Raw genomic sequence first — 142,491 nt, 5'->3', positions numbered from 1 at the left:
CCACTGACATCTTATTGGCCAAAATTGTGTCACGTGACCACCCCAACTTTAAGATAGGCTGGAAAATGTGGAGGTTTTTTTTCAGCCGAACTTATTGACATCCTGAATACAACTGAGGTTCTACTATGAAGAAAAAAGGGGTGGAATGGATATTGGAAAGCACCCCGCAGTTCCTATCACACCCAGAGAAGGCTGCCATTTGAACTTGGATATGCATGCAACACCCAAGAGGAACCTACCCTAATTCCCCTAATGGAAGATGTCTATTTTTAGTTCAAGGCAGGGCTTGAATTTGAGCCATTTATTGAACCTCATCCTTTTTCTATAAAGCCAACTAAGTAAATTTCTTTGATTAATAGCTGTCACTGACTGTTTGTACTGCTTACCTGTGGAAACTCCCAGGTGACAAATTAATGTAAACCTGATTCAGAACAAGTGTTTGTTTCTCTATTTTTACTGGAGTATAGTTGATTTACAATGTTGTGTTAGTTTCTGCTGAACATCAAAGTAGATCAGTTATGTTGTTGTTCAGTTGCTAAGTTGTGTCTGGCTCTTTGGGTCCCCATGGACTGTAGCACACAAGGCTCCTCTGTCCTCCACTGTCTCATGGAGTTTGTTCAGATCATGTCCATTGAGTCCATGATGTTATCCAATCATCTCATCCTCTGCCATTCCCTTCTCCTCCTCCTTTTGCCTTCATCTTTCCCAGCACCAGAGTGTTTTCCAGTGAGTCGGCTCTTCACATCAGGTGGTCAAAGTATTGGAGCTTCAGCTGCAGCAACAGTCCTTCCAAGGAATATTCAGGACTGATTTCCTTTAGGATTGACTGGTTGGATCTCCTTGCAGTCCAAGGACTCTCAAGAGTTTTCTCCAGCACCACAACTCAAAAGCATCAGTTTTTCAGCACTCAGCCTTCTTTATGGTCCAACTCTTACAGCCATACATGACTACTGGAAAAACCATAGCTCTGACTATAGTCCTTCGTCAACAAAGTGATGTCTCTGCTTTTAATATGCTGTCTAGGTTTGTCATAGCTTTCCTTCCAAGGAACAAGCATCTTTTAATTTCATGGCTGCAGTCACCATCTGCAGTGATTTTAGAGCCCAGGAAAATAAAATCTGTCACTGCTTCCACTTTTCCCCTTCTATTTGCCATAGAGTGATGGGACCAGATGCCATGATCTTAGTTTTCTGAATGTTGAGTTTTAAGCCAGCTTTTCACCCTCCTTTTTCACCCTCATCAAGAGGCTCTTGAGGTCCTCTTCACTTTCTGCCATTAGGGTGTTATCATCTGCATATCTGAGGTTGTTGATATTTCTCCTGGCATTCTTGATTCCAGCTTCTGATTCATCCAGTCTATCATTTCACATGATGTACTCTGCATATAAGTTAAATAAGCAGGGTGACAATATACAGCCTTGTCATACTCTTTTCCCAATTTTGAACCAGTCAGTTGTTCCATGTATGCTTATGTATATGGACATATATGCACGTACACATATACTTACATAACCAAAAGGTAGAGAATACACGTTCTTTTTTTTTAATGTCACACACACACACACACACACACACACACACACACTTACAAAATGGATGCTTTACTGTGCCTTCAAAAATCTCCAAAATGTCAGTATCTTATAGACCACATTCTCTAACCACAGTTAGAATTACACACACACATACACAGGCCAGGAAACCTTATTAATTTGGAAACTGACACATACTTCTAAATAGTGTGTGCCTTAAAGAGGAAATCTCAATGGGAATCTCTAAATATTTAGACATGAACTATGGTGCGGTTCTGGCTTTTACCAATAAGCTGAACTAAATGTGGAGGGAAAATACCATAAAATGGAAAGATTGTGAAAGAATCTAGGGGTTGGGGAGTGGGTGGAAGGTATAAGATAGTAGTTTAGCTCAAGGCTCGCTACTGTGGGTGTATAAACTCACACCTATGGTGACTCAGAGCTTGTCCAGATTTCCTCAGGATAAAATCAGGGCAGCACAGGCACGTGAAAGGCTAAGGAAAACAGGTCAACCAACCCGGATAGTCACTTCTCTCCCTAAGCCTCCAGGAGACTGGTTCAGCTTGTGATTCAGTGAAGTCATGATGGTGCATTTCAGTGTCAGCATTCCTCCTTGTTCACTAGGACCTTCACATACCAAACCCAAGGTCATGGGGGATGGGAAAAAGATCATTCAAGCAAATTATTATGTGTAATAGTAAGAGGGCCGCTTCATCCATGAAGCATGCTTCTCCAATCCACGCTTCCAGGCTGAGGGGAAGAAAGGTTGGCCACAGGTTTAAAGCATATGCTCATTTAGTTCAGTTCAGTTCAGTCGCTCAGTCGTGTCCAACTCTTTGCGACCCCATGAATTGCAGCATGCCAGCCTTCGCTGTCCATCACCAACTCTCGGAGTTCACTCAGACTCACGTCCATCGAGTTGGCGATGCCATCCAGCCATCTCATCCTCTGTCGTCCCCTTCTTGTTAGATAGAGGCAAAAAGGGGCCCTGACTTGAGCCAAGCATTGCAGAAGCCCTGCTCTGTGTCTGCTGTGAGGGGTGTGGGGTCCTCATGATAGGAGGAGTCTGGGCCAAGGGGATGTATCAACCCAGAGCCCACACATACCCAAGCCACTCTCTAGGTGCCCGGGACCCTGGAATTCCATGCCCACCTCCTGAATCTGCACAGGCCTCTCCTCCAGCCCTGTGTCACCACCGTCAGCATATACATCCCTAGGCTTACGAAGTGGCCAAGGATTAGCTCTTTGCAGAATGAGCAGATAGCACATGAGATATGAAGGCTTGGTTCATGCAGATTTATGAAAATCTATGGAAAGATGAAGGAAGTGGTTGGTAGGGGAAGGGGCTAGACCCTGGGATGCAAGACCATGCTAGACCACGGGAGTTGGCTTGCCTTGCAATACAGAGATCGCAAAACTCTTAAGTTCAAAGTTGAGTTTCCTCTGCTAGTTTGTACCTCTTAATCCTCTTTACCTATTTTCCCCCTCCCTCACCCCTCTCCCTGTAGTAACCACTAATTTGTCTCAGTATCTGTGTCTGTTTTTCTTATATTAATATTTGTTTGTTTTGCTTTTTAGATTCAACATATAAGTGAAAACATACAGTATTTCTCTTGCACTGTCTGACTTAGTTCATAATACCCACCAGGTCCATCCATGTTGTTGCAAATGGAAAGATTTCATTCATTTTTATCATTAGTATTTCAGTGTATTAACCATACAACTGGGCTCATTTCACATGCTAGTAAGGTTATACTCCAAATTCTTCAAGCTAGGCTTTAGCAATATGTGAACTGAGAACGTCCAGATGTACAACCTGGGTTTAGAAAAGGCATAGGAACCAGAGATCAAATTGTCAACATTTGTTAGATCATGGAGAAAGCAAGGGAATTCCAGAAAAATATCTACTTCTGCTTCATTGATTACGCTAAATCCGTTGACTTCATGGATCACAACAAACTGTGGAAAATTCATAAAGAGATGGGAATACCAGACCACCTTACCTGTCTCCTGAGAAACCTGTATGTAGGTCAAGAAGGAACAGTTAGAACCAGACAAGGAACAACTGACTGGTTCAAATTGGGAAAGGAGTACAACAAGGCTGTATATTGTCACCCTGCTTATTTAACTTGTATGAAGAGTACATCATGTGAAATGATAGACTGGATGAATCAGAAGCTGGAATCAAGAATGCCAGGAGAAATATCAACAACCTCAGATATGCAGATGATAACACCCTAATGGCAGAAAGTGAAGAGGACCTCAAGAGCCTCTTGATGAGGGTGAAAAAGGAGGGTGAAAAGCTGGCTTAAAACTCAACATTCAGAAAACTAAGATCATGGCATCTGGTCCCATCACTCTATGGCAAATAGAAGGGGAAAAGTGGAAGCAGTGACAGATTTTATTTTCCTGGGCTCCAAAATCACTGCAGATGGTGACTGCAGCCATGAAATTAAAAGATGCTTGTTCCTTGGAAGGAAAGCTATGACAAACCTAGACAGCATATTAAAAGCAGAGACATCACTTTGTTGACGAAGGACTATAGTCAGAGCTATGGTTTTTCCAGTAGTCATGTATGGCTGTAAGAGTTGGACCATAAAGAAGGCTGAGTGCTGAAAAACTGATGCTTTTGAGTTGTGGTGCTGGAGAAAACTCTTGAGAGTCCTTGGACTGCAAGGAGATCCAACCAGTCAATCCTAAAGGAAATCAGTCCTGAATATTCCTTGGAAGGACTGTTGCTGCAGCTGAAGCTCCAATACTTTGACCACCTGATGTGAAGAGCCGACTCACTGGAAAACACTCTGGTGCTGGGAAAGATGAAGGCAAAAGGAGGAGGAGAAGGGAGTGGCAGAGGATGAGATGATTGGATAGCATCATGGACTGAAAGGACATGATCTGAACAAACTCCATGAGACAGTGGAGGACAAAGGAGCCTTGTGTGCTACAGTCCATGTGGATCCAAAGAGCCAGACACAACTTAGCAACTGAACAACAACATAACTGATCTACTTTGATGTTCAGCAGAAACTAACACAACATTGTAAATCAACTATACTCCAGTAAAAATAGAGAAACAAACACTTGTTCTGAATCAGGTTTACATTAATTTGTCACCTGGGAGTTTCCACAGGTAAGCAGTACAAACAGTCAGTGACAGCTATTAATCAAAGAAATTTACTTAGTTGGCTTTATAGAAAAAGGATGAGGTTCAATAAATGGCTCAAATTCAAGCCCTGCCTTGAACTAAAAATAGACATCTTCCATTAGGGGAATTAGGGTAGGTTCCTCTTGGGTGTTGCATGCATATCCAAGTTCAAATGGCAGCCTTCTCTGGGTGTGATAGGAACTGCAGGGTGCTTTCCAATATCCATTCCACCCCTTTTTTCTTCATAGTAGAACCTCAGTTGTATTCAGGATGTCAATAAGTTCGGCTGAAAAAAAACCTCCACATTTTCCAGCCTATCTTAAAGTTGGGGTGGTCATGTGACACAATTTTGGCCAATAAGATGTCAGTGGAAGACTCTGGCTTATTAAGCTATTTGTAAGGCTTCCCCAGACAGCCATTTTGCTTTTTTGCATTTCTTTTCCATGGGGATGGTCTTGATCCCTGTCTCCTGTACAATGTCACGAACCTCATTCCGTAGTTCATCAGGCACTCTATCTATCAGATCTAGTCCCTTAAATCTATTTCTCACTTCCACTGTATAATCGTAAGGGATTTCATTTAAGTCATACCTGAATGGTCTAGTGGTTTTCCCTACTTTCTTCAATTTAAGTCTGAATTTGGCAATAAGGAGTTCATGATCTGAGCCACAGTCAGCTCCTGGTCTTGTTTTTGTTGACTGTATAGAGCTTCTCCATCTTTGGCTGCAGAGAACATAATCAATCTGATTTTGGTGTTGACCATCTGGTGATGTCCATGTGTAGAGTCTTCTGTTGTGTTGTTGGAAGAGGGTGTTTTCTATGATCAGTGCATTTTCTTGGCAAAACTCTATTAGTCTTTGCCCTGCTTCATTCCGTATTCCAAGGCCAAATTTGCCTGCTACTCCAGGTGTGTCTTGACTTCATACTTTTGCATTCCAGTCCCAGCCTTGTCTCACTCAATGAAACTAAGCCATGCCTGTGGGGCAACCCAAGACAGGTGGGTCATGGTCTGACAGAATGTGGTCCACTGGAGAAGGGAATGGCAAACCACTTTAGTATTCTTTCCTTGAGAACCCCATGAACAGTATGAAAAGGCAAAATGATAGGATACTGAAAGAGGAACTCCCCAGGTCAGTAGGTGCCCAACACGCTATTGGCGATCAGTGGAGAAATAACTCCAGAAAGAATGAAGGGATGGAGACAAAGCAAAAACATTACCCAGCTGTGGATGTAACTGCTGATAGAAGCAAGGTCCGATGCTGTAGAGAGCAATATTGCATGGGAACCTGGAATGTCAGGTCCATGAATCAAGGCAAATAGGAAGTGGTCAAACAAGAGATGGCAAGCGTGAACATCGACATTCTGTGAATCAGTGAACTAAAATGTACTGGGATGGGTGAATTTAACTCAGATGACCATTATATCTACTACTGTGGGCAGGAATCCCTCAGAAGAAATGGAGTAGCCATCATGGTCAACAAAAGAGTCTGAAATGCAGTACTTGGATGCAATCTCAAAAACGACAGAATGATCTCTGTTCATTTCCAAGGCCAACCATTCAATATCACAGTAATCCAAGTCTATGCCCCAAGCAGTAATGCTGAAGAAGCTGCAGTTGAACGGTTCTATGAAGACCTATAAGACCTTTTAGAATTAGCCCAAAAAAGATGTCCTTTTCATTATAGGGGACTGGAATGCAAAAGTAGGAAGTCAAGAAACACCTGGAGTAACAGGTAAATTCGGCCTTGGAATGTGGAATGAAGCAGAGTAAAGACTAATAGAGTTTTGCCAAGAAAATGCACTGATCATAGAAAACACCCTCTTCCAACAACACAACAGAAGACTCTACACATGGACATCACCAGATGGTCAACACTGAAATTAGACTGATTATATTCTTTGCAGCCAAAGATGGAGAAGCTCTATACAGTCAACAAAAACAAGACCAGGAGCTGACTGTGGCTCAGATCATGAACTCCTTATTGCCAAATTCAGACTTAAATTGAAGAAAGTAGGGAAAACCACTAGACCATTCAGGTATGAGCTAAATCAAATCCCTTCTGATTATACAGTGGAAGCGAGAAATAGATTTAAGGGACTAGATCTGATAGATAGAGTGCCTGATGAACTACGGAATGAGGTTCGTGACATTGTACAGGAGACAGGGATCAAGACCATCCCCATGGAAAAGAAATGCAAAAAAGCAAAATGGCTGTCTGAGGAGGCCTTACAAATAGCTGTGAAAAGAAGAGAGGCGAAAAACAAAGGAGAAAAGGATTTCTTATTATATAAGGCAAATAAAACTTTTATTTTGTTCAAGCCACACTTTTGAGAGTCTCTATTTCTTGCAGAAGATTTCAATTCCCAACAGATTCAATGTATTTCCTGCCTGCTGCCTGGTATATGGACAGCTTGACTGGGGCTCCAACAGTTTTCTTGTAAGTGACTGAATGCCAGAAGGGGCCTAAGATCTGGAGGATATGTGTGTAAGCTAAGAGAAAGTATATAAAACACTGAATAATTGGATAGCTGAGCCCTGGTTTGGTAATCACTTACAGATAAAGGGGTATGGTCAGAAGTGCCCAGAACTCTTCCTATGCTTAGATTGGAAGACTAAGGCAAGTCTCCCCTCTGGCTTACTACCCCTGTTTGGTATTTCCACTGCTCCCTTAAAGAATCTGCCTGCAAAGCAGGAGACCTGGGTTCAATCCCTGGGTTAGGAAGATCCCCTGGAAAAGGGCTTGGCAACCCACTCCAGTGTTCTTGCCTGGAGAATCCCATGAACAGAGGTGCCTGGCAGGCTACAGTCCATGGGGTTGCAAAGAGTTGGACATGACTGAGCAACTAAGCACACACACACACACACACACACACACACACACACTGCTCCCAGGCCTGGGACTGCCACAAGGTACCCCAACTAAACTCTATGGTAACCTGAGGCTTACACGATGCCATCTGGTTGAGTGAGGCACCTTTGTAAAGTGCTCATAAAAAACTGCAAACAATCTCCACCCACTCCTCACCTGGCCATTTGGGTCTCCAAGGGCCTTCTGAGTTGACTGCAGGATGATGCAAATAAGCAGCTCTCCCAAGGGTTACAGGTGGAAAATGTCATCAGTTGTCTTTTGGAGTGGGAAATCATCCTGCTTGCACAACTCTGGACAAGTTGAGAGCCTGTGGGGATACACAGAGCAATGAGTGCATGATTCCAACCACGAACAAGAGCCTCCTATGAAGCTTCGGTGGTAACTATGACTGGTTCACCTCGTGCCATGTTCTCTGTATTTGCTCTAGAAAGAGAATGCTGGTTCCAGGTGATACAAAACAGTATGCCTAAAACATCTCTGCCCTTGCTTTCTGTCCGAGCTTGTGCACAGGGCAGAACAGAGAACCTAAGTGAATCTCAGCTCTAAGAAACCAAGATATTTCCTTAACGTGTGTGGGTGATACAAGCAGAACCTGGAGTCATTGATATGTGAAGAGTTAAGGATTTATGAATAATGTGGGTATTTAATGGACTTTCCAAATCTAGGCAATGGCCTGGAATTTGTGGGCATGATGGCATACAGACTTTGTGGTCCCATAATACACCTGGAGGTGGGAGGGAGCTGTGGGCACTGAAGCATCAGTTACAGTGGCTAACAGAGCCAAACAGAAGAGTTCACGGAGGTAACCCCATCATAAAATGTGTGCAGCTTCTTACTACAGCTGGGACATTATGATTGAGTTGTGTGTCAGGAAGAAGAGGAAAACACTGATATTGATGTGCACTCGTGATCTCTGACACAAGGATTATAACCCAAGTTGGTTTTTAAATTCATCCAGCCCCCTTCAGAGCTGGACACTTCAAGTTCATGCCTAGAAAGGGTACCTATTAATATTTATGGAGCCAACTCAATTCTCCTTCACAGTTTTTCATGGATGTGCCACAGAGATTAAAGATCATTAAGAAACTACACTAGCTTGGCATTACAAATATAGAATAATATAGAAATAACAAGTTATAGATGACTTAGCTGTGAAATATGACTAAAACTACTGCTGCTGATGTACCTTTAGGGACAGTGTCAAAGAGATACATAACTCAGAAAATAATAGAAATTGTTGGAAGGCGTTTTAGAATTTAATAAAGAGCATTTTACTAGTTTTGGAGGTATAGGAAACTCTGTTAATATTTGTGGCCATCAGCATTGAACATTAGGAATCTAAGATCATAAATAGAAACCAAAAAAATAAATGGATACCCATTCATACAATGGCACCCCACTCCAGTACTGTTGCCTGGAAAATCCCATGGACAGAGGAGCCTGGAAGGCTGCAGCCCATGGGGTCGCTGAGGGTCGGACATGACTAAGCGACTTCACTTTCACTTTTCCCTTTCATGCATTGGAGAGGGAAATGGCAACCCACTCCAGCGTTCTTGCCTGGAGAATCCCAGGGAGGGGGGAGCCTGGTGGGCTGCCGTCTATGGGGTCACACAGAGTCGGACATGACTGAAGTGACTTAGCAGCAGCATTCATACAAAATTGAAACAAAATTTTGTTACTTTAAGTTCCACATAGCAGTTCCTAGACCAAATTCCTTTGATAATATTTGAAGAGCTCCCACAAGGTCCAAACTAACAGATCCCATTCCAAATTCTGACATGGAAATATGAGATCCTCATAAAAATTCCAAGAGCTGACATGTCTTCTTCCTAGAAACTTTCATTCTTCTTTCACTTCAAAGAAAGAAGAGAAATGGAAGAAGAGTCTTAAGACAGACTCTGGTGAACAGCTTTGATTTCTAGATTGACCAATTTTGAGGCCCATGAGTTTTTTGTGGGGAAGGCACAGCATTATCAAGCTGCAACTGCTACAGCAGTGCTGTGTAACAAACAGTCCCAAACCCAGTGGCATGCAGTTCAGTTCAGTCACTCAGTCGTGTCCGACTCTTTGCGACCCCATGAATCACAGCACGCCAGGCCTCCTTGTCCATCACCAACTCCCGGAGTTCACTCAGACTCACGTCCGTCGAGTCAGGGATGCCATCCAGCCATCTCATCCTCTGTCATCCCCTTCTCCTCCTGCCCCCAATCCCTCCCAGCATCAGAGTCTTTCCCAATGAGTCAACTCTTCGCATGAGGTGGCCAAAGTACTGGAGTTTCAGCTTTAGCATCATTCCCTCCAAGGAAATCCCAGGGCTGATCTCCTTCAGAATGGATCTCCTTGCAGTCCAAGGGACTCTCAAGAGTCTTCTCCAATACCACAGTTCAAAAGCATCAATTCTTTGGCGCTCAGCTTTCTTCACAGTCCAACTCTCACATCCATACATGCCCACTGGAAAAACCATAGCCTTGACTAGATGGACCTTTGTTGGCAAAGTAATGTCTCTGCTTTTAAATATGCTATCTAGGTTGGTCATAACTTTTCTTCCAAGGAGTAAGCGTCTTTTAGTTTCATGGCTGCAATCACCATCTGCAGTGATTTTGGAGCCCCCCAAAATTAAAGTCTGACACTGTTTCCACTGTTTCCCCATCTATTTACCATGAAGTGATGGGACCAGATGCCATGATCTTCGTTTTCTGAATGTTGAGCTTTAAGCCAACTTTTTTACTCTCCTCTTTCACTTTCATCAAGAGGCTTTTTAGTTCCTCTTCACTTTCTGCCATAAGGGTGGTGTCATCTGCATATCTGAGGTTATTGATATTTCTCCCAGCAATCTTGATTCCAGCTTGTGCTTCTTCCAGCCCAGTGTTTCTCATGATATATTGTGCATATAAGTTAAATAAGCAGGGTGACAATATACAGCCTTGCCGTACTCCTTTTCCTATTTGGAACCAGTCTGTTGCTCCATGTCCAGTTCTAACTGTTGCTTCCTGACCTGCATATAGGTTTCTCAAGAGGCAGGTCAGGTAGTCTGGTATTCCCATCTCTTTCAGAATTTTTCACAGTTTATTGTGATCCACACAATCAAGGGCTTTGGCATAGTCAATAAAGCAGAAATAGGTGTTTTTCTGGAACTCTCTTGCTTTTTCGATGATCCAGCAGATGTTGGCAATTTAATCTCTGGTTCTTCTGCCTTTTCTAAAACCAGCTTGAACATCTGGAAGTTCACGGTTCACGTATTCTGAAGCTTGGCTTGGAGAATTTTGAGCATTACTTTACTAGCGTGTGAGATGAGTGCAATTGTGCAGTAGTTTGAGCATTCTTTGGCATTGCCTTTCTTTGGGATTGGAATGAAAACTGACCTTTTCCAGTCCTGTGGTCACCGCTGAGTTGTCCAAATTTGCTGGCATACTGAGTGCAGCACTTTCACAGCATCATCTTTCAGGATTTGAAATAGCTCAACTGGAATTCCATCACCTCCACTAGCTTTGTTCATAGTGATGCTTTCTAAGGCCCACTTGACTTCGCATTCCAGGATGTCTGGCTCTAGGTGAGTGATCACACCATCGTGATTATCTGGGTCATGAAGCTCTTTTTTGTATAGTTCTGTGTATTCTTGCCACCTCTTCTTAATATCTTCTGCTTCTGTTAGGTCCATACCATGTCTGTCCTTTATCGAGCCCATCTTTGCATGAAATGTTCCCTTGATGTCTCTAATTTTCTTGAAGAGATCTCTAGTCTTTCCCATTCTGTTGTTTTCCTCTATTTCTTTGCATTGATTGCTGAGGAAGGCTTTCTTATCGCTTCTTGCTATTCTTTGGAACTCTGCATTCAGATGCTTGTATCTTTCCTTTTCTCCTTTGCTTTTTGCTTCTCTTCTTTTCACAGCTATTTGTAAGGCCTCCTCAGACAGCCATTTTGCTTTTTTGCATTTCTTTTCCATGGGGATGGTCTTGATCCCTGTCTCCTGTACAATGTCACGAACCTCATTCCATAGTTCATCAGGTACTCTATCAGATCTAGTCCCTTAAATCTATTTCTCGCTTCCATTGTATAATCAGAAGGGATTTGATTTAGCTCATACCTGAATGGTCTAGTGGTTTTCCCTACTTTCTTCAATTTAAGTCTGAATTTGGCAATAAGGAGTTCATGATCTGAGCCACAGTCAGCTCCTGGTCTTGTTTTTGTTGACTGTATAGAGCTTCTCCATCTTTGGCTGCAAAGAATATAATCAATCTGATTTCGGTGTTGACCATCTGGTGATGTCCATGTGTAGAGCCTTCTCTTGTGTTGTTGGAAGAGGGTGTTTAGTATGATCAGTGCATTTTCTTGGCAAAACTCTATTAGTCTTTACTCTGCTTCATTCCGCATTCCAAGGCTGAATTTGCCTGCTACTCCAGGTGTTTCTTGACTTCCTACTTTTGCATTCCAGTCCCCAATGAAAAGGACATCTTTTTTGGGTGTTAATTCTAAAAGGTCTTGTAGGTCTTCATAGAATCATTCAACTTCAGCTTCTTCAGCGTTACTGGTTGGGGCATAGACTTGGATTACTGTGATATTGAATGGTTGGCCTTGGAAATGAACAGAGATCATGCTGTCGTTTTTGAGACTGCATCCAGTGGCATGCAGCAGTGCATATTAGCCATCACACTCATGCTTATGGGTCGGTGGGTCATCTGGAAATGCTCTTCTCATGTATGTTTCATTTTTCTGGAACCAGGGCATTTTTTCTCCCATAGTGATGGCAGCGGCACAGAGGAAATGCAAAGTCACACTACAAAAGGCATAAGGAAGGCTGAATAATTGGGAACAATAATGCATCTACTATATATGGTATGTTCATCAGCAGTTGAAAAAAGGAGGTGTAAATAACCCAATTCTCTAGACTTAGAATTGTGAGGACACTGCTGGGAGATCAAGAAAGATGAAACATGAAAAGCATACATTAGGCTTAGCAACGTGAAGGCCACTGGTGATATTAACAAAAGCTAATTTTGTGATATTGTGGAGTGGAATCCACAACGGGGAGATTGAGGCAGGTGTGGCAGGTGGAAGAATGGTGGTAATGAGTATACACAATATTTCAGAGATCTAGCTGAGAAGGGAGGAAGGAGACTAGTAGCTGAAGACCAGTCTGAGGAGGATTCTTCTTTTTTAATGAAAGAGGCACACATATGTTAAATGTTGCCTATAAGGGTCCAGTAGAGAGGGAGAAGTTGGAGATATAAGAGGTAGAGGAGGTGACCGATAGGGCAAGGCCTGGAAAAGGGGGCATGGAGGGACCCAGGAAACAGGGGAGACTTGCCTTATAGGGAGGAGGAGGGACACCACCAGGTCCCACTCTTGACTCATAATAAACTTAGAGAAGAAACTGACTCCCCCATCTTTTCCACAGCAGGTGTAGTATGCTCCTCTGAGTTCCTTTTCCTGCCATGGAGCATCAGTATTTTGGATCTGTGTGCCCCTTGGATATTTAGTCCCACACATTTCACCAGAATCAACTCAGTCGTCACTAGATTCCCTCAACATTGTTGCTGTGAAAGCAAGTACCACCAGTTCTAGTCTTCGATCAGAAGGTCCAGAATTGTTTAGAGACTGTACTGGTTGACTTTTTTGCATCAGCATGACCAAGCCATGGGTTGCCCAGATATTTGGTTAAAGTATTATTTTGCATGTGTCTGTGGAGGTGTTTCTGTACAAGATTAACATCTGAATCAGTAGGTAAAAAAAACAGATTGCCCTCCCCAATGTAGGTGGGGCCCCATCTGATCTGTTCAAATCCAGAATAGAACAAAAAGGCTGAGTGAGAGAGAATTCTCTCTCTGACTGTCTTCACACTTGGGAAATCCTTTTTCTTGGTCTTTCAGACTCAGTCACTGACCTGAACTATTCCATCAGCCCTCTTGAATCTCCAGCTTTCTGATTACAGATCTTGGGACATCTTAGTCTCCATAATCACATGAGCCAATCCCTCATAATAAATCTGTCTATTTAGATAAAGATATGTAGATACCCTAGGGGTCTTTTTGTTTTGTTTCTCTGGAGAACTCTGACTAATACAAAATCCTTGGAACATCCCCTCTTAGGAAAAAGGCTTGGCCTGGGGCTGGGAAGAAGCTTATGGGGAGGATGCTGGGGGCTCTGGTGTGAGAGTAATGTAAGTGGGGGGCACCTGCTCCACTCTCCCCATTAGAGGAGCTGCTGCTTTAGTCTTTCCACCATGAAGACAGTACTCGTAGGAACAGTGGAGGAACATGCGTTTGGGACTTCTGTGACATTGGTGAGTCACTGAAAATTCTGAGAAGCAGGCTCTCCTGGCTTCTGGCAAAGAGATGACCAATGGCCTTGCTTCTTAAGCCCTTTTAGCCAGGTGTTACCTGAGGCTGAAAAAAAAGTCACAATCTTAATCTTGATAGGACCCTGGAGTTTGCCCAGCTATTAGATTCACACCCATAGGTGACACACTGGATGTGGAATAAAGGACAAAGAGGCACTTATAAGACTCCACAGTGATCACTGGGGCTATCAGCATCAGCAGGGTGGAGGTGACAGAAACCTAATCCAAGATCCAAGAGATCCAGTTCTGACTAAAGCTCCCTGTGTGTCCTTGAGAAGGTCAGGTCACCTTTCTGGGTCTTAATTTCTTTTGCCCCATCTTGTCCCTGTGATATGTAGAGACTCTTAAATTCTCCACCTTCTTCTACCAATAGCCAGAATCAGGCTAAGGGAAGAATATTATTTTACAGGTGATTCAAAGAAAAGTGTGTTCAGTCACTCAGTTGTGTCAGACTCTTTGCTACCTCATGGACTGTAGCCCGCCAGGCTCCTCTGTCTAGGGGGATTTTCCAGGGAAGAATACTGAAGTGCGTTGCCATGCCCTCCTCCAGGGGATCTTCCCAACCCAGGGGTTGAATGCAGGTCTCCCACACTGCAGGTGGATTCTTTACCATCTGAGCCACCAGGGAAGCCCTCAGAGATGACAGTGTAGCTCATATGTTGGTGGTGGTGGTGTAGCTGGTCTACCAGATGACAGGCCCAGTTCACCACTTCGTTTGGTGCATATGCTGCTCCCATGCCTGGGTTTGCTATCAGGTACCCAATAAATCCTGTGATATTACAGGTAACCAGAGGCTTATGCAGTTTCACCTGGTTGAGTGAAGCACCTTTGTAAAGTGCTCATAAAAAACTGCAAACAAGCTCTACCCACTCTGGCCTGGCCATTTGGGTCTCCATGGGGGCCTCTGAGTTAACTACAGGACCGATACAAATAAGCAGTTTTTCCAGGGGAGTCCGATTACAGGTGGACAATGCCATCAGATATCCTTTGGAGTGGGAGGTACTTCAGATATCCTTATTCCCACCTCGTGCCCTTTAGCCTAAGATGGTAACAACTTCTCTCTGCTGCTAACTGCCCAAGGGTTTTACCATCTCATTTTGATTTCTTAACACTACCCACATCTCTGTAAATAATTCTCCAGTCAAACCCTTTGGACTGAGTCAACAGTGAAGCTGACATTGATCGATGCATATGATTGTTTAAGGAAGTTAAAATAATTTTCATTTATTTATTTTTGACTGAGGAGCAGATTCCCCTGGCTTCTGGCAAAGAGATGACCAATGGCCTTACTTCTTCTGGTCTTACTGCTGCACGGGTGGGGTGGGGTGGCTTTCTCTAATTGTGGCAAGCAAGGGCTACTCTCTAGTTGCACTGCATGTGCTTCTCGTTGTGGTGGCTTTTCTTGTTGCAGAGTACAGGATCTAGAGCATGCAAGCTTCAGTAGTTGAGGCACCCGGGCTCTAGAGCGTGGGCTCGTGGTTGCTGCCCACGGGCTTAGTTGTCCCTCAGCATAAGGAGTTTAAATATTAATCAGAGTTTCTCTTAAAGCTTAGGATTCAAATATACTGGATTTATTAATAAAAAATATGTCTTAGTTGACTTTTGTTGCAATACTGCTGTGTAAAAGCCATCCCAGCAATGCTTACAAGCATTTATTCTCATGCTTGTGGGTCCAAAGATAAACTAGATTTCAGCAGACCTAGACTGGGCTCAGCAAGCTTTAGACTGCTTGTCAGCCATGGGTTCAGTTTGAATCCCCTTCCTGGAGTTTCTTCTGGACTCAAGGCTGAAAGGCCATCTGCTACCTGGGGCATGTTCTTCTAAGGAGAGTTTGCTGGAACTAGGGAGAAAAAGGCAATCCATGCATATTTCAGCTTCTGTTAATATCCCCCAGGGTAAAGCGAATGTTTTGGCTGAACCCAAGTTTCAGCTTGGCTCACCTGTGGCCATGGCAAGCATGTGATGTAAAACTCAAGTACAGGGGAGTAAAGTATTGGAACTCATAATTCATTCCACCCCCCAAAAATAAGATTTGTTCCTTGAATATGGAGCTTGCACTTGTGAGTCCACTAAATTCAATATTAACTTGGTCAGAAAGAGAAAGGCAAATACCATATGATATCACTTACCTGTGGAAGCTAAAATATGACACAAATGAATTTATCTATGAAACAGAAATAGAATCAGAGAATAGACAGGTAGTTGCCAAGGGGGAAGGGGGTGGGAGAGGGTTGGATTGGGAGTCTGAGATTAGCAGATGCAAACTGGTATATATGGATATGTCAAGTTGCCTTCCCCTATGACTCAAAAACAATTGTGAGCTTTCCTGGGGCTAACCAGGTTTGTAGAATCTGGGTACCCAACTACGTCCTAATCACCCAGCCATTATATGAAAGCTTTAAGAGATGGGATGATTCAATCCCACTGATGTGAGGATATCCTTAAAAGGAGACAGAGACTACACTAAAACAATCCTTAACCCAAGCACTTGCCTTAAGGTTGCCAGACCCAGAAAACGCATTCCAACTATATGTCCATGAAAAGGAAGGAATAGTCTTGGGAGTGTTAACTCAAAGGTTGAGACCTGTGCCCCAGTCAGTAGGTTACTTACCCAAGAGGCTTGATCCAACCGCCCAAGGCTAGCCTCCCTGCCTTCGAAAAGTTGCAGCTGTTGCAGTCCTGATAGAAGATGCTTTACGACTTTCTCTTGAGGACAGACTATTTTTACCAGTCACCAAGTGAAACAACTCCTGAATGGGAGAGGCCATTTATGGATGTCTGATCAAAAAAGCCTCAGATATCAAGTCTGATCAAAGAATCCTCAAAAAATCCAGGCTTGACTGTATCCCCTTGTGAGCTTCTTAACCCAGCTACCCTCCTGCCTACCCCAGAGGGCTCTCTCTTCTTCATTCTTGCTTAGAAACTTTGGACCATTGGACAAAACCCCAAGAGGGATTGTCAGAAGATCCTCTGACCAATCCTGAGGAAATCTGGTACACTGATGGGAGCAGCTTTGTCTTAGATGGAAAAAGGAGAGCAGGATATGCAGTAGTCTCTAATTTCAAGACCATAGAGGCTAAACCTTTACCACCAGGTACTTCAGCCTAATTAGCTGAGCTCATAGCCCTGACTCGAGCTTTAGAGCTGGGAAAAGGAAAAAGAGTAGCCATTTATACTGAGTCCAAGTCTGCCTTTCTGGTGCTACATGCACATGCTGCTATTTGGCAAGAAAGAGGCCACTTGGCCACCTGAGAGTTCCCAATTAAGTATGGTGATCAAATCCTTAGGCTCTTGGAGGCAGTCCATTTGCCTGCTGAGGTTTCAGTCTCCCACTGTAAAGGACAGCAAGAAGGGAGCACAGAAGAGGCATAAGGGAACCAGACAACCGATCAGGCAACTAAGAGGGCAACATTACAGAACAATGACCTAATAGGGGTTACCACCCTAGTTCTGCAGACTAATTTCCCAGAAACTCCGTCATGTACTGAAGGTGAGACTCTTAAAGCTAAGAGTGAGGGCTTCAAGAAGATCATATGGGGAGGTTCCAAAAGGAGGGAGTCCTTTTTCTGCCTGGGAACCTCCAATGGAAGTTGGTTAACTCCTTATACGCCACCACTCATTTGGGTGACAAGGACCTCCAAAGATTACTAGAAAGGTCCTTCAGAGGAACAGGCCTCCCAACGACTATAAGGCAAGTGGTCTCCTCTTCTCTCACTTGCCAATTAAACAACCCCAAGGAGCTTGGAGACCCCAGCTGACCCAGCCCATCCAATCGAATGGGACCTATCCAGAAGAGGACTGGCAGATGGACTTCACCCAGATGCCAGTTTCTCAAGGGTATAAATACCTACCAGTCATGATAGATACCTTCACAGGATGGACTGAAGGTTTTCCCACCAGGACTGAGAAAGGTCAAGGAGGTGGTAAAAACACTGCTCCATGAAATCATTCCAAGATTCGGCCTGCCCAGGTCACTACAAAGTGATAATGGGACATCATTTACTTCTAAAGTCACCCACAGGGTCTCTAAAGCATTGGGCATTACTTATTAGCTCCATTGTGCCTGGAGGCCTCAGTCTTCAGAAAAAGTAGAAAGAAGCAACCAAATCTTAAAATCAGAGATAAAAAAGATAACCAAGGAGATCTCCCTCTGGTGCGAGGAGGCTTCAACAATAGCTCTCCTCCACACCCGTAGTGCCCCTAAGGAACAGGTCAGTCTTAGCCATTATGAGATGCTATATGGGAGATCTTATGTTTGTATCAATGACCTCTTCCTAGATCCAGAGGCTCAGAACCTCCAATCTTACACCATGGCCATTGGGCAATTCCAAGAAGAAATATGCTTGTGGGGTGTCAACAAGGATCCAAAAGAGTCTAAAGGGCCACCACTATATGCTCCAGGGACTCAAGTCCTAATTAAGGTCTGGAAAGATGGGTCCCCAAAGGCTCAACTCCAGCCCACATGGAAGCGCCTCTACCCTGTAATACTTTCTACCCCCACAGCAGTCAAGGTACCAGGGCCTGACTCCTGGATTCACTACTAATGAGTCAAGTTGTGAAAGAAAGCAGATGAGGACACTCAACCTACCTGTGAGCCCCTGGGAGATCTCAGATACCTACTCAGGACTACAGATAACTACACACACCATATGATCTCACTAATATCTAGAATCTAAAAAATAAAACAAACAGGCAAGGAAAACAAAAACAGTCCTAGATACAGAGAACAAATGGGTGATTGCCAGAGGGGAGGGTTTCAGAGGTGTGTGTGAAATAGGTGAACAGAGAATCTCCAGTTATAAATAAATAAGCCAGGGAATGTAATATACAGTAAAAGGAATGTGGCCAATAACACTGTAATATCCTTGTATGCAGGACAGATAATTTCTACACTTACTGCGGTGAGCATTTCATAATGTATGCAGCTGTCAAATCACTCTGAAGTGGTGCATCTGAAACTAACATAATACTGTACATCAACTATATTTCAGCTGGGAAAAAGAAATCATTTGACTTCTCCCCTGAGCACCCCTCCTCTTGGCTGACTCACTGGACCAGGATGCAGAGTTGGTTTAATCAACCTTCCAAGAACACTTTTCAGGAGGCTTAGATATGGCACCAGGATCTTCTGGATGCATCTCAGACCCAAATAGATAAGAGCTCGACTGTCAAAGAGAAAGAGTTTGTGTATATAACCATGCCAATTTTCTGTACAACAGTGATTATCACAAGATTATAAATCACCCACATTTCACTAAAAAAAGAAAAAAAAAAGTTTGGCCTTTGGCCCAGTGTCACCAGTGATGGTGGTGCATAGATTGGGCACTGGAAGTGGCTGGAATAACCAAGCACAGAGGAGGTCCAAATGACTTAAGAACTTGCTAATTTATCAAAGGGACTGCCAGAAATGGGCCTACAGATATGGAGAAGTGGAGGTCTTGTCATGGTGGTAAAATAGCAACCCCCACCACCATGAGAAAGCCTCATGTCATCTTGGGAGAGGCTACCCTCAGGCTAGCCCAGACAGCATGGAGTAAAATGTGCTCAGACCTGGTCACCTGTCAGGGCTCCAGGTAGACTGGAGGAGCTTTTTCTTCATCTCTCAGGGAAGCAGCAAACACTGCTTGACTCGGTCTAGACACCCAAGGGACCACAGCCAGACTTTGCCATGGGGAACTGGTGTTTAAGCCTCTGGCTAAATTAAGCTGAAAAAGAGCAAACATCCTTACTTAGGTAACTTTCCCTTCCTGCCAACCACAGGGAATGTACGCTGGAACCAAAATCACAGGTCGCAATGTTACTGAACAGAAGTTCTTGTGTCCAATGCACAATGAGGCCAAACTGAGACTTTGGAGTTTGGAGAAAAGAAACATTTATTTCAGGGCCAAGCAAGGAGAAAGAGCAGCTCGTGCTCAAAAACCCTGAACTTCCCAAAGGCGTTCAGGGAAAAAATTTTTTAGGCAAAATTTGGAGTGAAGGCTGCAGAGTTTGTGACTTACTTCTGATTGGCTGGTGGTGAAGTAACAGGTTGGTGTTATAGGAATTGAGAGGCTGGGACTTGGGACCTGGGACCCTTTGCTGCAGGGCTTACACCTGGGCAAATGTCTCAAGCAACAAAATACAAAGAAACTAAATTATAAGAGAATAAAACTAACAGCATGCATGCTTGGGGGAGGTTATGGACAACACATAAAAAGACAAAAAAAAAAAAAAAGCAAACCAAAACACCCAACTGCCACTTCTGAAGAACTGGAAGCAAAAGTAGGGTAATGTGCATGCCTTGCACTCAACATTGCCAAAGAAGTGGGCAAACCACCTACACCATCCCTCAGGCTTGCGCCTACACACAGCCCTACCCTCACCCCAAATAAGGAACCAGGTCATTCCTTATGTGGAGGGAACAAGGTAATTTGTTATTTGTTTTTGATTCTCTCCTACTGCAGCAGGGACCCCAATAAAGCCTTGCCTGAATTTCTTGTCTGATCTTTTATCAATTTCTATTGATAGGAGAAGGTCAAGAACCCTGGAGGACATCAGAATCTTGGGTTCACTCTGAAGTTACCACCTTCACTGATCAGTTCAGTTCAGTTCAGTCACAGTCGTGTCCGACTCTTTGCGACCCCATGGACTGCAGCACGCCAGGCTTCCCTGTCCATCACCAACTCCCGGAGTTTACTCAAACTCATGTCCATTGAGTCAGTGGTGCCATCCAACCATCTCATCCTCTGTCATCCCCTTCTCCTCCTGCCTTCAATCTTTCCCAGCATCAGGGTCTTTTCCAATGAGTCAGTTCTTTGCATCAGGTGGCCAAAGTACTGGAGTTTCAGCTTCAGCATCAGTCCTTCCAATGAACATTCAGAACTAATCTCCTTTAGGAAGGACTGGTTGGATTTCCTTGCAGTTCAAGGGACTCTCAAGAGTCTTCTCCAACACCACAGTTCAAAAGCATCGACTCTTCGGTGCTCAGCTTTCTTTACAGTCCAACTCTCACATCCATACATAACCACAGGAAAAATCATAGCCTTGACTAGATGGACTTTTGTTGGCAAAGTAATGTCTCTGCTTTTTAATATGCCCTCTAGGTTGGTCAGAACTTCTCTTCCAAGGAGTAAGCGTCTTTTTATTTCATGGCTGCAGTCACCATTTGCACTTTCACTTGGGTGGGGCCTTAGTTCCGGAAGAACTGAAAGGTGATTGTTGAGTATATTCCCTGAGGAGGAACCAGGACCTTGCTCATCAGCACTATAGTTTCCTGATTGTTCCTCCTTTGTTTTTGCATTCACTATTTCCTTGTTGAATCTGTCCTTTGGTACTGAGGGAAGATCAAGAGGCTGAAGACTTTATCCTGCAAATCAGAAAAAAGGGACCTGATGAACTATACTCCAATAAAATAAAATAATTACAAATTAAAAAGAAAAGTCAGAAATGGGGGACCCAAAAAGGCTTTTGTGCCCAGGAGGATTCCACAGGGTCCTGCTCAGTTTCCATAATATTTCTGTGAGGCAAGAGTCATGGCTAAATAAACCTGGTCCCATCTCCAAGTCGGGCTTCCCTGGTGGCTTAGGTGGTAAAGAATCTGCCTGCAATGCAGGAGACCTGGATTCGATCCCCAGGTTAGGAAGATCCCCTGGAGAAGGAAATGGCAACCCACTCCAGTATTCTTGCCTGGATAGTTTTATGGACAGAGGAGCCCGGCAGACTACAGTCCATGGGCTCGCAAAAAGTCGGACATGACTGAGCAACTAACACTTTCACTTTCATGTCTAAGTCAGAAGAGCTCCCCTCTTAGACACAACCAGGGGGCAGGTGCGGTACGGTGCACTGACCTTAGAGATACAACGCCAGGGTGCAAGTCTTCACTCAGATGCTGGCAACGAAAGTTTGAACAAGTCATGATATCTCTCCCAGGCTGGGTCTTCACAACCGCAAAGTGGTACATTATGAGAGTTGAGTAGAATTAAGGAGTACAATGCATGTGAAAGCCCTTGGTAAACAATGGGGTGTTTTTACTTCATGTACCTGCAAGTGCTACGATGTCTTGCTGATTACTCTTGTCTCCGGTTTACAGCTATTTCTTCTAACTGAAGCAAACTGACTGAAACCGCCCACCAAGGCCGGGCACCATAGTAACAATATGCATGAGGTATTTTAAGATAGGAGGTTCTAGAAAGGAACGAGGAACTAATAAGCCACCACCAACCAGAAGAGTTCCACAAAGGTAAAAGGAGACACTATGTGCCCTACCACCTCCCAGAAGCCTTCTTTCTGGCACCCATCTTGGCTGAGCAATGCCTGAGCCAATAGGAACGATTCTGAGTCAGAATGATTGGCCAAAGACAACCCGGAAACTAACCCCCTTACCAAAAGCCAAGACTGCAAGCTGAGCGACTGCGAGTTGAGCTGCCAGGCAGAGCAGTTCTTCTGTGTTCCCTTACCCTACTGCTCTCCGCCTGGGCGCCCCTTCCCAATAAAGTCGCTTGCTTTGTCAGTATGTACTGTCTCCTCTGACAATTCACTTCCAAGTGTTAGACAAGAGCCCATTTTCGGGCCCTGGAAGGAGCCCCCTTCCTGCAACGCTGGTGGGAAAGTTATCTGCAAGAGCCATTCCAGAACTCCCTCCAGCAGGGTTTCTCTTTTTTGCTGGCTGCTGAGAAGCTTTGAGCTGACTTTGGGACTCAGCTACACCAAGGCTGTAGACCTCTCTGGTTGTAGATCTCTTCCCAGACTTTTTGGGTTTCACTGATTGTCTGTGTGTGTTTGATTTTATGTCTGTCTTAAATTCCTTTTGGGAACTTACATGGACAGAAAATCGATCATTTTGCAATGGCATTATTAATGCCATTGTTTTGTCTAGTTTAAAACAAGGTTACGTTCGTGATTTAAATACTGGATCATACTAAAAGACAATCACACTTGAGGTGAACTACAAGGAGCTGCCCAGCACCGCACCTGTCTGAAAAGGGATGGGCAAATGCTAATTTCACCTGAAATCCACCAGACTCTTCCAGACACAGGCATTACGTGGCTGTACAAGAGTGTTAAAGGGACTTGACCAACTGCAGTTTTCCTCCCGCGACCTTTCTCCAGAACAGTTCAGGTGGGGCGGGGGTGTGGAGTGCGGAGCGCGGTGGAGGTGGGGCAAGACGGATCTCCGCGAACTCAAATATGAGCTGCACGGGAGGTTGTGAGGCTCGCGGACGAGTGGATGGATACCGTTTCAACAAGTAGGAAAGTGAGAGGCCGCGGTCGTAGGGAGGCTAGAGGTGGGCGCGGGGATTTTATTCTTTCTGGTGGAGACGGAGCTCCGTTTACCCAACGAGAAGTGTCCCAGAGATCGGGAGTGAGAGATTGGGAGGGACGCGGTGCAAGGACGGGCTCCGACAGCCCGGAGCAGGTGACCTTGGCAGGAGAAGGGAAGTGCGGGTGCCACGGGCAAAAATCGTTGAGTCCACGCGGTTCTCCATGGAGAGCCCCCCCCGACCCCCGCTTTTTTTTTTTTTTATCCACTCGGGCCAACAAGATGAAGTCTGGCCGGCTTGGGGGCTCCGCGTCCAAGGGACAGAAACTGCACCACTCGTCAGGGGCTTCCGAGTCACCCAGACTCCGTTCAAATCCCAGCTCTTCCATTCAACTGATCGCCCTACTTCGCCCCAGCTTCCCCGTCCTAAAAGTGGGGCTAATAACTGCACTGGTCTCTTAGGGCTGTTGTGACGAATAACTGGTACCACGTAAATAAAGCGTTTGTGCCTAATATCTATCATAGGCAGGGACTATGTCATTACTGTCACCTCGGAAATTCCTTGGTGATCCAGTGGTTAGGCGGAGAAGGCAATGGCATCCACTCCAGTACTCTTTTGCCTGGAAAATCGCATGGACAGAGCAGCCTGGTAGGCTTCAGTCCATGGGGTCGCTAAGAGTTGGACACGACTGAGCGACTTCACTTTCACTTCTCACTTTCATGCATTGGAGAAGGAAATGGCAGCCCACTCCAGTGTTCTTGCCTGGAGAATCCCCAGGGATGGGGGAGCCTGGTGGGCAGCGGTCTAGGGGGTCGCACAGAGTCGGACACGACTGAAGCGACTTAGCAGCAGCAGCACAGCAGCCAGTGTTTGGGACTTTGGAGCTTCCGTTGGAAGGGACATTGAGTTCCATCCCTGATCGGGGATCTAAGATCCTAAAAGGTTCAGTTGTCCCCCAAAGACCACAAAGATGCTGGCGCCAAGCTGTGCTCAGGACAAGACCCAGGAGATGGGCGGGGGTTGGTGGTGAAGTGGGCGGGTTCGACCCAAGCTCTCGCGGCTTTCTCTACCCCGGGTTGGTGCCTAGGGCTGGACAATCGGCTGGGAGGCTGCCCGGCTCCACCAGCCCAGGGCGTCCGAGGCGGCGGGATTCGTGATGACTTCGTTCGGGTGAGTGTCTCCGGAGCAGAGGTCAGTCTTGGCCAGCCAGACGCGCCTTCGGAGAGCGGCCAAGTGCCGGATCCGCGGATGCCAGGGTCAAGGGAGGGGGCAGCCGGTCTCTAAATTAAGTCCAGTCCGCCCCCTACCTAGGAGGGACAGCTAGGAGACAGTGCCTGGGGACGCTGATGAGAACCCTTGCTTGTTCTCGACCGCTGCGCTCTGGGGAACACTGGTTTTAGAGGTGGAAATGGAAAATTTGACGTGGAGGTTGCTACTCGAGCCTGGAGTGCGTAGCGCGGCGTTGGCCAGCATGCGGGAGCGGCTTGGAATCCGAAGGCTCTGATCAGGGCTTGAAGGTGTGGGTCCCAGGCGCGGAAAGCTCCAGCCCTGTGCTGTCGGAAACTGCGGCTGCGTCCCTTACGCAGCTTCAGAAAACAGCCTGGGATTTAGGAGTCAGAGATTTTGAAAAGTCGGTTCTCAGATCCAGGCGACAGTCTCGAGGCAGAGTGTTTGTTTTGTGGCTCCGGGTGCTAAATCCTCTAAGGAATACCCTAATAATTAACAGGGGAAAAAATAGACTTGGAGGGCTCCTTTAGTTTTTATAAACCAGGAAGAAGGATCAGAAATACAATTTGTCCCTTTTTATCCCCAAAGTTTACTTTCTTTGTATATTTCAAAACTAAAACGATCATTTAATGCTAACAAGGAAGGCGTCTCCCGGCAATGCAAAAACGTGTTGGTGGGATGATATTCTACGGGCATTAACATGAAGCACAGTTTGTAAGGGTTTCCCTGGTGGCTCAGATGGTAAAGTATCCGCTTTCAATGCTGGAGACCCAGGTTCGATCTCTGGGTGGGGAAAACCCCCTGGAGAAAGGAATAGCTACCCACTCCGATATTCTTGCCTGGGGAATCCCACGGACAGAGGAGCCTCGTCCATGGGGGTCGCAAGAAAATCGGACACAACTGAATGACTAACAATTTTACGTTCACTTTTGTGGCTGATCGAGGGGAGGAGGTAGCCCTTTCATCGCAGAAAAGACCTCTCCCCTTCCTTAGCCAGAGGCTTCCCTCATCCCACATTCCTTGATGAGTGAGAAGGAGCCAGGGCACCAGGCTCCCAACTGGTGCCAAAGAATTTAAAGCTGGCAAGTCCTCAACAAACTTGACTTTCCCTTCACATATGGACCGCTGGAATTGTGAACAAAAGGTCTGGGTTTTGCCTGATATTTTTGCTATGTTTATATCTCTGTAATCGTAAGGCTGCTGACTCGTGTGGCCTTGGGGAACTAAGTTTCTTCCTCAGAAGAAACTTTCTTTTAACCTTTTCTTTGCCTTTTTTTCTTTTTTACTTAAAAAAGACCTGATTCTGAAATAGATATTTCTGATTTTTGTCCTTCTGTGATAGGATAGTTCACTCCAACACACCCTACCTACCCAAGAAACAATTGCTATAGCAGCAGGCGGTAAAACTCAGGAAATGTGGGTCGGTAGATTCCTTTCATCCACTGTGGAGCACTTATTTGTTATCAATAGGCCCTGTTCTAGACTGTACCACTAGCGTTCACCTCAGCTCTCTTTGAAGTGTCATGTCCAAACTACAGTTGTGGAAATGGAGACTAAAGGTTGTCCAAGGGCTACATTGAAAGGAGCAGGTTGGACTCTAACTCTGAGGATAGTCAGTACTTTTTTTATTTATTCATAGCATTTCATTCCACAAAAGTTTGATAATCTTACCATGTGAGAGGCATTATACCAGGTACGGGGAATACAACTGTCCTGACCTCTTGGAGAGGTTATGACTCTAGCATATTTGACATCATCAGTTGATCATTTTTTAATACCCTTCTCTACAGAATTATCTTCAGTAATAATATATAATACCAATGATAATTACTATTGTCTTGCTTTCTTTTCATTTGCAGACAATTAAAAATAAACAACAATTTTTTAAGATATTCAAACTGGGTAAAATAATTTATATATGAATTAATTCAGTTCAGTTCAGTCACTCAGTCCTGTCTGACTCTGTGACCCCATGAATTGCAGCACACCAGGCCTCCCTGTCCATCACCAACTTCCGGAGTTCACCCAAACTCATGTCCATCGAGTCGGTGATGCCATCCAGCCATCTCATCCTCTGTCGTCCCCTTCTCCTCCTGCCCCCAATCCCTCCCAGCATCAGAGTCTTTTCCAATGAGTCAACTCTTTGCATGAGGTGGCCAAAGTACTGGAGTTTCAGCTTTAGCACCCAAAGAACACCCAGGACTGATCTCCTTTAGAATGGACTGGTTGGATCTCCTTGCAGTCCAAGGGACTCTCAAGAGTCTTCTCCAACACCACAGTTCAAAAGCATCAATTCTTCGGCACTCAGCTTTCTTCACAGTCCAACTCTCACATCCATTCATGACTACAGGAAAAACCATAGCCTTGACTAGATGGACCTTGGTTGGCAAAGTAATGTCTCTGCTTTTTAATATGCTACTTAGGTTGGTCATAACTTTCCTTCCAAGGAGTAAGCGTCTTTTAATTTCATGGCTGCAATCACCATCTGCAGTGATTTTGGAGCCCCCCAAATAAAATCTGACACTGTTGCCACTGTTTCCCCATCTATTTCCTATGAAGTGATGGGACCGGATGCCATGATCTTAGTTTTGGTAAATTCATACCAAACAAGATATACTTGGCAGTTTGCACTGTTTTTGCTATTTCAAATTTTAAACAGAAATGAAAAACTCAAGTGGTCACCACTAAAGATAGAAGTAACCAGGCGCTTGGCTGTGTCTTTAAAATCATTGTGCTATTAGTGTCTATTTTACGTCTGTTGCTTAAATGAAGACATGGGCTTGAGCAATTCTGAATACTTATTCTGATTGCACGTTTACTCCTGTGAATCTATGTAGCTGAGCCAGGTATGTGTTGGAAACCAGCTGTGCCTGTGCCTGTGAGTTCTTCAGATTAACTTGCACATAGAACATAACTTTTATTAAGGGATAAGTAATGTGCTAATTTGAAGCTCATCTGTATTATTATTGTCTTACTAAAATTTTTATTGAGGTATAGTTGATGTACAGTAAGTTTCAAGTGTGCAACATTTTGTTGTTCAGTTCCTCAGTGGTATCTGACTCTTTTGCACCCCCGAGACTGAAGCATGCCAGGCTTTCCTGTCCTTCACTACCTCCCAGAGCTTGCTGGACTCATGTCCATTGAGTTGTTGATGCCACCCGACCATCTTGTCCTTTGTCATCTGCTTCTCCAATCTTTCCCAGCATCAGGGGTCTTTTCTATAGTGACTGACGAATTTTAAAGATTATATTCCATTTATATTTATTATAAAATATTGGCTATATTCCCTGTATTGTACTATAAGTCCTTGTAAAAGCTCATCTATATTATCAAGAACCATAGTAATTGCTTAGAACTTAGATCAGCAGTTCTTGATCTTTTTGGTCTCAGGACCCTTTCAATGCTTAGAAATTATTGAGGACCCCAGAGAACTTTTGTTTAGGTGGGTTGTATCTATTCCTATCACCATATTAAAAATTAAAGCTGTGAAAAATCTAAAAATACATAAAGCCACTAAAAATAATAATCATAAACCTATCCAATGGAAACATAACAGATTTTAATGAAATAAGTGTGATGAGTTGAAGACTCTACTGGGGCTGATGGCTGGATCTACTTCCTAGTTCACTCAAGTGCCTGTTGGCTGGGGACTTTAGTTCCTCTCCACGTGGTTCTGGATGGGCAACTCACAGCAAAGCAGTGGGCTTTTCCAGAGCAGATCCTCTGAGAATGTGTCACCAAGGTGATAGTCAAATTAGCAGTCTCAGAAGTGACCTATGTTGTTTTCATATTGGCCACCCAGACTCGTGTGAGAAGGAGCTTCTTCCACTCTGTGCTGTTTTGGCCAGGGTGGAAAGGGCTACACAAAGGTGTGACTGCTTGGAACCTGAGACCATCCAAAGGCCACCCAGGAGACTGGCTACTACGGGACTTTGGTGTTTATTTTCATGAATGAGACTGCCTGTGATTTTTTTCTTAAAAAATTTTTTTAAAATATTTGTTTTTATTTATTTGGCTGCTCTGGGCCTTAGTTGTGACATTAGAGCTGTTAGTTGTGGCATGTGGAATCTCATTCCCCCAGCAGGGATCAAACTTGGGTCTCCTGCATTGGGAGCTTAAAGTCTTAGCCACAGGACCACCAGGAAAGTCCCTCTTTCTTTCTTATACCTTTGTAAGGTTTTGGTGAAATGTTTATGCTGTTTCCTAAGTTGTAGTTTTTTCCCTAGTCTTTGGAAGAATAGGAAGTCAACTGAAAATGAAAATTTGGCTTATAGAATTATTCAGAATTTTCTATTTTTCCCTGTGTCAGTTTTTAAAAGCTGTATTCTTCTCTAAGAACTTGCTTATTTTCTCTAAATTTTCAAGTTTAGTGTCATAAAATTACTCATTTATATTCTCTTATTACTTCCTTAGTAGTCTTAAGTTTCAAGCGATGCTCCCGACATTCCTGACTTTGGTGATTTGCGCCTGCTTGTGTTTTTATCTCAATTCCTTCCAATGAGCTTATTCCTTTTATAAAGGCTTCCCTGGTGGCTAGATGGTAAAGAATCCACCTGCAGTGCAGGAGACCCAGGTTCGATCCAGGGGAGATCCCCTGGAGAAGGGAATGGCAACCCACTCCAGTATTCTTGCCTGGAGAATCCCATGGACAGAGGAGTCTGGTGGGCTACAGTCCATGGGGGTCACAAAGAGTCGAACTAACACTTTAACTTTTAAAGTAAAACAGCTTTTGGCTTCGCTGATACTTTAAAGTATATGTTCCCTATTACATTATTTTCTGCTCTCATATTTATTATTTTCTTCTTCCTACTTTATTTAGAGCCTAATTTACTGATATGTTTCTAATTTTGAGCCTAATTTAACTGATCTTTTTCTAATTTCTGAGGTAGATGCTTGACTTTCTGACTCTCAGATTTTCTTCTTTTCTAATAGAGATATTCAAAGGTGCAAATTTCTTTGTGAGTATTGCTTTTTAGCTGCTTTCCAGTGGTGTTGATTTGTGGTATTTTCACTGTCATGTAATTCAAATGAAAGTTAATTTCCATCGTGATGTTTTCTTTGACCCATGGTTATTTAGAAGGGCATTTCTGAATTTTTTAAAGCAAGGATTTTCTAGTTATCTTTTTATTGTTCACTGCCAACTTAATTGCATCAGGGTTAGAAAATATATTCTATATTACTGAAATTCTTTGAAATTTTGGACACTTGTTTTATGACCCAGCATATGTTCAGTTTTTGTAAATATTCTGTGTATGTTTGGAAGAAATTCATATCCTCCAGTCATTATATGTAGGGTTTTATATAGTCCATTTATATCAAGTTTGCTGATTGTCTGCTTCAAATCATCTAAATGCTTATTAATTTTTTGATTGCTTTGTGGATCAGGTTAAAATCTCTCTCACCATGATTGTGAATATGTCTGTTTCTCCTTGTAATTCTTTCAGTATTTTGCCTTAAATATTTTAAGGGTATGTTATTAGAATAAAAAATTGTTATCTCTTTCTGTGAGCTGAGTATTTTATAACTTGAGGTATTCTTCTATCTGTGGTTTTGCTTTATATCTCTATATTAATGTCACATGAAGTAGGCTTCACTTGATATTAATAAGTCAACTTCCTTTAATATTATTAATATAGAGAGCAACTTTATCTTGGTTACACTTAGTGTATTTATCTTCCTTTTTACTCTCAACATTTCTATATTGTTTCGATGTATCTCTTGCAAATCACATATATTTGGATTTCTTTTTTCCATCTAGTTTGATTACCTTAGGTTTTAATTGGAGCATTTAATCAATTTATGTAATTATTGGATGAGATGGTTGGATAGCATCACTGACTCAATGAACATGAATTTGAGCAAACTTGGGGAGTAGTGGAGGACAGAGAAACCTGGCGTGCTGCAGTCCATGGGGGTCACAAAGAGTTGGACACGACTTGGTGACTGAATAGCAACAATTATTGATATAGTTGGTTTAAATCTAACATCTCAGTGAGTGCTTTCTATTTGTTCTGCCTGGTCTATATTCTTTTCTCTCTTCTTGCACTTTTGGAACTTTTTTTTTTATTATCCCATTTTCCTGTCTTATTAGCTTTATTATTTGTATTTTATTTCTGCAATAGTTACACTGTAGATTATAAGATTCTTGACCTATCAAAGTCTAAAATGTTGTTTTTAAAAATTATTTAATTCTTATTTTATTTATTTTCATTTTTCGGCTGTGGTGTGTGGCATGTGGGATATTAGTTCCCCAACCAGTGATCAAACTTATGCTGCCTACATTTTAAGAGCAGAGTCTTAACCGCTGGACCACCAGGGAAGTCCTCACTTGGTTTTTTTAATCTTCTTCCCAGGGAAATGTAAAGACCTTGGAACACTTTTAGTCTGCTTACTCCTTTCCTGACTTACATGTCATTACTTTACCCTTTTTTGGTTCTGTTGTGTTTTATTATTTTCTTATTGTTTTGTACTAAACAAAACAGTATTATTTTATATAGTCAGTAGCATCTAGACTTACCCACTTTTCAGTTTTATTTCTCTTCCTTATTTCTTTATGATCTTCCTTCTGGAGAAATCTACCTTTAGTAGTTATTTTAGTACAAGTATGCTGGTGATCAGTTCCCTCAAATGTTGCTTGTCTAGAAACACCTTTATGGGCACCTTCATTTTTGAATAGTCCTGGTGATATCAAAGATATTTCAGTATCTCTGGCTTCCCATATATTCTGTTGGAAAATTAACTAGCAACTTCTTTTAAAGGTAATCTTTTATGGCTGCTTTTAAGATTATCTTCTTGTATTTTATTTGTTTTTTGAAAAGCACTTGTTTAACTTTATGCCTCTCCCACCATATGGCTTCAAGCTACCAGGACAAAAGCCCCACCCACATCTTAAATCTCCTCGGCTCTTCTGCTAAAGAATTCGGCCGTCATGACAGGCTGCTTTGGGAACTTCCCCTTCCCCAGAAGGGGGAAGTAGCCCAGTTGCCCCGCATCCATGCTAGGACTCACCCCAGTCTTGTTCTTGGCAGCATTTACCTGTGTCTGCTCACTGACTGAGATCCACGTTTTATCAAGGTTGACAGTTGGGCAGAAGCTCTGGTTCCTCTTTAAGTAATAATGCCTCACCAATTTTGCGTGACTGGGGAGAGAAGGCAACCATTGTCATTACTTCACTGCGATTAAAAAGCTATGTTTATCATCTTCACAGCCCATCTCCCCCATTACAGTGCAAGTTGCTCACTCATGCGAAAGAGTGACATAGCGATTACTCCACTTTTCAAATAAAACAAATCTCTAAAAAGCCACCGAAGCTATCAAGTGGAAAAGACTAGTTTTTTCATGGAACCAGAGTAAGTCACTGAGAAAGTCAGAGGCAGTGCCAAGACTAGAATTCAGGTCCCTTGATAGCTTCTACAGCTGTTACTCCTGTAACAGAGGTCTCCTAAACCTCCCCTCAATTTGCAGACATGCGTGGATCTAATAGTTGTGTAGGTCAGTCTGATGCACGTCACTAACCTGGTGACTGTGTCATGAGGGCCACAGCCAGTGACTAAGGTCAGCAGTTACTTTTGGAGGACTCCACTGCACTCAGGCAGTAACTGACACCCAAGCGTGACTCTAGCTCTGATTCTCCTTGTGTTTTAATTTTTACTATAATGCTTTTTGATGTGTATTTATGTTTAATTTTCTTCGTTGTGGTTTAAATAGAACTTCACAAAAGCTCCTTCATTAATTCTGAAAATTTTCAGTCATCTTTCTTCAAGTATTCCTCTGTCCCGGTCTCTCTTCTCCAGTACTCGAATACTTACTGTTTCCTCTGTGTCTTTGATTCTTTTAGTAATTTGAGATCTTTTGTTCCTATATTATCCATTTTGGCAGTTATTTTATTTTTTTTTATTGAAGTATAGTTGATTTACAATGTTTCAGGTATACAGCAAAATGGACATTACTTTGCCGACTAAGGTCCATCTAGTCAAGGCTATGGTTTTTCCTGTGGTCATGTATGGATGTGAGAGTTGGACTGTGAAGAAGGCTGAGTGCCGAAGAATTGACGCTTTTGAACTGTGGTGTTGGAGAAGACTCTTGAGAGTCCCTTGGAGGACTGCAAGGAGATCCAACCAGTCCATTCTGAAGGAGATCAGCCCTGGGATTTCTTTGGAAGAAATGATGCTAAAGCTGAAACTCCAGTACTTTGGCCACCTCATGCAAAGAGTTGACTCATTGGAAAAGACTCTGATGCTGGGAGGGATTGAGGGCAGGAGGAGAAGGGGACGACAGAGGATGAGATGGCTGGATGGCATCACCGACTCGACGGACGTGAGTCTGAGTCAACTCCGGGAGTTGGTGATGGACAGGGAGGCCTGGCGTGCTGCAATTCATGGGGTCTCAAAGAGTCGGACACGACTGTGCGACTGAACTGAACTGAATACATATACATACATAAAAAAGTAGACCTGGAAAACCAATAAGGTAGATAAGTGGAGTGAAGTGAAAGTCACTCAGTCATGACCGACTCTTTGCAACCCCATGGACTATACAGTTCATGGAATTCTCCAGGTCAGAATACTGGAGTTGGGTAGCCTTTCCTTTCTCCAGGGGATCTTTCCAACCCAGAGATTGAACCCAGGTCTCCTGTATTGCAGGCAGATTCTTTACAGGCTGAGCCACAAGGGAAGCCCAAGAATATTGGAGTGGGTAGCCTATCCCTTTTCCAGCAGATCTTCCTGACCCAGAAATCAAACTGGGATCTCCTGCACTGCAGGCAGATTCTTTACCAACTGAGCTATCAGAGAAATCCCAAGGTAGATAAACTGGTATCCTAAGAATGTCATAGCAAGCTCTGTGAGAATGTTTGGAGGTAGTAGATGCAGATTAGCTTAGAAAATGGTAGCTTGGATATTAGGTTATGACGGGCCTGTAATGGGCCTCCCAGTTGGCCCTAGTGGTAAAGAACCCAGCTGCTAATGCAGAAGACACAGGAGATGCAGTTCAATCCCTGGGTTGGGAAGATCCCCTGGAGTAAGAAATGGCAATCACTCCAGTATTCTTGCCTGGAGAATCCCATGGACAGAGGAGCCTGGCGGGCTATAGTCCATGGGGCTGCAAAGAGTCAGACAGGACTGAAGCAGCTTAGTACTAGCACTAGCATGCATATGTATCTATTCTTTTGCAGATTCTTTTCCACTATAGGCTATTACAAGATACTGAATATAGCTCCTTGTGCTATACAGTAAATCCTTGCTGTTTACCTATTTTATATATAACAGTGTTTATCTATTAATCCCAGTTCCTAATTTATCTGTCCCCTTCCTTGGTAGTTATAGTCTGACCTACCTTCCAGTCTTGTCAAATTCTCTGTTAAATTCATCAACTTAAATTTTCAGTACTGTTATTTTTTTATTTCTAAAATTTCTGTCTCTTTTTATATTCTCCAGTTTTTTGTTTGGGAAGCAAATGGCAAAGGAGAAAGGGAAGGATATACCCAAGTGAATGCAGAGTTCCAGAGAATAGCAAAGAGATAAGAAAACCTTAAGTGAACAGTGCAAAGGAATAGAGAAAAACAATAGAATGGAAAAGACTGGAGATCTTTTTGAGAAAACTGGGAGATAACAAGGGACTATTTCATGCAAAGATGGGCACAATAAAGGACAGAAACAACAAGGACCTAACAGAAGCAGAAGCGATTAAGAGGAGGAGGTAAGGATACACAGAAGAACTATACAAAAAGGTCTTAATGACCTGGATAATCATGATGGTCTGGTCACTCCCTAGAGCCAGACATCCTGGAGTGTGAAGTCAAGTGGGCCTTAGAGAGCATTACTATAAACAAAGCTAGTGGAGGTGATGGAATTCCAGCTGAGCTCTTTCAAATCCTAAAAGATGATGCTGTGAAAGTGCTGTACTCAATATGTCAGAAAATTTGGAAAACTCAGCAATGGCCACAGGACTGGAAAAGGTCAGTTTTAATTCCAATCTCAAAGAAAGGCAATACCGAAGAATGTTCAGACTACCACACAGTTGCACTCATTTTACATGCTAGCAAGGTAATGCTCAAAATCCTTCAAGCTAGGCTTTAGCAGTACGTGAACTGAGAAATTCCAGATGTACAAGCTGGGGTTAGAAAAGGCAAAGGAGGGACTTCCCTGGTGGTCCAGCGGCTAAGACTCTGTGCTCCCAATGCAGGAGGTCAGGGTTCAATCCCATGTCAGGGAATTTGATCCCACATGCTGCAGTTAAGGCCAAATAAATAAAATAAATATATATTGAAAAAAAAGAAAAGGCAAAGGAACCAGAGACCAAATTGAGAACATCTGTTGGATCACAGAAAAAAAGGGAATTCCAAAAAACAAATACTTCCTCTTTATTGACTACCCTAAATCCTTTGACTGTGTGAATCACAACAAACTGTGAAAAGTTCTTAAAGAGATGGGAATACCAGGCCACATTACCTGCCTCCTGAGAAACCTGTATGCTGGTCAAGAAGTAACAGTTAGAACCGTCCATGGAACAGCAGACTGATTCAAAATTAGGAAAGCTATCAGTAACTTTGGGGATCTTAGGGCATGAGCCACTCATCTCCTTCTACGAATCTGTAATAAACCTTTCTCTATTCCAAACTCTAATGTTGGATATTGATGGGCCTCAAGACTGTATATTGTCAAGGAGAAGTCTGCAACAACTAACCACGCCCATCCCTCACCTTTTGCTTTTAAAGGGACTTGCTGAAAGCTTTGCTTATTTAACTTATATGTAGAGTACATCATGCAAAATGCTGGGCTGGGTGAAGCACAAGCTGGAATCAAGATTGCTGGGGGAAATATCAAAACATCAGATATGCAGATGATACCACTCTAACGGCAGAAAGTGAAGAGGAACTAAAGAGCCCCTTATGAGGGTGAAAGAGAAAAGTGAAAAAGTTGGCTTAAAATTCAGCATTCAGAAAACTAATATGGCATCTGGTCCCATCACTTCATGCAAATAGATGAGGGGAAAAGTGGAAGCAGTGACAGATTTTATTTTCTTGGGCTCCAGAATCACTTCGGACTGTGACTGCAGTCATGAATCTAAAAGACACTTACTCATTGGAAGAAAAGCTGTTTCCAACCTAGATAGCGTTTTAAAAAGAGACATCACTTTACCGACCAAGGTCCATATAGTCAAAGCTATTGTTACTGAAATTGCAAGTCCATATGCCTGATGCCCAGTGAGGCCCATCAATATCCAACATTAGAGTTTGGAATAGAGAAAGGTTTATTACAGATTCGTAGGAGATGAGTGGCTCATGCCCTAAGATCCCCAAAGTTACTGAAAGCTTTCAGCAAGTCCCTTTAAAAGCAAAAGGTGAGGGATGGGCGTGGTTAGTTGTTGCAGACTTCTCCTTGTCAGATCCTTTGTTCTTGAGGTCCGGTCACGGTCAGGTAACTATGTTCCTGTAAATCTCTACCAGATAAATGTTATTGTCTGTCCTGACAAGAAAGGACAAAGTCCCAAGGCACAACTTTCACCCCAAAGCCCCAGTCCCTGCTAAGAGGAGGCAGATCTCAGTTGGCAGCTCTTTCAGGGCCAGGTTCCCACATCCTGCCCAGCTGTCACCCCTGAGGGAGCCAGGCATCCAACCCAACTGGCCCTCAGTTTGCTCAGGCCACCCAAATGGGGAGACCAGGTCTCTCAGACTGCAACTCACACAGATGGCCACTGCTATTAGGTTGCAGAGACAGAGATGGGGGAGAGGTTCACTGCTGCCTCAAGGGCTGAGCCAAGGCTAGTGGAAGGGGCCTTAGTGAGAGCTCTGGAGCCCTATAGGACACAGTCCCCAGTCTGTTACCTGGACTGTCCAACTCACCTTCTGGCCCAAGTCTGGGTAAGCTGGAGGGCCTCCAGGAGAAGGCCTGAATCTGCCTCTTATGTCACTCTCCACCAGACGACCACCACACCATTGCTGTTGACCCAGTCACCTCCACAGTGATTGACAGGTACCAGTGGGCGGGGCACTCTGCAGCCCTGACCAATAGCTGAGCAAGATAACTAATGGTCACTCACTGATGGTTGGTTGCTGTGGGCAGGGTCCCCCGAGGCACAGAGCAATGGCTGAGCAAGACCTGATGCCTAGTAATGAGGGGGGGGGGGGGCAGAGTAATAAGGCACAGCAATGGCTACCTGCTAAGGGCTGTGCTCTTCCTGCTCTGTTACAGGAACATCAAGAGCTTCTAAAATCAGGGAGAGAACCCTGACATCCCTGTAGAAGAAAAGGCTAGAGCAGGGCTTCTTCAGTTGTGGGCCAGAGACTCTTGAGGGCCCCAATGACCTCCTCAGGGAGTCTGTAAGGTCAGAACTGTTTCATGATAGTATTAAGATGCTAGTTGCCTTTTTCACTATGCTGACTTGGACACTGATGATGCAGGGCAATGATGGAAAACTGCTGCTGGTACCTTCGCTTGAACTGGTGGGAGTTGCATTCTTCCCACCACACCCAGGGGAAACTTCAGAATATCCTTGATGAAATGGTTAAATCAATTGATTTTTTTTAAAAATACCAATTTGGACTTACCTGGCAGTCCAGTGGTTAAGGTTTTGTAGTTCCATTGCAGGGGGTGAGGGTTCAATCCCTGGTGGGGGAATGAAGATCCTGCATGTGGCATGAAGAAAAAAAAACAAGCAATTTAAGATATATTTTTTGATGAACAGTAAAACATTCCTACTACAGACTGAAGTGCAGTTGTTGCCTCAAGAAAAAGTGCTTGTGCAATTTGATCAGGGAGCTGAACTAACTGCCTATTTTTTTATAACCACTTTTTAAAATTTTATTTTTTAACTGAAGGATAATTGCTTTACAGAATTTTGTTGTTTTCTGCCACATATCAATATGAATCAGCCACAGGTATACGTATGTCCCCTCTCTGTTGAGCCTCACTCCCCACCCCGCCCTCTAAGTTGTTACAGAGCCCCTGTTTGAGTTCTGAGTCACATAGCAAATTCCCATTGCTTATCCATTTTGCATATGGTAATGTAAGTTTCCATGTTACACTCTCTATATATCTCACCCACTCCCTCCTCCCCATCCCCGCCATGTCCATAAGTCTGTTCTCTCTGTCTGTTCCTCGATTGCTGCCCTTCTAATAAATTCATCAGTACTATTTTTCTAGATTCCACATATATGTGTTAGTATACAATATTCATCTTTCTCTTTCTGATGTACTTCACTTTGTATAAATAGGCTCTAGGTTCATCCACCTCATTAGAACTGACTAATGCATTCCTTTTTATGGCTGAGGAATATTCCATTGCATATATGTACCACAGCTTCTTTATCTATTCATTTGTTGATGGACATCTAGGTTGTTTCCATGTTCTAGCTATTATAAATAACGTTGCAATGAACACTGGGGTACATTGTCTTTTTCAATTTTGGTGTCCTCAGGGTATATGCCTAGTGGTGGGATTGCTGGGTCAAATGGTGGTTTTAGTCCTAGATTTTTAAAGTAATCTCCATACCGTCTTCCATAGTGGCTGTATCAGTTTATATTCCCACCAACAGTGCAAGAGAATTCCCTTTTCTCCACACCCTCTCCCTCATTTATTGTTTGTAGACTTTTTGATTATGACAGTTCTGACTGGTGTGAGGTGCTATCTCATTGTAGTTTTGATTTGCATTTTTCTAATAATGAGCAGCGTTGAACATCTTTTCATGTGTTTGTTAGCCATCTGTATGTCTTTGGAGAAATGTCTGCTTGATCTTTTTCCCACTTTTTGATTGGGTTGTTTGTTTTTCTGGTATTGACTTGTATGGGCTGCTTGTATATTTTGGAAATTAATCCATTGTCAGTTGTTTTATTTGCTGTTATTTTCTCCTGTTCTGAGAGTTGTCTTCACCTTGTTTATAGTTTCCTTTGCTGTTCAAAAGCTTTTAAGTTTAATTAGGTCCCACTTGTTTATTTTTGTTTTTACTTCCATTACTCTAGGAGGTGGATCATAGAGGATCTTGCTTTGATTTATGCCATCAAGTTGAACTAGCTGCTTTTTAATTGAAATATTTTTTGTTTAAAGAATGAATGAAAATGAAGAATAAGCTGGTTATTCAGACTTCTGTTTTTGGTAGATATCTTTTTAAAAAAATGAACCAAGTGATCTTGTCTATTTGAAGAAAACAACTGGTAGTATTTGTTACCAATCATAAAATTCAAGCTTTCCAAAAAATTAGAACTTTGTAAAACTTATTTCTACTGCAATGAGTTTGAAAGTCGTATTATTTAGAGACCTTTCTGATGAGACTGGTGTCGATATTAATGAATGAATTCTCTGTATTGCATTAAAAATGCATTTGGGGGCTCAGCATAGCTCAATGAACCGATATTTTCCATATGAATGATGCATGGTGTTATAAAATCAAGTGTAGGTAAAAGACCCATTCAAAGTCCAAATCATACCAGTGAAAAAAGTTCATTGATATGGTTTCAGATTCCACGTTGCTGATAACCTTTAAACTGCTACTATTTGGTTTTTTGCATGGTATCAAAGATGAATATACACAATTATCTTTGTTCCACTTGTATATCTGTGTGGGGCTGTATTTTCCTCACATGTTTCAACCAAACAGCGTAACAGATTGAACGCAGAAACGATATAAGAATTCATTTTATCTATTAAGCTAAATATTACAGAGATAGGCAAAAATGTAAAATGAAGCCATTTTTCTCACTACTTTTTGTTTGGAAAAATGTAATTATTTTTCATAAAAATATGTTATTTGTGTTAGCTTTTAATGGGCTTATTATGTTATTTCTAAATTAATACATACTTTTAAAAACTTCTCAAATTTAATTTCCAAAATGGTAAACATTGACAGATATAACCCACAAAAACAAAAGCTCTTTGGGAGTCCTCAGTAATTTTTAAGATTATGAAGAGGTCCAGGGACTTCCCTGACTGTCCAGTGGTTAAGATTTCGCCTTTCAGTGCAGGGCGTGTGATTCCTGGTGGAGGCTTTAAGATCCCACATGCTTCATGGCTTTAAAAACCCAAAACATAAAGCAGAAGAAATATTGTAACAAATTAAATAAAAACTTTAAAAATGGTCTACATCAGAAACAATTTTTTTTAAAGAATACAGAGATCCTGAGCCCCAGAATACTCAGAACCAGTGATCTGGGCAGTCATCAAATGCCTACTAATATTCTGCAAAAGAAATGCTGTGCCTAAGCCTCTCTGATGGAGGGGCGCACACCATCACCTATGAAGGGATTTTCTCAGAAATCAAACCTGGATCTGATCAAGCCTCTTGATCTAACTACAGATTTATAGATATTTCAGGGAACAAAGGAACATGGCTCGGGGGGGTGGTGGGGTGGGGTGGGGCGGGGGCTGAAATCAGCCCAGTCCAGATGTGGAAAATCCAAATTATGTAGGATAAACAACGTGGTTCCTTAAACAAGTATGTTGCTAGGAAGAGATACAGAGGAATGTATGTATTGAAAGGTACTGATGAAACATATCAACCATTGTGTGGCTCTTATTTAGATTCTGCTTTGATTCTATTTTTAATTGGAGTATAATTGATTTACAATGTTGTGTCAGTTTCTGTGTACAGCCACGTGAATCAGCTCTATGTGTATATATATCCCCTCCTTCTTCAGCCTGCCTCCCACCCCACCACACCCCTCCACCCCTCTAGGTTGTCACAGAGCACCAGGCTGAACTCTCTGTGCTATACAGCAGCTTCCCACTAGCTATTTATTTTATGCATGGTTCTCTATATATGCCAAATGCTACTCTCTCAGTTTGTCCCATCCTCTTCTTCCACTCTGTGTCCACAAGTCTGTTTTCTATGTCTGAGTCTCTTCCTCTCCTGCAAATAAGTTCATCAGTATCATTTTTCTAGGTTCCATATATATGCCTTAATATACGGTATTTGTTTTTCTCCTTCCGACTTATTTCAGTCTGTACAAAAATAAAAAATAAAAAAAGACAGAAGGGAACTCTGTGCACATTTGATGGTAATAAAGACTGATTGTTAGATTTTTAGCTAATAATGGTATTGGGTGTCTCTGTGTGTGTAAGAACCTTTATCTGAATCCCCCAAGCTTTAAGCAAAGAAGCAGAACTTCAATGAGGATTGCACAATAAGAAATTTATTATAGGAATTAACACAATTTGGGGATGAATTCAAAAAAAAAAAAATTAGAGAAAAGTCACCAGTCAGGTGACTCATCACAGGTGAATGAGCTGGAACTGGGAAGAATTCAGAAACATCTGTTTTCTGGAGTACAGCCACAAAGAGAGTTGCTGGGGAAGTCTATGAAAGGTTGTTTGTTCCTCATGGTTACCACGACTGTGAGTTCTCAGAGAAAGTTCTTATAGTGAACCTGAGGTAGTTGGTCAGCAGGGCCAGTTGTTGGGAAGGAGGGCTGGACACAGAATTTAGGGAAAGAGGACCAGGTGGCTAGAACTTGCCAGCGTCTGCACTGCCTCTGAATCTCATGCAAATTTCTCTGTGGCCATCCCTAACCTGGCATTACACAGGGAAGGGAATTCCAGCTTGGTTCCTCTGAGTACAAAACTGCCACATTACCCTTCAAAGATAGAATATTTACTGATGAAATGATAAGATGTCAAGATTTTCTTCAAAATGATTTGAGAAGTGAGGGAATAGGTGAAGAAACAGATAAATCCATTTTGTCCAGGAGTAGAAGGTAGGTAATGGGTATAATAAAATTCATTTTATTGTTCTTTTTATTTTTTGTATGTACTTTGGATTTTTCTCTATAATTAAAAAGTTTTTTTTAAGTACCCTGATCACCCCTTGCATTTTTCCCTTGGAGTATCATTAACTTTATGGGTTTTATTTTATTTAATATGTTATAGTTAATTATAGTCATTGTTCTTGTTGATGTATCAACTATCTCAAATATGACTGGTAGAAGACCCTTTGAACTGGCTCCTCTTTCATGGATATAACTGTGGTCTTCTTAGATAGCCCCCTTCCCTTCTGGCATCACAGGATATTCCAGACTTGCTTTGAATTTTCCTCACCCAAAGCCAGAATCAGCCATTTCTGCAAGGGGCTCTGATTTTCTTTAGAGGGGAATGCTGTATGTAAACCAAGAACCAGATGTGGCTCATAATTATTAGTGTGGTATCATTTCTTCCAGGTTCTTCCCTTTAAAAAAAAATTTGTTGGAGCATGGTTGATTTACTGTGTGTCAGTTTCTGCTGTGCAGCAACATGATTCAGTTATACATATTTATATATATATACTTTTCCCTATTTTTTCCATTATGGTTTGTCACAAGATATGGAATATAGTTCCCAGTGCTATAGGGTAGGACCTTGTTGTTTATCCATTCTAATGGTGTATGTCTGCTAATCCCAAACTCCCAGTTCTTCCCTCTCTCACCCTCCCTCCCTTGGCAACCACGTTTATTCTCTGTGCCTTTTTCTGTTTTGTAGATATGTTCATTTGTTGTATTTTAGATTATACATATAAGTGATGTAATACAGTATTTGTCTTTCTCTTTTTGACTTTGCTTAGTATAATCATTTCTGCTGCTGCTGCTGCTAAGTCGCTTCAGTCGTGTCTGACTCTGTGCGACCCCATAGACAGCAGCCCACCAGGCTCCCCTGTCCCTGGGATTCTCCAGGCAGGAACACTGGAATGGGTTGCCATTTCCTTCTCCAATGCATGAAAGTGAAAAGTGAAAGTGAAGTCGCTCAGTCGTATCTGACTCTTAGCAACCCCATGGACTGTAGCCCACCAGGCTCCTCCATCCATGGGATTTTCCAGGCAAGAGTACTGAAGTGGGTTGCCATTGCCTTATCCAATGATAATTTCTAGGTCCATCCAATTTGCTGCAAAAGGCATTATTTTCTTTTCATGGCTGAGTAATATTTCACTGTATAAAGGTGTACCAGACCTTTATCCATTCATGGACAGTTAGGTTGCTTCCATGTCTTGGGTATTGTAAATAATGCTACTGTGAACATGGTGCATATATATTTTTGAATTATAGTTTTGTGTGGATAAATGCCCAGAAGTGGGACTGCTGGATCGTATGGTAGCTATATTTCTAGTTTTTTTTTCTTTTTTTTCTTTTGACTGTGCTGGGCCTTTGTTGCAGCGTGTGGGCTTTCTCTAGTTGTGTCGTGCAGGCTCAGTAGTTGTGGTGCATGGGCTTAGTTGCCCAGCACTATGTGGGATCTTAATTCCCCGACCAGGGATCAAACTGAGTCTCCTGCACTGGCTGATTCATGTTGATGTTTGGCAGAAACCAACAAAATTCTGATCACTTATCAATTATCCTTCAATTAAAAAGTAAATAAAATTTTAAAAAAGAATGGATAATTTTATTAAATGACTTAAAAATCATCTGTCAATATAATCATATTGGGTGTTCTCCTGACCTGAATTTCCACGTGGTGAAATGTATTAATAAATTGTATAATTATCGGAAGGCAGAGATATCCTCCTAACTGAGAAGGAACTTTGAGACCCAAAAACAAAACAGGCAACTGCATGAAGAACAATTCTGAAGTTTATTGTGGGTGACTTGCACATGGGCAGGAGCTGGGAGACGATCCAGAGGCATTCAAAGCTGCAGAAAAGGGCACAGAAGATTTAAAGGACCAAAGCTGAAAATAAAATCTGACGACTAGGGAGAATCACGTCCATATCAATGGGAAATGGGTGTTTTTCACTCCCTTTGTGTATGTTAGGGGGAGGTTCTCATGACCATTAACCATTCACATCACCAAAAGGCATTCTTCCAGTTTTCATGTCAGATGAAGGCCAGGGGAAAACTTAATAGGAAACTCCCCTGGCTTAGGCACATTTCTTGTGAGTAGGCTAAAGCTCCGTCTTGCAGAAAGGGGAGCAGGTAACAGGTTAAGGAGAAAAAATTATATGGAATACAAGGAAAGTCATTTACCCAGAGAATTTTTTTCTCCTCATTTTGTTTTGTTTTCATTCAATGACACACAGTTTCATTTCCTGCTGCTGCTAAGTCGCTTCAGTCGTGTTCGACTCTGTGCGACCCCATAGATGGCAGCCCACCAGGTTCCCCTGTCCCTGGGATTCTCCACGCAAGAACACTGGAGTGGGTTGCCATTTCCTTCTCCAGTGCATGCAAGTGAAAAGTGAAAGTGAAGTCGCTCAGTCGTGTCCGACTCCTAGCCACCCCACGGACTGCAGCCTACCAGGCTCCTCCGTCCATGGGATTTTCCAGGCAGTGAGTTGCCATTGCCTTCTCCAGCTAGCAGAAGGAAAAGAACCAAACCCTCAAAAAGACCAAGACCACATCCCTCTGTTGTTCCTGATTTGTTTCTGTTAGGTTGAAAATTGTGTAATGAGCTTGATGACATTGTTATTCTTAAAAAAAAAAAAAGAAAAGAGGTAGGATTGTGGGCCTAGGATAAAGTCAGAGTGGTTCAGCCACACCATAGGACTGAGTCATCCTTGCTCTCCTAGAAGAACTTCATTTGTTAGTGATGAATCTTTCACTTAGCATACCGTTACACTCTATTTGCTAATATTTGTTCAGCATACTTACAGCATTATTCTTCAGTACTTATACTTGGCATCACTGTAAAACTGGTTTCTATAAATAGGCGTGGAATCGTTTACTTATGACATAGGGATTTCGGATTTTGTGAGGCCTTTGACAACTTCCTTGTTTTTTTTCACTCCAATGGATCTGTGTATATCATCTCTTTCATCTAGGTATTCAAGATCTAGGCTTCTCCTTGTGTCTCTTACATTATTCTATCTTCTCTTCCTTCTCTCCTTTCCTCTATTCTCAGTTCAAGGGGCCAGATTTAGCTGATCTCTGCTTACCAATTCCAGGGAAAGAAATTCTGGCTGATTGGCCTACCCCAGAGGTGTTCGCCTTTGGTCCAATCAGCCAATGATCAGGGGAGAATCATGTGATACAACCAGCTCATAGGTGTGACCTCTGTGGGTCAGGGAGGAGAGGAGTCTTAGAGCAGGGAGGTTATTAAGTAGGCAGATATCTCAAAAGTTGTCTCCTCCGTGCTTGGGTTTAATAATTATTCCATTTTAGATGTTTTCTAATTTGCCACTTTCCATTTGCATTGTATTAGGTTCTTATTTCTACTTTTCTTAGATTCATTTTGCTATCCATTTTCAAACTTATTTGATTGTTTAATCTATTAATTTTATGTCTTGTGATCTGAAATTCGTAAATTTCCACTCAGCATAATTTTAGTGTTTCCCATAGTTTTGTATGTAGTATCTTCATTATCTTTATAATTTTGTTCTGATGTTGTCCTTGACTCAAACCGTTGCTTTGGAAAACTTAAAATCGTTTTTTCCAAGTTGTGGAAGAGGGGGCTTACTATTCTTATAGGTTATATTTAAATTATTTATGTATTTATATTTGGCTGTGCTGAGTCTTCTTCGATTCGCTTTTCTCTAGCTGCAGTGAGTAGGGGCCACCGTTCCTTGCAGAGCGAGGGCTTCTCTTTGTGGCGGCTTCTCTTGTTGCAGAGCAAAGGCTCTAGGGCACGCGGGCTTCACTAGTTGTGGCTCTTGGATTCTAGAGCGCAGACTAACTAGTTGTGGTGCCCGGGCTTAATTGCTCCACAGCATGTGGAATCTTCCCTGACCAGGGATCGAACTTGTGTCTCCTACATTAGCAGGCAGATTCTTTACCGCTGAGCCACCAGGGAAGCCCCTATCAGTTACATTTTGATTGCACTTGTCAGTGTGTGGAGTGTATAATCTGAATGACTTCTACTTTATTATGGTTTTCGTTGTGTTCAAATAAGTGGCCAACTTTTGTAAATGTCCTAAAAGCTCTTTAACAGAATATGAGATCTAAAATTTGGCTGCAGACTCCCCTGGTGGTACAGTGGATAGGAATCTGCCTGCCTTTGCAGGGAATGTGGTTTCAACCCCTGGTCCAGGAAGATTCCACATGCCACGGAGCGGCTAAGCCCGTGCACCACAACTGTTGAGACTGTGCTGTGGAGTCCAGGACCCGCAACTACTGAGCCGAAGCTCTAGAGCCCACGCCCTGAAACAAGAGAAGCCCCCGCAATGAGAAACTCACACACTGCGATGAAGAGTAGCCCTCACTCGCCGCAACTAGAGAAAGCCTTCCTGCAGCAATGAAGGCCTAGTGCAACCCAAAATAAATAAAATACATCGATTTAAAAAAAATTAGTTGCTTTCTTGCTTTATATATTTCTGAGACTTGATTTGTTAGGGAATGAGATGTTAGAATCCATGACCACCTTTGGATTTGTAATCTTTCTCCTCCCATATTCTGCCATTCTTTGCTTAAATAATGCTGTTTTCTAGTGGATACCGTTCACGACCACTACACGATCTACATCTGTTTTGTAGATCACTCATGTGATCACAGTAAGTGATTCTTTTAGCCCCATTTAATTTTTTTTTTTTTTTTGGCCTCAAATTCAACTATGTTGACATTAATACTGCAAGCCTTACTCTTCCACTCTCCCTCCTTGGGCTTTAGCACATTCTTTTATTTGTGATTTTTCTGAGTGTCTGTTGCAACTTAATTCTTTTCTCTTTTGTTTATCAGAAATCAGTCTTGGTAAGTAGTAGAAGATATAGGTTTAATTGACCTTTTCCCTGCAGTTACTGTTCCCATCTATATTATACAGTCAGGTCCTATGTAATCAAGGAAAAAAGATTTACACAGCATTTGCTCTTTTGTGTCCTAACAGCTCTAGATATCTGTGGATCCTCAAGATGTCCGTCTTATTCTTGGCCCTGGGCATTGTATTATTTATGTTCAGAAGTGTGTCCCTGTATTCAGAGTTCAGCATCTACAAAGCACCACTCCTTCAGCCTAGTGTGGCTGCCGGAATGCTGAAGCTTCTCCCTGAGAAACACGTCAAGAGCCTCTTTACCCACGATGGAATCTGGTGAGACAGCCAGTTAGTCCCCCTTGGTCTGACCTCTCCCCCTCCCTCCTCCTGTGGCTGAGTGTCCTATTGTGCCCACCTTACAGCCAGTTCCGTACCTTCCTGCACCTGTGCTGATTGTGAGTGTGATTCCCAACTACAGGACCAGAAAAGCTCTCGGTCTGCAGGGCAGAGACTCTGTTCCCTACAACACCCAGCAAAGTCCCTGGTGATTTTGGAGGGCCCGTTTAACCCAAACTACAGGAAAGATGTTGCCTTTCTGTCCCTTTGGCCTCCTCTTCAGAGGGGTGGGACTGAGATGCCATTGTGACTCTCAAGTTTAAAGAAGTTTGGAGAGGGCTTCCCTGGTGGCTCAGCGGTAAAGAATCTGCTTGCCAATGCAGGAGACAAGGGTTTGATCCCTCGTTCTACGAAGATCCCACATGCCGCTGAGCAACTAAGCCTGGGCCACAATTACTGAGCCAGTGCTCTAGAGCCTGTGAGCCACAACTAGTGAGCGCATGCGCCTAGAGCGTGTGCCCTGCAACGAGAAGCCACCGCAATGAGAAGCCCCTGCTCCACAACTACAGTTACCTCCCGCTCGCCGCAACTAGAGAAAGCCTGCACAGCGATGAAGACCCAGCAACAACCAAAAATAAATAAATGAAAATTATTAAAAAAAAACACACACACATAAAGAAGTTTAGGTAATTCCCTGGCAGCCCAGTGGTTAGGACTTGGAGCTTTCACTGCTGAGCCTGGGTTCAATCCCTGATCAGAGAACTAAGATCACACAAACCACATGGCTTGTGGGATCTTAAGTAGAAGTTTGGTGCAGGAGATGATTTAAGAGAGGGGTGGTTTTTTTTTTTTTTTTGATTACAAAATTTATTTTTTATTATTTAAAACAATTTATTGGAGTATAATGATCTTCAATGATGGGTTAGTTTCAGGTGTACAGCAAAGCGATTCAGTTATGCATGTACATATATTCATTCTTTTTCAGATTCTTTGCCCATGTGGGTTATTACATATTATTGTATAGATTTCCCTATGCCATACAGTAGGTCTTCGTTGGTTATCTGTCTTATATACAGTAGTGTGTGTATGTTAATCCCAAGTTCCTATCCCTCCTCCTGCCACATGTCTGCTTTGATCACTATAAGTTGGTTTTGAGAGGGGGCCTTCTTATCCCTTCCCCTCGCTGTGTCTTTGGGAATGGCTGCTGCTGGGATTCTAGAGTCTCAACCCAACCTGGATGGTGGCTGTGAGAAAGGAGAGTCTGGGGGCAACAGCACAGTGGGTCAGACTTCAAGTGCCTGCCTCACCCGCCAGCCCACCCAGTCTGTGATCTAGTCCTCATTTTGTTTTAGGCTCTTCCCGAAAAACCAGTGCAAATGTGAAGCCTGGAAACTTCAGCAAAGCTATTACTTTGAAAATGCTTATGGCCAGACTGAACTCCCTGCGGTGAAAATGAGGAGACAAGCTGAATTTGAACACTTTCAGAGAAGGTAATGCAGATCACGGGGGCTCTTGGGCCCTGAGGTGGTGTGGAAGCTCTCCCTGCTCTCTCCTGGGGGTGTAGGGCCAGGGAGAGAAGAAAGGCACTCCCACTCTTGCAGGGTCCCTGGAAGGAACTCCTAAGAATAAGCCAAGTAAAGAGAACTGGGGAAATAGTCCTTCAGTGAATATTTATAAAACTTGGAAATTCCCTGGCAGTCTAGTGGGGACTTTCATTGCTGGGGCCTGGGTTTGATCCCTGGCTGGGGAGCGAAGAGGCTACAAGCTACATTGTGAGGCCAATAACAAGCGCACAAACCAAAAAAACCCCGACACTTGACATGTCTCAAGCATTTCATAATAAAGAAAGAGCAAAGGAAGGAAAAGCCTGAAACATCAGTGCGATGTTGGTGGCACAGCCCCCGTGCACCCAGGCCATCAGAGCCTTTAGTCTTGCCACGTTGCACTATCTGATTCATTTATATGTTGAGAATGTACTGTTCCTCTGCTGTGTGCAAAGCCCAGACTTAAACTTTTGGGATGTGTTGACCAGGATTGTTGGTTGAAAACAGGAGAAATGGATTCTGGCTGGGTTATGTTAAGAGGGAATCTGTAGGAAAGATGTTGGTACTTTCCCATATCCATAGGTGGTAGGATGACCAGGTTGGGAAATCAAGACCCAGGGGAGCACAGAATGGCTGGGCAGGTTTTCTCATTTTTCCTCTAGGAATCATTTGTGAGTTACAGTGGCAAGCGTACTGTAATAAATAATACCATTTAAGGACTTGAACTCTGGAACAGGCTGGATGGCAAGTTGCTTAATGTCACAGACTTCCGTATCTTCATATGAAAAACTGTAACAGTTTATTGCAGTAATAACAGAGTTTATTACAGTAATAACAGTTTATTACTGTAATAGATTATCCATCAGAAAAACTGTTCACATGCAACTAGCAACTCATACAGGGCCTGACGTATAGAAGCTCTACAAAAATATTACCTGTTTTGCTTGGTTTATTATTAACATTATTATTCTTACAGTTCTTCATGGGCAGTACAGGATACAGTAAGAGGGACTTCCTTGATGCTCCAGTGATTAAAACTCCACGCTTCCACTTTAGGGGGCACATGTGTGACCCCTGGTTTGGGAACTAAGACCACATCCTACATGTCATGCAGTATAGCCAAAAAGAAACAAAACACATAAATAACCTAAATAGTAGATTGTTATCAGTGCTATGGGAGATAAATTAAAATATCATGGTCGATGGCATAAAGTTTAATGGGACAATGAAAGAAGGTTACTTTGAACTCTGATTTGTGTTATCTTTTATTGTCTATCACGATCCCCCATAAAAGAGCGTTCCAGAAGGAAGAATTAACAATGTCCAAAGCCAGAGTGAGTTACATGACAGGAAAACAGTCCTTTCCTGATGGCTGCATGACACGAAAGCAGGCCAGGACCGTTATGGCCTAGCATGTCAAGGGGAGGCTTGAGGTTTGAGCCCAGAGAGGCCATTGGTGGCAGCCATGGTAAGCCAGCAGGTGGAGTGTGCATTTTGCTTTCTGGGTAATGCAAAGAATTGAACAGTTTTTCTTTATTTGCTTATAATTTATTTGGGTTGCACTGGGTCTTCCTTGCTGCGTGTAGGCACTCTCTATTTCCGGTGAGCAGGTGCTATTCGTTGCTCTGACTTCTCCTTGTGGTGCCTTCTCGTTGTGGGTCGCGGGCTCCAGAGCGCATGGGCTCCAGTAGCTGCAGCTCGCAGGCTCAACAGTTGTACACAGGGTTAGTTGCACTGCTGCCTGTGGAATCTTCCAGGACCAGACATCCAACCCGTGTCCCCTGCATTGGCAGGTGGATTCCTAACCACTGTACCACCAGGGAAATCCTTGAACAGTTTTTAAAACTGGCAACTTATTCTATGAGACAGCTGCATGCTAAGTTGCTGCAGTTGTGTCTGACTCTTTGTGACCCCATGGACTGTAGCCTGCCAGGCCCCACTGTCCATGGGATTCTTGAGGCAAGAATACTGGAGTGGGTTGCCATGGCATCCTCCAGGGGATCTTCCAGACTCAGGGATTGAACCTGTGTCTCTTACATCTCCTGTGTTGGTAGGTTCTTGACCACCACCAGCCCATTCTATGAGATACTTTCATATGTAAAATACCACTGTGGCTTTTCTGTGGAGGATAAGCTGGAGGGAAGGTAAAGGGAAGGCAGGGACATCAGTTGAGGTGCTGGGAAGAAGCTAAACATTTTCTACTGCTGCGACAATTATATGTGCCGCTTTAATGACCAGTCCCCAGGCTTTACTGCTCAGTTGACTGAGCCTAAGTCTTGAATTAAGGAAGGGAAAAGGGGACTCTCGCCCTTGCAGGTTTGATTTCTAGAATGAGCTGCTACCCCAGACTCCATACAAACGGAAGACTCCCCAGAAGACGGAAGAGCAGCAGAAGGGAGTGTTGGAGGTCAGGAAGCCAGTGCAGTGTGCAGGTGATCCTGGCTGGGGTTTGAGCCCTGGGCCCCCACGGCTATGCGAGGAGCATGGGGCTCAGTGGTTAACAGTGCTGCCAAGGGAGGCAGACCAGCTGCGTCCTCCATGTCTCAGATCGGCGACCATGGGCAAGCAGTTTAACTTCCTCTGTGGGGGGGCCAGAGGTACGGGGTGGAATGGTGATAGCGCCTCAGGTTGACATTTAGTAAGGTGATCCATGAAAGGCCTGAACAACCTCCGTGAAATTATAGGGTAGTAAGGGAGTGTCACTGTCTGTGAGGTCCCTGTGCTCAGGGACTGTTAGCTCCTGACACAGAGCAAGGCTTTCAGGCATCTGTAGAATTAGTGGATGGTGGGAGGGGAAACACGTAAGACGGCTCCATCTCTGTCTGGGACGGCACAGGACTGCAGAGAGAGAAAGAGAGAGAAGTCACAGAGCCCTCAGGAGAGGGCTCCAGGTGCGCACAGTGCATAGTGGGGGAAGGGAGAGCAGGAAGGGAACTTTGAAGAGATCAGAGCCGGTAAGATGGGGACAGGAAGGGATAAGAGGAGGTACTAGTTGGGAGTGTGGGCTCGTCTGGAGGAATCAGTGCAGAAGGAATCACAGAAGGAACAGATTCCAAACAGGAAAGGCCAAGGACTGGCTGTGTTCTCACCTTCCCCTCCTTTGCCTGTTTGAAATGCCCAGCTCTCTTGGGATTATACCTGGCAATCCAGGTATGAACAAAAATGGTCCGATAATGATAACTGACGTGAACTGGGTCTCAGGTCAGGAATGAAGTAGCTGGGTGGGGAGATTCAGCGCAGGGCAAGGCACTGAGTCATGTACAAAGATCAGTTCAGTTCAGTTCAGGTCAGTCACTCAGTCGTGTCCGACTCTTTGCAACCCCATGAATCGCAGCACGCCAGGCCTCCCTGTCCATTACCAACTCCCGGAGTTCACTCAGACTCGCGTTCATCGAGTCAGTGATGTCATCCAGCCATCTCATCCTCTGTCGTCCCCTTCTCCTCCTGCCCCCAATCCCTCCCAGCATCAAAGTCTTTTCCAATGAGTCAACTCTTCGCATGAGGTGTCCAAAGTACTGGAGTTTCAGCTTCAGCATCAGTCCTTCCAAAGAAATCCCAGGGCTGATCTTCAGAATGGACTGGTTGGATCTCCTTGCAGTCCAAGGGACTCTCACCACAGTTCAAAAGCATCAGTTCTTCAGTGCTCAGCCTTCTTCACAGTCCAACTCTCACATCCATACATGACTACTGGAAAAACCATACCCTTGACTAGACGGACCTTAGTCGGCAAAGTAATGTCTCTGCTTTAACATCTGTCACTGAACTTATAGGATTATAGAGGATTATAGAATGTGTCCTCCCCTGGGGTCAAGTGGCTACTCTCTGAGTTACAGCCTCCCTGCACCACCATTATCTGGGTGCGAAGAACACAGCATTGAGTGCACATGGGCAGTCTGTGGCCTGGGGAGTGTTTTCAGCAAATTGCATGGAACTCAAGAGTTCCATCCCCAGCTCAATGATAATAGCAGTCAAAGGGAGGGATGTGGTAGGGTTTAGGAGGGAGGTCTGAGAATTAAAAAAAGGAACATTCAGGAAGAAGGTGACATTCAAGCTGGCCTGCCCTCTTTTACTGAACCGATAACATTGTGTTCTAGTTATTGGACTTTGGCTCTGGGTTCTCACCCTTCCCAGAAAGGGACTTTACTGATATCTTTGTCCTGGGTTTAGCACAAGGCTGGGCAAGTCAAGAAAGAAATGAATAAGAGGCAAGGGATGATGTGTGACTCTAGACTGAGCTTTGGGTGTGGCTCACTCCTTGAGGGAAGAAAAGCAATTTGGAGGATGAAGCTTCAGGCATTAAATGAGAAAGGGGAAAGAGCTCCCTTCATTTATTTAGTCAAAAAAGCAAGATGCAGACGGTTTGTACAGTGTGTTACATTTGTGTTTAAAGGAGGAGGGAGTGTTTCTGTGATTGTATGTGTGTGGAGACATGTTTATATATGTTGAAGGGAGAAGGGTGAACAGTGATGGTGTGTAACAGTGGGCTTTTGATAGTAGCTTGTAGCGTTTGCTAATTTCTGTGGTTCAACAGTCACACTGTGGCTGATTTCAAGCTATGGACAAGATATCACTGGATTCTGGTTATAAAATTTCTCCACCATTTAGATACGATAGATGAAAATAACCTGCAGAGCAGAGATAATAGGAAGATGTAGTAAAATAATTAGGAAGTGGTGAGTTTGACTGCTTTTCAGCTGTGTTCCCATAATTTAATTTTTGTTAATGACTGCATTTAAAAGCTGGCTTGCAAAATTCCTGAAAATTCAACAGTTGACTGCACTGTGTGGGTACAGGCCGGCTCTCCCACACCACTGTTACACATGAATATCAATGGCTCGGTGTCCCTTTGTGGTAGGCAGGTGATTTTGCCTCACAAGCCCTTTTCACACACAGTTTCCAAGCTTCCTGATGGACAGTGGACTGGGCCAAGTCACTGAGGCACTCGTATTCAGTGGCCGGTATGCTGGCTACCAATTTAGGGGTATCCAAGAGGCCCAACTCTGGGAAGAGTTTTCTGCTATTCAATCCCCTCAGAAAGAAAGATCCTGCCTGAGGCTAACAGTGTCCTTCTCCTCACCCAAGTCCTTCAAGGGCTCGTTTCCCCCTCCAGTCTGAGGGATTCCCACCCCCCCAGCCTCAGTTGTAATTACACTCTGGATAAACTACTGGCAGAGGCACTTGCTGTCTCACTGTTCCTTTCCACACTGCTGACAGTCCAGTGGCTTCTTGCTGGAGTGAGGCAGGTCTGGAGCTTGTGGGATGGATAGGACTCAGCCCTGGGTTTTTAATGTATCAATATGGGCGTAAGCCAAGCTATCAGAACTTGGGTACTGCATTCCAGTAGATATCAGCTGAGTGGGACCAGCTGACTCTCAGGCCAGGAGCCTGGACAAAGACACTCTAAGGGCCTACCCAGATCCTCCTAGCCCTGTTCGTAGCAAAACACATCAGTTAGCAAACACTGCTTTCACATTCTCTGTTTCACACACTCTCTTCCTCTGAGTTTCATTTGTCATCTTCAGGCTAGAAACCTGTCTCTCTCAACGCAGCAAGTACAAACTTGTCTGCCCAAGGTCAGGTTCCCCAAAGACTTTCTGTCCCAGCACACCGACGGAAATAGGGGACTCTACAGCTCTTTGGTAACAGCACGTAGAGATTTTTCTGGGGGTGCTGTGGGGGAGCTGGGTAATAGAAAAGATGTTATTCCATATAATTTTTATATCGTTACACAGATAAGCACACATAATCACATATTTATGTGTGTGTATACATATATAAATATATACTACTGGGGTTTTGTGACTTCCCTGGTGGCTCAGACCAACTCTATCTGTCTACAATGCAGGAGACCCAGGTTCGATCCCTGGGTCGGGAAGATCCCCAGGAGAAGGAAATGGCAATCCACTCCAGTACTCTTGCCTGGAAAATCCCATGGACAGAGGAGCCTGGTAGGCTACAGGTTTTGTATATATATATATATATATATTTATTTATTTTTAGTTGCACTGGATCTTTGTTGCTTTGTGCAGGCTTTCTCTAGTTGCAGTTCAGTTCGTTTCAGTTCAGTTGCTCAGTCCTGTCTGACTCTGCAACCACATGGACTGCAGCATGCCAGGCTTCCCTGTCCATCACCAGCTCCCAGAGCTTACTCAAACTCAGGTCCATTGAATTGGTGATGCCATCCAACTATCTCATCCTCTGTCATCCCCTTCTCCTCCTGCCTTCAACCTTTCCCAGCATTAAGGTCTTTTCCAGTGAGTCAGTTCTTCGCATTAGGTAGCCAAAGTATTGGAGTTTCAGCTTCAGCATCAGTCCTTCCAATGAATATTCAGGACTGATTTCCTTTAGGATGGATTGGTTGGATCTCCTTGCAATTCAAGGGACTCTCAAGAGTCTTCTCCAACACCACAGTTCAAAAGCATCAATTTTTCAGTGCTCAGCTTTCTTTATGGTCCACCTCTTAACGTGCATACATGACTGCTGGAAAAACCATAGCTTTGACTAGATGGACCTTTGTCGGCAAAGTAATGTCTCTGCTTTTTAATATGCTGTCTAGCTAGGAGTCGGACACGACTGAGTGACTTCACTTTCACTTTTCACTTGCCTGCATTGGAGAAGGAAATGGCAACCCACTCCAGTGTTCTTGCCTGGAGAATCCCAGGGACAGGGGAGCCTGGTGGACTGCCATCTATGGCGTCGCACAGAGTTGGACTAGACTGAAGCGACTTAGCAGCAGCAGGTTAGTCATAACTTTTCTTCCAAGAAGCAAGCATCTTTTAATTTAATGGCTGCAGTCACTATCTGCAGTGATTTTGGAGCCCAAGTAAAGAAAGTCTGTCACTGTTTCCATTGTTTCCCCATCTATTTGCCATGAAATGATGGGACCACATGCCATGATCTTCGTTTCTTGAATGTAGAGTTGTAAGCCAACTTTTTCACTCTCCTCTTTTACTTTCATCAAAAGGCTCTTTAGTTCTTCACTTTCTGCCATAAGGGAGGTATCATCTGTGTAGCTGAGGTTATTGATATTTCTCCCAGCAATCTTGATTCCAGCTTGTGCTTCCAGCCCAATGTTTCTCATGATGTACTCTGCATAGAAGTTAAATAAGCAGGGTGACAATATACATCCTTGACGTATTCCTTTTCCAATTTGGAACCAGTCCATTCCATGTCTGGTTCTAGCTATTGCTTCTTGACCTGCATACAGATTTCTCAGGAGGCAGGTAAGGTGGTCTAATATTCCCATCTCTTGAAGAATTTTCCAGTTTGTTGTGATCCACACAGTCAAAGGCTTTGGCATAGTTAATAAAGCAGAAGTAGATGTTTTTCTGGAACTCCCTTGCTTTTTCTATGATCCAGCAGATGTTGGCAATTTAATCTCTGGTTCCTCTGCCTTTTCTAACTCCAGCTTGAACATCTGGTAGTTCTCCGTTCATGTACTGTTGAAGCCTGGCTTGGAGAATTGTGAGCATTACTCTGCTCACGTGTGAGATGAGTGCAACTGTGCTGTAGTTTGAACTGCCTTTGGCATTGCCTTTGGGATTGGAATGAAGACTGACCTTTTCCAGCCCTGTGGCCACTGCTGAGTCTTCCAGGTTTGCTAGCAGCAGTGAGTGGGGGCTACTCCTGGCTGCGGTGGGCAGGCTTCTCACTGCAGTGGCTTCTCTGTTGCAGAGCACAGGCTCTAGGTGCCCAGACTTCATCAGTTGCAGCTCTAGGGCTCAGTTGTATATTTTTAATGTAATTAGTACCATAAGAACAAATCACTCTGAAATTTGCTTTTTCCTTTAATGATTTTTTTTTCCATTTTTAACAGGAAGTTTATTTAAATGATAAGATTTCTGGACTTCCCTGATGGTCCAGTGGTTAAAAAGCTGTCTGCTAATGCAGGGGGCGTGCATTCGATCCCTGGTCTAGGTAGATTCCACATGCCACAGGGCAACTAAGCCCAGGCACCATAATGCAACAAAGACCCAGCACAACCATAAATAAATAAAAACAAACAACAAGATGTTTGACTTGGTGGAAAACTATCCAAGATTCATTTCTTTTCTAGTGATTCATCCTTCTTTAAATACAGATTGCTCTACCTGTAACAGCTATGTATAAAAGAATCATAAAATTATCCTTGGTTTTACGATGATAAATGAAAAACATTAAAATTCTCCAATAGAGGGACTTCCCTGGTGGTCCAGCAGTTAAGAATCCACCTTGCAATGCAGGGGACATGAGTTTAATCCCTGGTCAGGGAACTAAGATCCTACATGCTGCAGAGAAGCTAAGCTCGCTTGCCGCAATTACTGAGCCCGAGCACCACAACTAGCGAGTCCGTGTCCATGTGCCACAACAAAGATCCTGCATGACACCACTGAGACTCGACGCAGCCAAATCAATGAAAATTAAAAAATAAAATTCTCCAATAGGTCAAAGTATGCAACGACTTCTATCTTGTTGTGTTAAACTTCGAAAGCAAAATAACTTGCTGAATATAAAGACAAGAGCTGAGTGAGCCTGCTGCTAATGGAGAAAGGGATATTTTCTCATAACCAGTATTCCCCCATCCCATCTCCATTTGATGTTGATCAAAACATGCTATTGGCTATTTAGTTTTAAAAAATTCAACACGGGGGAATTCCTTGGGTGGTCCAGTAGTTAAGGCTTCATACTTCCACTAAAGTGGCCTAGGTGCCATCTCTGGTAAGGGAACTAAGATCCCACAATCCCCTCATTTCAACAATAAACAAACAAGCAAACAAATAAGTAAGTATGCATGTGCACACACACCAGGAATGGGGAAGGGGAAAATGAAAGAATAAAGAAAACAGTACTGTAGTGATCAGGAGGTGGTAGAACCAAATTGCAGTTTCTCTGATTTCTGCAGTGGCTCCTTGGTCTGGAGGAACAAAGCAGCAGGTTTCCTTTCTAGTGGACAGCCCCTGTCTGCTACTGGGACGCTTCAGTGGTATCTCCAGCCCCTATATCCAGCTGTGTGTGTCTTTCTCATTGATTGGCTGCCCATCAAATCAGAGTCTGATCTGCCTTGTGGACAAACCCTGCCAGTCACATAAACTTCCACTGGTTTGCTGAGTGGTGTGTGCCTCTTCATCTCAAACGGCCCGCCTCCTTCAAACCACATGATTGCCAGTTCTCAGCTTTGGCTCCTTCCTTGGGATTTTTGTGGGTCAGCTCTGAGTCTCCTGTTGCTGCTTCACAAAAGAGGAAGTAAGAAGCACCAGGAGAGTCTGATATATTTTTAATTGTTATCTATACATCTAGTTTGTTCTTTTTAATTGCTATATAGCTATGAGTATGAATGCATTGAATTTTATTAAGCCATTCCCCTATTGAAAGAGACTACGATTTTTATAAATTTTCATGACTACAGTTTCATAATTTATGATATTACATTGTACTTACATTCTTTCCTTCATTTATTAAGATGTGTGTAAGGATGTTCATTTAAGACAGTGCTGAAACAAACCTCCTTTTATGCATGTCCTGCTGTTGACAACTGCAGGTTTCTCCCGCTACCTGTAGCATCTGAATTGCTCAACCACAGGATATGCTTATTTCTGCTTTTAGTAAATATGGCCAGATTGCCCTCAAGAGGACCTATATTAATTGACACTTTCATGAAGAGTTGGTAAATGTAGTGCCTTGTTTATATACATGCTTGCGGGCTAAATCGCTTCAGTCGTGTCTGACTCTTTGCGACCCTATGGACTGTAGCCCGCTAGGCACCTCTGTCCATGGGATTCTCTAGGCAAGAATACTGGAGTGGGTTGCCATGCCCTCCTTCAGGGGATCTTCCCAGCTCAGGGATGGAACCCACGTCTCTTAAGTCTCATGCATTGGCAGGCGGGTTCTTTACCACTAGCGCCACCTGTGAAGCCCTGTTTATATATATGCTGCTGCTGCTACTGCTGCTAAGTCGCTTCAGTCGTGTCTGACTCTGTGCGACTCCATAGACGGCAGCCCACCAGGCTCCCCGTCCCTGGGATTCTCCAGGCAAGAACACTGGAGTGGGTTGCCATTTCCTTCTCCAATGCATGAAAGTGAAGTCGCTCAGTCGTGTCCGACCCTCAGCGACCCCATGGACTGCAGCCTTCCAGGCTCCTCCTTCCATGGGATTTTCCAGGCAAGAGTACTGGAGTAGGGTGCCATTGCCTTCTCCGGTTTATATATATACCTTCTACCTAATCAACACTCGTTATTATCAAATTTTAAAACTTCAAGGAAAAGGTACTGGTTTTTATTTATTCATTTGACTCACCATCTCCATAATGTGCCTGCTCGGTAGTTGCTGCTTTCGAGTTTAGTTACCCCACGGCATGGGTTCTTAGTTCCCTGACTAGGGATTGAACCCATATCCTCTGCAGATTCTTAACCACTGGACCATCGGGGAAGTCCTCTTTTTTAAAAATTATTTATTTATTTAGGGCTGTGCCGGGATTTTGTTGCTTTGTGTGGGGCTTTCTCTAGTTATGGCTAGTGCGGGCTACTCTTTGTTGCAGTGCACGGGTGTTGTTGTGTAGTTGTGACGTACAGGTTCAGACAGGTTCAGCAGTTGCGGCTCACAGGTTCAGTTGCCCCGCAGCATGTGAAATCTTCCCAGACCGGGGATGGACCTTCTGTTCCCTGTGTTGGTCGGCAGATTCTTATCTACTGCGCCACCAGGGGAGCCTGCTTTGTTGTTTTCTTAAAGTTTCATTTCCGTGACTAATATTAAAGCTGAATGTGTTCCATATATTTACTGGCCATTTGTATTTCTTCTTCTGTTAATTACCTATTTCTGTCTCTTTCACCTTTTAAATTCTGGCTTTTGCATGTTCTCGTAAATACTTAAGTAGTCTAATCTTTCTTCCAGATAATCTCAGTGATTTCCATGTTTAAGCGGACCCCTGAAGCCTCCATTTCAACTGTATTACCTTAGTCCCTCAAATAGTCAATATCATTGGGCTGTCCTATATCCTTGACTGAAGGTTGTGTTATGTCCTTGACAACAAAACCATCTGAAAATTGTCACTGTGTTTGCTCTGAACATATTTAGACATCATCAACTCTGAGATAAAGTTTGTGACATATTTTATTTTTTAGTTCAGTGCCCGGAAGTTTGACCCCATTCAGTTGGTCTGCGTTGTCATTTTGATAATAAATCCAGCACATTGATTGTCAATTACTTTGTACCCTGGCTACCAAGAAATTCGATGTGACTTTGGTATTTCCAAAAAAAACTGGCTTGACTCATATGACCTAATCGTTTTTTTCTTTTTCATTGGTTGTGATTTTTTTTTAATTAAAAAAAATTTTATTTATTTTGGCTGTGCTGGGTCTTTGTGGCTGCATGTGGGCTTTCTCTGGTTGTGGAGGGCGGGGCATATGCTCTCTAGTTGCAATGCACAGGCTTCTCATTGTGGTGGTTTCTCTTGTGAAGCGCAGGCTCTAGGCACGTGGCCTCAGTAGTTGTGGCACAGGGGCTTAGTTGCTCCAAGGCATGTGGGAAATTCCCAGATCAGGGATGGAAAATGTGTCCCCCTGCATTGGCAGCTGGTTTTTTTGAGAACCCTGTGGACTGTAGCCAACCAGGCTCCTCTGTTCATGAAGTTCTCCAGGCCTGGAGCAGGTTGCCATTTCCTCCTCCAAGGGATCTTCCCCACCTTGGATGGAAAGGATAAATAAACATTCTTACTCTGGGTGTTGTTGTTGGAATTTATGCCTGGAACTGCTGTACTTGTCTCGTGGCCGTGACAGAAGAAAGTCCTCAGGCAAAGCTGACACCATCAAGGGGTAACTAGCAGGTATTCAACCTAGAAATTGGCTATCTCACCAGAAGACTAACCAAACAGAAAACTAACCAAACTGATCACACGGATCACAGCCTTGTCTGACTCAGTGAAACTATGAGCCACGCCGTGCAGGGTCACCCAAAATGGATGGGTCATGGTGGAGAGTTCTGACAAAATGTGGTCCACTGGAGAAGGGAAAGGTAAGCCATTTTAGCATTTGTGCCTTGAGAACCCCATGAACAGTATGAAAAGGCAAAAAGATACGACACTGAAAGATGAACCCCCCAGGTTGGTAGGTGTCCAATATGCTATAGGAAAAGAGCAGAGAAATAGCTCCAGAAGGAATGAATAGGCTGAGCCAAAGCAGAAACAGTCCCAGTTGTGGATGTAACTACTGGTGAAAGTAAAGTCCAATGCTATAAAGAACAATATTGCATAGGAACCTGGAATATTATGTCCATGAATCAAGGTAAACTGGATGTGGTCAAACAGGAGATAGCAAGAGTGAACATCGACATTTTAGCAATCAGTGATCTAAAATGGACAGGAATGGGCGAATTTAATTCAGATGACCATTATATCTACTACCATGGGGAAGAATCCCTTAGAAGAAATGGAGTAGCCCTCATAGTCAACAAAAGAGAAATGTAGTACTTGGTTGCCATCTCAAAAATGACAGAATAATCTCTGTTTGTTTCCAAGGCAAACCATTCAATATCACAGCAATCCAAGTCTATGCCCCAACCATTAATGCTGAAGAAGCTGAAGTTAAACTGTTCTGTGAAAACCTACAAGACCTTCTAGAGTTAACACCCCCCAAAAATGTCCTTTTCATCATAAGGGACTGGAATTTGAAAGTAGGATACCTGGATAACAGGCAAAGTCAACAGATATCTAGAGTAACAGGCAGGTTTGGCTTTGGAGTACAAAATGAACCAGGACAAAGGCTAACAGAGTTGAAGATGTAGTTCAGATCATGAACTCCTTATTGCAAAATTCAGACTTCAGTAGAAGAAAGTAGGGAAAACCACTAGACCGTTCAGATATGACCTAAATCAAATCCCTTACAATTATGCAGTGGAAGTGACAGATTCAAGGGATTAGATCTGACAGGGTGCCTGAAGAACTATGGATGAAGTTTCACAACACTGAACAGGAGGCAGTAATCAAAACCATCTCCAAGAAAAAAGAAATGCAAAAAGGCAAAGTGGTTGTCTGAGGAGGCCTTACAAATAGCTAAGAAAAGATAAAAAGTGAAAGGCAAAGGAGAAAAGAAAAGATACACCCATTTGAATGCACAGTTCTAAAGAACAGCAAGGAGAGATAAGAAAGCCTTCTTAAGTGAACAATGCAAAGAAATAGAGCAAAACAATAGAACGGGAAAAGACTAGAGATCTCTTCAAGAAAATTAGAGATACCAAGGGAACATTTCATGCAAAGATGGGCTCAATAAAAGACAGAAATGGGCATGGACCTAACAGAAGCAGAAGATATTAAGAAGAGGTGGCAAGAACACACAGAAGAACTATACAAAAAAGATCTTAATGACCCAGATAACCACAATGGTGTGATCGCTCACCTAGAGCCAGACATCTTGAGAATGTAAAGTCAAGTGGGCCTTAGGAAGCATCACTACAAACAAAGCTAGTGGAGGTGATGGAATTCCAGTTGAGCTATTTCAAATCCTGAAAGATGATGCTGTGAAAGTGCTGCACTCAGTATGCCAGCAAATTTGGAAAACTCAGCAGTGGCCACAGGGCTGGAAAATGTCAGTTTTCATTCCAGTCTCAAGGAAGGGCAATGTCAAAGAATGTTTAAATTAACACACAACTGTACTCATTTCACATGCTAGCAAAGTAATGCTCAAAATTCTTCAAGCTAGGCTTCAACAGTATGTGAACAAACTGAATTTAGAAAAAGCAGGAGAACCAGACATCAAATTGCCAACATCTGTTGGATCATAGAAAAAGCAAGAGAATTCCAGAAAAACATCTACTTCTGCTTCATTGAGTATACTAAAGCCTTTGTCTGTGTGGATCACAATAAACTGGAAAATTCTGAAAGAGATGGGAATACCAGACCACCTTGCCTGCCTCCCAGGAAACTTGTATGCAGGCCAAGAAGCAACAATTAGAACCGGACATGGAACAACAGACTGGTTCCAAATTGGGAAAGGAGTATGTCCAGGCTGTATATTATCACCCTGCTCGTTTAACTTATAGGCAGAGTACATCATGCAAAATGAAGCACAAGCTGGAATCAAGATTGCTGAGAGAAATACCAATAATCTCAGATAGGCATATGACACCACCCTAATGGCAGAAAGCCAGGAGAAATTAAAGAGCCTCTTGATGAAGGTGAAAGAGAAGAGAGAAAAAGTTGCTTTAAAACTTAACATTCAAAAAGCTAAGGTCATGGCATCTGGTCCCATCACTTAATGACAAATAGATGGGGAAACAATGGAAACATTGACAGACTTTCTTTTCTTGGAGTCCAAAATCACTGCAGGTAGTGACTGCAGCCATTACATTAAAAGATGCTTGCTCCTTGGAAGAAAAGTTATGACCAACCTAGACAGCATATTAAAAAGCAGAGACAGGAGGCCCCAGACACGGGCTTCTCGAAGCAGCATCCGTGGCGCGCCCGGTGCAGCCGCCTCCCCGAACCCCCGGCTCCGGGGGGCAATGAGGGGGCAGTGGAAGGGGCACTGCTCCTCGGGCATTACTTAGAGAAGCGAGACCGCCCCGCCCTCCCAGCCGGCCCTCCCTCGCTCCCGCCTGGGCCCCGCGCGCCACTCAGCCAGAGGGACAGTCGGCCCAATATGTCAAGACCTCTGATCACTAGATCTCCTGCATCTCCACTGAACAATCAAGGCATTCCCACTCCAGCACAGCTCACAAAATCCAACGTGCCCGTCCACATTGACGTGGGCGGCCACATGTACACCAGCAGCCTGGCCACCCTCACCAAATACCCCGAGTCAAGTGCTGGAGAAGACTCTTGAGAGTCCCTTGGACTGCAAGGAGTTCAAACCAGACAATCCTAAAGGAAATCTACACTGAATGTTCATTGGAAGGACTGATGCCGGAGCTCCAATACTTTGGCTACCTGTTGCAAAGAGCTGACTCACTGGAAAAGACCCAAGACCTAGGCTGAAAAAAGCCTGGTGTGCTATATAGTCCATGGGGTCACAAAGAGTTGGACATGACTTAGCAACTGAATAACAATAACAACACAACAGAGCCATGCTTCTCAACCTTAGTGGCATGTTAGAATCAGCTGAGACTTGCAAAAGAAAACCTGGTCCTGCCCACAAAGATTCTGATTGCATTGGCCTTGAGCAGGGCCTGGGCGTGGGATTTGCTAATGCTTCCCACCTTCAGCCACGCAGTCCATCTTTCCACCTTCTGGAACTGTGTTCTAAAGGTGGGCTTTGGCCAAGGGAACAGGTCATCTACAATATCTCAAGCTCCTTTATTCTCAAGTGGCCTTCACCCAGCATTAGCTGGGGCATGTGGGACCCCTGGGTGCTGGAGCTCCCATGCGGGTCTCCTGCCATGAGCATGTGGCCCAGGGTTGTCCAAATACCATGCCATCCATTTCTGTGTGTCATGACTTGAAGAAGCCTGAAAAGCACCACCTTAGATGGGATAGTGGGATAAATTAGTCTTGTTCTTCTTTGCTGCTGGGTTTCAGGAGGCTCTTTTTTCCATGCCCCATGTCCAGCATACACACCCTTCCCACAGCAAGGGACAAAGTTGGCCTTGGACCAGTGACCTTGCCACCTGCTGATGGCTGCTGGGTTGCACCTGTGAAGAGAAATCCATTAGGAAAACTTTCAGGGACCAGTGTGGGCCCCGGCATGCTGTGCCCAGGGGGAGGAATGGTCTAGGGGATGCCAGGACAGGTAAGGCTGCTCATCAGGTTAGGGGTCTCTAAGCCCACTGATGCATTACTCACCACCTCTGCTGGGCTCCTCCTTGTTTGTTAAAGCAGTGAACCCAAGTACAAGATGCTATAGACTATCTCACATTCACACCCCTGTGCAAAACACATGTGCGTGCACCCATCAGAAACATCATTTTAAAGATTTTTAAAATGTGTTTCTAGAACATGCCCCCTAAGCTTACACTTCAGGTTTTAAGTCAAATAATGGGTCTACCAGTAGTCTTCAGCTACTTGCACTGTGCCTGGCAATGCTGGGTATATATTTGTTGAATGAGTTTTGCTTTGTTGAGTGGCATGAGTTTTGCTCTGAGCTGGAGCAGCTTAACCACCTCAGGGCTGCTTCAGCTCAACCACATTTTGAATCATCAGATGCTACAGTGATGTCAGATCTTAACAGCAGGCCTAGTCCAATCTGGGCAGCAAAGATTAACACCCCATTCTCTTCAAAGCAGAGCCTAGAGAGGGATTTTCTAGTCTAATTACCCTGAATCGAAAAAGTAAGAAGAAGGAGAAGGGAATCCATCAGTCTGGTCATAACCCAGACATCCATGAACCAGATGAACAGAAGGGTAACACCTGCCTTCAGAATGTTTTCCGCCTACTGGTAACTTCCTCCCTGAACCTCTCAGATCAGGGTCATTTCCAGATGCTTGGGGAAAAAATGGTGCAGGTTCCTCTGCTCCACCTATGTGTATCCCGGGATGTGAGGGAAATGAGCAGTTTCCATTGACATCCAGGTGATCCACCTACATCTCAGAGTTTGGGCCCCAGGTCTGCAGAGGACTATAAAACATGAACACATCCACCTGCAGCCTGGTGGAAATGGTAGTGGCGTGGCCAGGGACACGTTGTTAGCACGATGCTTTTTTTATTGAGTCTTTCTTGATTCTCAGCACTTGGGACTATTATACAGACTGTGCTCTTTTTGATCTGTCACAATGAATAATGTCCTTGAGCAACACCAAGGTCGATTTTGCTCTGTGTTTATAATCATATTTTCGTATTTCCTGAAGAAAGTACTTTTATAATAAACTATATATTCTATTTAAAAAAAAAAAAAAGCAGAGACATCACTTTGCCAACAAAGGTCTGTTTAGTCAAAGCCATGGTTTTTCCAGCAGTCATGTATGGATGTGAGAGTCGGACTGTAAAGAATGCTGAATGCTGAAGAATTGATGCTTTTGAACTGTGGTGTTGGAGAAGACTCTTGAGAGTCCCTTGGACTGCAAGGAGATCCAACCAGTCCATCCTAAAGGAAATCAGTCCTGAATATTCATTGGAAGGACTGATGCTGAAGCTGAAGCTCCAATACTTTGGCCACCTGATGAGAAGAGCTGACTAATTGGAAAAGACCTTGATGCTGGGAGAGATTGAAGGCAGGAGGAGAAGGGCATGACAGAGGGTGGGATGGTTGGATGGCATCACCGACTCAGGGGACACGAGTTTGAGCAAGCTCTGGGAAATGATGGAGCACAGGGAAGCCTGGCCGGCTGCAGTCCATGGGGCTGCAAAGAGTCAGACACAACTGAGTGACTGAAGACAAGAGCACAGAAGACCCCTGTCTGCTGATGGTCCTGTCTTCCCTTCACGAAACACACGCCAGGCCACAATGAAGAAAGGAGCTCGAAAGAGCAGCAGAGTGGGAAAAAGCAAGCAGTAATCCTGTCTTGTGTGTTCCCTCAGACCATACAAGGGAAGGGTGTTCCCGACCTGGGCCTTAGACGGGAGGGTGTTTAATGTGGATGGTCCCTCTCACTCAGCTTCCTCTGCCCCCTCAGTTCTCTCCCCTTTTCCCTCTTGAAGGACACACAGTACAGGGCATCCCAGCCCCTTCTTGAGAAACCAGCCCTGGACAAAGGAAAGGCAGGTTCTGCTCCTTTCAGTCCTGAGGCAGAGAGCGTCAGCACTCCCTGTATCCCCCGCACATCCACTCTGCCCTCATGGACCTTCCCTTCCACACCGACAGTTCTTTATCTCACACACCTGCACCCTCCCACTGAGACCCGCTCTGCTGTGGAAGCATGCTGGCCTCCTTGGGGCGGGCCAAAAACGGGCAGCGGTTGGGAATGAACAGCTCTGGGGGTGGCCCGCAGTTGATGGTGGGTGGGAGTTAGTGGATAAATACCCCAGCTCTCTCATTCGTGGTTAGGAGAACTCTGAGACGGGTTCTGGTCAGGCCTGAGCCCAACTGCCCGCAGCAGCCCCAGCAGCTCATAACTCACCTTTGTTGGCTTCCTCCCCTCACCCTGCCTCTGCCCATGCTTCTTAGAACTGTCAGCCAATAACACTATGTCCTCAAAAGCTGCTCGGCGTCTGCTTCCTGGAGAACCCAACTTAAGTTCTTGTTCTGCTTTATTTTTATTTTATTTTAAATATATTTATTTATTTGGCTGCGTGGAGTCTTAGTTGCCACACGTGGGATTCTTTTTTTTTTTTTTTTTTAGTTGCAGCATTCCCTGACCAGGGATCAAACCCAGACGCCTTGCCTGCTTTGGGAATGAGGAGTCTTAGCCACTGGACCACCAGCTAAGACCTTGTTCTGTTTTTTTAAAAAACCAAGACATTTCAGGATGTGGTCAAATAATTGCCAGTAATATTCCCCTCTGTGCAGTCTTTGATGAAATTAGGGTAATAGAATGTGGTTTGACAAAGTGAGAACAGAAGGGGGTTCCCCAATTTTCTTCACACTCTGCTAGCTTTTGCTGCTAGTATGGAGTCTCCTTTTCTTTTCCTTTTTTTTTTTTTAATTAAAAAGCATTTTTTAAAAGTCAAATAATATGTGTATACTGTTTTAAGGCAAATGATACTAAAAGGCCCAACCCTGCTCCCTACTTCCTAGCCCTACTCCTCAGAGGCCACTATTCTCATCTAACATTTTGAGCTGTTTCCTCTGGAATTACCACCATATTTCTAAGTAAAAAGCTTATACCGTTAACTCCAAATTTCTCAACATTAGACATTATCCATTTTACTTGTTATAGTAGATGAACATAGAGCCCCCTTCAGTTCTTGATTTCTCCTCTTGTACACTCTCACACTCCACATAATTTTTGGTTAATTCAACATTTAATACTTCCACTTTATGACTGAATGACCAGGACTCCCAGTTAAGCCACATGTTGTTGCTGTTTGCTGTTCAGTCCTAAGTCATGTCAGACTCTTTGTGACCCCATGGAATGCTCTCCTAGCCTTCACTATCTCCTAGAGTTTGCTTAGATTTGTGTCCATCAAGTCGGTGATGCTGTCTAACCATCTCATCCTCTGCCGTCCCCTTCTCCTCCTGCCTTCAATCTTTCCAAGCATCAAGGTCTTTTCCAGTGAGTCAGCTCCTCACATCAGATGACCAAAGTATTGGAGCTTCAGCATCAGTCCTTGCAGTGAATATTCAGGGTTGATTTCCTTTAGGATGGACTGGTCTGGTTTCATCCTTGAAGTTTAAGAGATTCTCAACAGTCTTCTCTGGCACCACAGTTTGAAAGAATCAATTCTTCAGCTCTCAGCCTTCTTTATGATCAAACTCTCACATCTGTATATGACTACAGGAAAAAGTGTGTGTGTGTGTGTGCGCGCGCGCATGCACGCTTAGTCACTCAGTCGTGTCTGACTCTTTGTGACCCCATGGACTGTAGCCCACCCAGCTCTTCTGTCCATGGGGATTCTCTAGGCAAGAATACTGGAGTGAGTTGCCATGCCCTCCTTCAAGGGATTGAATGTTAAGCTCTAAGCCAGCTTTTTCACTCTTCTGATCTTCCACCTTCATCAGGAGACTATGTAGTTTCTCTTCACTTTCTGCCATTAGATGGTATCATCTGCTTATCTGAGGTTGTTGTACTATAATTGCATTTCCCTTCTTACATTTCCTTTTGTATGTAATGTTTCGGTTTGCCTGGAATTAACTGTCTCATTCTTTCATTTGTTTAGTTTTCTTTCTATCTACTCCTAATTCTCCCCTCCTTTCTGAATCTTATCTGTGGTTAAGAATATTTCTTTTATACCAAAGGTACCATTCTCTATGGGCTGCCCTGGCTTCTCAGGAGTCTTCCCTGGTGGCTCAGACAGTAAAGAATCAGCCTGCAATGTAGGAGATCTGGGTTGGATCCTTGGGTTGGGAAGATCCCCTGGAGAAGGAAATGGCAGCCCACTCCAGTATTCTTGCCTGGAGAATCCCATGGAGAGAGGAGCCTGGTGGGCTACAGTCCATGAAGTCACAAAAGAGTCAGACATGACTTACGGGCTAAACAACAACAATATCCTTCTATACATATACAAGTTTCCCTTGCTATCTGAATGTAGACAGTTTCTATGAAATTTTTCATAAAATGAAATGGTGTGAAGCAAAGAAACAATTACCTCTGGACACATCTTGCTAATGGAATGCACAAAATAAATTGAGATAAAGCACAGATGCCAAAGCTACAGTAGCTTGATGCGGAGATGCTGTGTGTAGTTCCCAGGAAAGGAGCCTGGTGGTGCCACTGTTACTGCCTGGGATGCCTGCTGCCTCAGGAATTTTTGTTGTTCAGTCACATAGTCGTGTCCAACTCTTTGCGACCCCATAGACTGCAGCACTCCAGGCCTCCCTGTCCCTCACTATCTCCTGAAGTTTGCCCAAGTTCGTGTTCATTGCATTGGTGATGATACCTCAATAATAGCTGCAAATGCTGAGTGCCCATATTATTATTATGCCATTCTTGGTGGCGTGTGGAATTTATTTCCCCAACTAGGGGTTGAACCTGGACCATCGGCAGGTTGAGAGCGCTAACCAGTGGACCACCAAGGAATTCCCTTTCACCTTTCTTTGTTTTGTTTTGCTTTGGCTTTGTTGGTTCTTCATTTCTACATGGGGTTTTTCTCTAGTTGCGGTGCGTGGGGCTACTCTCTACATGCGGTGTGTGGGGTTCTTATTGTGGTGGCATGGGCTCTAGGGAGTGTGAAATCAGTAGTTGGAGCACATGGGCTTCGTTGCCCTGTGGCACGTGGACCAGGTGTTAAATCCGAGTCCCCTGCACTGACAGGCAGATTCTTTACCCCCAGGAAAGTCCTGCTAGTTGTGGTTTTGATTTTGAAGGTGCTTTGTTTTAATCTGCTTCAATTCTATGTGGAGTTAGAGGTCGGAGAGAGGAGCAGGAATAAAGGAAGTGAGAGAATGGAGGGCAGATTGGGAGCATCTATGAATGATTCCTCCCCATTGGCAGCACAAAGCTCTGGGTACAGACATCACTTTAAGAACTAACCAGGGACAGGTGTCAAGGCAGCTGCTAATGGTTTTCTTTCCCTACAGAGAAGGGCTGCCTCGCCCACCGCCCCTGCTGGCTCAGGCCAACCTCCCCTTTGGGTACCCCATCCACGGGGTGGAAGTGATGCCCCTGCACACAATTCCCATCCCAGGTAGGTGCCTCTCCATTCAGAAGACTGAAACAACTTTCTTCTTCTTCCTTCTCAAGCAAAAGGTGGGAGCAGAAGGCGACAGTCATCCATGCTGTGTATCCAGCACAATGCACCAAGCTTGACATGATTGCATTTAATGTTGGTCTCACTCTTTCCATCACTGGAAATCACCCTTAGTAGCCGTGACCTCCATGGGGATCTGAGATAACATAGAAGAGGACGGAAACCTAGGTGCCTTGAGGAACCTTAGGGCGTAATGGACTGCTTGGTGTCCTCCAGCATCAAAGCATGAGCCCGTCTCCACGGAGTGCATAGGAAAAGGATGTCTATGCCAGTTAAAACTCCCCTCCACGAGTGGTTTTTACACACTCTTCTAGTTAGCTCAGCATCACTTCTCTGTGAGGCAAATATTATTTTGCCAACTTCACAGATGAGTTTAGTAAGTTATCTAAGAGCACATAGGGAGGATATGTTTGAATTAGAACTTGAATTAGTCCTATTATAAGAACAGAGGTAGATGCTAAAGTAAAAAACATTTGGGATAAATTGCTAGTGTGTCTGAATAGTCACTTAAAAAGGATTTGCCATTTCGTATAGTTCTTTTTCTTTTATTGTGGGTAAATACACATAACATAAAATTTACCATTTTACCCATTTTTAAGTGTCCAGTTCTGTGGCATTAAGTATATTTACATTGTTCTCCAGTGAGCATCAATCTCTAGAACGTTTCACCTTCCCAACAGAAACTCTGTATCCATTTAACATTAACTCCCTTTTCCCCCTCAGCCCCTGGCAACCACCATTCTATTTTCTGTCTCTCTGAATTTGACTATTTAGGGAAACTCATATATGGATGATTCACTATTCATCTATCGCTTTCTTCCCTTCAGTATCAGAGATATCTGGAAGGGACTGGATTAATTCACAGCACCCATCCAAAACTGATGGTGGGCAGCAGAGGCTTTAGCACCACCAGAGTTTGAGGAGGACCATGGGACACCATCTAATGGAGCCCTGGGAAGGGGGGGTGGCCAGCAAACACTCTGGGTAGGTGACACTTGAGGTGACTCTGGAGGGACATGTAGGAGTCGGACAGGAGGTGAGGGCATCCTCTCAAATGGTGTTGATTGTCCTTTTCATTGTGTCCTCCAGGTCTCCAGTTTGAAGGACCAGATGCTCCCATCTATAAGGCAAGAGTCCCCTTCCCAGCTTCCTTTAGCTCTTGGCATCCTGTCCTCGGCTCACTACCTATGCTTTCTTCCCCCAGTGGTGGCTGGTCTCAGATTTTGACAGAACCTCTATCCTGATTAAGTATAAGACATGAATCCGTGGTGGGGAGTGGGGGAAGGGTACCTATAGAAGTCATGAGTTTTCCAGCCATGGGGTGGTTGAAGTTCCAGGGGGGACTTCCAAAGAAGTGACCACCAAGGCTCCTGCTGGCTTCAGCTCAAGGGGAAGCTGCTGCCACAGCTGGGCTGTGTTGCCTCTGTTTGGGTCAGCACCAGCAAGGTGGATGCTCTGTGGCCTGTCCTTCTTTCGCTGCTTAACATAGCTCCAAATTAAGGTCTCTGCAAGTATGTCTGAGGGGTGGGATGCAAATTGCATCCAGAACCCTAACTGAAAAGGAGTCTGGGAAGTGTAGTTTTAGTTTTCCCAGGCAGAGGCCGGAATGGGCGGTGATGGAGCTGCTCTGTTCTCCACAGGACACCTCTGCCCACCTCGCTCCCAAGTACCCTCACCTCCCTCCTCCCTCCCCCACCTTCGTCGCTTTCTACTGTGTCACTTTCTCCATGGCTCTTATCATACCCGAAGTACTTTATATGTGTCATGATGTGCTTATTGCCACTCTTCCCCACTAGAACGTGAGCTTTTTGAAGGCAGGAAGTCAGTCTGCTCTTTTCCCAGCACCTGTAGTTTGGATCTCAGAGTATCTGTTGATTGACTAAAGCATTTTCAGCAGGAATGACATTATCCAGGTTGCTGTTGAGCAGTGGCTCAGTCATGTCCCACTTTTTGTGACCCTGTGGACCTCAGCACGCCAGGCTTCCCTGTTCTTCACTATCTCCCAGAGTTTGCTTGAACTCATGTCTATTGAGTCGATGATGCAATCCAACCATCTCTTCCTCTGTCGTCCCCTTCTCCTCCTGCCTTCAATCTTTCCCAGCATCAGGGTCTTTTCCAATGACTTGGCTCTTCACATCAGGTGGCCAAAGTATTGGAGCGTCATCTTCAGCATCAGTCCTTCCAATGAATATTCAGGACTGATTTCCTTTAGGATGGACTGGTTGGATCTCCTTGCAGTCCAAGGGACTCTCAAGAGTCTTCTCCAACACCACAGTTCAAAAGCATCAATTCTTCAGCATTCAGCATTCTTTACAGTCCAACTCTCACATCCATACATTACTATGGAAAAACGATAGCTTTGAAAATACAGACCTTTGTAGGTAAAGTGATGTCTCTGCCTTTTCATATGCTGTCTAGATCTGTCATAACTTTTCTTCCAAGGAGCAAGCGTCTTTTAATTTAATGGCTGCAGTCACCATCTGCAGTGATTTTGGAGCACAAGAAAATAAAATCTGTCACTGTTTCCATTATTTCCCCTTTTATTTGCCATGAAGGGATGGGATCGGATGCCATGATCTTCATCTTTTGAATGTTGAGTTTTAAGCCAGCTTTTTCACTCTCCTCTTTCACTTTCATCAAGAGGCTCTTTAATTCCTCTTCACTTTCTGCCATTAGGGTGGTGTCATCTGCATATCAGAGGCTGTTGATATTTCTCCTGGCAATCTTGATACCAGCTTGAGCTTCATCCAGCTTGGCATTTCACATAATGTACTCTGCATATAAGTTATCTAGGTTACTTTTCCTAAAGATAACTGGCTGTTGCAGAAAACAAGGAGGCAAAGGAAGAGAATAGCAGTGGGGATGAAGAGAAGCAAATGGATTTTAGCTACATGTTGAAAGTGGACTCAACAGGACTCACTCATAGATTGCAGGTGTCAGGGAAACCGCAGGTGTCGGGGAAACAGCAGGACAGGAGTGACTTCTGTTGGGGACTTGAACAGCTGAGTGGGTAAAGGTACTATTCACAAGGTAGGGAAAACCATGGATGGGGTGGAAAACAGGTTTATTGAAAACAATCATTAGTTCAAGTTTTGAAGATCATGAAACTTCCTAGCAGAGCAATCAGCCAGGCAGCTGGATCTCAGAGAGATAGGAACTACAATGTGCATCTTCAAAGCATCAGCATATGAATGGCATTAAAGCCAACACCTCTGGTGAGAAAGGGTCAGTTCAGTTCAGTTCAGTCGCTCAGTCGTGTCCAACTCTCTGTGACCCCACAGACTGCAGCACCCAGGCCTCCCATCACCAACTCCCAGAGTTTACTCACACTCATGTCCATTGAGTCAGTGATGCCATCCAACCATCTCATCCTCTGTCATCCCCTTTTCCTCCTTGCCCTCAATCTTTTCCAGTATCAGGGTCTTTTCAAATGTCAGTTCTTCACATCAGGTGCCCAAAGTATTGGAGTTTCAGCTTCAACATCAGTCCTTCCAATGAACACCCAGGACTGATCTCCTTTAGGATGGACTCGTTGGATCTCCTTGCAGTCCAAGGGACTCTCAAGAGTCTTCTCCAACACCTCAGTTCAAAAGCATTGACTCTTCGGTGCTCAGCTTTCTTTACAGTCCAACTCTTACACCCATACATGACCACTGGAAAAACCATAGCCTTGACTAGATGGGCCTTTGTTGGCAAAGTAATGCCTCTGCTTTTTAATATGCTGTCTAGGTTGGTCATAACTTTTCTTCCAAGGAGTAAGCATCTTTTAATTTCATGGCTGCAATCACCATCTGCAGTGATTTTGGAGCCCCCACCAAAGAAGTCAGCCATTGTTTTCACTGTTTCCCCATCTATTTGCCATGAAGTGATGAGACCAGAGGCCATGATCTTAGTTTTCTGAATGTTGAGCCTTAAGCCAACTTTTTCACTCTTCTCTTTCACCTTCATCAAGAGGCTCTTTAGCTCCTCTTCACTTTCTGCCATAAGGGTGGTGTCAGCTGCATATCTGAGGATATTGATATTTCTCTCGGCAATCTTGATTCAAGCTTGTGCTTCTTCCAGTCCAGCGTTTCTCATGATGTACTCTGCATAGAAGTTAAATAAGCAGGGTGACAATATACAGCCTTGACGTACTCCTTTTCCTATTTGGAACCAGTCTGCTGTTCCATGTCTAATTCTAACTGTTGTTTCCTGAGCTGCAAACAGGTTTCTCAAGAGGCAGGTCAGATGGTCTGATATTCCCCTCTCTTTCATAATTTTCCATAGTTTATTGTGATCCACACAGTCAAAGGCTTTGGCATTGTCAATAAAGCAGAAATAGATGTTTTTCTGGAACTCTCTTGCTTTTTTCCATGATCCAGTGGATGGTGGCAATTTGATTTCTGGTTCCTCTGCCTTTTCTAAAACCAGCTTGAACATCTGGAAGTTCACAGTTCACGTACTATTGAAGCCTGGCTTGGAGAATTTTGAGCAGTACTTTACTAGTGTGTGAGATGAGTGCAATTGTGCGGTAGTTTGAGCATTCTTTGGCATTGCCTTTCTTTGGGATTGGAATGAAAACTGACCTTTTCCAGTCCTGTGGCCACTGCTGAGTTTTCCAAATTTGCTGGCATATTGAGTGCAGCACTTTCACAGCATCATCTTTTAGAATTTGGAATAACCCAACTGAAATGAGAAAAGTTAGGAAGGGAAAAGATAAAGAAGGGAAAAGGATTCAGAACCAAGCCCTGAAAAACTCTCTTTGGAGGTCTGATGGATGAGGAGGAATTAGCAAGCGGAATTCAAGGAGCTGCCAGCAGGGGTAGGAAGAAATCTTTAAGGATGGTATCCTGAGGCTTCCCTGGTGGCCCAGTAGTTAAGAATCTGCCTTGCAATACAGGGACACTGGTTTGATCCTGGTCTGGGAAGACCCCCACATGCCACGGGGCAGCTAAGCCCTGTGCACCACTGAGCCCGTGCTCCACAACAAGAGAAGCCACTGCAGTGAGAAGCCCACCCACAGCGTCGAAGAGTAGCCCCCACTTGCTGTACCTGGAGAAAGCCCACGCCCAGCAACAAAGACCCAGCGCAGGCAAAAATACTTAATTACAATAAAAATAAACTAGTTAAAAAAAAAACATGGTATCCTGCATGGCAAGAGTTAAGAATGTTTCAGAAGTGTCCCCTGAACACACCAAGTCTTAGGTCTAGATTCTTCCTTACTGAAGCTGAGGCAGTAACTCCTGCAGAGACAGACCCTAAATTTCAGGGGCACTGTCTATCCTCTCAACCTTATGTGCTCTGCCCCCTGCTGGCCATCCTGGGTATGTGCTGTTCTTTGCATTTAGTCTTGGTGTCTCATCCACCCTAGGTCACCCTGAAAGCTTCTCTGGGGACACTGAACACCCTCGCTGACACCCCAGACACTGTGGTGCAGGGCAGAGGCCAGAAGGAGCTGACCATTTTGACCAGTAGCCGGACGGTTTTGAATTTCATCCTCCAGCACGTGACATACACCAGCACAGAGTACCAGCACCCCAGGGTGGATGTGGGTGAGAGCCTCTCCTTGGATGACAAAATGCTTAGGGACCCAGAAAAACACCACCAGCCCTCAGAGTCTTCCTCCTCCCAGAAGCCTGCCTCCCTGGCTTCTATTTCTAACTCTAAACACTGAACTTTCCAATTACTGTATCCAGTAATATCCGCCCATTGCCATTGACCCCACAGGACAGGCAAATGCCCTCTCATCTCTCCATGAAGGCAGATCGTTCTTGCTGTGTGCCCAGCTCTGTTCCTCATTCTCGGCAGCAAGCAGAGCTGAAGATTTCAGCTGCAGTAGAGAGGGTGCAGTCTGTGCCCCAGCGTCTTGTCCTGGGCACTAACCGGAAAGTGGGGTGTGAGGAAACCTGCAGTGGGAAAGGCAGAAGCTTTGTCTTCCTCCTCCCATCCCAGGCCCAGAATTCCTGGGAGAATAATTGCTGACACTAAGTGCAGCCCCAATTTCTTTCTGGATGAATTAAAGGCACTGTTTCCCATTTTGAGCAGCTCCACAGGATGCATTCTCAGGACACCCACACACACACAAAATGAACTGTGGGACAGATTTCCCAGGAACACAGACTAGGGAGAGAGTTCCCTCCATCTTCAGGTGTTCAAATGGTTCTTATCACAGAATGACCCTGAGAGGTCAAATGAGGCAGGTAGAGTTTTCCTGGTTTTGTAGATGGTGAAGGAGATGAATGATTTACGCAAGGTATTTCAGATAATAAATAACAAAGTCAAACTTAACCCACCCCTCTGATTCCAAGCCCACTTCACCCTACAGAGCCGCACGGGGAAGAAATGTGAGTTTCAGAGACAGTCAGTGGGTTGCCCCAGGGACACACAGTGATTTCAGAAGCTCAAATGCCATAGCCTCTACGCTGTCCTCAATCTCCTCCCACCAATCTCTCATTCCCCCATCTCGTTGGCTTCCTGGGCAGCATAGGGAGTGACCCACACGCAGTACACAACTCTGACCTTATTTCTCCCTCCAGTGAGTCTGGAGTCCAACTCCTCAGTGGCCAAGTTTCCAGTGACCATCCGCTTTCCTGTTATGCCTAAGTTATATGACCCTGGACCAGGTAAGGCCCTTGTTCCTGGGGCTCCGTAGTGGGTCCTATAGACTACTGATGAAATTCAGAAGGGATCCTCTCTGAGACAGAGTAGGAGAATAATTATAAAAACAGAGTGGTACTGGAGGAGGAATAGATATATCAAAGCATCAAATTAGAAATCTAGAAATAGATAAGTTGAAATTTTACCATATGATAAAGGTAATTTTTCAAATTAAAGGGGGAAAAGATGGATTATTCAAGAAATCATGTGGGATAACTGTGTAGCTATATGGAGAATGACAAGTTGAATATATCTCACAGCTCACATCAAGATAAATTCCCAATAGAGAAAATCCTAATTTTTTTAATAAGTATTCAAAAAAAGGGCTCCCCTGGTGGCTCAGAATCACCTGCCAAGCGGGAGACCCTGGTTTGATCTCTGGGTTGTGCAGATCCCCTGGAGAAGGAAATGGCAACCCACTCCAGTATTCTTGTCTGGGAAATCCCATGGACAGAGGAGCCTTGCAGGCTATAGTTCATGGGGTCCCAAAGAGTTAGCAACTAAACAATAGCTAGAAAAAAAAAAAGGAATTTAAAAATAACTTTGGATTATAAGATTTTCCTAAATGTTACACAAAACCCAAAGGCCATAACAAACTGGAAATATACATAACAATTTTTAATTGTTTTCCTTTTTGTAGCCTCTGACACGGCTTGCGGGATTTCAGTTCTCTGATCAGGGATCGAATCTGGTCCCTCAGCAGTGACAGCGTGGAGTCCTAACCACTGGACTGCCAGAGTATTCCCAATTTTTAATACTTTTTTTTGGGACAGAAATCTACCATATGCAAAGTCAAAGGACAAACTGGGGGAAAAATACCTTCAACACAAAGTCAAAGATCTAATTTTACTTAAGAGCACTTGTGAGGACTTTCCTGGCTGTCCAGTGGTTAAGCCTCCATGCTCACAGTGCAGGGGGTACTGGTTTGACCGCTGGTCAGGGAACTAAGATCCCACATGCTGCACAGTGTGGCCAAATACATAAAGAAATTCTCACTGTAGTCCTATCAAGTAGGTTGTTTTTTAGTCGCTGTGTCATGTCTGACTGTTTGGGACCCCATGGACTGCAGCATGCCAGGCTTTTCTGTTCTTCACTGTCTCCCGGAGTTTGCTCACTTGTGTTCACTGAATCGGTGATGCTGTGAATCAATAAGAAAAGAACAAATAAGAGAAGAATAAGCCAGTTCACAAAAAGTTAAATTTAAGAATACTTTCAGTCATTAAAATATATGTTCAGTCTCACACTAAGTGCAAATGAAAACTACATCCATATCAAAAAGTACTGGAGGAGGAGTGAGGAAACATTCTTTTAAAGTGCCAGTAGGCATATAAATTGGCACAACCCTTCTGGAGCAACAGAGCAACGTCTGACAACGTTTTAAATGTATACGCACGTTGGGTCAGCGATTCCACTTGTATGAGTTATCCTATAGATGCTTACATCTGTGTGAAAAGACATTTGTTTGAGGGTGTTTATTGCAATGTCATTTATTGCAATGACATGAATTAATGTCAAATAATTGTCATTATTTGCAATGACAAAAACCTTAAAAAATGGTTGTGTGTGTTAGTCGCTCAGACATGTCTGACCCTTTGCAATCCTGTGGGATTCTCCAGGCAAGAGTGCTGGAGTGAGTTGCCATTCCCTTCTCCAGGGGATCTTCTCGACCCAGGGATCGAACCTGAGTCTCCCTTATTGCAAGCAGATTCTTTACCATCTGAGTCACCAGGGCTTAAATCAAGTGTGGTCCATGGGTATAATGAAATACCACGCAATGACATTCAGAAGGACAGAGGAGGAAAACATGAGCCGCATGTGTTTTTTATACTGACACAAAATGCTTTCCAAGATGTAAGCAAGGTACAGAAAAGAGTGAAAAGTAAGCTACTATTTCTGTAAAAAGAAAGGGGTAAAGAAGATGTAACTGCTTGATTACAGAGAAATAAACAAGAAGTTAGTAATACCTGGTAATCTCCTGGGGAGGAACCAAAATGTTGAGGACAGAGATGGGAAGAAGTATTTTCACAGTATAACTTTCAGTATATTTGGAATTTTGAGCTCATTGGCATTTTTGATGATATTTCCTATATATTCAAAATGTAACATATTCAGATAGATTCTATTAAAAATATAACTTATTTAAAAGCAATAGGATTAAATATCTACAGAGAGGAATTTACAGTATGTGCTTCATATCATCATAACTATCTCAAAAATAAATCAGCACAAGAAGTTCACAAAAAAAGCTTTTTTGGCTTCAGATTTGTCTTAAAGGTGAAGTATTACGCATGAAATGGAAATCTCCATAGTCCTATTTCCCTCTCTCCTTCCAACAGTCATGGTCTTTCTTTTCCTGGTTTCTGTACATTTTAATATGTAGATTTCTATTCCTACACACATGTGCACACACAGAGCATACAGTGTGGTACCATGCATTTTTGAACTTTTCATAAAATTTATCACATTGTATGGCATAAAATTCTAGTTTCTGGCCTTTCCTTACTCCATGGCTTGTCTCTTGGTTTTGCTTCTGGGGTCTTTTGTGTTATAAAACTTTATCCTTTAATAAAATGGATTCATTGTTTTTTTCTAGCTTTTGCTCTTTTGCCTTAATTCAAGAAATTCTTCCCTATACTGAAGCCGTAAAGATATTCTCCTATATTTTTTTTCAAAAGTTACGTATGCTTTTTTCTCACATTTAGATACTTAATCCACCTAGAAGTTATGTTTATGCGTGGCATGTGATAGGGACCTAATATTTTACACATGAAGAGCCTACTGTCCCACCACCATGGACCAAGTGGTCCACCCTTATCCCGCTTGAACAGCCAGCCCCTCACACACACAGCTTCTTGGATGTAGGAGTTTGAACCAGCCTTTGTTGAGGCACATTGATCTGTATCCTGGGGCTCATTTTACATTTCCATATGCTTTATAACAGGTTTTCTATCTAGTGCAGATAAATTCTGTGTTGCAGGATGACTGTACTTCATTTAGTGAAATTTTCTTAGCTCTTCTTGGTCATTTATTTTTCATTAGAGTTTTAGCATCAGCTCATCAAGATCCTCCAAAATACCTTGAGATTTTGATTAGAATTTTCTAAAATTTGTTGATTAATTAGAGATGAACTGACAGTTTTATGAGGTTGAATATTCACAACGATGAATCTGCTATATCTCTCCATGTCATAGTCTCTTCACAGGTTCTTCAGTAATTTATTTTGTAGTCCTATTTGTAAAGGAATTGTACATTTTATTGGATTTGGTCTTAGGTAGTTTATATTTTATTTTACTTTTATAAATTGGATTTTGTTCTACATTTTAACTGATGTTAGTATATAAGACATTAGTGATTTTTGAATGTTGGACTTAATAGACATCCTTCTTGCACACATATTAGTGATTTTTTTTTAACACATAGAGTCTGTTAAACAAATAATGATTTTTATCTCTTCCTTTATAATTCTCATCATTTGTTTCTTTTTCTTGTCTTAATGCGTTTTGGTAAAATCTTCAGTACAGTGTTGAATAGTAGCAGTGGTAGCGCACACTTTCACTTGTTCCTGACTCTAAGACCATTCCAATGTTATGCCACTATTCTCGTTTGCTGGGCAGGAGTGTGGTGTCAGGGTAAGAAAGTTTCCTTCTTTCCTTCTGTTCTAAGAATTTTTCTATTTCTACTTTCTATTTCCTCGCTGAGAGTTTTCATATTTATATGAATAAGTATTGAATTTTATCAAAGAAATTGTCTGCACCCACTGAAATAATTTTTCTCCTTTAACTCGGTTCACGAAGTGACTTACATTGATTTTCTTTTTATTTATTTATTTATTTTTAATTTTTATTTTTACTTTATTTTACTTTACAATACTGTATTGGTTTTGCCATACATTGACATGAATCCACCACATTGATTTTCTGCTGTTGAAATTGTTCTTGCATTTTGGGGATTAACCCATCTTGATTGCAGTGGGTTATTTGATTAAATGCTGAATTAAATTTGTTGCTCTTTTTATAGATGATTCTTATATCTGTATTCAAAACTGAGACTGTCTTTTTCTGTAATGTCTTTGCTCAGCTTTGTTATCAATATTATACAAGTCTCATAAGACAAGTTAGATACCTTTCTTTTGTTCACTGTTGGTTGAAATGAATTGAATTGTAATAAAATAGGAATGTCTCTTTGGAGAAGGCAATGGCACCCCACTCCAGTACTCTTGCCTGGAAAATCCCATGGATGGAGGAGCCTGGTAGGCTGCAGTCCATGAGGTCGCTAAGAGTCGGGCACGACTGAGCGACTTCAGTTTCACTTTTCACTTTCATGCATTGGAGAAGGAAATGGCAACCCACTCCAGTGTTCTTGCCTGGAGAATCCCAGGGACGCGGGAGCCTGGTGGGCTGCCGTCTGTGGGGTCACACAGAGTCAGACACGACTGAAGTGACTTAGCAGCAGCAGCAGCAATGTCTCTTGGGGTTTTATTAAAACTTGTCTGTCCTTTTGTCTTTTTTTTTTTTTGGTCAAAGTTTTGGGGAAGGTGGTTGGGGCAGGAATGTGAATGGGAAAGAGTGAGAGAAAGGGAAGAAATTTAAAACTAACAGTTCTGCCACTTCAGTGGTTATTGATCTATATGTACATTGAGTCAATTTTTTAAATGTTTCTATAAAGTTGTCTTAAAGTTAACGTAAATTGTCTTTTTGTCATAAAGTTGTTCATAGAATTCTCTTATGCTTGTTAAAAATTTTTTAAATATCTTGTCATGTCTCCCTTTTCATTTTTTGTATATATCTTAAATAATTTTAAGTTGGTTTCATATCTAAAGATTCTCATTTCTTTTATGCCTGTTTTGTTTCATATTTTCTTTTTCATATATGTGATTCTGTGATTTATCACCTTAAAGATTTTAAATTCTCACTTTAAGTCCCTTTCAGATTCGTCTGTTGTTTATCTGTCTAGAGTGGATACTTCTAGCACAGGGTGGATTTGCCGGCTGTTCTTTCAAACTAGTTTTCTCTGAATGTCTTGGGATTTTTGCTGGTGGCTCATCTTGAATACGAGGCTTTACAAGCTTGTTTTGTTTTCTCCTCTCTCCCTCTTTCTCTCTCCTGATTCCTTCCCATCTCACAGCTTTACAGTTGCCACAGATTCTCAGCCCATCCTTATATACAACAGTCTTGGGGTCCCTGTCCCCTAGTGATATGGGCATCACCAAAGAGCCAGTTGCTGGGCCTGAGGGTGGCTTGGCACAGGACATGGCTGTGTGAGATGGTGTCATCTCTGAACCCAGAGATGTGTTTGGGGATGATGGCTCTTTGAGGTTCCTTGCCCAGCGGGTTATATGTCATGAGAGCTGGAGGGAGTGCAGCCTGGCTCCAGTCCATGGTTTCTAGCAAAAAGCCTGGTTGTGGACCCACATACTTTGTGAGACACTTTTATTCCATTAACAATCAAACTCTGCCTCCCAGCCTCTGCTCTTCTGACCCCAGATAGCAGCAGACCCAGCTCCAGCTCTGCTCACTGCTTTTGATTCCTGTTCCTTGGAAGAAATGTCATTTGTTTTTGAACATGGCTCTGTCTTTGCATATTTCTTCATCATTGCTCTGTGTTTGGAACAATAAAGAATATCAAAGTAGAATGCTATACCACCCACCTGGCCAGGAGTCTCCCACCTTGACTACCTCCTATGATAACTCAGGCTCCTGATTCTGTCTTTACTGTAATGAAAGAACCAAACTTGTCACGTGGCCTGAGAAGAGAAAAGGTAGAGCTTTCATTCGACACGCTCTTGAACCTGATTTACATGACTCTTTCTGTTACTGAGCCCTTTCCAGATTCTCAGACCATACCATACCATCCCACAGAAATGAATATCACTTCCACAACTCTTCAGCATGCAAAGCCTTTTATTCACAGAGATAGTTTGTGCATAAGAGAGAAGGCAGGGAACATGCCAGCTCCCTGGGTAAAATGGGTGAGTTGCTTTTATAGCAAAAGGGATGGTTTGTCTCATGATCACTGATAATTTCCAGAAATCATCAAATTTCTTGGATCAGCAGCAGGTAGCTGCATGATGGCTGTCAGGAATAGAGAGTGTTTCTGTGCAGGGGAAGAAATGCATGAGAATTTTCTGCAAGAAAGCCCAGGAATAGATATGGTTAAAATTTACAGTTGGGCTTCTTGTCTTGTGGCAACTAGGTATACTCAGTAGTGGACCAGAAGTAACGTTAATCTTCTATTTCTGTGATCCTGGTTTCTCCCCGCGGGACTTGGACCCCAAGGGCCTTTGTTCTTTCGTTTGCAAGGCTTGTCCTGCCCAAGGCCAGTCTTTTTCTGAAGTGACTGTACTATTGTCTTCCTGTCTTGCTTCCACTCACTCCCAAAGACTCAGGAGGAGCTGGGTAATGGTGCAACAGAATGACCTCTGACTTCTGTCATTCTGAGAAAGTGGCTCTGCAGTGGGGTTCTGTTGCACTCATGCACAAACAGTTGGTGGGGTGTGCCGGTCAGCATGTGCTTACTCCAGCTGATCCCACCCCACCAGACGACCCACCTGCCTATCAGCTGGCATGGCTCCATTCTGTGGCTAGATCTCCTAAACACACCAGCAGCTACTGTTGTTTGACCCAAGGGTCATTTCCATAGAAAGGCTGTCCTTTCTCTAACTGTTTCTATAAATCATACAACCTGGTCTAACCCTCTTCCGATCTCCAAGTGGACCTGTTTCCTCTTACATCTTCCGGAGGATAAAGATCAGGCAAGTTTCTCCGTAGGAGTGCAGCTGATGACAGAGCAGGTCTCAAGTCCTTTAGAGCTTTTCTCCTCTTCCTGGGACCTGTGACTCTACATAGTGAATCCCTTGATGGGCAAGGCTGTATGCATCTCAGCTCCTAGCATGAAAGCAGGATACAAGCCCAGTACAGACAGGCAAGCATAAAATGAAATGTCCAGGTAGATAGTAGGAAACACCAGAACGGAACCAACAGAACCAGGGAAGAGACTTTAGAATAGAACACAGACAAAATTTAAACAAATCATTATTGTTGTTTTTCAGTTGCTAAGTTATGTTTGACATTTTGCAAGCCCATGAACTGCAACACGCCAGGCTTTCCTGTCCTTTACCATCTCCTGGAGCTTGCTCAAACTCACGTCCATCGAGTTGGTGATGCCATCCAACCATCTCATCCTCTGTCATTCCCTTCTCCTCCTGCCCTCAATCTTTCCCAGCATCAGGGTCTTTTCCAATGACTTGGCTCTTAGCATCATGTTGCCAAAGTATTGGAGCTTCAGCATCAGTCCTTCCAATGAATATTCAGAGTTGATTTCTTTTAGGATTGACTGGTTTGATCTCCTTACAGTTGAAGGGAGGACTCTCAAGAGTCTTCTCCAACACCACAATTTGAAAGCATCAGTTCTTTGGTGCTCAACCTTCTTTATGGTCCAACTTGCACATCTGTACATGACTACTGGAAAAACCACAGCTGTGACTATACAGATCTTTGTTGGCAAAGTGAAGTCTCTCCTTTTTAATACACTGTCTAGGTTTGTCATAGCTTTTCTTCCAGGGAGCAAGTGTCTTTTACTTTCATGCAGTCACTATCTGCAGTGATTTTGGAGCCCAAGACTGTTTGCACTTTTCCCCCATCTATTTGCCCCCATCTATCTGAGGTGATGGAACCAGATACCATGAAAAACAAATAGGGTATGTTTAAATATATTTTTCTAAACCAACTAACGAACTCTTATTAAGCACTAACTGTATACAAGAGGCCTGAGGTCCACAGACACTTGAGAAGTCATGATATAGAGAAACCCTCAGAACGACACAAGTCAAGACAGTGAGGCTTCCCAAAGACAGAACTCTGATGTCTACCCTTTCTTGCTCAGAGAGGAAGCTCAGAAACCTGGTGTCCATTGCCACCAAAACTTTCCTCCGTCCCCACAAGCTCAAGACCATGCTCCGGAGCATTCGTGAGTATTACCCAGACTTGACCGTGATCGTGGCTGATGACAGCAAGGAGCCCCTGGAAATTAATGACAGCCATGTGGAGTATTACACCATGCCCTACGGCAAGGTATGTCCCTCCTGGGTAGGGAGACACCTGAATCCTGGGACAAGAGGGTCTCAGTCAGAGTCAGGTCCTTACCCCGGAGGGGCCAGCTTCAGTAGACTTCGCAAGGCAGCAAGATCTTGGCATGGGAGGGTGTGGGATTCTCCTCTGAATCCTTTTGCTGACTTCAAATTCACGGAGAAATCAGGTCACTTTCCCTTTTCTGCATTAACAGGGTGGTTAATCCACCTTTTCTCATGCGTGGTTTAGAAATTGATTGGGATCCTTCTAAGTGACTTGCAGAGTCTGACAGTCTAGTTTCCTGGCTTGCAGGTCCAAGAGCAGAGAAACCGCTCATCCCTATCATTTCACCCTCTCTGACGCATCTCCTCCATTCACCTTCCTTCAGACAAAGGAGGAGGTGGGCGTGACACTCACCAGAGTGCCCCTTCCCCTGCAATAGCTTCCAGGCTCCACGAGGGGACAGGGCTTGAGAGCCCCAGAGACTGTCAGGTGAAAAGAGACTTCCATCAGTCCATATTGACCACAGGGCCAAGGAGGGACTCTCTCACCTTTCTTGGTCTCAGTCTGACCCAGAGAGCCCCTGGCCTTCTCCCAGTGTCTCTGAGGCATGGACTCCCTTTAACCTAGAGGTTCCCGAGCACTGTTTGGGGTGCAGTGCAGTGTGGCTCTTGGCAACTGAGAAAGCTGCCAAGCGACGCTGATAGGTAGCAGGCCAGGCCACCACCATCTAACCTCACTCTACTCACAGGGTTGGTTTGCTGGTAGGAACCTGGCCATATCTCAGGTCACCACCAAATACGTTCTCTGGGTGGACGATGACTTTCTCTTCAATGACAAGACCAAGATTGAGGTGCTGGTGGATGTCCTAGAGAAGACCGAACTGGATGTGGTAAGGGAGAGCTGCTGGTTCTATCTCCTCTGTGTGACAAGCCAGAGGGGAAGGGAAGGAGAAGGGCAAGGAGGCAAGCGTTCAGGGGAGGCGGGGGTGGGGGGCAGTGCAGGAGGAGGTGAGGGGCCGCTGGGGCTGAGACCTTCACATGGGAGTCAGATGTGCAAGTTCTGCTTCTGCCTCCATTCTTACTTTCCTTTGAGCAAATTACACCAACCCCCATCCCCAAACGCACCATTGTTCCGTCTTTGAAATGTTGTGTTTATGCATCCCTTCTGACTTCCTCCCTGCAGTGATGGGAGAAGGCAAGCGGGGCTCTGGTTCTGTCACACACCCTTACAAACATGCAAATGGGACAAAGCTGTGAAAGCACGTGTAGTCTTAATGAGAGTTAGAAAAAATAACAAAAACATCAAAAATCCATTCACATGCAGGAAAGAGAGGAAAAATGTGACAGTAAATAATATTGCGTTGTATCTTGAAATTTGCAGAGATAACCATACTGTGTAGAGATGATGGATCTGTTCATTAGCTTGAGTGCGGTGATCTTTTCGCAATGTATACATCCATCAAAACATCAAGATGTATAACCTCAAAATATACAATTTTAATGTGTCAAAGAAAAAGCTGTTAAAAGAAAGAAAATGGATAAAAAGTAGCACAGTGACCATGGTTATCTCTTACTCCAAGTGGACAGTCCCCAAAGCATCTGGCTTGACTAAGATGTCTCTAGAGACCCAATCACAGTAGCGTAAATGACAGAAGGTGCAGTTCCTGCCCCTGTAATGAGAGCTGGTGCTGGACTCTCCTTCCGGAGGCATCCTGGACCAGCTCCATTCCCCGTTGTTCGTCCATTTTTGTTGTCCTCGGTTGTATGGTCAGAAGAAATGGGGAAAGAGGGGAACTGAAAGAAAAGCAGTTTTCTTTTAAGAGTGTGACATTTATTAAAGCAGCAAGCATCTGTTCTAAATCACATCCTTTCAGCCAGGACTTAGACATATGGTCAAAACTTGCAAGGGAAGTGGGAAAATTTCAACTTTGGTGGGATAGTAGCTAGATCTTAATTTAGTCCATCAAAACTCAGTCCATTTACTAAGAGGAGGAGAGAAAGAACAGGGGACAGCAGACTGCTGTGTCCTTCTGGGTGATTATGATGTTTCAGGAACAGATATACTTGCTTGTCCTGTTTCGCCTAGGCTCCAACATAGAGATGCACTCATCTCCCATGAGTGCAGGGACAGGCAGCGCAGAGAGGTGAGCCAAGAACAGAGAATGGGAGGAAGGAGTGTGAGACAGACGGCTGGCTGCAGGAAGTCCATATAGGGACGCTTGCATATGCAGGCTGCCTCTCACCTGCACCCAAACACTGCTTCTCATACCAGAAGGGAGTGAGCCACGTGGAAAGAGTGAGCTTGCAGGAGGGTAAGCACAGCAGAGTTGTCTGCCCTTTTGACTTGGTGTAGGCCTCGTATGAAGGGTAGATAGAGAAAGGGTGTTATTTTTGTCATGAAGAAGTGAAGTGAAGTGAAGTGAAGTCGCTCAGTCGTGTCCGACTCTTTGCGACCCCATGGACTGTAGCCTTCCAGGCTCCCCCATCCATGGAATTTTCCAGGCAAGAGTACTGGAGTGGATTGCCATTTCCTTCTCCAGGGGATCTTCCCAACCCAGGGACTGAACCCGGGTCTCCCGCATTGTAGACAGATGCTTTACCATCTGAGCCACCAGGGAAGTCATTCTTGTCATAACAGATTCAATTCAGTAAGGCTTCCTGGCAGGGTCTACATGGATATTGTCTGTTCTCTAATGCAGGTTTCTCTGTCCATTGGCTAGGTAGGTGGCAGTGTGCTTGGAAATATGTTCCAGTTTAAGCTGTTCCTGGAGCACAGTAAGAATGGGGACTGTCTCCATCGGCGGACAGGTTCTTTCGGGCCCCTGGACGGCTTCCCCAACTGCGTGGTGACCAGCGGCGTCGTTAACTTCTTCCTGGCCCACACAGAGCGGCTCCAAAGAGTTGGCTTTGACCCCCGCCTGCACCGAGTGGCTCACTCAGGTGGGGAGGCTGGGAGAGTGAAGAGGGAGCTGGGCTGTGGACTGACCTCAGAAGTCTGCTCTCCCCCGAGGGGGTTGGGAGGAAGGGCCTTGTGCCCCGGATCAGGCAGCTTGCCCATTCTCCCCAAATTGGGGAGCCCCCAGTTTCCCCTGCCTCCTTCCACTCTCTCTGCCTTCTTGCCTCCGTCGGGCTGTTCCTACTTTTCTGAGATACCCTTCCCCTTCCTCTCCCCACAGCTCTGGCCCCTATCTGCTGCGGCACCTGCATTTCCAGACTTCCTTTCCTCTGTAACTACAGCTGGTGAACTTCCTGTCTTAAATTGCCCTCAGTCCTGGAGTCCACAGTTCCATTTAGTTGGAAGCTAATCTGTGTCTGTCTGTCCTTCCAACTCATTAGCCTGGGCAGGTGGCTCCACATGGGTAGAACCACCCCAAGGATGTAAACCGTGTCCCTTCCCCCTGACTCTCCTTCTGGACCTGCAATAGGGCCCTAGGTCTGTGGCTTGAAGGTCACATTTCCTTCTCATGCTTCCCCTCTCTTGGCAGAGTTCTTTATTGATGGGCTCGGGAGTCTGCTCGTGGGGTCCTGCTCAGATGTGATTATAGGTCACCAGCCCCATTCTTCAGTGGCGGACCCAGAGCTGGCAGCCCTGGAGAAGACCTACCGCAGATACCGGGCCAACACCAATGATAAGGTCCAGTTCAAGCTAGCTCTCCACTACTTCAAGAACCATCTCCAATGTACCACATAAAGATGCTTGGACTTTGGCAGAGTGCTAGGTCTGGCTCAGTTACTGTAGGTCATTAGAAATGGGCCAATCACTGATCAGGGCAATGGCGATTGTATTAATGATAATTATTGTTTGGTGTCTTACCATTTGTGAATCACTGTACACACCTGATGTGAAGAGCTGACCCATTGGAAAAGACCCTAACGCTGGGAAAGATGGAAGGCAGGAGGAGAAGGGGACGACAGAGGATGAGATGGTTAGATGGCATCACCGACGCGATGGACATGAGTTTGGGTAAACTCCGGGAGTTGGTGATGGACAGGGAGGCCTGGCGTGCTGTGGTTCATGGGGTCGCAAAGAGCCGGACACGACAGAGTGACTGAACTGTACAACTGAACTGTACATATAATGGTGGTGGTGGTGGTTTAGGCAATAAGTCGTGTCCAACTTTCGTCTCACATCATCTCATGCAAAAGAGCACATGATGGACTGGTATCCTTGATCAAAAGGATCTAAAGGATTGGTATCCTCTGGGTCCTTGAGGATTATTTGGTGGGTGTTACATCACAGATCATCTCTAGCATCAACTATCATCCACAAATTTCGATTTGGTCCTACTTTGTGGACTCAAATAATGTGAATAACCCAGAGTCCTTTCCTTGAGGAAGTGGCAGTCTGGTTCAGTTCATTCCACTAGTAGCCCTGGGCAGCCAGGCTTAGAGGATCAGAGCGTGGGGAGAACTCACAAGGGCCCATGCAGATGAGGAGGGCTCTGTGGAGTCAGCTCACCTGGAGTCCAGCACATGGATGGGATGCAGGAAGGTGGAGGGCAGAGATCACTGGGGTAGTCCACTCAGTGCTGGGATAAAGCTTTCCCCCGCATCAGATACCTACCATAAAGACACATTCCAGAATGCCTGGGATTGAACTTGGACCTTGTACTTTGTAAGTGCAGTGGCCAAGTCACTAAATTCCAGGGCCTTAAGATCAGTTGCTCACTACTCAAGACTGCCGTCATCTGCAGAATGGAGCCATCATGATGACGGGGGTTTTCTCTGTCACCTTGGGAGCCAGTGGATTCTCCCACTGCTGCGCTGCCTTTTTGTTTCTACTCTTTCCTACTAAAGACAGCCACGGTAGGTCAAAATCTCTGAAAAATGTGTGCGATGTTAATTCATGAAAAATGTTTTGGTAGTCAAATAAATTTAAAAAGTACTGCGTGCTCTATCTCCCTCTTTGACAGTCACAATTCATATTAGTATATTCAAGGCTCTGAGAAGTCCTGCTGTGAAGAAATTGACTTAACGTCAATTCAGCATTTCTCAGATATGGATACAGACTGGCCATCATTTTTTTGTTCTCCCAAACACGAATATAAAGCACATACCTCATTCCATTGTATATATCATAATGCCTCTGTTGCAAAAGTTTTATAACTTTAATTAACGTGCATAACCATTTAGTACAATAGTATATTTATTTGTTTAACATCATAGCTATAAAGGGAGGCAATGTTGGCTTGGTCTATTCAGTACTGTCCTTAGACCCAGGCAAGATGAGCCCCTGCCTGTGCTTTAGAGAACTCTGCATATCACAGACACATGTATTTATTCTAAAAACCAAACAAACTCACAGAAGAGATCAGATTTGTAGTTACCAGAGGCAGGTGGTGGAAGGGAAAACTGGATGAAGGTGGTCAGCAGGTACAGATTTCCAGTTATAAAATAAATAAGTGCGAGGGCTGTAGTGTACAGCATGATAAATATAAGTAACGCTGCTGCTGCTGCTAAGTCACTTCAGTCGTGTCCGATTCTGTGCGACCCCATAGACAGCAGCCCACCAGGCTCCCCCATCCCTGGGATTCTCCAGGCAAGAACCCTGGAGTGGGTTTCCATTTCCTTCTACTGTGTATTATATATGAAAATAGTTAAGAGAGTAAATCCTAAGAGTTCTCATCACAAGAAAAAATATTGTTTTTCTATTTCTTTAATTTTGTATCTATATGAGATGGTAGATATTCACTAAACTTATGGTGATAATCATTTAATGATATATGGGAGTCCAGTCATTATGTTCTACGTATTAAACTTAAATAGTTGTAGCTGAAGTTTTTGTTCAGTCACTCAGTTGTGTCCAACTCCTTGCCACCCCATAAATTGCAGCACACCAGGCTTCCCAGCCCTTTACCATCTCCCAGAGTTTGCACAAATTCATGTCCATTGAGTTGGTGATGCCATCCAATCATCTAGCCCTCTGTTGTCCCCTTCTCCTCCTGCCTACAGTCTTTCCAAGAATCGGGGTCTTTTCCAATGACTTGGCTCTTTGCATCAGGTGGCCAAAGTATTGGAGCTTTGGCTTCAGCATCAGTCCTTCAATGAATTTTCAAGGTCGATTTCCTTTAGGATTGATTGTTTTGGTCTCCTTGCAGTCAAAGGGACTCTCAAGAGTCTTCTCCAGCACTACAATTCAAAAGCATTAATTCTTCGGCACTGAGCCTTCTTTATGGTCCAACTCTCACATCCATACATGACTAGAAGAAAAACCATAGCTTTGACTATGTGGATCTTTGTCAGCAAAGTAATGTCTCTGCTTTTTAATATACCTGTCTATGTTTGTCATAGCTTTACTTCCAAGGAGCAGGTGTCTAATTTCATGACTGCAGTCACCGTCTGCAGTGATTTTGGAGCCCAAGAAAATAAAGTCTGTCATTGTTTCCATTGTTTCCCCTTCTGTTTGCCATGAAGTGATGGGACCAGATGCCATGATCTTAGTTTTCTGAATGTTGAGTTTTAAGCCAGCTTTTTCACTCTCCTCTCACTTTCATCAGGAGGCTCTTTAGTTCCTCTTTACTTTCTGCCGTTAAGGGTGGTGTCATCTGCCTATCTGAGGTTATTGATATTTCTCTTGGCAATCTGGATTTCAGCTTGTGCTTCATCCAGCCCAGCATTTTGCATGATGTACTCTGCATGTAAGTTAAGTATGCAAGGTGACAATATACAGCCTTCACATACTCCTTTCCCAATTTGGAACCAGTACGTTGTTCCATGTCCAGTTCTAACTGTTGCTTCTTGTCCTGCATACAGGTTTCTCAGGAGACAGGTAAGTTGGTCTGGTATTCCTATCTCTATAAGAATCTTCCACAGTTTGCTGTGATCCACACAGTCAAAGGCTTTAGTGTAGTCAATGAAACAGAAGTAGATATTTTGCTGGAGTTCTATTGCTTTTTCTGTGATTCAACGGATTGTGGTAATTTGATCTCTGGTTCCTTTGCCTTTTCTAAAACCAGCTTGTACATCTGGAAATTCTGGGTTCACAGACTACTGAAGCCTAGCTTGAAGGATTTTGAGCAATACCTTATTAACATGTGAAATGAATGCAATTGTGCGGTAGTTTGAACATTCTTTGACATTGTCCTTCTTTGAGATTGGAATGAAAACTGACCTTTTCCAATCCTGTAGCCACTGCTGAGTTTTCCAAATTTGCTGGCATGTTGAGCGCAGCACTTTAACAGCATCATCTTTTAGGATCTGAGATAGCTCAGGTAGAATTCCATCACCTCCACTAGCTTTGATCATAGCAATGCTTCCTAAGGCCCACTTGACTTCACATTCCAAGATGCCTGGTTCTAGGTGCGTGATCATTCTATCGTAGTTATCCGGGTCATTAAGAGATCTTAATGAACTTGTATAGTTCCTCTGTGTATTCTTGCCACCTCTTTTTATTATCTTCTGGTTCTGTTAGGTCCATATCGTTTCTGTCCTTTATTGTGCTCATGTGTGCATGAAATGTTCTCTTGGTATCTCTAATTTTCTTGAAGAGATCTCTAGTCTTTCTCATTCTATTGTTTCCCTCTATTTCTTTACGTTGTTCACCGAGGAAGGCTTTCTTATCTCTCTTTCCTATTCCTTGGAACTCTGCATTCAGATGGATATCTTTTTCTCCTTTGTCTTTCATTTCTCTTCTTTTCTCAGCTATTTGTAAGGCCTCCTCAGACAACCATTTTGCCCTTTTGTGTTTCTTTTTCTTGGGGATGGTTTTGATCACCACTTCTGCATGATGTTATGAACCTCCGTCCTTAGTTCTTCATGCACTCTGTCTATCAGGTCTAATTCCTTGAATCTATTTGTCACTTCCACTGTATAATTGTACAGGATTTGATTTAGGTCATACCTGAATGGCCTAGTGGTTTTCCCTGCTTTCCTCAACTATTACAGTGCTGTTGGTCAGTTATATCTCAATAAAGCTGAAGGAAAAGAACAAACACACGTGTTTACTCAGGATCTAGTGCTCAGCACCAGGACAGCATAACCTGTTTCCCTAAATATCTCCTCTGAGACTAGACACTGTCCAGGCCCCAGAGAAATGCTTCTCTATTCCTCTTGCCCTGTGTTCTCAAAACAAAAGACAGTTGCATCCAAATGCGCTGAAAGTCTGTGGACAGTACTTTGAAATGTAGGTACAATTTGAGCAGCAAAGTGCTTAGGTAAAAGAAAAAGACACATTTTAAAATTTGTCAAATTCTTCCTCTCAAAATAAATAACAATAAAGTCTTGCTCACCACCTAGTGTGTATTTTCTTGCCTTTCAATGCATGGTTACAAAAGTACTAGAAAATTAGTGTGCTGTTCACAACTGCATGTGTGGTGGCTTAAGAACATTTAAAGTGAAGTGAAGTGAAGTTGCTCAGTCGTGTCCGACTCTTTGCGACCCCATGGACTGTAGCCTACCAGGCTCCTCCCTCCATGGGATTCTCCAGGCAAGAGTACTGGAGTGGGTTGCCATTTCCTTCTCCAGAGGATCTTCCCGACCCAGGGATCAAACCCAGGTCTCCTGCATTCCAGGCAGAACGCTTTAACCTCTGAGCCACCAGGGAAGCCCAGAACATTTGAAAATAGTAAGCAATTTTTATTACTCTTCAATTTTTATACATGTGGTTCTAGCTGTATCATGGTTAAGTTTTCAAAACTTAAATCTAAATATAAAAACCACAGCTTTACAATATTTTGGATTTTGCCTTTTAAAGATAAATTTATCAAAGTAAGAGGATAGTGAAAGTCACTCAGTCATGTCTGACTCTTTGCAACGTCATGGACTATACAGTCCATGAAATTCTCCAGGCCAGAATACTGGAGTTATACTTTGCCCTTCTCAAGGAAATCTTCCCAACCCAGGGCTCAAACTCAAGTCTCCCACATTGCAGGCAGATTCTCTACCAGCTGAGCCACAAGGGAAGACAAGAATACTGGAGTGGGTAGCCTATCCCTTCTCCAGCAGATCTTCTGGACCCAGGAATCGAGCCAGGGTCTCCTGCACTGCAGGCAGATTCTTTACCAGCTGAGCTATCTGGGAAACATTTACTTTAACAGTTTGCTAGCTTTAGTTATTATAGCTTTTACATATATAAAAATAATTAAAATATACTTAATATTTAAATATTGGGACATATTTAATTTGTCCCAGGCCTGGTTCCCCACCCCCCTGCAAAAAGTCTGTCTTTCTCATGAATTGCTTGCAGCATGCCATGTGGAGTCTTAGTTCCCTGATCAGGGATCAAAACTTTGTCCCCTGCAGTGGAAGCATAGAGTCTTAACCAGCGGACCACCAGGTAGGTCTCTTGCATTCTTGATACAGGGAGATAAGAGGTCATGGCAACTGTAGCATCTTTCAGCATCCTCCAGCAGGGACTGTTGTGATGTGCTGCAGTTACCATCAGTAGGTTCCAGGAAAATCTTCCCTGTTCCCAAGATCTGGAACCATCTACTCCAGCCAAGACTCCAAGAGGAGTTCTTAAAATGGAGGATGTTTGCTTAAACCATGAGCCAGTTCTCCAAGAAAATTTCTCTAGGAATAGATCAACTTCCCAGAGAGTGTGTGACTCCACATCATGGTCTTACCATATTGGACCAAGAGAAGCTGAACAGCTACCCAAGGCAATTTTCTCTCTTGGAATGTGAATCGGACCTGAAACCATCAAGTGGGTGACTGGACAGCAGAGTGCTCCCATGTGCTATTTGGACTGGGGAGCAGAAAAGGCTAGTCTGCAGTGAGTAAAGGAATTCAACATAAGCACAAAGAGAAGCTGAAATGAGAGACTTCTGGCAACCTTCTGGTTCTTTCCTGAGGTCTGGCTATGGTCCTGCCCTGGGGTTTTGTGAAACACTATATCCTTATAATTTTCCTTTTTTCTTAACTTGAGTTGGTTCCTGTGACTTACAAGCAAAGTGTCCTAAATAATACAACTATTCTGTGTATCTGTGTGTTTTCAAAACAGGCATAAATAAAATGTTTTCTCTTTGGGTAGTTTGGAAGCAAAAATCAGGTCATAGAGAATAACCCCTGCATGGGCCTCCCTCCAGTCTTAAATTTCAGACACAATTTGATCCAAGAACAGCCTGGATCAAACCAATAACAAAGGTATCCTTTCGGGACAGTGAAGGGCCTCTGCTACTTCCTGCTAAACTACAAATTCCTGGACTGATGGACATGCTTGCGTGCTAAGTTGCTTCAGTCGTATCTGATGCTTTGTGACCCTGTGGACTGTAGCTCCTCTGTCCATGGGATTCTCCAGTCAAGAATACTAGAGTGTATATTTGAATCAGTTCTAATGAGGTGGATGAAACTGGAGCCTATTATACAGAGTGAAGTAAGCCAGAAAGAAAAACACCAATACAGTATACTAACACATATATATGGAATTTAGAAAGATGGTAACAATAACCCTGTATGCGAGACAGCAAAAGAGACACAGATGCATAGAACAGTCTTTTGGACTCTGTGGGAGAGGGCGAGGGTGGGATGATTTGGGAGAATGGCATTGAAACATGTATAATATCATATATGAAACGAATCGCCAGTCCAGGTTCAATGCATGATACTGGATGCTTGGGGCTGGTGAACTGAGATGACCCAGAGGGATGGTATGGGGAGGGAGGAGGGAGGGGGGTTCAGGATGGGGAATACGTGTATACCTGTGGCGGATTCATGTTGATGTATGGCAAAACCAATACAATATTGTAAAGTAATTAACCTCCAATTAAAATAAATAAATTTATATTAAAAGAAAAAAGAATACCAGAGTGGGTTGCCATAGCCTCCTCCAGGGGATCTTCCTGACCCAGGGATTGAACCTGTGTCTGTTAGGTCTCATTCATTGGCAGGTGGGTTCTTTACCACTAGCCCACATGCAAAGCCCGGGGACAAATTGGTGCAAATAATTGTGTGGGCCTCCAGGGGGAGCTCAGGTCCAGTCCATTTCCCAGCACTGGAAAGGAAAATTTCTATGAGCTTCAGAAAGAGGAATCCTGCTGGCTACTGGGTTAGTGGCCTTTTTCTTGCATACATGAGGTGTGTCCATTTCATGGGACTGGGGTTTGCCTCCTTTTGGATACTCTCCCTGACTCAAGAAGGTATCTCCCCAACTGTTTTTTGATTATCGATTGACCAACAATATATACAAGCCACTATGCTGCTGCTGCTGCTGCTGCTAAGTTGCTTCAGTCGTGTCTGACTCTGTGCGACCCCATAGACGGCAGCCCACCAGGCTCTACCGTCCCTGGGATTCTCCAGGCAAGAACACTGGAGTGGGTTGCCATTTCCTTCTCCAATGCATGAAAGTGAAAAGTGAAAGTGAAGTCGCTCAGTCGTGTCCGACTCTTCGCGACCCCATGGATGGCAGCCCACCAGGCTCCTCTGTCCATGGGATTTTCCAGGCAAGAATACTGGAGTGAGGTGCCATTGCCTTCTCCGACTTCCACCTTAATGTCCTCTTAAAAAACCTAGAAGTGTTATTCGCCTCTTGTCACAAATGCTAAAGAATAATTCACCTTGAAAACATAACAGAGACAAATGACTTAGAGGGAACACAACTGAATTTAAAATCTTATGCTGCACTAAACTGTACATTTAAAACTGATTAAAAATGGTAAGTTTTATGTTATGTATATCACACCACAATTAAACTCTGCTCTCAATCCTGTTGGTTTTTGTTGGGGAAAAAATAAATCTATCAGATTACATTAAAGGACGAGAAGCCATTAAATTGAATGTTTTTAAATTATGTATGGTTGAAAACTTCTAGTGATTTGTACTAATAGAACAAGCCACTATAAAGGGTATCTATGGGAATGCATTTGTCTGCATGTACCAGAAACTTGACCCAAACTGTCTTAAACTGTCTCATATACAGTTTGAAGCCCAGAGGTGGAGCAGACCACAGGTTTCCTGTCACTGATAGGAATAGGCGTTAGGGATTCCCAGCCCTGGCAGTGGAGGGGGCACCTTGCTTAGCCCATCCAGCACCACCCAGGACAATCCAGATTCTTCTAAGAGGAGCCACCTTGTCCATTACCTTCCTGTTCCCCATCTGATTGAGCATTGGGCAGGGTGACCTTTCTGAGGCCTCCACAACCATAACTGCCTACTTCCTGCTAGCGCTGTTCACAAGCCCAGATTTGGCCACAGGAGTTAAAACACACTAGCTGTTATCCATCAGATTTTAAAGGAAACTTGATTGCCAATGAGATCTCATTGGCAATTCCTTTCTTTTATTTCAGTCCAGACATCTTGTCTAAACATAGTCTTGGAGACTAGGAAATCCATTCTGGTAACCACAGGTCTCCACATCTGGCCTTTGCCATGATGCTGTCATCTAAGTTACAGTCATCTAATTGACTATGCCAAAGCCTTTGATTGTGTGGATCACAAGAAACTGTGGAAAATTCCGAAAGAGAGGGGAATACCAGAGCACCTGACCTGCCTCTTGGGAAACCTATATGCAGGTCAGGAAGCAACAGTTAGAACTGGACATGGAACAACAGACTGGTTCCAAATAGGAAAAGGAGTATGGCAAGGCTGTATATTCTCACCCTGCTTATTTAACTTCTATGCAGAATACATCATGAGAAACACTGGGCTGGAAGAAGCACAAGCTGGAATCAAGATTGCTGGGAGAAATATCAATAACCTCAGATATGCAGATGACATCACCCTTATGGCAGAAAGTGAAGAGGAGCTAAAAAGCCTCTTGATGAAAGTGAAAGAGGAGAGTAAAAAAGTTGGCTGAAAGCTCAACATTCAGAAAACTAAGATCATGGCATCTGGTCCTATCACTTCATGGGAAATAGATGGGGAAACAGTGGAAACAGTGTCAGACTTTAATTTTGGGGGCTCCAAAATCACTGCAGATGGTGATTGCAGCCATGAAATTAAAAGACGCTTACTCCATGAAATGAAAGTTATGACCAACCTAGATAGCATATTCAAAAGCAAAGACATTACTTTGCCAACAAAGGTCCGTCTAGTCAAGGCTATGGTTTTTCCAGTGGTCATGTATGGATGTGAGAGTTGGACTGTAAAGAAAGCTGAGCGCCAAAGAATTGATGCTTTTGAACTGTGGTGTTGGAGAAGACTCTTGAGAGTCCCTTGGACAGCCAAGGAGATCCAACCAGTCAATTTTAAAGGAGATCAGTCCTGGGTGTTCTTTGGAAGGAATGACGCTAAAGCTGAAACTTCAGTACTTTGGCCACCTCATGCAAAGAGTTGACTCATTGGAAAAGACTCTGATGCTGGGAGGAATTGAGGGCAGGAGGAGAAGGGGACGACAGAGGATGAGATGGCTGGATGGCATCACTGACTCGATGGACATGAGTTTGAGTGAACTCCGGGAGTTGTGAACTCCGGGAGGCCTGGCGTGCTGCAATTCATGGGGTCACAAAAAGTCAGGCAGAACTGAGAGACTGAACTGAACTGAACTGAAAGGTACAAGAGAGACCGTCTATAATCTCTTTGCCCCCAGGTTTTTCCTCTTCATGGGTAGAAAATGTTTAAAGGATTGCAATGTATTAGGCTAGGCTTTTGCTCCAGTTGGTCTGCTGCTAAGTCTTCTGTCTCTGCTGTGCTTTCTCTTGGGTGGGAGATTTCAGTTTTTCTAGTCCTGAAGGCTCCACATTATAGGACATCCAGTAAACTTGGATTGCAAGCCACTCTTAGCAAAAGCCATAGTACACCTGCTTTAAGACAGGCTGCCTCAGCCTAAAACTCCTCTGTCTCATAGGACCATCATGAAGCCGGCATGAAAATCACAAACACATGCCAACATCCTGTTTTTTTCCTACCATTTGCCATTATTGATATCCTACAGTCTCGCTAGGCCCATAGTCTGTGTTCCGGACCCCAGCAACAATTTCAGGATCAGCTTCCAAGGAAGTCACTGCTGTCCACCCCAGTTTTTCTGCTCAGACCTACACCTAATGACCCTCACAGTGTTCTTGTCTATATACAGCTCTTTTTCTTAATCCTTTGCTTGGATGCTTCAGCCACCTTTCTGTCCTTCAGCCTCCCTGTTCCAGCTTCAGACAAGTCTGCTATATAAAACCTATAAATCCCTCAAACCTCTTTAAATTTTACCAAGATATTATCAAAGTTTTCATTATGTAATTGAGTAGTCTGTATACACAAGCCCTTCTATCCCATGTGCTTGGAAATATCCCTGATTTCTGCATGCAAGAACACAGGTACTAATAAAAAGAATAACTTTGACTTGATTGAAATTAAAACTTTCTGCTAAACAAAAGACACTATTTTTCCTTGGTTGTGTGGCTTGTGGGATCTTAGTTCCTCGATCAGGGATCAAACCCAGCCATTCAGCAGTGAAAAGGTAGAGTCTTAACCACTGGACCACCAGGGAATTCCCAAAAAGACACTATTAAGAATGTAGAAAGACAAGCCATAGACTGGAAGAAAATATCTTCAGTATAAATATTTGACAAAGGATCCAGATACGTTAGGTTCAAACTGGTAACAACCCAACTGTCCGTCAACTGAAAAACGAATGAACAAACTGTGGTCCACTCATAGAATGGAATACTCAGCACTGAAAAACATACTGCTAGTATATAAAATGACATGCATGAATCTTGAAAAAATCTTTAACAACAGTGAAGTGAAGTGGTAATTGCACAGTCGTCTCTGACTCTTTGTGACCCCATGGACTGTAGCCTGCCAGGCTCCTCTGTCCATAGGATTCTCCAGGCAAGAATACTGGAGTGGGCTGCCATTTCCTTCTCCAGGGTCTTCCCAATCCAGGGATTGAACCCTGGTCTCCTGCGTTGCAGGCAGATTCTTTACTATCTGAGCCACCAGGGAAGCCAGACACAAAAGATACTGCAAAACAGTATATGTATGCTATAATAATAGGCACAACTAATTTCTGGCAATAGAAACCAGAGTAGTGATTTCAGTAAAGACTGGAAAAAAGGATCAGAGAACTTTCTGGAGTGGTGGAAATGCCCTATATCTTGATCTAGTCGGCGATCATACAAATGTATAAGTTTGTAAGCAATAATTGATGTCTTCAGTTAAGGTATGTGCATTTTTCTTAACATAAATAATATCTCAATAAAATGATTTTTAAAAAGTGAGATGGAGCGCTTCCCTGGTGGCTCAGTGGTGAAGAATCCACCTGCCAAAGCAGGATACACGTATTCGATCCCTGATCTGGGAAGATCCCACACGCCACAGAGTGACTAAACCCACATACCACAACGATTGTGCTTGTACTCTGGAGCCAGGGAACCACAACTACTGAAGCCCACGTGCCCTAAAGCAACAAAAGCCACCACAAAAAGAAGTCCGCACACCACAACTAGATCAGCCCCCACTTGCTGCAACTAGAGAAAGCCAACATGCAGCAATGAAGATCCAGGGCAGCCAAAACGAATGAAATAGCTCAGATTTCCTCATCAGAGCCTGGGGAATGCCAGGCTCAGAGCAGGAGGCTGGACAGGAGGGGCTGGGATGTGGCTAGTGGAGACTCAGGGCATGTCACCCTGCACAAGGCGACACTGGTGGCTTCCCTGGCATAATCAGGGTTCGCAAGGCAAGACAGTGACTTGTGGCAGATCTCACCTATCCTGGGTGGCCAGAGAAAAGAGCCAGGCTCATTCTATCCCAGTTAACTGTGAGCATCCTAACATGGTTACAGGAAACGGACTGAAAATAGCCTTGAGTGAATATGAATACTTTCCACCTTGACTACTCAAAGCATTATCGTCCCTACTCCATGGTCTGTTCATTTACAGGCTCATAAGAAATGGGAGAACATCTTTAAAGTTCCTAATCCTAGACTTCACCCCTGTTTTCTTAAACCCTGGCCTCATTGTACTTTCTGGGGTACAGCCTGCCCTCAGTCACAGGTGCCACAGCTGAGGCTACGCTAACCCCACCTCCGACAGAGCCCTGAACTCCCCTAGCTCAGGAGCCACCTTGTGGAGGCTTGAGAGTCCATCCTCAAAGATGACATGAATTATACTGGGGCAGGGAGATTACATGTTGTCTCTGTTATCATACATATATATTTTTTAAGTGTATAATAGATATATTAAATATATCTATATATAGTGTGTATATATGTGTGATGCTAAAGGGTCTCTGAACACAAAACTCGATTGTCGTTTCTTCCTCCTAAGTTCCCCTGTGCCCTCTAATGGGGTTCAGGGAACATGTCTGTTAAGGCACTAGCCACACTCAAAGATAAGCAAGTCCCAAGGAAATCATAGCCCGACCGAGGAGGAGAGGGAGGGAAGATGGGAGAGACCGAGACACAGAACAAAATTTCTTATGATTCCAATGAGTCGTGACAAAAGTTGTACGCGAGATGATCCTTTTACATCTCTTGGGGAATGAGGAAGTAAGGTTTTGTTCAAGCTGAGAAAGACGGTGGGGGGAATTGCAAAGGAAGAACTAGGGAGTAGAGCAGGGAGAAGTGGGAATAGGAAGGCAGTCAATCCTTCACACTGGAGAGAGGAACTATGCGTATATTTTCCAAGGATATAATCACCACCCTTTAGTAGTTTCTGCAGTAGCTTTTGAAAAATTACTTGCAATACACTTTAGCCTGTATGAACCCTTTCAAGAAGAAACTAGAAAGGGAAGGCTGAGGTCCAGAGCTGCCCAAGTCATTTGATGTTAAGTCAAGTTGATATTTTTATGTCATTCCAGCCTCAAGAGAGGGATATCCTTATCTCACCATAGAAACTCAATGGGAATTTAATTATTTCTTCAAAAAGGAAAATCGTTAATGTTTCTTCTAACAATATGCAAGAGTTATATACCAAAACAAAGAAAAGAAAAGGCCTTCATAAATTTATTCCCAGGAGATAACTGTCATCAACAGACCTTTTTGGATTTGGACTAAGCAGGTTCTTCACTATATGTAACAGAAAAGGACTCTAGGTGCCTTACGCAGAAAAGGGGCTTATTAGGAGGATCTTACATAGTTCATAAAAGCAGAGGGAAAGTAAACTCAGAAAGATGGGCAAGAATGAAGGGAAACTAGGCAACCAGGAACCTGCCAAGATCAGGATCCCAGACCATCTACTAAGGATGCCGCCTCTGCTGCCAGTGGACATGGCATGGCTGCCATCACTGCCTCTGGGACTCGGCGTCACAGCCACCACCAGCAGCCAGCTAAGTTCTAAAATGTTCCTGCTTCTGGATTCTAAGTCCAATTGGCTGGGGTAAGGACACATACTTTCACTCTGGCAGCCAAGAGCCTGGAGAGAGAGTATGTTGCACAGCTCTGCAGTCACCCAGTCCCATACAGTGTTGAATCCCTCAAGAAATCGTAGGGCCCAGGGAAAATACTCACTGTATCTGTATGCATTCAGCTCTCCTGTTTGTGTGGAAGTGAGATTTTATTATACACACTAATTGGTAAGTAGATTTTTGTTTTGGTTTGTTTAGGACAGTGTATCTTTCCATGCCAATACAATAATTTTTCCCCTAAATTCTTGCACAGTATGTATTGTATAGATATTGTCAATATTTATTTAATCAATTTTCACACGATGGACATTTATTTTTTATTCTTTACTATTATAAACCACACAGCTGAGAACATTCTTGACCAACTGGCACTCATCCTAGTAGTCCCTAAGGATAAAGTTCCAAAAGTGAAACTGCTAAGCAAATGGCCTATAAAATTATCTGTCGCCAGATCGACCTTAAGAGACATTACCCATTTACACCTTAACTAAAACTTATGAGAAAGTCCAAAATCGACAGTCTTTCACTGATCTGCTTCTAATTTTGTTAGAAGGAACCATCCACCAAGTAGCAGGTGAGGGAAATGGAAGTGAGACGTTCTGGGCTAATTTCTTGGCGCTCTAGCCACGTGGAACGCCAAGGAATCAGGTGGGGCGCACTTCCTGGCAGCGATTCGCGCTCGGGGCACCAGGGCCTTGAACCGCATTCGCCCCACGTGCCAGTCGGCTTCCCTCCCGGCTCCGCCAAGATAACCTATCCAGAGCACCCTTTGTGTAAATAAATAAACAATAAGAAGCCCAGGGTGGGAGCGCCGAGCCTCCTGCTCGTGAGCTGGAGGTCAGGGCCGGCCCCCTCTGGTCCAGCATTGCTAAGACCGATCCCGCCAGCCTGCCGCACTCCGCGCTTCCCCAAACCCGGTGAGGACCCCTGGGGGACAGCAGAGAGAGAGGCGACAAGAAATGACACCCCGGGACCGGGAATGTATGGGACGCCGGGGATGCAGAAGCCCTCGCCGCTCCGCTTCGGCCCGCTCCTGCGGCTCGGGGCCGAGAGCCCACAGTTCAGCGCCGGCGGACACTAGGCATCTACTGCTGCTTTCTAAAGAGCCTCACGCGCCCGCTATGTGGCTTGAGAAGACTCCCGGCCGCCTAAAGCAGCCAGCAGGTCCCATGGTGTAATGGTTAGCACTCTGGACTTTGAATCCAGCGATCCGAGTTCAAATCTCGGTGGGACCTCTCCAAGCCTTTTGGTTCTATAATTCCTATTTTGGAGGCCTCCGGCGGTAGTGCCTATCTCGTGCTGTGGCTTCTCCCCAGTGACCTGTCGGACCGTGGTTTAGGCTCCCTCGGTCTTTCTCAAGACGCTTCCATTTCAGGGTCGGCCTGAAGGTTGCCGCACGCATGCGCAAGAGCCCGGGCGGAAAAGTAAGCGTGTCTGTGGGACTCGGAGCGGGACTTTAGCTCACAGGGACTGCCAGAGGCGCCCGCAGGGTCTCCAGCATCCTGCTTCCGGCGGGGAACCGCAGCAGGCTTCGGGTCTGGGAGACGCCCCCTGCCCGCGCAAGCTGCCTGGAATCCTTCTTCCCATTGGCTAACGTGCCAAACATTCTGCTCTGGTAGCTGGGAACTAAGTGGCCCGAGCGAGCCGAGGGTGAGGGAATAACCGGCGTTTGGGGATCGCTCCGCCCGGAAGCCGGTCTGATACGGAAATCTGTCTGTCTGGATTATCCGCCACACGGGGAGCAGACTTCGAGGTTGTTTGTGTCTTTCAGTCGAAAAAAAAAAAAAGTCCCTAAGTCAAGGAATCCGTTCTTCAGTCCGTTTCGGCCGGTCAGGCTATCTGCTAGCGCTTTCTCGTCGTATCGATGGGCTGTTTCTGCCAAGCAGACGATAGGGATCACCGTGGGATTCACCCACAAGGCTGAGCGAATCTTTTTCGGCGAATTTGCCCAGGGTCGGTATTTGGGTGCCGAGCACGCGCACGTGATTTGCAGGAAAGGTTGTACCTCTGAGATAGCCGCGAAGAGAAGGGAATGGAGTGTTGTCTTCTGGCTTGGTATCTGGGTTTTAAGAGCTGTCTGTCTCTCGGGAATAAGTGACGAGGGAGCCCGCTGACGCATTTGTGATCTCCCTACGGGGTGGCTGGCACTGTGATTATGTGGTCGCGCGCCTTGGGAGAATGCCATGGAAACAGAATACTTGGCTCTGCTCTTCCCTTCTCTCATCCTGAGCACCCTTCCTCCCCAACCCACCGCACACACTGCTTAAACATTGGAATGGATTTGTGTGTATGGGCGATCCCAGCTTCAAAAATACCTAGGCATGAGATGTGGGAGGACCTGCACTATCAAATATTAAAGTTTATTATTAACTCTTAAGCTGTAGGAATTAAGACACTGTGGTACTAGGACAGAGAAAGACAAGCATACGAGTAGAACAGAATAGAGAGGCCGGATTCAGGTGCACACGTACTTGGACAGTGATTTATGATAACTATAGTACAACAGAGCAGTGGGAAAGGGGCCTTTTTTTCAATAAATTATTCTGGGATCATTGAGTGTCCATATGGAAAAATATGAAATCAAATTCCTCCCAGTTTACAATAACACAGCAATACATTCTAGATGAATTATGGACTTTAATGTGAAAAAGCGATAAAGTTTTGGAATACAACGCAGGGGAATACCTTCATGACCTCAGGGTAGAGAAAGTCTTCTTAAGACACAAAAGATTCTAAAAGCTTGATATGTATCACTATAGTAATATGATATTCTATGTTCTTATCAAAAGACCCCAATATGGAAGTGAAAAATTAAGCCATAGAAAAGGAAAATATATTTGTAATGCATAACTGACAGTTTGTATCTAGAGTATATTAAAAACTCCTAAAACTCAATAAGAAAAAAGAAACCCTAATGGAAAATTACAAAAGACTTGAACTGGCACTTCATTAAAAAAAAAAGGAAATCCAAAATAACCGATACACATGAGAAGATGCAACACATCAGTCATCAAGAAAATGCAAATTAAAAGCCCAGTGAGATACTATTACACACTTACCAGATTGGCAATGCTGAATGTTGGGTTTCCCTGGTGGCTCAGATGGCAAAGAATCCGCTGCCTGCAATGGGGGAGACCAGAGTTCGATCACTGGGTTGGGAAGATGCCCTGGAGGAGGGCTATGGCAACCCACTCCAGTATTCTTGCCTGAAGTCGGACTTGACTGAGCGACTAAGCATACAGCACATGCTGAATGTTACTGAGATTATGGAATACTGTGAATTCTCAGAGGAATGTAAGTTGGTGAGAAGTTGAAGGTATCCTACCCTATAATCTTGCAATTTTACATGTGTGTGTGTGTGAAGTCGCTTCAGTCGTGTCTGATTGTTTGTGACCCTATGGACTGTAGCCACCTCAGGGGGCTCCTCAGTCTGTGGGATTCTTCAGGTAAGGATGCTGGTGTGTGTTACTCCAGGGGATCTTCCCAACCCAGCAATCAAACCTGAGTCTCTTACATCTCCTACATTGGCAGGCAAGTTCTTTATCATTAGTGCCACCTGGGAAGCCCAATTCTACTCCTGAAAGAAGATCTCTCAGTCGTGTCCAACTCTTTGTGACCCCATGGACTCTAGCCTTGCAGGGTCTCCTGTTCATGGAATTCTCCAGGCAAGAACACTAGAATGGGGAGCCGTTCCCTTCTCCAGGGGATCTTTCCAACCCAGGCATTGAGCCCAGGTCTCCCAAATTACAGGTGGATTCTTTACCATCTCTGCCACCAGGGAAGCCCTAGATAGTGTATTTATGCCAAGACAGCATATAAAAATGCAGACATCACTTTGCCTCCAAAGGTCTGTATAGTCAAAGCTATGGTTTTTCCTGTAGTCATGTATGGATGTGAGAGTTGGACTGTAAAGAAGGCTGAACATGGAAGAATTGATGCTTTCAAATCATGGTGCTGGAGAAGACTCTTGAGAGTCCCTTGGATAGCAGAGAAATCAAACCAGTCAATCCTAAAGGAAATCAACCCTTCAGGGGTTCATTGGAAGGACTGATGCTGGAGCTGAAGCTCCAATACTTTTTTGGCCACCTGATGCGAAGAGCCAACTCATTGGAAAAGACCCTGATGCCAGGAAAGATTGAGGACAGGAGGAGAAGGGGTCGGGACAACAGAGGATGAGATGGTTGGATGGTATCATCAACTCAGTGGACATGAGTTTGAGCAAACTCCAGGAGATAGTGAAGGACATGGAAGTCTAGCGTGCTGCAGTCCATGGGGTAACAAAGAGTCATACACCACTTAGTGACTGAACAACAGCAACATATAGCCACAGAAATGTTTGCTTCTGTGCACTGAGACATGTAGAGTGTTTTTGTCAACATAATAGCCAAAATTGGAACTCAAATGTCCACCTACAGTAGAATGGATGAATAATTTGCAGTAAGGCCACACAATGGGATATCACACAGCAACAAAATAAATGGCCAACTCCATGCAAACAAAATGGATGAATAATTCTTTCAAAATATGTTGAACAAAAGGAGATAGGTAGGAAAATCAAATTATTCCATTTGTTTACAATTTCTAAACAGGAAACACTTTTTTATTGACTAGAGCTGCAAACTTAAATAGTAAAATTATCCAGCAAAGCGAAGAAGTAATTCACATGTAAGTGAGGGTATGGAATATTTGGGGGAAGAGAGAGGGCTGTGGTTGGAAGGGGGCCACCAGCAGTCTTCCAGGGGTACTAATACTATTGTATTTTTTGTCCTTGGGTGGAAGTTACATAAATTGTTCACTTACAGATTTTTGTTAAAATGGACATTATGTTGTGTGCACTATTCTGAACCTGTGGTATATTTCTCAATTTAGAAAGCCAAAAAGTGATAACCAACAAGGTTCTACTGTATAGCACAGGGACCTAGATTCATATCCTGTGGTAGGGGCTTCCCTGGTGGCTCAGTGGTAAAGAATCCTCCTGCCAGTGCAGGAGATATGGGTTTGATCCCTGGTCTGGGAAGATCCCACATGCCGTGGAGCAACTAAGCCCATGTGGCACAGCTGTTGAGCCTTTAACCCTAGAGCTCCAGAACAGCAACTGTTGAGACCACAGGCCACCTCAACAAGAGAAGCCGCCACAATGAGAAGCCCACACAGTGCAACTAGAGAGTAGCCCCCACTTGCAGCAGCTAGAGAAAAGCCTGGGCAGCAATGAAGACCAGGCACAGCCAAAGATCAACAAAAGCATTTTAAAAATGTATCCTGTGATAAACCATAGTGGAAAAGAATATGAAAAAAAAATGTATTCGTATATATGTGCGTAACTAAATCACTTTGCTATACAGCAGAAATTAACATTGTAAATCAACTATACTTCAACGAAATAAATCAAAAAACAAGACAATAAACAAAAAAGTCAAAAAGTCCCTGCCTAGAGACATGTTTCTGCCCTGGTCATAAATAAGAAATCTGAGATCAAAGTTTGTCCACAGAGAGGGAGTCAGGAGAAAGCTACTGTCTCTGTTCTGAGCCATCTGAACCATATTCAGAGGATCGGTTTCGATTCTAGGGATCACACAAAAGCACTGATAAATTTCATCCTGCTGCTACCTGGGTGACTGCATCTGGGTAAGAAGTTGAAATGCTCTGAAGTTGTAACTATGTGAGGTGATAAATGTGTTAACTAAAATTATTGTGATAATCATCTGGCAGTATATAATAGATAAAATCATTACTGTTGTACACCTAAAACTTACACATTGTTATATTTCAATTATATCTCAATAAAGCTGGAAACAATATTCTGTGCCTCATCCGTAAAAGGATAGTAACAGTGCCTTTTACCTAGCAGTGCTGTGAGAGTTAGTAAAACTGTAAGCAAAAAATCCTTTTCTCTGTGTCCCATCCATGATAGATTTAGTAACGATAACTGCTAGAAAGATAACCAGAATAATAAAAACTCAGACTCTTGAGAAAAGAATAAATGCTCATATGGGAAGGAAAATAAAATTTAGAGGACACTTGTTGGTTGCCAGTTCATTTGCCTAGTTATTCCTAGTCTTGGTTGTAACAGAGGCAGAGAGAATGAGCACTCACAGGTGGAAGTTAAAGGGGCAAATGGGAAGAACTTTCTAACAATCTGAGCTGTCCATCAGTGGAACAGGCTTGAGAAATTTTGAGCTTTCGGTGCCTGGAAACTCAGGGGTGTAGGAAGACGCTGCACTGAAGTAGAGGTGCCCTGCCTTCCACCCTAAGGTCTGATTCTGCTGTGAATCCTTGCACCCACTCAGGACTTACTCACCAGGACCTATCTCGTCATTTCTCTGGTGACTTTCACCATTTTTTTGTTTCTACCAAGATCCTCAGTAAGGTGTTTTATATTGCCAACCAGTTCACCCATACACGAAGCAGAAATAGAAGTTTGAGAAACAATATTTACCTTTATTTCATGTAAAAGTACACTCTGATATTTTCTGTGGTTTTTATTTATTTTTTTAAGCTTATCACAATCTACTAAGTTGATGTCACAGCTACTCACTAATGGTTCTGAACCCACCACCATCCCCTCTTCCTTCCCCTACTAGCTCAGCTTTGCTGAGACAACCCCACCCCCTGCCCCACATTTCCTTCCCTTTCCAGTCCCAATATCTGAGAGGAGGACTCTCTCCGCCTCTCCAACAGTCTAAGGAGCCCTTCCCCTTGGTTTTATTCCAGTGAAGGGCCCCTGAGGATAGCATTGTCTGGAACATATTGCCTATAGGATGTCCTTGCCTGGAGTGACCAGCAGAGCTTCAGGACCTCCAGGGAAGGCAGGTCTGTGCTTGGCCGGCCTGCTCCTGTTAGATGCCCAGGGCTGTCCATTCATTATCTGGTTTATTCATTTGTACATGACATAGTGTGCAGTCAACACACAATGCCTGGCCCATAATAAGCCTATAAAGTAGAGCCACACAGTTATTCCACGCCCATTCGTTGAGCACCTACTATGTTCTAGGTGCTGGAAAACAAAAAAGTGAAAGACTTGATACCTGCCCTCAAGGAGCTTAAAACTTGACTAATAAATGGAAGATTAAAAGCATAAAATGAGGGACTTCACTGTTGGTCCAGTGGCTAAGACTCCCTGCTCCCAGTGCATGGGGTCTGGGTTCGATCCCTGGTCAGGGAACTAGATCCCACATGCCACAACTAAAGATCAAAGATCCTGCATGCCACAGCTGAGACCTAGCACAGCCAAAGAAATAAAATGTAAAAAACATGAGAGCAAAATGAAAGATTATAGGCTGGGGGGTACATGTGGACACAAAGGTAAATGAAATCCATCCAGGTAAGGTTAAAAACAGAGAAATCCACACCAAAGCTGAGAACAGTATATAAGTGCTACCATTTGTGTGAAAAAGGGGAGAATGTTTATATGTGTTGGCTTGCATATGCATAAAGGATCTCGAAGGGCACACCTGATATGTGGGTAACATTGGTTTCTCCAGGAAGGAGTCTAGGAGAAAAGGAGGGAGGGATTGTTCACAGCATGCCTTTTACACCTCTCAAATCCTATGCTACCTAATTCTCTTGTCTTCTTTGGTTGTGCCGCATGGCACGTGGGATCTTAGTTCCCCTACCAGGGAGGGAACTCATGCCCCTGCAATGGGAGCACAAAGTCCTAACTGAAACCATTTACCTCAGGTTGGGGCTTAACCCATGTGCCAGCACTTGAGCCCAGCCAAAACCTAGTCTGACATTCAAACGGAGGAGGCCAGGACTCAAATCCAGCCGAAACCCTGCTTGGGATTTGAACCTGTGATTTTTTTCATTAGAATCACTCACTTGGTGTCTGGACTTACTGAGGTCCAGGTTCTTTATATCTCATCACAGAAAGAATTCAATGAGAGAAAAAAAAAAAAGAATTCAATGAGAGACCAAGTGATAGGCAAGAAGTGGATTTTATGCAGAGAGAAACACACTCCACAGAGTGTGGGCCATCGCAGAGGGTGAGTGCGGTAGCCCTGAAATGTGGTGTGGTTAGCTTTTATGAGCCGGGTAATTTCATAGGCTAATGAGTGGAAGAATTGTTCCAGTTACTTGGGGAAGGGGCGGGGATTTCCAGGGGTCCGGCCACTGCCCGCTTTTTGGTCTTTGATGGTCGACCTTGGAACTATCATGGTGCCTCTGGGTGTGTCTTTTAGCTTGCTGCTGTGTTAAAATGAGCGTACACTGAGGATCGAGATCTAGTCAAGTTGACTTGTCTGCCATCTTGGACCCATTTGGTTCTAATTAATTTATGTTGTGCCCCTAGGCTATGTCATTCTTTCAAAGGTTGAACCCTGACCCCTCCCTTCCTGTTTCATAACTGCTGGAGGGGATTCCATGAATTACCTAATTTTGAATGACTTATTCATTCGGCCATAAAGGAGAGATTATGGGAAAGCAGTGTGACTCTACCTGAACTAGCTGGATACAGACAGTATCTCAAGCACAGCATGAGCTGGTGGAGAAATTAAGAAAAGCTCCACTGATGGAGCCCTGGGGACAGGTGGGGGGAGCAGCGGGGAGAGCTGAGGCCTCAAGGGTAAGCAGGGCCCTCCTCCCCAACCCTAGGGTGTGGGACGAAGGGCCTCGGTGCTAAAACCACAAGTCTTGGCTTGGTTTTACAGGAGGTAAGCAAGGCAGCCACAGAGAAACACAGCAGCCAAGGGGTGGGGGTGGAGGGGACAGGGTGAGGGGAGCTCTGTGCGAGGCTGTTGGAGCAAAGGGATAAACAGGAATGTGTGAAGGAGGTAGAAGGTGGACTCTTTAAGAATCTGCATCTGATTACACAGCACGGGGGAGTGGGCAGAGTCTGCAGCTCTTCTAGGCCTTTCTGTCCTCTCTTGGCCTCTCTGGTTTGTTTCCTCAGCTCTGATGCTGCAGGTGATGTCATCCACTTCACCCATTTCCGTGGTCTGATAGAGAAAATTCAGAGGGGCCAAGGGGACGCTGAGACACTACCGCAGAGTCGCCTCCACTACCGGACTGCCCCCCGGCTTCTAACCCTCTGAACTGGTGGAGGAGGGCCAGGAGTATCAGCATTTTGACACTATTTTAAACCCCACTTCAAACCTTGCTCCTGGATAAGCGTCCTGCCTTCTCCACTAGGCGGAGGCCTCTGTCTCCCCACACAGAGCCGGACACATAATCTGTGGGTCCAAGATCTGCAATGAAAGTGTAGGACCTGCAGTCAAAAATTAAGAATTTCGAGATGGAGGCAGCAGAGTGTTAAACCAAGCAAGGGCCTTCCTAAGCAGGAGGCCCTGTGTGATGGCTCAGGTGGAATAATACACCCACAAAGCTGGTCTAGTCTCCGGGTCTTAGGTTCAGGTGGGGAACTGGTAGGAGGCAGCAGGGGCTTTGACTAACTTTCCCAGAGGCCCTGAGGTCCAGATTGGGTAATTGCTCTCTGCCTGAGGCCCCAACATGCCAAGCAGATAGACCCCACCCCCACTCCACTCCCTAGGGGTGCAGGAGTGACATCCAGAAGAGAGCATGGGGGGACAGGGAGTGGGGGAATGCGGGTGCGGGGGGTGGGGGGAGGGGGGTGCGAGGTGAAGCTGCCTGATCCACTAGGCAGGATTTCAAGCTGCAGGCAGTCCTAGGAGCTGAGTCCGGAATGAACTAGTCATCTGTCCCCACTTCCCCCTCCTCCTTCTGATGCCTGGGAATCCCATTCTGGGAGCCCCTGGTGAATGTGCAGTGTGGAAGAAAGGTGATAGAGAATTTGAAACTTGGGAATCACTCAGCTTGATGTTAGCTGACCCGGAAATCAGGAGTTCAAGGGCATCCCTCCTGCCCCTTTTCCTGGCATCATTTTACTCCTCAGGGTCACCAGAATTTCAGTGATTCCATCTCTGCTTGGAGTCCTTACACCTCTGACCCACCCTGCTTGGCTTTTTCACTGCCCTCTTCCTCCATTTCAGTGAAGCAAATGTCCCTAGGGTTTTGCTGGTCTCATCATGTGTCCATCATCGGGACGCTGGCGGGCCCGCAGAGTAAGGGCTGGTCTGGTAAAGGCCCAGTTTGGTGTCATCGTGTTCTAAAGACGGGCTGTGAAGAGGGCTCCTGGGTGTGCTCTGACCTGGACTGGTAACAACATCCATCAGGGGCTTCCTTTCGGCCAAAAGGCTCAGGAATCTGTGGGATGGAACTGGAGAGGGGTGGCTCAGATTACTTCAATGACCCACCCTCAGAACACCAAACTCTCCTCTGCTGAACTTCCTAATATGAAGGGAGGAATGCTGCCACCAGGGCACAAAATACTAATTCCTTCCAAGTGAAAGCTGGCATTGCCCTCAGCCACTGAAGGCTCCTCTGGCTCTAGGAAAACGAAAGGGGGTCAGGGTGTTGGGCCTATCACTGACCTTGAGGGCCTATGATTGTCATCATATCTTTGGGGTCAGAAGGGTATAGGTGGAATCAGGAGAACCCCTGGGGCACTGAGCCCTGAGTAAGGTATAAGATAGGTAGGGAGTCTCCAGAGAAAGAGAACCAGGGATGGCTGTCTTGACATAAGAGAAGCCGTTTTTGGCCTGAGCTATTTTGTGATCTAAACCTGGTCACAATGCTTGCCTTTGGACAGGTCTCCTGAATTAAATATCTTAAGGGAACAGAAGAATGCAATAACAAATGACTATTATCAGGCTAGAGAAGTTACCATAGTAAAGATAGTATATCAGTTGTAAAGATTTCCAGGTCTGTTTCACTGGTAAAGGTTAGCCTGAAGCGCTCAAACCACCAGATCAACTGGAACCTAAGAGGTGATGATGTTGACATTTTCTGACCCTTGTGACTTCAGTTAACTCAGGCTTGGATTTTTGTGGATACTTCATAAATGTGCATGTATCCTTAGTTTAAAAATTCTCCAATTTCTGTTTTGGGAAAGATCCCTGGTGTTCTCTTTTACTGTGCTGTAAGTAATAAATCCTTCTCCTGCTCTTTGGCTTAGTTACGTCTTTTAGCTTGACCAAGAGGTGAACTGGGTTTTTTGGGTAGCACAGGCTAGCAGAAGAGACCACTGCTCTACCTGGATCCTCAATAAGGGTTCAGAGTCCTGAGGAATGAAGGTTGGAGTCAGCCCCCTGAACCAAGGACTCCAACCAAGAAGGAGGCTATAATCAATGATCTACACCCATGTGACTGTAGCCCCCATCTGTTTTTCCCTTCTTACTGGAATATTAACACTTCTCCATTTTAAAAAATTAGAAGATGTATTTAAATATTTTCTCTTTCTTGCCTCTCTTCTTTTCCTGCTCTTGGGGAGTGTATTGGAGTGGCTGCATTTATTATTGAGATTGCAGAATGGTGAAGCAGGGTTGCTGTGGAATTGGGAAAGAAGTGGACAGTCCCTGGGAGACCCTGAATTCTGACCAGTGGCCCATGAACTTACCAGTAGGAGCAGGACAGCCCCAGGGCTATGGCCCACTGGGGAGGGGCTGAGGGAGTTTGCAGCTCTGAATCAGATGACTGTATTATGTTAGCTTTGTTTGCAAATACTTGCTTTCAATCCTTCTCTCTCACCCCGGAAGTGGTGTCCTTGACCACTTCCTGTCCCTCTCCCATCACTTAATGAGATGTCAAGATCTGAAAACTTAATTTCCCAAAGAACCCTTCATCCCACCTTCCCCTCTAGACTTACAGCCTCTGCCCTAGCCCACTTCTCCCAATCATCTCCTTAATTCTCTGATTCTACTCTTTGCCCTTTCAATCTTGTCAAAAGCCTTGTCAAAACCCTTCTAAATGCAAACATTACCAATTCACTCCCAGCAGATATGGTGGTTTAGTATCACTAACAAGATCCTCTGATCACCTGCAACTCCACCTCTCTAGCAGCAGATCCTAAATATCTAGGCCTTTCCCTTGACATTCCAACAACTCTGACCTGAAGAGTGTTTGCATTCAAACCTTTGTTCTTTTCATCTTTTCTTCTGTTAATACTGTCCCTTCAGCCAGATTTATATCACCCATTTACAACTTAATCCTGTAGGACTCAGCTGCAAATATCACCTACTTTTTGAGGCCTTTCCTGTCCTCTCGATCTCAGGTGGCCTTGGCCTACAGTGGCCTGAAGCAGGGTTTCAGCTCCCAGCCAGAGACAGGTCAGGCAGTGGCAGTGAGCGCTAAATCCTGGCCACTAGACCACCAGAAACCAGCAGCCAGTGACAAGGCCCTGGCCCATCAGCTGTGTAGAAATGAATTTCCACATAGAGATGGAAAGTAGTGAAACAATTAGTGTTTATTAGGAGGGAAAAAGAGTCCAGTACATGTGGATAGGCACATGGTGGGCTCAGAGAGAGAGTCACACCTCCGTGGGAGCTTCAATCACTTATGAGGCATTTCTTCCGGGTTTCCTTTGGTCGGTCATATTGCTTTGCTGGGTTCCGAGTCTGTATTTGGGATATCTCAGCGTCCTCCCGTGTGTGTATGGACATCTTTTAGCCAAGGGAGATTTTAGTGAAGAGGCCTATGGGTAGTTGCATCACTTACTATGAGGTGATGCCCCTTCTCTTTCGACCTCCAAGGAGCCTTTCTATGCATGTGCAGGCTGGGAGGTCTCCTTAATTTCAAGAATGAGGGATATGTGGTTTTTTATCTCCTATCTGGGCAGGGCCCGGCCTCCTCTATCATCCTGCATTTATGGAGTTTCTGGTGTTACGGAATTCCTGTCCACAGGGGAGAAACTGTTCAGCCTGGGGCCCATCTATCTCACTCTCTCCCAGGATGCAATGCAGCCACTCAGCTGGATTCTGTAGTCTTCCTATGTCCCCTTCATACTCCACACAGACTTCTCTGACATTGCACTGAACACATTGTATCATGAATGTCTGTCTGTGGCTTCTTTAGACAGTAATCTTCTTGCTAACAAGGCCTAGGAATTAGTCTTTCAGCTCTAAGCAGGATCCAACCTCCCTTATGCTAATCAAAGCCTGGCCTTCTGCTGCTTAAATACCTTCATCAGCTCTCTGTTGCAACGAGAATGAAAAAGGAAGTTCTTACCTGAGCTCACAGCAAAGTCCTTTAGACTGGACTTCATCTTCCTCTCCAGCCCCATGTTTTACCCCTGCTGGCTTTGTCCTCACCATCCCCTCCCAACTGTCTGCAACAGTTCACTTTGACCTTGTTCATTGCCCTGAATGTCCCTCTGCTGTGTGTTCCTACACCAGCCTCGACTCCCCCTCTGCCACCGTAGCACTTACTGATGTAACTGTAACTCTGTTTCGTGTCTTCTCTGCTAGATTCCATGACAATAAGAGCCACTTGAATTTTCCTTGCTCTTCTATTCTAGCCCAACATGGAACAGACATTCAGTAATATTCAATAAATCATGACATCATGACTTTACAAGCTCTTTTTGTCACCAGGCCAATCTCGGGTTATCTAAATGACTGAGAGGAGTTCCATAGGACCAGACATGAGGTGGGGGCAAAAGACCGCCCCCCCCCCCCAACCCCGCCACTGGCCCCCGCCAACTCCAATCCTTAACCCAGAAGCTCTTGATGGAAATGCTGGTTCCCAGGCAGACAGTGGAGGGGGAAATAGGAGTTTTAAGGAGAAGTAACTGTTTCCCAAGGACTGTCCAGGCTCTCAGGGAATTGCGTCCTGAGCCAGGGAGGCTCTCCTGGGAGCAGTTCCAGGTGGGGTCAGCAGTGAGCCAGCAGGTGATGGAGGTAATGGGAGAAAAAGAGTTCACAGTGGAACTGGGGAATGGATTCACAATGAGTACAGCCAGGCCTCTTTACTCATCCTGTGACTAAGAGAGAGTGAACATCCAGTGCTTCCCTGCACATCCCAGGGTACTTGGTTCTGGTAGGGAGAGGGCTGAGGAGGGGCAGGCTAATCAAGGTGAGGGGCTCCAGCACCATCAGCTTATCATACAACCGCCTTTTTCCTTGAAGGGATTCTTGTCCTCAGGAATGCCTTTAAGAAGAGGGTCATTTCCTGCTTCAGCCTCCACATAATCCTTGATTTCCTTTCCTGTTTTGGAAATCTGGGAGAAAGCAGAGTGTGGTTCTAGCCCTTTTCTGTTGCTCAGGATTCATGATTTGCTCAGACCCCAAAAACAGGCTTCTGGGCAGGGTGGGGATAGAGGCCGGAGAGGAGAAAGACAAGAGGCACAGGCAGCTGTGAGAGGGGTATGAGTTCCTTGACCAGAACCAGAAAGCCTGACTCTTACCTGTGAGGGATTTTTGGCCAGGCCCGGTCCAGGGACCGAATTAGACACACCAAGCCCTCCAGGCTCGGAGGTTATCTCTTGTGCACTTTTGTGGGACCAAACCCTGCCTCCTCCCCCCTCCCAGCCCATTCCAGAGGCACCTCTTACTCTTTCTACTGCCCTGGAAAGGTCCCACCACCCTGCTGTTCATCACACCTTCCTTTGCATCCCGTCTCCATGAGGACCAGAAAGGGACAGAGAAGAGGCAGCAGGGAGTGAAAGAGGAGGCTCACCGGAGCTCTTGGGTTCTTCACTTCCTTCTTCAGCTGCTCTACCTCCAACTTTAAGAGCTCCTTCTCGCTGAGCTCCTGGGCCATCCTGTCCTGGAGAGAGCAGGCCCTGGAAAGCATCCACAGCCAGGACTTTAAATCCCTTGGTCACCCCCAGCTCCTCCTCTGTACTTTCCATACCTCAACTTCTAACTTCGTCCCTGCTCACCATATATTCTCATCGCTCACCACGGATTCACTGCAGCCCGGGGCCCTACCCCACTGTGAGCTAGGCTCAGGAGGAGAGGATGGGGCAGGTACACACAGTCTTTGCCCTTAGATAAGATCTGTCTATGGAGAAAATGGGGATCAGAGTGTTAGGTAGGTAGAACAGGGAAAAGGAGCCCAAAGTGGCGGTGGCTAAAAGACAAAGAAGGGAAAAGCCCGCGAAAATAGAACAAAGGAAGGTGTGAGGACCGGAGTGAAGACCTCAGGTAAAACAAACAACACTCCTGGCTGGCCCAGTCTACATAGGACAGGCCCAGGGAGCGAAAAACAGAAAAAGAGGAGCCAAAGCTAGCTCTCTCTCTCCCGCACGCTGGGGCGCTCTTCTCTTCGCGTCTGTGGATCGACGTGCCCTCACGCCTTGAAGATAGATTTTCTTGCTATCTTCTAAATGAAATAGAGCTGTAACTCTGAGCTGTAGCACTGATTTGTCTAAGAGCTCTAACACGGTCCTTTCGCGACCTGAGAAATATAAAGCGGTCTATCCAAGACTCCAAATCATTGTTGTGATGAGACACAGAACCAAGGAACATACACTCACGCGGGAAGAGCATGGAGAAGGGAGAGGAGAGCAGTTTCTTTCAGTGAGACAGATTTGGGAAGCAAAGTCATTGTTGCACAAACACACGTAGCTCATTAGGCAGTTTTCAGGAAAATTCAGGTCCTGCCAGAAGAAAGACTACCCTAGTGATTAAGAGAAAGGCTCTGGAGTCTGCCAGACTCCAGTTCCGATTGTGACTTGGCAGCTTCCAAGCTGGTGCTCATCCTCTTTCAACCTTTGTCTCCCTATCTGCAAAATGGTATAATAATGGTACCTACCTCATATGATTATTGTGAGGATTAAGAAAATAATGTCTGTAAAATATTTTAGCTCACTGCCTGGCATGTAATAAACACAATGTGTTTATCATCATTATCACTGCCACAGGGTTATCAGGAAGGCCTGCCTGGTTCCTAACCTCAATAATTCTAAGACTAGATCCCAGTCCAGTGCAACCTCAGCCCCTCTCACCTGCTAAGCAAGAGCGTGCACTTCAAGACCCAGACGAAGGCGTTTGAGCCTCCTAGCTCCTCATCAGCTGAAAGTCTTTAGACAAAGCAGATGGTCTGGAAGCCCAAATCTCTGATGCCTAAGCTGATCATAGGCTCAAGGTTCTAAGCCCATCCAGCAGCTTGAGCCTTCCGGACTACCACCACTGCAGGCAACCTGCCCCGCCCCCCGCAATCAGCCCCTCTCCTATAGTGACCCCTCTGGCTTAGAGCTCATTTCCCCGTTCTTACCCCCCAGCCCTGCCTGCTCCCCTTCCCCAGTCTTCTCCCTCAAGCCCTCTCCTCCCTTACATCTGAGCCTGCTCTGAGGCTATTTCCAATGAGGCAAGTCCTATACCCCCTCCTACCTTCCCTCATCTGAGAAGCCTTTGTGTCCCTCACTCAAGCCCCACCATTTCACCTTACAAGGTTCTCCGAGCTCAAATTTCATCACCCGTTCCATGAAAATGTACTCAGGATGCTATGCCCATCAGCTAGGGGCCACGGCCACTGCCAACACCCGTGTCCATGCTTCTTTGTCTCCATGCCTCCCTCTGAGCCCGGCACACGTGTCTCCCTCAGCAGTCCCTGAGCACAGGGCTCACATCCTGATTTCTCTCTTGGTCTCCTCCCAGGAACACCCAAGGGCTATGTCATTTAACAGTCACTGAGCTTCTGCTCAGCCTGACGCCTGTCCAGTGACAAGAGACCCTCTCAAGGAGCAGATATTAAGGGACCAATGTGGTCAGTGAGGGATTCTTTTTTTTTCTTGACTTCAGAATGACAGACTCCCCAGTAAGAGGGGCAGGGAGGAGGCCCAGAGTCCCTCCTAACTTCCCTTACTCCAGGAATCAAGTCCCATTGACAGCTCTGAGCTCTAAGAGTTTGAGATCAGGACAGGACCCCGGACATCATCCAGTCTGAGTCTCTTGTGAATTCAGGAAATGGAGCACATACCTCCTGAAGCAGGCTCAGTGCTCTGGCCACTGCCACTTCCTATGACTGTTAATCTGGAATTTAAAGTTGGCGCTCCTCAAAGCCAAGTCCTTCCTGTTGTCTAGTCTGAGTCCCTTACGCTCCACTTGGTCACTTTCATCTTGTTCTGCCTCCACCAGGCCCACAGCATGTACATACACCAGATCTTCATTGCAGGTAACCCTTCGGAGACTTGATAACACTTCTCAGGGGACCTCTGGTTGTATCTTCTCAGTGTCCTGCCTGGTTCCTTTGGCTGCTGCACCGGCTGTTTTCCATTGTTGTGGCACCACCGCCCTATGGGCCCCCAGCATGACCCGTCTCCATATCCTCTCCACCCTCCAGTCCCCTGTCTCTTGGTGACTCATCCCGAGCTTCCCAAGGAAGCCCCCACCCTCTGCCCTTTCCTCCCCTTCCATGAGTGGAAAATCCATCTCCACCTACCAGAGCAGGCCAGCCCCCTTCCTCCTGTCTCCCACCCCAGCCCCCGCCGCAGCTTCCTCTCCAGGCCCAGGGAGCAATCACAGCCGCCCCAACCTTGGCTTCCTCTGCTAGGAGGGATTGGGGGGCTGGGCCCCCCCCATTTTCTCCCTTCCTCTGGGCAGGGGACAGAGTGGCACAGGCTCAGAGAGTGGGGACTAACTTCCTCTTGTCCCCGTATGAGCATGCCTGCCCCTTGCTAGCAGGTTTGGGTCTTTCACGAAGAGGAAACCAAAAGCTGTGAGAGGGAGGGAAGGCAGAGCAACCAATCAAGGGCAGAGTGAGGTGCAAAACCGGCAGGCTCCCCGGGGAGCCGGGCAGAGGCCAGGGGCCATGGCGGAGCTACAGCAACTGCAGGAGTTTGAGATCCCCACGGGCCGGGAGGCCCTGAGGGGCAACCACAGCGCCCTGCTTCGAGTCGCGGACTACTGCGAGGACAACTACGTGCAGGTAAGTGGAGCGGGTGCAGGCCTGGCACCGCAGCCCCCCAGAGGCCCAGAGCCCACCCTGACAGGTGCTGGGCCTGGGCATTGGCTGAGCTATCCTCCCACTCCAGGTCGGCTTCATCCCAGGCCCTTAAATTCTCATGCTGACGCGTGTTCCCAGGGCCTTCTGTACTCCTCTTTCCCAGAGCCTCAGAGATGCCCAGGGAAGGCAGTGCTACCCCATCCTGCTATAGGCTTCACCCCAGGCTCCTCTCCTTCCGAACCTCCCGCTCAGATCCAGAGGCCTAAAGACTTGTCCTCACACACCTGTTGGTGCCATCATTCCATGTTCATGCTGGCTCTAGGTGAGACTTCAGAAGAACTTCCCAAACATTGTCTTGAACTTGAGATGGACAAGAGAAAACTATCCCTGATATCTGAGGGAGAGCTGAGAGATGTCCCACTATGTTGGGTTAAAGAGATGGAGTTTGACTCAGAGGCAGGGGGATGGACAATATGACGGCATGCAGCAGACTACCAGCAAAATGCAAGGAGAGTGGCATTTTAGAACAGTTTTCTAAATTGTGGGGTTGTCCCAGGACGGAGAGTAGGTGCTTGGATGAACACAAGAGGACAGCCTTTATAACAGCCTTGTGAGACAGTATCATTATTCCTGTTTCATAGATGAAGAGACAGCAGTTCAGGGAGGTAAGGTGACTTGTCCAAGGTCACATTGCTTGGCAATGGCAGAGCTGGGCATCAGCCTAGCCTTCCTGACTTCTGAAGCTGAACCCTCTCCTCTCTGCCTTTCCCTCTCTGACATGCTGTATGATTTTAAGACAGTTTATTTGCACTGGGACCTCCCAGCTCCGTAGGAGTGAGTGTTGAAAACAAATAAATAAATAAAAGGAGAAAATGCTTATGAGAAAATGGCAGCTTAAAGAGAGATAATGGTAACAGCAGTTAAAGTGCTTTGCACCTGAACTGGCTTCATTGCTCCCTTCAGTCCTCACCCAAGACTGTGAGGTGAGGACCACTCCCACTTCACAGCCAGGAGGCTGAGCTTCAGAAAGATTAACTTACTTTCCCAGGGTCTCCAAGCTAATGGTAGAACCCGGATTTGAACAAGCAACTTTGACTCCAGAGCATTCCCCCCCAAACCTCTAGTTGAAAATGCTACTCCCGCTGTAGATATTGAGTGACTGTGGGTACTGAAACTGAGCTGGAATGTGGCTTGTGAACTAGCTGCATTTCCCCAGCACTGGAAGGCAAGCTCCTCCTATGGACTAGGATGGAGGCCCTCCTTCCCATTCCTTCAATAACTTGCGCACATCTCAAAGCACTTCTGGGTGTGTTCTCACTTGCACACATGGTGTGCACACAGAAGTTGAGGTCAGAAAGACCTGAGTCCAATTTCCAGCTCCTGGACATGGGGCAAGTTTCCCTTGTGATTCTTATACCTTTCATCACAGTGTTCACATGGGTTAAACGTAATAATGTATTAGCACATTTAGCCCAGTGTTTCTCCCTTAAGAAGGGCAGGATAAATGGCAGCTGTTAAAATCATCAGCATCTTTCATCAGATGGATGAAAGACAAATATAGATATTCAAAGTTAATTCTAGTGAGGTGAAGCAGCCCTTGCAAAAACCCTCAGAGCATCAGAAGCCCTGACCCAGGTCAGAATCCTTGGATTTCAGCTTCCTTCATGCAGAACACTGACTACTAGACTACAGAGCCAGTTACCTTCCCTGACTTCTCCGAGCATTTTCTGAGGAGCAAATGCCTAGGAAGGATTTAGATGACTTCTCAAAATTGGTCTTAAATAAGACCTGGTTCCCACGATCTCCCCTCTTCCTCACACTGCCCCCTCCATCTCAAGCAGGTGTCAGGAAACCCTTGGGGAATGGGGGGGACAGGCTGGGGTCAACTGCAGAGTTCTCTGTCAGGGTCCATTGAGTTTGTAGACAGGGTAATTTGCATGATGAATAAATAGTCAGCCATGAAGATGGATCCCAGACCTTTGTTTCTCTAGACCTGACTTTGGGTTAAGACCAGAGCCAGGGGTCGGTAGATATCCAGGCTCTGTCCCCCCAGAGCTGGGCCCAAGCAGACATATTTCCTGTTTGGACCGACAGGAAAAATCCAGTGATGAATTCCACATGCCAGTCCAGGGAGGGGTGAGTACAACAGAGGCCAGCTAATACAGAGTAGTCACTGCTCCATCCTGGGCCTTCATTTCCTCATCTACTAAAGGACAGTCTTGAACTAGAATTAGACCTGTTATTCTTTCTGGGTTGATTTCTTTGCCTTTTCAAGGCACTCAGTTATGTATGTTGATGAGATGTAAATTGGATGCAAATAAGCAGTTCTTAGCCTCTCTGGAACAGAAAGGCATGGAGAAGCACCTGAGGGTCTGGTTCTGGGCCCACCCTTTGGTTCAAGTTTCATTGGGGCTACACTGGATGCTTCCAGGTCTCTTTGAGCACCCTGCTTGGATAGATTCTAGGTCTGTTCTCCACTATGGGCCCTGAGGAGCAACTGAAGGCCCTTAACAAGGAGACCTCAGGGTACAGCCTTACTGATCAGTCTGCTGGCCTCTCCCCAGACTTGCCCTGGATTGGCCCCTACCCTCGTGTCCCAACCTGAGATGAGGAAGCTGCCTGGGGAACCAAATGACTAGAGAAACAAACTCTCTTCAGTCTTCAGACACTCCCTGTCCACCCCACCACCACTGCCTGGAAGTGTGACCCTAGCCAGCACCGGGCACAGTGCCTGGCAGGCAGTAGGAAGATGGCCAGCAAGTGTTTGGGTTTGCATTCAACCCACTGATTAATTCACAAATGCATATTCATCAAGTTTCATCTGTATGTTGGGCACTAACTATTCCAGGATAGGATACAGAATAAAACAGATGAGCTCCCTTCGTTCTTAGGGCTTACATTCTAGTGTGTGTGGATGTGTGTGTGTGTGTGTGTGTGTGTGTGTGTGTGTGTGTGTGTGTATGGGGGGATAGATAATAATGTACATAGATAAAAAATTTCAGATGGTACTAAGTGCTATGAAGAAAACAGTAAATCTAATACAAAGTCAATACAGAGGGGGGCTAGGGGAGATCTTAGGGTGATGAGGGCAAGTGTCTCTGAAGACCTGAGTATAACAAGTGCAAAGGCCCTGAGGTACAAGCAATCTCAGCTTGATCAGGAACTGAGACCCAATAGCCAATGTGGCTGGAGGACCATGAGTGAGAGGGAGAGAGGAAGGGGATGAGGGTGAGGAGAAAAACAGGAGCCAGCCTTGTGGGACCCTATAAAGGCCCCGGTTATACAGGCTACACTTCCCTGGTGGCTCAGACAGTAAAGAATCTGCCTGCAATGCAAGAGGCCTGGGTTTGATCCCTGGGTCAGATTCCCTGGAGAAGGGAATGGCAACCCACTCCAGTATTCTTGCCTGGAAAATTCCACAGACAGAGAAGCCTGGTGGGCTACAGGCCATGGGGTCACAAAGAGTTGGACACAACTGAGCAACTAACACTTTCACTATATAAGCTACAGTTAGAAGTTGCTTTATTCTACCCCTCTGGGCTTCAGTTTCTTATCTATAAAATGGACCAAATTACTGGTTCCCAAACACCACCTTGCAGACCAGAGCTAAGCCAGGAGCTCAGGAGTCACGTAAGGAGCTTTCCAAGGTACAGATTCACTGGCTGCATGCCCAGGGGATTCTGGTTAGAAGGTCTGGGATGAGGGCCTGAGGTTGGTTGTTTGGTTTTCAAGTCCAATAATATCTTTTCCAGCCAGTGTTGACTTCCTCTTTCCTTTCTACTGTTCACCATTTATGATCCTCCTAAACAAAATATCTTCAGGAGGGTGGTAGGGCTAATCCTCAGTGTGACTATCTGAGAAGGGTATCTTTACCTCCCCTTGGACCCAGTTCCCAGGGCTGCAGATTCACTTTCCTAATACCCCTTGAGTCCTTCTTACTGCGTCGTTCTTATAGAAACCTCCTCAAACATCTGACGGTAATCGCCTTCTCCCAACTCAGCCCCCAACTTCTTTACACCCTATCCCATCCCAGCCCACAGCCAAGGACCCAGTGGAACATGCGAGGGCTGTGTGTATTTCAGGCCACCGACAAACGGAAAGCACTGGAGGAGACCATGGCTTTCACCACCCAGGCCCTGGCCAGCGTGGCCTACCAGGTGGGCAACCTGGCTGGACACACCCTGCGTATGCTGGATCTTCAGGCGGCTGCCCTGCGGCAGGTGGAAGCCCGCGTGAGCACACTGGGCCAGGTAAGAGCTGGGGAAATTCTGCTCGCCTCAGCCCCTAACTCTTCAGCCCCACCCGGACATCTGTAGCAAAATTTCTTTCCTGCCTTCCTCTACATCCAAATACCCACCTCTATCCCAGACAGTTGGCACTTGCCAAGCTTTTTGAGCTTCCTTGTGTCTCAGGGGTGGGCCTTGCTGCCCCTTTGGACCAGGAACTCCCTGATTGCAGAACTCTTTCTGAATTCCTTCCTACATGATAGAAAGTAGGCTCTCCCCATCACAGTGGCTACATAGCACAGAAAAGAGGCAAATGGACCCTGTTTTCATCTAAACACAGGCGGTGACTTTATAAATATCCCAAAGTCAGACTGCTTGCTTGGCAAGGTCATTCTCAGCCCTGGAAGCACTGCCATACCGCACAGCGCCCCACCCCATCTCGCGTATACACCCTTCTCCTTCCTTCCTGAATCCTTGGCCGAGGAATTACCCCATAAACCACATGCACAAAGTTACACGTCAGCCTGGCCTGTGCATCACTCACATGTTCAGCGTGAGTGTGTCTTTTTCTCTCACCCCAGCAGATTGAAGTTCCCACCCTCTCAGAGATGTAGGTTTCTCCAAAGAACATTACAAGAGGAAGTTGATTCGCTTGTATTGTCCCCCAAGGCAACCCATTCCAGCATTCTTGCCTGGAGACTCTCAGGGACAGAAGCCTGGTGGGCTGCCTTCTATGGGGTCGCACAGAGTTGGATGCGACTGACGTGACTTAGCAGCAAGAGGGAGAGCTGGATCAGCCACGATTCTCCACGTTACCTCCCTCTGCTCCCAAACTGGCCCAGTCTCTTCCCAGCACCCCTTAAGGATGCTGTGTTTTCTCTTTTCCTCTGGTTCCTGCTCAGCTAATAATAGCTCTTGTTCTCTTCCACTGGAAGTTGCTCCAAAGTGGCTCCATCCTCTCCTGGCAACTCTTATCCCAAATGCTATGCGACCTTAGGGACAAAACTCACTCTTTCTCCGCACCTCGCTGCCTCCCATGGCCTCCCCCGTCCCCAAAGTCTTAAGGGAAAGAGTGCTGTCACCTCCAACTCTGTCACACAGATGGTGAACATGCATATGGAGAAAGTGGCCCGAAGGGAGATCGGCACCTTAGCCACTGTCCAGCGGCTGCCTCCCGGCCAGAAAATCATCGCCCCTGAGAACCTGCCTCACCTCACGCCCTACTACCGGAGACCCCTCAACTTCAGTTGCCTGGATGACATTGGCCATGGGATCAAGGTAGAGAGAGGGGCCCTCCTCTTTCTCCACAGCACAGCCTCTGTTTTTTTAAGGCCACACCTCATGGGGATTTTGTTTCCCCAGTCCATGCCCCATGTAGTGGAAGCGCAGAGCCCTAACCACTGGGCCACCAGGGAAGTCCCCCACCCTCTTCTGCCTCATGACTCCCTTCTCTCTAGAGCCTCAGTTCTCTTCCAGGACCGTGTTCTCGTCCCACCCTGCAGCCCCTTTCCTTCCTCATTCCCTGAAGCCATCGCCCTAAGAGGCTCTGCTGCTCCCCATGGGGCCCCCTTATAGGAGAGGGGGCCCACCTTCTTCCTTTAAAATTCATCACGACCTTTCTTTTAATAACTGACCTTTCCCCTTATCACATGACCTGCTGACAACGCCACCTGGGCTCACACATACACACTTGTGGGTACAGGATGGGGGTGTGTGTGTGAAGGGGAAGAGCGGAGAGGGAAATGTCAGGGTGCATGAGAATGGTTCCCCAGCCACAGCAACTTCCTCTGTCTGGAGGTTTGAGGTCACTGTGCTGAACAGTCACCCAGAGTTGCTGTGGGGTGGGGAGGGCGGGGGATACAGGCACTCAAATGAGGACACGCTGAAGACTGGCGTTTTCTTCACAGCCCACCTTCTTCTGCGAGGTGGGAGAGGACACACCCTTAATCCCATTTTATCCATTCCTTGTCCCCACACGTCAACATTCCAGATGAGACTGGCTGCTCTCCTGTATCTAAACGGCCCCTTGATTTCCTTAACACATCTCCCTCCAAAACAGAAAGCACACTCCCTCCTTCAGTCGCCAGGCCCTCTTACCAGTAAGTTCTTCCTTTTATCCAACCTAAATTCTTTATGCCTGAGTTCAAGTCCCTTTTGTCTTGTCCCTAGGGGAGGATAGCAGAGGACATCATTCCTCAGGTACCTATTCTTGGGGAAACTCCATCACCAACTGAAGTGCTCTCTTGCACATGAGTTCACAGCTTGTCACTTGCACACTGTACATTCTGCTCCTCTCTGCCCTGAACTCCCCAAAGCCAGTTCCTCAGGCCCACGAAAATGACAGGTGGGAGGTTTCTACCTCAACCTCTACCCCCTCAGCCGTGGGCTGGAGTTGGGGCTTCTCAGAGTTAAGGCCCACAAAGCCGAGCGCTCAGCGTCTTTGGGTGAGAGTGGGGCTCAGCTGCTGAGGCCCTGCAAGAGGAAGTGGCCTTCAGATCCTGTCTGCCTGAGCCTATGGCAGATTTAAGGCCCGGTCTGCCAAGAGCAAGACTGAGAGGGGTGGGGTGGGAGAGCCGGCTGGGAAGTGGAAGTCGGCACTTGCTCTCCCTCCTCCCCACTCTCCCAGTTCTCGTCTGCCCCTCCCCCATTTCCTCTCTGGGATGGAGGGGCGCCGTTGCAGGCCCCTGTGGGTGTCAGCCCCCGCCCCCTGCTCCCCCCGCAGGATCTGAGCACGCAGCTGTCGCGGACCGGGACCTTGTCTCGTAAGAGCATCAAGGCACCTGCTACTCCCGCCTCCGCCACCCTAGGGTGAGGTCTCCCCACAGTCGTAACCTGCCCCGCCTCCTCTCCCTCCCCTCAACCAGAAACTACTCCCCACCACCCGCCCCTTCAAGCCAGGCGCCAAACTTCCTCCTCCGACAGCCCGCCTGCCCGAACCCCTGCTCGCCTGATGCCTTCTCCCTCGACGTCACTTCACCCCTATCTCCCCACCCCAGGAGAGCGCCCCGGATCCCCGAACCCGTGCAGCCCCCCGTGGTGCCCGACGGCAGACTCTCCGCAGCCTCCTCTGCCTCCTCACTGGCCTCGGCCTGGTGAGCCCCACAGGTTTTAGGTTGGGGCGGTCATGAAGGTGGATTAAGACCGCGGGCCACAAGGGCGGAGCTTGTGATTGAAGGGGCGGGGTCAGCTTGGGTACTGAGTAGGAAGTTGTCCCCCAACCTAGCAAAGCCCCTCTCTCTCTGGTCTTCAGCAGCGCCGAAGGTGTCGGTGGGGTCTCCATGGCCAAGGGGCAGGCAGCCCCCCCACCCCCTCCCCCTGTTGCCCCTGACTTCTTCCTGCTACCCCCTTCGTTGGAGAAACTGTCTTTGCCCCCACCGGGTAAGGAGCCCCGCCTCCTCCTATCTCAACGTTTGGGGTTGTTTTCTCACCTCTCGAGACTTCCCACCCCACCTCACCCTAGTTGGATCCAGCTGGGCCTATGTCAGTGAATACTTTGTCCAAGGTAGGACAGGAAGAAAGCAGAGGAAGCAAGCTAACATAATTGAGCCCCTGCTTTTTACCAAGTCAAGGCTTCTCATCCATTTTCTTGCGTAAATTTGACCGCTTAGGATCTTCACACTCCCATTCAACAGATGAAGAAACTGAGCCTGTGAAGTTAAATTAAGTGACTTGCTCAAGGCTTGCCCAGCCAAGTGGCAGAGTCTGATCACCATACACTGTTCAACACTGCTGTTTACTGAGCACCTACCACCCGCTAGAGGCACTGTGGGAGGAGCAGGATGAACAAGGGCTGCAGGCAGAGTGCATTGAATGGGTAGATCCCCGGGCCCTGCTCTCCAACAGTGAAGTTTCTTGGAGTGGATGGGGTTGCCTGTGTCACACTTGCAGCCTTTCTGCTTCTCTCCCAGCCCCAGAGCTGCCCATGCCCCTCGACCTGCCCCCTCCACCCCTGGATGTAGATGATCTGGAGCTGCCACCTCCACCCCCACCAGGCTTTGGGTCTGAAGAGCCCAGCTGGGTCCCTGATGCATACTTGGAGAAAGGTACTTGAGTCCTGGGACGGAAGGGCAACAGATCATGGGGTCAGGTTTCCCCCCACTCTTCTAGCCCAGAGCCATTCTCCCTTCCATTTGCAAAGGTGTGACCCTGTTATTCCTCACACACACCCACACAGAAAAGCAGCTGGCCTGATACTGAGTATTAGCTCAGCTGGGGAGGAGCCCAGGGCTTGGTAGAAGGCATCTCCTGCCCCAGTCCCCATGGTGCTCTCTAGAGTTCAGGGTGTAGGCCCCAGCATCCCACGGCACCCTCTCCTCTCTCCCTCCAGTGGTGACACTGTACCCATACACCCGCCAGAAGGACAACGAGCTCTCCTTCTCTGAGGGCACAGTAATCTGCATCACCCGCCGCTACTCTGATGGATGGTGTGAGGGTGTCTGCTCCGAGGGGTCTGGATTCTTCCCTGGGAACTATGTGGAGCCCATCAGCTGACAGCCTGGTCTCTGCGATGCCGATTCAGAGCACTGCCTTGAGTGAGCCTGAGTCCCACACCAAAGCCAGCTTCACTCAAGACTGGACCAGGCTTGCACACCTCTGGGCTGTTAACTGTTGTCTATCCCTTCCCCCCATTGCAGTGGGAGGGGGTCCTGGGAGAGGTACCCAGAAGCCTGCTAGAGACAGGAAAGAACTGGAAGCCAAGGTGTTTGGTGATCTTATCCACAGGAGACCCTTGGACCATGCAAGACAGGGTCTCCAGCTGCAAGTGCCAACTTGGAATAAAACTGGTGACCTCTTGATGATTGCCCTGCAGGGTGGGGTGCGAGGTGTGCCGAAAGATTGAAAGGTAACCCGGTTTTTAGGCTCCCGGGGACTGAGTCCCTTTGCCTGCCCTAAGCAGGAATATCTCCCGTCTCCTCCCTCCTTGAGCCCTCTCCATGAGACCCTTGTGCCACTCTGTGAAGACAGGCTGCACCCTGCTCTTTTGCCTGTTCCTTGCTTTATGAATTCAGTCTTGGTTCCCCAAACTGGACACTCCTCCAAGAGTGGAGCCCAGCTCCCTCACTTAAGTGGGGCTTTCTGAGAGACCATCTCACCCTCATCCCTCAGACTGCGGCGCGAGAGATCTCAGTCACCTCTGCCCCTTTTCCTCCTTTATAGCTCTGAAACACCAGAAGGGGAGGGGGTTGGGTTTCAGTGGCTCTGCTTTAAAACATCATGGCTTTCTGTTCCATACGGGAGGGGAGGGGTTCAGAGGGTCCAGTTGGAGGGGCGACTTTGGTTAAGTCCCTGGTTTCTTGCTGCATAGAAGAGGCTGGGGTGCGAGGAAGAGACGTCGTCGCGTTCTCTGAGGTCCCTGGCTGGCCGGACCCGAGCCCTGGACAGTGTACTACCTCATTCCACCACCAGGAGGCGACTGTTCCCTCTGGCATTTCTTCCTGCGGGAACGCTGACAGCGTGCGTGGGGGGAGGCAGGAGTGTAGTGTAGGGTCACAGAAGGTAAAGCAAGACCTAGGCCTGAGACTGGCGTCCGTGGAGAGCACCATCTCTCCGCGGGGAGTCCGGGGCTGAAGGGACGGGGAGAGGAATTTCAGGACCTGGGTCCCCCTGACAGAAGTCTAGGGGAAGGAAGTCATGCGGCCCAAGGCAACGGTTAATGAAACACAGTGGGAGACGTTCCTTCTCTACTCTGCCAGGCAACCCTTTCCTCCCAGTTGGGAGGGGACAAGGTTTTTGGAAAACACTGCTGCCTGCTTGGGTCTGCGCACCACCCTAGCGGGACCAAACCAGAATTCGCTGGCAGTGGAACTGGGGGAGACAGCCAAGCTGGGTTAACTGCATAGATGGGGACAGCTCCGAACTCTCTCCTCCAGCCCCCAAATGGACGAGCTCCGGATTCCGGAAATTCCCGGAGGGACCCACCAAAACGAAAGGGAAAGGGAATAATAAAACTAGGTTTGTCTTTCCCTGTCCCCAGCCCCCTTCCCGCCGGGCGCCCCCTGCAGGCCGCGTCCTCAGCACGTCTTCAGCACCTGTTGCAGATGGAGGCGCACTTCGGTGGCATTTTCCCAGGGTACCACGCTGGCGCGGAAGGAGCTGGGGTCAGCCTTCTGTGCCTCCTGGATAAGGCGGTGCATGGGGTAGCCGCGGCGAGGGAAGGCCACATCGCCACCGGCCAGCAGCCCCATGGGACAGAAGTCGTTGGCTCCGTCGCCCACGTAGAAAAGGCGCTCGAAGTGCACGCCGTCGTGGGCCCGCTCGCGCAGGTAGTCGCTGAGCACCTTGTGCTTGCACATGTTGGCGGGGCAGCGCGCGCAGCTGTGTGAGTGGAAGGGCCGCAGCGCCAGCAGCCCCCGAGCGTCGGGCCCGGAAGGGTTGCTGAAGATGCGGCGGAACAGGCCTTGGTGGCCGGCGGCGCGCAGCGCGCTCTCCACGCCAAAGGTGTTGGCGTCCGAGATGAGAATAACCTCAAAGCAGGAACCCTGCTTGGCCACAAACTGCAGCAGTTCGCCCATGCCGGGCGATAGCGGGATGGACTCGTAGACAGCGCGCAGGTCTCGCGGCCGCACGCCCTGGTCGCCCAGGTACTGGAAGACGCGCTGCATGTACTCGTTGTAGAAGCCCTCGCGGTAGGTGGCACGCAGGCTCTCCGGGAGCCGCTGGCCCGGCGCCACGCGCACGATCGAGTCGTCGCTGTTTTCGTCCACGATAGTCTCATCAAAGTCGAAGGTCAGGAGGAAGCGCGGCGAGCCCTGCGCAGCCATCCCGCCGTCCTGGGAGCAGGGGAGAGAGGAGCAGGAGGAGGAGGGAGCAAGCGAGAGGGGGCGCGGCAGGAGCCGACCCGGGAGAGGCAGGTTAGAGGGCCACGGCCAGAGATGCTGGCACATCGAAGACCTGAGGAGGACCCAAGGCTGGTTAGGCTGGTTAAGCAACGCCGGCGTCCCAACCCCTGCCTTCCCTGTCCACCCTCTTGCACTTCTGTGTTAACTGCTCTGGGGTTTATCCTCAGGGGACCATCCTCCTGAACCCTGAAGGGCTTCTTTGGCACCTTTCTTCTACTCTCATCTGGGGCCATGGGGGCTTAACCAAGGTTCAGGAGAGTGGAAGAGTGGAAGAGCAGCTTCCAAGGAGTCACGCCGTTGGGAAGGTTTCTGGACTAGACCATTCTAGAGACTTCCAGTGACCCCTTGCTGGTGGTGGACACAGGGAAGGTGGGAGGGACTCTCCACTCCTCTTCCCTATTCATTCATTCATTCAACTGGAGCAGATCTGTCATTCCACTTTTCAGCCATGTAGAGCCGATGGCTTGTAGGACTGTGATGGACAGTAGAAACCAGGGAAGACTTGTTGGCACTACCCAAGGCATGTGGGCAATCAGTGCCAGACCTGGAGAGTGAGGTGCCTGGGCTTCCGCATTGGCCAGAGAACTGGATTTTAGCTCTTGGAGGAACCAGTTAGGTGGACTGACCACCCAAAATCCAGGCAGGGTGTGTGAGCTGCTTCCAGCCAGGTGGCCCTGGGCAGGGGTCCAAGGATGGGACACAACTTCTCTGGGGAGTTTCAGGGCCCTGTCTGACAGCTCATCACTAATCACTTGCCAGTTCCCTGGGAGGAACTTGTCAGCGGATGGGGTTTCTGCCAGAGTCCGAAGCAAGCAGGCAGCAGGAGAAGCAGTGGGACTTGGGGAAGTAGGAGTCTCCCGCACCAGGCCACGACATACCTGGGAGATGGGTAAGGAAGAGGAAAGAGAGCAGCAGAGGCTGAGAAGGCAGAAGGAGAGGGAGTGGGGGCATGGCTGGGGTGGAGGGGATGAGGAAGGGCTGGGGAAGAAGAGGGCCAGGAGGACGTCATGCTAGGGGAGCACAGGGCAGAAGGGACAGGAAGAGTAGGGGTGGGGAGCTCCAGGAAGTCAAGACCTTGGGATGGTCATGTTAATGGGGGATAAGGGAGAGGATGCTGGGCAACATGGCAAGGGTGAGGGCATGAAGGCAAGCATGTGGAGAGCAGAAGCCCTCTGCAGCTTGCCCCTGCCCCAGAGGGACAGCAAGCAGACTGCACAGCTTCCAAGTATCACTGTGCTGTCTTCTCCCTCTCAACATTCCACCCCAATTAGTTGAGACAAAACACTCCTCTTTCTAGTTTCTTCCTAACTCCCTTTCCAATATTCCTGTGATGTTTACAGCCTGGCACATCCTGTAAAATGGAAGTCCAAGGCTCCTAACTTCTGAGTTGGGATTTGAACCTGGCTATCTGCCTCCCTAAACAGAACTGTCCCTTCAATTTCATGCAGTCACTCTCTGGTCTCACCAACATCTATCTGAGTTTCAGTGGCCCAGGATTCCTGGAGTTGAGGATATAGAGCACCAGGGACCCATGCTTGGGATGGAAGCTTTCAGGGATTAGTGGAGGCTCAACAGAGGTGAGAGCAGGCTTAAAAGAGGCTGGATAGGGCTCCTCCCACCCCATGATGGGAACATGGAGCTGAGGCCTCATCCTAAGAGACCCCTGGAGGGACCCACTTACCCGAGACAGGCATCGGAGGCCAGCAACTGGAAAACACCCGCTCATTGTCAGTACATCACCCTGAGCACCACCTGTAGGGATTGTTGGCCTCCAGCCGTCAGTCCAGAGCTCCTGACAACCATACAAGGTCCGTGTGAGGGTGCCCGGTCAGGTGGTGTTGTTTCTACCACCAACATCCACCTGATCCTATCCCCTCTCCTGAGCCTCAGGAACCACTTGGTAAAAATAGCCCATCAAATAAGCTAAGGACCACAAGGCCCTTGCTAGGCATCCTCTTAACAATCCCTCATGATGCTGGAAAGGTTACAGATATTATTGAAGACCTAGAAAGGGTAACCAACTTGTACAAACATCACCCACTATATATGGCAGAGACAGATCTCAAAACCAGATCTCAGAGTCTGAGACCAGTGTTTTTTTTTCTCTATATGTTCATTGCCCCTTTCTTGTGTATGGTTCATCATGGTTTACAAATCAGCTTCACTTATACTCTGTCCTTGCTCATCACAATTCCATGGATTCAGCAGATGAAAAGGACTCAGAGATTAAATAACTTGCCCAAGGCTACGACGTTTCCTTGGGGCAAAGCCTGGTTTGTGAACTCCTGGCCACAGCCTTGCCTGCCCTCTGTCCTCAAAAAGGAAGAGGCAGATGCCCAGGGATGGGCATCCACTGCAGCTGGAGGGCTAGGACCCCTGGGTACCACAGGTGATCTAGGACTGTCTCACTCCCTGGTGCTTCTAGAGACTGGCAGTCCGCCAGGAGTCAGGTTGAAATTTCTGCCAGATTTTGCTATGTGACTTTGGGGACAGGATTCGGCTTCATGGGGGCTTCACCAATGCTGCTTCAAACCTACAAGTCCCAGTTGCTGCCCTCCACCCTGGGTTTAAATGAGAGACTCGATGCAGCTGGGACACAGCTGGACCGAGACTGTGAGCCAGGAGACTAGACCGGGGAAGGAGCAAAGGTCTGGCTGGCTGCTGCCCTCTGGTGGTGAGAGTGGGTGACACTGGGTACCCCTCTGACTTTGTCAAGGTGACTCTCCCCAGACCATCCCAGGACAGCAAGGAGAAGCAACAGCTTCTCAAGAAAGAGACGGGGACTTCGCAGGAGCAGGGCACCAGTTAGAGGAAGGGCTCCCTCCATCTTGAGGTACCCCATCTGTCCCCACTCCCTGGCTACACATGCAATGTGGATTTCAGCCTTTTCCCTAAGAATGTGTAGTCTAGGAATCTAGTTGTGGACAAAGCTGAATGGGACAGTGGGCAAAAAGAGGGAAGGGATTGGGAGAGGAGACACAGGTCAAAAATATGGGAGAGAAGGGGAGGGAGGCATGTGAGGTAAAAGAAGGGCATGTTTGGGGGGTTAGAGGTGGAAGGGCTCTCCCAGGTCCCATCTAGATGGACTTTCAGCCTTCCAGAATCCTGGCTGATATCACATGTCCCCCAGGGGACAGGTGAGTCCAAAGAGGAAAGGTCAAAGGATGCCACACCCCTTGTAAAAACAAACATGGACAGACACATGCCAGAATGATATGAAGATAAAAGGATCTCCAGGAATCACCCAGAGACCAGCTTTCATTTCTTTGCCCTTGATTCTTTTTTTTTGTTTTAATTTGGTGGAATAGTCTACTTGTTTTTAATCATGTTCAAAACTTCTCAGCAAAAGTTAGGTTCTTTTCATCTAATACTAGTATTCAGGGAAACCAGATTGTTGGTGAGTTGCCCTTGTTTTAGTCCCTAGAGGTCTTCCCGTCGAAACTGAGAAAGCCATGCTGCAACACCCACCCCTAGCCCACAGTAGTCAGAGGCACCCCAGGCCCCGCTGAAATCTGGCTCTTGGGACATTCAGAGAGGTCACTCACCTCTGGAAGCTTTCTCCTGAGTGATTGAATCCTCTTGTGGTCACCGAATAGGAAAAGGGGGACAGGACCTCTGAGCTTTTCCAGCAGGCTAGAGCAAACGACAGAAGGGTTTCATTGGGCTGGCAGGGAGTCCATATTCTAGTTCTACCTAAAACCAGTGTTTCCCCCACCCCCACACTGGCCCCTCGCACCCCTGCACCTTTTTACACAAGTGCTGTTACATTATATCCATGGGAATAGGATGGGAGGACACCTTTGGGATGGGGAAACAGAGTTTGAAAATTCCCATTAATGGATGGTTGGAGGCCACAGGGCAGTGTTCCACAAGAAACTGCAGGATAAGGATGTGGCAAGGGCAAGGATCCCAGAAATACTACAGTAACAAGTCCTCTGCTTAAGACTAGGTTTCCTAGCATCAATCACTAGAAATCACTTTCCACCACTAAGGTGGAATTCTCCCCCTCCCCCAGACAGCACTCCCAACTTCACCATGGTTTCTTCCTTGGTCTCTTCCTTCACCACTAGCAGTGAATAAGAAAAACAAAAGCCCAGAGAGGTCAAGCTAACATCCTGGGTCACACAGCATCAGAATCAGGATTAGAACTAGAACTCAAGGGTCTCTGCTGCCTCTTGGGAAAACTGCAGCCAGAACTTCCTCTATTGCCTTGGAGACTCCCCTGGGTTGTGAGCTTGATGTCCTGACAGCTGGGTTGACGTCCTGGAGCTCTGGTGCCAGTGAGAAAGATAGGACCAGGAGTCACCTCTGTGTTTCCCTGCCTGGGTAGACAAGCTAGGAGGGGATCTTCAGTGGGCAAGGAGGTGGCAGCTGCTGGTGGAGTCTGGGGAGAGATATTTTTAGAGGTGGCTGGAAAGCAGGCACTCTGGCACACCCCCAGCTGGCCGGTGCTTCGCTCCAGTGCGGGGCGGCGGGGGGTGGTGGAGGGGGGACAGTTCGGGAGCCCAGGGGACTCGTGGGTGGCAGGGAGCAAGGAAGCACGGATTCCTTCGCCTTGTCTGTGTCGGGAATGGAGCGACAGCCAGACACCTAGTCCCTTGGGTAGGAGAGGAACTCATTTCTCTGCTCCAGCGACTCCCCTACGGACACGCGCGTGAAGGAGCGCTCTCAGACCCAGCGCAGCCCCCACCCCACGCTGGGACCCCAGCCTTCCCCTACCTCGGCGAGTCGAGGACTCACGTGGGGAGCGGCGGCGGCAGAGGTCTGTCCCGGCTGAGTTTGGAGTGTGAAGAGTAGGGGGACACGGGCTAGCTGAGGTATTTGGGCTCAGGATGGAGCAAGGGGTGCTTACAGGAATTGGAGGGGATGCGGTGTCTTATCCACCCCCGGATTTCTGGGCTTCGGCTATCACGAGTCCCTCCAGTCCGGAGGGGCCGTGGATGATATGCGTCTGGGCCGTCCCCTCCACTTGCCCCCCATCCCCCCGGGCCGCCGCCGCGTCCCCTTTAAATACCCGGGAGCCGGAGCCGGAGCCGCGGCTGGCGCTGCGGCTGCCGCAGCACCGGAGCCCACCGCAGTCTCCGCACGTCACAAGCGGTTGTCCAATCACAGCGGCGTCGGAGCACATCAAAGGGGCGGGCCGCCGGTAGGCCACGCCTCCCGGGTGCTCCACAGGCTCCCGGAGCGCGAGCGAAGGTGGGATTGGGCGCCGCCGGGAAGGGTAGGAGGGTGAAGATGTAGTGCATCCCTTCAGAGGAGCGTGGGTGGGGGGCACCCTCATTAGAGCGGCTGCTGGGCTCTAGGTAAGTCCCGCCCACACACCTGGAGGGGCCAGGGCAATGGACTTTCTCCACCCCCGCCTCCAGAGCTCAGATCCCCCGGACTTGCAAAAATGCACTCCCACCTCCAGCCCTCATTCTGTTCTGCGCTCCTAAGCCCGAGGGCAGGCTTCGGCTGACCCCGCCCAGGGAAAAGCAGTTCCTCTCCCGTGTGCGCAAAGCTGGACTGGCTGGGTGCCCTCTGCCCTCCAGGCGCAGTCGCTTCGCCCCGCTACTTGGGACCCTGGCCCCGGTTACAGGTTACAGAGGCCTTGCGGACTTTCCCGCTCTCCTATCCTGTATACACTGAGTTGGGGACCAGACTCTGCCCCTTTGCAAGTAGCGTTGTAAATAAAAACCCTGACTTTCTCCTGCTTCTTGAGTCCTTTCCCGGCCACACCCGCTCCACCCTTATGCCCTCCCACCCTGGTGAGGAGTAGAGATCATCTTTAGAGAGGAAAGAAATTTACTGAGAACACACTATGAACCCTGTGTAGTACTAGGTCACAGCACTTAACGGTTGAATGTTGACAGCAGGAGAAATTGAGTTCAAACCCCCGCACAGCTAACTCAAACGGGGTCACAACGGGACTGTGTTAGCTAGGAAGAAGGTGGGCACCCCTTGCCTGGGTCTAACTTCAGTCCTCCCTAGTCTCCCTGGCTCCACTCTTGGAAGAAGAGAAGGAGCGAATGCAAAGGGCCTGAGTCATCTGGGAGCTGGTAAGGCTGGAAACCAGAGGTAGCAGGGTCAGTCAGGGAGTACCCTAATCTCTGTGCCAAGGGCTAGGGGTTCACCGATGAACAGGACAAATGTGTGCCATGCTTCCATATATACAAAAGGAAACAAACGCTTTAAAGCTCCAAACCTGACCCTTGACACTCTTACCAGTAACTCCCAGTGTCCCAGCTCCTTCAACTGATTGGCTGCTTCACTGCATCTCACATCCCTGTCTTCACACCTCACCTTTTTCTCTTGCTCTCCTGTTGGGGCCCTCTCCTCCTAAGGACCACGTCCACCCCATTTGCTGAAGGAGCTCAGCCTGGACATCATCTCTTGCCCTGTTATGCATCCTGCAGCCCCTTTCATTATACTGACCACATGTGTACTAACAGACCACGTAGTAGATGCCACAAGTGTAAGCACATAGGGTAGGGGGGCCCCAGAGAAGGAGATCAGGCATGGCCTTCTTGACATGAGAGGCCACTTTTTTTTTTTTTTGAGAGGCCATTTTTTCCTAAGCCATTTTGCGATCTTAGCCTGGCCACAATGATTATCACTGATAGGTCTCAGTAATTAATGAGCTTAAGGAAAGAACACAGGAAAAGCAGTCAAGAAAAAATAGTTCAGTGATAAAACAGAGTCCAAGTTCCTCCTCAAGGGATACATAGCAATCTGATACATATCTTTGAGTTCTGCAGGAACTATGGCCCCAACCCAGGTGGAGGATGGAATGATGGTGTTGACCCTTCTGACTTAAATCAAGTAAAGCTTGAACTCTGTTGACATTTGCCCCAACTCTATGCTGAATCTCCTCTGCTCAAGCCCCTTCATGAATACTCATATACCAGACAAACCCCTTCAAGAACACATGTACCCTTAGCTTAAAACTTCTCCAGTTTTGCTGATCAGAGAGACACTGCTTTGGGAAAGATCTCCTTGCTTGCTGTAAGTAATAAATCTTTCCTTCTTCCTCTCTTTGGCTTGATTGTGTCTAGTGGTTCCACACCCACCAAGAGTTTTCAGGTAACATATTTTTCCAGGTGTCAATTAATGGAATCCTTACCACTTTATGAAGTGGGCGCATGGCTTACTTTACTGTTGGGAAGTCAAGGCACAGAGTGCATCAAGAGCCAGGGCCACCCAGCTGGTGAATGGTGGCGCTGGGCCTCCAACCTAATTGCCTTAATCATCACCCCACACTATCCCTTCTCATTTAGTGTCTGCCACCCTGCTTCTCCTACAGGAGACATAAGGAGACCAAGTTCATCTTATTTCTTAATGTCTCCTAGTCCCTAGAATATCGGAGAAGGCAATGGCACCCCACTCCAGTACTCTTGCCTGGAAAATCCCATGGATGGAGGAGCCTGGTAGGCTGCAGTCCATGGGGTCACTGAGAGTCGGACACGACTGAGCGACTTCACTTTCACTTTTCACTTTCATGCATTGGAGAGGGAAATGACAACCCACTCCAGTGTTCTTGCCTGGAGAATCCCAGGGATGGGGGAGCCTTGGTGGGCTGCTATCTATGGGGTTGCACAGAGTTGGACACAACTGAAGCGACTTAGCAGTCCCTAGAATATAGACCCTGGCACCGTAGGCCTTGGATATTTGTTATTGGATGAAACAAATCCCCTGCTGTGTTCTTGTCTCAATGTTAGTGGTCGATTTGTGTTCCCTCCTTAACTCTTCACACCAGGGTCCCTTCAGATTTATTCCCTATTTACAACAGGAAATTAAGATCAGATGACTTGTCCAGGGTCACATGCTCCCAGGAGGCTCTTGATGCAATTAGCCCTTTTAATCTTGTTTCCAGATTCACCTCTGGGGCTGGGGGAGGGATGGACAGAGAACTTATTCTGTCAAGAAAGTAGAGAGAACTAGCTGGGAATACCAAAGCTCATGGCAGCTTCCTGCAAAGTGCCTTTGTGGAATAAACGTGGAAATTCCTAGTTCTCCCTACACTAACAATTTCAGGACACAAATCTATTTCTCTTTAAACTTTCTCCTCTCATCGTGCCAATGAGTCAGCAAGTTGGATGATCAGTCATGTGTCTAAAGATGGGGACAGAAGGAATGGGAAGTCCTACCTGCTGCCCCACCCTATCCGTGCCCCCAGCAGGTTGAGGCCTCTGCCCAGCGTTTGGGCTGCTGAACTTCCTCCCCCACTATGGGGTTCACCTTAGAACTCAGGCTAGTCCATCTGGCAGAGAATTTGTGGGGACAGGAGTCATCTGAGGTGACAGGGACAGGAGTCCCTGATGAACTCTGACTCAGGCAGCCAGGGAGGGAGCTTTCCAGCTGGTGCTCACAAAGAGGGTGTGATTCTTGCCAGAGGCTTCCGTGGTAGAGCTGGGGCGGTCAGAAGGCCAGGAATGTGGCCTCTGATTCTCCGGTCAGCTTGGTGGGCAGGAGGGCCACAGACCAGAGAGAGGAGCGGATCACCGCCGGGAGAGTTGTGTTTCAGACACCAGGCACCAACTGGTGCCGGGCACATAATCCCCACATCAATCCTGGCAGATGGGTTTTAGCATTTCCATCTTACAAACAAGAAACCAGAAGCACGTTAAGAAAGAACTTGCCCAAGGACACTGTGTAGCAACCCCAATCGTGGTCAGCCCCAGTGTTCAGGTCAGCATTTCTCTGTCTGCAGAAGGCACAGGGCCCTTGGGGATCTGACAACTGATGCAAGTGGGCTCAGTGGAAGAAACCACTGGGAGTGACCCCATTCAGGCATTGTAGGTGCTCAGTGTCTAAGCCATTGTGCTGGGGCTTAGGGATCAGGGCTGGACAGATTTCTTTCCAGGTGTCTCATTTCCTTCCTAGACCACAATTACTGACATTGATGGAGCGCACTGTGTGCCAAGCAGTGTTCCAAAAGCCTCAGCTTTCTTCATTCTCACATCAAGCCTGTGATCTGTTAGTTCTCCCTTTTTACAGATGAGAAAAGTGAGGCACAGAGTGGTATGTAATTTGTCCTATGTCAATAGAGCTAGGAAGAGGCAGAAACAGGACTTGAACCCAGGCAGTCAGCTGCCAGTCTCTATTCTTAATCAGAACATTACATGACTTGCATTAAAAGTCTCTTGAGTTTTGAGTTGCCCTTTTATAGATCCTTCCCCCATCCTTGGAAGAATCTGGTGATAACATAGATCAAGGCTCAGAGCTTCAGTAAGGTCACATCAGTAGCTGCCGGCTGACTCCTGCTCTCCAAATCACCACTACAATACAGTATTCCTGTGTTTGTGCTTTCATTCATTCAACAAATATCTGCATCCGGTACGGGGAGATATGACATTGAACAAGACAGAGACCCTGCCATCCAGGAGTTATAAGTTACAGAGAAGACCCAGACGAGCAAATAGTTCTTTCCAAAAGGGTGTCAGAGGGAATTCCTTGGCAGTCCAGTGGTTAGGACTCCGTGCTTCCACTGCAGGGGGCGTGGGTTTCATTCCTGGTCAGGGAACCAAGATTCCGCGTGCCATGTGTATTATGTGGCCTGGCCAAAAAAAAGGAGTGTCAGAAAGAGTGTCAGAGAACAACCGGCAGATCTGTTCTATTTGTGACTGTCAAGCCATTCTGTCTTGTCCTTCAGCAGGTAAGGCGACTGGAACCTGAGGTCCCTCCAGGAAAAAGAAGAGACTCATAATCCAGGGCTAGGATCCCCCAGAGATGCCCCATCCTGACCACTCTCCTTCCCTGGCCCACCCCAGTTCCTGCTGGCTGTCCCCTTCTCTCTCTTTTCTGCCTTCCCTGAACAGCCTGGAGAGACCCTAGAACATTTCTCTACCCCTGCATCTTTCTGTAAGCAGATAGGTAGGGGGTCCTTGGAGAAAGAGAATCAGACCTGGCTTTCTTGACATCAGAGAGGCCATTTTTGGCCTTAGACCATTTTGTGATCTAAGCCTGGTCACGATGAGTGCTTGTAAACAGGTCTCAGTCATTGAGATTAAGGGCAGAAACAAAGGAACAGCGATAACAAGAAATAATAGCTCAGAGATAAAAGAGATCTAATTCCTCCTTAAGGAATATACATAACAATCTGGTCCATGTCTTTGAGTTCTGCAGTAACTAAGGCCCCCACCCAGGTGAAGAATGATAACTACATGCTGAGTTCAAGAGGAGTGATGGTGCTGATCTTTTCTGACTTTAGTCAACTAAAGCTTGAACTCTGTCCACCTTTGCTGAATTCTATGCTGAATCTCTGCTCAAGCCTCTTCCAGAATGTGCATATACTGCCCAAGCCCCTTCAAGAATATGCATTTACCAGTAGCTTAAAAATTCACTGCTTTGGGAAAGATCCCTAGTGTTCTCCTTACTAGTTGCTAGTAATTAACCCTTCTTTCTCATGCTCTTTGGTTTGGTTACGTCTGGCTTCTCACCAGCCAAGAGGCGAAATCAGCTTTTCAGGTAAAATTTACCCCACTTCCTTCCCCAGCCCCAGCCCCTTCTCCATACAGCAGGCTCACCCTGACTGAGCTGTCCTCTTTCACTTAGCAGGAAGGATGGGGAGTAAGGTGGCAGGGGCCGCAGGGCAGAGAAGAAAATAAGCAAGCACTCTTTCTCCTCTGTGGCAGACCCCCTGTAGTGGGGACAAAATAATCCCGCAGGGCCTCCTCTGGGCCAGGAAGTCCGCGCTGTCTGATTCAGATCCCACTTGCTGGGTATTTCCTCTCAATTCGCTTCTCAGACCCTCCTGTGAAGAAACAGCTTCAGAAACTTGAAATGTGCCACTCCTGTCCCTTCGTTTTTGCAAGATGTCACATTAAAGAGAACAAAGTGATTTAGTCTCTGTCTGCCTCGTGTCCGTGGTTGGGTCTTGTATCCCTCTCCTCACACTGGGCTTCCCTGGTGATTGAGATGGTAAAGACTCTGCCTGCAATGCAGGAGTCACAGGGTCAATCCCCGGGTTGGGCAGATCCCCTGGACAAGGAAATGGCAACTCACTCCAGTATTCATGCCTGGAGAATTCCGTGGACAGAGGAGCCTGGTGAACTACACAGTCCATAGGGTCGTAAAGAGTCAGACACAACTGAGCAACTAACACACACACAACCTCACACTGAGCCTTAGTTCAGATTTTCAAATGTGCTACAACAGGCCCTTGGCCCATGTTGTAGCCTCTTTCCACCCCAGCCATGGTCTTTCAGTGAGTTCAGAGCTCAGCTCATACGTCACTTCTAAAAGAAAATTTGCTATGCCCACGGTCCCTTGATGTCAGAATCTCCCATTCTACATCTCTACAGCACCCCGAGCTTGTCCTGGGTGATTAGCACCTGCTTCCCAGCAGACCGTCAGCTGCACAAGGATAGGGCCATGGTGTGTTTGCTTCCACAGTATCCCCAGAACCTAGTACAGGCCTAGGTCTACAGCAGCTGGACAATAAATACTTGTTGCCTGAAGGGCTGCTGGAGTCTCCCTCTAATCTGCTGGTGTGACCTGAGGCCTGGAATAGACCAAAGCAAGCTGCCTCAGTCGTGTTGCAACCTGGCCAGCTGACTGTGAATTTGCTAATAAAGGACAGGGTTGGCAGCTCAGCCTGTTTTTACACCTTCCTCTGAGCAAACTGCCCCACCCTGAAGTCTCCCAGTCCCTAAGGCAAGCCTGTGCTGACGGGAGTTGGAGGCCTTGAGGGCAGGTTGATAGGAAATTTTTTTTTGTTCCTTTGGCCTAAATCCAACCAAGAGATCCAACCAGTCCATCCTAAAGGAAATCAGTCCGGAATATTCACTGGAGGATTGATGCTGAAGCTGAAACTCCAGTACTTTGGCCACCTGATGGGAAGAACTGACTCATTTGAAAAGACCCTGATGCTTGAAAGACTGAAGGCAGGAGGAGAAGGGGACGACAGAGGATGAGATGGTTGGATGGCATCACTGACTTAACGGGCATGAGTCTGAGTAAGCTCCGGGAGTTGTTGATGGACAGGGAAGCCTGGCGTGCTGCAAGTCCATAAGGTGGCAAAGAATTGGAGATGACTGAGCGACTGAACTGAACTGAACTGCCTAAATCCAGGTGCACCCAAAATAAGAATTCCTCATATTTTCAGTGGCCTTTGGAGCTTTGAAACACTCTCTGGGAAATTTCTTGGTGGTCCAGTGATTATGACTTGTGTTTCCACTGCAGGGGGCATGGGTTTGATCCCTGGTTGGGGAACTAAGATCCCATGCAGTGTGACCAAAATATAAATAATTTTTTTTAATTTAGAAGAAAAATGACTCTCTGTAATTCACATTATTTTCCTGATGAGGAAAATGAGGCTGAGAGAGGTTAAGTGACAAGTCCAAGGTCATAGAGTCAGTGGGGTGGATAAGGCAAAGCTTGAACCCAGATCTTTTGAAGCCAACCAGTTGTCCTGAGATGATTATACCAAGGGGGATGATGTGCTGCTGCTGCTGCTAAGTCACTTCAGTCATGTCCGACTCTGTGCGACCCCATAGACGGCAGCCCACCGGGCTCTGCCATCCCTGGGATTCTCCAGGCAAGAACACTGGAGTGGGTTGCCATTCCTTCTCCTGCTAACCAGCAAAGATTCCAAGATTCCCACCTCTGGGGCAGTGTACACTTTTTTGTTGTTGCTCATTCATGCATTCATTCCTTTGATCAGGAGACACAAGGTTCTCCTTGCCTTCAAGAAGACCACAGTCCAGTGCTACCGTTTTGAATCTGTGGTCCATCGGTGATTGGCCTGAGTTTATTACATACACTTTCTGTGTGTTTATGTACCACGGTGCATTTTTAATGTAAATTTCCCAAAAGTGTCCTGACACCATCTGCCCTGCTCTCCCCTTCCTGCAAAGAGGCTAACATCTCCTGCAA

At 45.8% G+C, this 142,491-nt stretch overlaps 4 protein-coding genes and 2 non-coding genes across 7 annotated transcripts; 3 read left to right on the top strand and 3 right to left on the bottom strand.

Moving 5' to 3' along the window:
- Positions 1 to 31,847: 31,847 nt before the first annotated feature.
- LOC138084886 (small nucleolar RNA SNORA3/SNORA45 family) lies at positions 31,848 to 31,972 on the bottom strand. The gene has a single exon (XR_011145289.1). It is a non-coding gene; the product is annotated as a small nucleolar RNA SNORA3/SNORA45 family (small nucleolar RNA).
- A 3,643-nt stretch (positions 31,973 to 35,615) lies between these two features.
- B4GALNT2 (beta-1,4-N-acetyl-galactosaminyltransferase 2 (SID blood group)) lies at positions 35,616 to 87,372 on the top strand. Its single transcript, XM_068977465.1, has 12 exons — positions 35,616 to 35,685; positions 36,266 to 36,317; positions 46,048 to 46,248; positions 47,601 to 47,738; positions 68,808 to 68,914; positions 70,067 to 70,104; positions 74,328 to 74,508; positions 75,493 to 75,579; positions 83,495 to 83,682; positions 84,431 to 84,571; positions 86,402 to 86,621; positions 87,167 to 87,372. Exons 1-12 carry the CDS (start codon positions 35,616 to 35,618, stop codon positions 87,370 to 87,372), a joined length of 1,629 nt encoding a protein of 542 aa, XP_068833566.1.
- A 14,683-nt stretch (positions 87,373 to 102,055) lies between these two features.
- On the top strand, positions 102,056 to 102,127 carry TRNAQ-UUG (transfer RNA glutamine (anticodon UUG)). The gene has a single exon. It is a non-coding gene; the product is annotated as a tRNA-Gln (tRNA).
- A 12,370-nt stretch (positions 102,128 to 114,497) lies between these two features.
- GNGT2 (G protein subunit gamma transducin 2) lies at positions 114,498 to 117,727 on the bottom strand. Its single transcript, XM_068978104.1, has 3 exons — positions 117,606 to 117,727; positions 115,359 to 115,464; positions 114,498 to 114,900 (listed from the first exon to the last, which is right to left on the bottom strand). Exons 2-3 carry the CDS (start codon positions 115,440 to 115,442, stop codon positions 114,775 to 114,777), a joined length of 210 nt encoding a protein of 69 aa, XP_068834205.1. The 5' UTR covers positions 115,443 to 115,464; positions 117,606 to 117,727; the 3' UTR covers positions 114,498 to 114,774.
- Positions 117,728 to 118,257: 530 nt separating this feature from the next.
- Positions 118,258 to 127,480, top strand: ABI3 (ABI family member 3). Of its 2 annotated transcripts, none has more exons than XM_068978382.1 (8): positions 118,258 to 118,553; positions 122,654 to 122,803; positions 123,899 to 124,075; positions 125,520 to 125,605; positions 125,794 to 125,889; positions 126,048 to 126,175; positions 126,706 to 126,840; positions 127,125 to 127,480. In XM_068978382.1, the coding sequence occupies exons 1-8, from the start codon at positions 118,437 to 118,439 to the stop codon at positions 127,286 to 127,288; spliced, it is 1,053 nt and encodes a 350-aa protein (XP_068834483.1). In that variant the 5' UTR covers positions 118,258 to 118,436; the 3' UTR covers positions 127,289 to 127,480. The 2 variants fall into 2 exon arrangements, with proteins under 2 accessions (XP_068834483.1, XP_068834482.1); XM_068978381.1 differs by having other exon boundaries at positions 122,654 to 122,821.
- A 1,328-nt stretch (positions 127,481 to 128,808) lies between these two features.
- PHOSPHO1 (phosphoethanolamine/phosphocholine phosphatase 1) lies at positions 128,809 to 131,362 on the bottom strand. The gene is made up of 2 exons (XM_068979062.1): positions 131,318 to 131,362; positions 128,809 to 129,567 (listed from the first exon to the last, which is right to left on the bottom strand). Exons 1-2 carry the CDS (start codon positions 131,360 to 131,362, stop codon positions 128,809 to 128,811), a joined length of 804 nt encoding a protein of 267 aa, XP_068835163.1.
- Positions 131,363 to 142,491: the final 11,129 nt, after the last annotated feature.

The sequence above is a fragment of the Capricornis sumatraensis genome, chromosome 8 (genome assembly GCF_032405125.1).
Source record: "Capricornis sumatraensis isolate serow.1 chromosome 8, serow.2, whole genome shotgun sequence".
Lineage (NCBI taxonomy): Eukaryota > Metazoa > Chordata > Mammalia > Artiodactyla > Bovidae > Capricornis > Capricornis sumatraensis.
Note: the sequence above shows the minus strand (reverse complement) of the source record. Positions and strands in the feature narration are given on the sequence as shown.

What these genes read in the sequence shown, in the direction of transcription:
- B4GALNT2 (XM_068977465.1), top strand. Translation starts at nt 35,616, where the DNA reads ATGAGTGGCTCATGCCCTAAGATCCCCAAAGTTACTGAAAGCTTTCAG. An exon ending in CAGATGCTCCCATCTATAAG is followed by an intron (nt 70,105 to 74,327) that starts GCAAGAGTCCCC and finishes CATCCACCCTAG; the next exon opens with GTCACCCTGAAAGCTTCTCT. An exon ending in ACACCATGCCCTACGGCAAG is followed by an intron (nt 83,683 to 84,430) that starts GTATGTCCCTCC and finishes CTCTACTCACAG; the next exon opens with GGTTGGTTTGCTGGTAGGAA.
- GNGT2 (XM_068978104.1), bottom strand. Translation starts at nt 115,442, where the DNA reads ATGGCCCAGGAGCTCAGCGAGAAGGAGCTCTTAAAGTTGGAGGTAGAG. An exon ending in TGAAGAACCCAAGAGCTCCG is followed by an intron (nt 114,901 to 115,358) that starts GTGAGCCTCCTC and finishes GCTTTCTCCCAG; the next exon opens with ATTTCCAAAACAGGAAAGGA.
- ABI3 (XM_068978381.1), top strand. Translation starts at nt 118,437, where the DNA reads ATGGCGGAGCTACAGCAACTGCAGGAGTTTGAGATCCCCACGGGCCGG. An exon ending in ACTGTCTTTGCCCCCACCGG is followed by an intron (nt 126,176 to 126,705) that starts GTAAGGAGCCCC and finishes CTTCTCTCCCAG; the next exon opens with CCCCAGAGCTGCCCATGCCC. An exon ending in TGATGCATACTTGGAGAAAG is followed by an intron (nt 126,841 to 127,124) that starts GTACTTGAGTCC and finishes CTCTCCCTCCAG; the next exon opens with TGGTGACACTGTACCCATAC.
- PHOSPHO1 (XM_068979062.1), bottom strand. Translation starts at nt 131,362, where the DNA reads ATGAGCGGGTGTTTTCCAGTTGCTGGCCTCCGATGCCTGTCTCGG. An exon ending in GCCTCCGATGCCTGTCTCGG is followed by an intron (nt 129,568 to 131,317) that starts GTAAGTGGGTCC and finishes CCCTGCTCCCAG; the next exon opens with GACGGCGGGATGGCTGCGCA.